At 55.9% G+C, this 137765-nt stretch overlaps 10 protein-coding genes across 20 annotated transcripts; 5 read left to right on the top strand and 5 right to left on the bottom strand.

The window, feature by feature from the left end:
* The first annotated feature begins 12478 nt into the window (after positions 1–12478).
* EOLA2 (endothelium and lymphocyte associated ASCH domain 2) lies at positions 12479–19293 on the top strand. Of its 5 annotated transcripts, none has more exons than XM_064574665.1 (5): positions 12535–12676; positions 13789–13852; positions 17157–17303; positions 17421–17703; positions 18526–19293. In XM_064574665.1, exons 4-5 carry the CDS (start codon positions 17451–17453, stop codon positions 18801–18803), a joined length of 531 nt encoding a protein of 176 aa, XP_064430735.1. In that variant the 5' UTR covers positions 12535–12676; positions 13789–13852; positions 17157–17303; positions 17421–17450; the 3' UTR covers positions 18804–19293. The 5 variants fall into 5 exon arrangements, with proteins under 5 accessions (XP_064430737.1, XP_064430735.1, XP_064430734.1 ...); XM_064574666.1 differs by lacking the exon at positions 12535–12676 and adding an exon at positions 12991–13130; XM_064574667.1 differs by lacking the exon at positions 17157–17303 and having other exon boundaries at positions 12479–12614.
* Positions 19294–20324: 1031 nt separating this feature from the next.
* Positions 20325–21838, bottom strand: HSFX4 (heat shock transcription factor family, X-linked member 4). The gene is made up of 2 exons (XM_064573641.1): positions 21350–21838; positions 20325–20915 (listed from the first exon to the last, which is right to left on the bottom strand). Exons 1-2 carry the CDS (start codon positions 21836–21838, stop codon positions 20325–20327), a joined length of 1080 nt encoding a protein of 359 aa, XP_064429711.1.
* Positions 21839–30286: 8448 nt separating this feature from the next.
* On the bottom strand, positions 30287–31375 carry LOC123842053 (melanoma-associated antigen 8-like). Its single transcript, XM_064573640.1, has one exon. It carries the CDS (start codon positions 31373–31375, stop codon positions 30287–30289), a length of 1089 nt encoding a protein of 362 aa, XP_064429710.1.
* A 7686-nt stretch (positions 31376–39061) lies between these two features.
* On the bottom strand, positions 39062–40066 carry LOC135361886 (melanoma-associated antigen 9-like). Its single transcript, XM_064573638.1, has one exon. The coding sequence runs from the start codon at positions 40064–40066 to the stop codon at positions 39062–39064; it is 1005 nt and encodes a 334-aa protein (XP_064429708.1).
* An 11519-nt stretch (positions 40067–51585) lies between these two features.
* LOC135361885 (melanoma-associated antigen 9-like) lies at positions 51586–52752 on the top strand. The gene has a single exon (XM_064573637.1). The coding sequence runs from the start codon at positions 51586–51588 to the stop codon at positions 52750–52752; it is 1167 nt and encodes a 388-aa protein (XP_064429707.1).
* A 12244-nt stretch (positions 52753–64996) lies between these two features.
* LOC123841673 (heat shock transcription factor, X-linked-like) lies at positions 64997–67554 on the bottom strand. The gene is made up of 3 exons (XM_045871219.3): positions 67530–67554; positions 66870–67348; positions 64997–65706 (listed from the first exon to the last, which is right to left on the bottom strand). Exons 1-3 carry the CDS (start codon positions 67552–67554, stop codon positions 65506–65508), a joined length of 705 nt encoding a protein of 234 aa, XP_045727175.3. The 3' UTR covers positions 64997–65505.
* Positions 67555–70191: 2637 nt separating this feature from the next.
* TMEM185A (transmembrane protein 185A) lies at positions 70192–103289 on the bottom strand. Of its 7 annotated transcripts, none has more exons than XM_064574656.1 (8): positions 103124–103272; positions 99721–99795; positions 83114–83290; positions 80825–81032; positions 75452–75535; positions 72198–72374; positions 71572–71695; positions 70192–70442 (listed from the first exon to the last, which is right to left on the bottom strand). In XM_064574656.1, exons 1-8 carry the CDS (start codon positions 103159–103161, stop codon positions 70198–70200), a joined length of 1128 nt encoding a protein of 375 aa, XP_064430726.1. In that variant the 5' UTR covers positions 103162–103272; the 3' UTR covers positions 70192–70197. The 7 variants fall into 7 exon arrangements, with proteins under 7 accessions (XP_064430726.1, XP_064430730.1, XP_064430727.1 ...); XM_064574660.1 differs by lacking the exon at positions 99721–99795 and adding an exon at positions 102703–102825 and having other exon boundaries at positions 103124–103262; XM_064574657.1 differs by lacking the exon at positions 99721–99795 and having other exon boundaries at positions 103124–103289.
* An 18190-nt stretch (positions 103290–121479) lies between these two features.
* On the top strand, positions 121480–122484 carry LOC123842654 (melanoma-associated antigen 9-like). Its single transcript, XM_064573636.1, has one exon. The coding sequence runs from the start codon at positions 121480–121482 to the stop codon at positions 122482–122484; it is 1005 nt and encodes a 334-aa protein (XP_064429706.1).
* Positions 122485–128191: 5707 nt separating this feature from the next.
* LOC123842600 (melanoma-associated antigen 10-like) lies at positions 128192–129196 on the top strand. Its single transcript, XM_064573635.1, has one exon. The coding sequence runs from the start codon at positions 128192–128194 to the stop codon at positions 129194–129196; it is 1005 nt and encodes a 334-aa protein (XP_064429705.1).
* A 6483-nt stretch (positions 129197–135679) lies between these two features.
* LOC123842530 (melanoma-associated antigen 8-like) lies at positions 135680–136846 on the top strand. Its single transcript, XM_064573634.1, has one exon. It carries the CDS (start codon positions 135680–135682, stop codon positions 136844–136846), a length of 1167 nt encoding a protein of 388 aa, XP_064429704.1.
* The last annotated feature ends 919 nt before the right edge of the window (positions 136847–137765 follow it).

Raw genomic sequence — 137765 nt, 5'->3', positions numbered from 1 at the left:
GGGTCAGAGGGAGAAGCAGACACCCCGCTGAGCAGGGAGCCTGATGCGGGACTCGATCCTGGGACTCCGGGATCATGACCTGAGCCGAAGGCAGTCGCCCAACCAACTGAGCCACCCAGGTGCCCAGGAGTAGTTTCACATTTAAAAATATCACCTTGAACAAAATACAGAATAGTATTATTCAAATATCTGTTAAGTAGTATATTCAATCTTTTCTAAAACTAGTTTGACTTACTAAAGCAGACAAAATTCTTTTGGAAAAACTTTTTCAATGTTAGACATAAATTTACTATGTGAACCAGCAATTACACTCTAGGTAAGAAGTAAAATGAAAACACATGTCCACACAAAGACTTGTAAGCAAATGTTCATAATTCATAAACCAAAAAATGAAAACAATTCAAATGTTCATCAACAAGTAAACAGACAAATTACTATTCAGCAATACAAAGGAACAAAATACTGACACCTGCTACAACATGGATGAACCTCAAAAACATTATGCTAAGCAAAAGAAGCCAGATGCAAAAGACTCAGTATTGTATGATTCAATTTATATGAAAATTCCAAAAAAGGCAAATATATAAGAATAGAGAGCAGATTTCTGTACACCTTAAACTTATACAATGATGTATGTCAGTTATATCTCAATAAAACTGGGAGGGAGAAGAAAGCAGATTAGTCGTTGCCTGGGGCTGGGGGTGGAAAGATGATTGACATGGTATGAGGGATCTTTGGGAGTGAGAGCAATGTTCTAAAAGTGGATTTTGATGATAGTTACCCAACTTTGTAAATTCACTAAATGTCACTGAAGTATATATTAAAAGGGTGAATTATACAGTATGTAAATTATATCTCCCTAAGGGTAATTTTTAAATGATGGAGAAATAACAACTTTCTCAGAAAAGCAAAAATAATGATGGAAATCATAGTCAGTAGTCCTACTCTACAAAAAATTTTAAAGAGGTTTTCAAACTGAAATAATACATTAGTCTGAAATATGGATCTTCACCAACAAGAGTGTTAAAAAGAAATAAATGAAGGTATAATAGGTTTTTCTTATATTTAATTGATCTAAAAGATAACGAGAAAGCAAAAACAGTAGCAAAATATTGCAGAGTAGCTATAGTAACATAAGACAAAAACTTCAGAACAAAGAATATTATCAGAAATAAAGAGGAACATTAGACAATAAAGAGGTCAATTTTCCAATAAGATAAAAATCATAAATACGTGTGCACTTAACAGAGCTTAAAAATACACTAGAGATGGCACTACTAAAAGGAGAACAAGGCAAAAACACAATCACAGTTGGAGACTTCCACACTACTCTCAGAAATTGACAGAACATGCAGGCAGAAAATTAGTAAGGTTTCAGATTACCTAGACAGCACTATCAAACAGTCTGACCTAAACGATGTACAAAATTCTGCCCAGCATAGTCTTTACTTTTTTTTAAAAGATTTATTTATTTGAGAGAGAGAGAGAGCACAAGTTGCAGGGGGCAGGGGGAGAGGGAGAGGGAGAAACAGACTCCCAGCTGAGCAGGGAGCCCAACTCAAGGCTTCATCCCAGGACCCCGAGATGATGACTTGAGCTGAAGGCAGACGCTTAACGGACTGAGCCACCCAGGCGCCCCCAGCACATTGTTTTCAATTGCACGTGTAATATTCATAAAGATCAACTATTTTGTGGGCCATTAAAAAAAACCTCAATGAATTTTAATAATAGCAATCATTAAAAATATGGTCTTAGGCCATGCTGGAAATCAATTTTAAAAAAGGTAAAGGAGGGGCGCGTAGGTGGCTCAGTCATTAAGTGTTGGGCTCTTGGTTTCAGCTCAGGTCGTGATGTCAGGATCATAAGATCGAGCCCCATGTCAGGCTCTGTGCTCAGCGTGGGGTCTGCTTAAGACTCTCTCTCCCTCTCCCTCTGCCCCTCCCCACCTGCTCTCTATAAAATAAATAAATCTTTTTTTTAAAAAAGGTAAAAGACATTGTTAAGGAAATGAAAAGACTAACCACAGACTGGGAAAAAAATATTTGCAAATCACATATCTGAAGAAGGACTTGTATCCAAAATATATAAAGAACTCTCCAAATTCAACAATAGTAATAATAAAGTATGATACTGGAAGAGATATAGACACATAGATCAGTGGATGACAATAGAAAATACAGAAATAGATCTACACAAGATGCCTGACTGAAAGCATGACACATAAAAGTAAAAACTGATAAATTGTACCTCATCAAATCTATAAACTTTTGATCTGTGAAAGACCCTGCAGAGGAGATGAATAGACAAATTATAGACTGGAAGAAAAGTTTGAAAATTCTATATCCCATGAAGGACTTGTATCTGGAGTATATAAAAACTCTCAAAACTCAACATCAAAAAACACAATCCCATTAGAAGATGGGCAAAAGCCATGAAGAGACATTTAACTGAAGAGGATACACAGACGCAAATGAGAACACAAAAAGATATTCAACATCATTAGTGATCAAGTAAATGTAAATTGTAAGCACAATGAGATATTGCTACAAGCCTATCCAAGTGGATAAAGTAATAAATTGTGACACCAAATTGTTAGTGAGGATGCCAGGAAAATGGATCACTATACACTGATGGTTGAAATATAAAATGGTACGGCCACTCTGGAAAGCAGTTTGGCAATCACTTAAATACTAAAAATGGATACCAGATGACCCAGCAGTCACACTCTTGGGCATTTATTGCAGAGAAATGAAAACTTATGTTAGTGCAGAAACATGTACATGAATGTTTATAGCAGCTTTATTCATAATAGCCCCAAACTGGAAACTATTGTGTGTGAACAGTTAAATTGTCATACATCAGTACTATGAAATACTATCCAGCAACAAAAAGAAGTGAACTATTGATACATGGCAGCAACTTGAATGAACCTGCAGGGAATCATGCTGAGTAAAAAACAAAAGCCATTATCAAAAGGTTACATGCTTTGTAGTAGGAGTCCATATATATAACATTCTGGGAATAACACAGTGATAGAGATGGAGAATAAAATAGTGGTCGCCATGGGTTAAGGGATGTGGAGTGGGAAGTGGGTGAGGCTATAAAGGGAACCATGAGGTGTGAGGATGATGGTGGTGGAAGTTACATGAAGTTACACATATGATGAAACTACACAGAACTACACACACACACACAGGCGTGCACGTATAACTGGTGAAATTTGAATAAATTCCACGGATTGTATCAATGTCAAATTCCTGGTCTTAACATCATACTCTAAGTTAGTAAGATGTTTGGGGGTGCACAGAACCTGACTGTACATTTCTTTGCAACTTCCACTGAATCTATAATTATTTCAAAATAAAAAATTAAATAAGTAAACAAGTCCCCCAATTTTTTTAATGGGCAAAAGATCTAAATAGAAAATTCACCAAAGAAGTTATATGGATGGCAAATCAGCATATGGAAAGATGCTCAACATTATCAACCATCAGAGAAATGCAAATTAAAGCCAGAATGAGATATCACTACGTACCTCAGAATAGCTAAAAACATTTTTTTTTTTTAAACCTAGCAATACCAAGTGCTGACAAGGATGTGGAGCAACTGGAATTCTCACATACTGTTGATGGGAATGCAAGATGGTAAAACCACTCTACATAAGTTTGGCAGGTGTCCATAAAGATAAAGATTCATTTATTATGTAACCCAGCAATCCCTATGCCTGGATATTTACTCAGGAGAAACGAAAATTTTTGTTCACACAAAAACCTCTGTACAAATATTTTAACAACTTTATTCATAAGACAAAAACTGGAAACAAACCAAATGTCCCTCAACTGGTGAACGGATAAACAAAACACAGTGCATTCATACAATGGACTGCTACCCAGCAATAAAAAGGAGTGAACTACCACATGGAGGAAACTCAAAGAGTTTGCTAAGTAAGAGAAGCCAGACCCAAAAGACTACATACCACGTGATTTCATTTACTTGACAATCAAGGAAAAGGTAGAATTATAGGGATGGAGATCAGAAGAGTGGCTGCCAGGGTCTGAGAGTGGGGGAGGGGTGGAATACAAAGAGGCAGCACCAGGCCATTTGCGGGGTGGGGGACGATGAGGGAATTCTTCTGTATCTTGATAGTAGTAATAGATACATGGCTCTGTGCTTCAGTCCAATGTCATGAAATTGTACACTACAGAAGTTTGCTGTGTGTAAACAAACCGAAATAAGATCCACCTGTAACCCACCTAAGTGACAGCATGTGCGATCAAGGATGGAGACAAACTGGAACTCACACCCCGCTGGTGGTAAAGGAAGTCACTATAACCACTTTGGAAAGCTATTTGGCAATATCTGCTGAAGTTAAACATGCACATCCTATAAATCATCAGTTACACCTCTAGACAGAAGTGTATGCAACAGAAACATGTATTTCCCAAAGAAAGTAAACACAAGGAGATTCATAGCAGCTTTATTTGTAACAGCAAAGACCTGGAAACCACGCCAATATCCATGAACATTGGAATAGATAAATTAGAGTCATAAAACAGAATCCTGTATAGCATGAGGAGGTTGAAGGAAATACTGCTCGTGTGACAACATGGATGAATCTCACAACCAATAGCAAGTGTAAGAATCCAGACAACTATAAGAGTCCATAATGTAGGATTCCATTTACATAAAATAATCAAAGATGTTACGAGTCAAAACAGTAGTTACCTTTGGGCAGAAGGAGTAACTTGGAGGGGATCACAAGGGAGTTCTAGCAATGTTCTATTTTTTAATACAAATGCAGGTTACTGGTGTGTTAACTTTGTGAATATCAATCTATTCACTTAATATTTGTGTGTTTTTTGTTTGCAAATTATATTTCAATTGTAAGAAGTTTTAAAAGCAGAGTACGTATATTTCATTTTCTTTCTTTCTTAAAATTTAGGTTGCTGATCAAAAATTCTCTGATTCCAAAAGGAAGGAGCAAGAATCATATATGACAACCTTTGTTCCTGACAGGACAAAAGGATGGAAGCAACTTTTGGTCACCTGCTCTACCATGAATGGTGCCAGGGGTTTCATGACAACCAGGTGAGGCAGGTATTTTATTTCTGTTTTAGAGACAGAGAAGACCCAAAGACAAGAAGATAAATGGTTTCAACTATGATTGCGTGATTCCAGCATTTCTAGAATGACAAACTCAGGGAACATCAAAGAGAGAAAGCCCTCTACTTGAAGGAGCATCTAGTCCAGTCCCTTTGTTTTACAAAAGCAAAAAGTATGTCCCAGGAAGGGAAGGACTCATTTAAGATTACCCATCTACTGAAAGAAGGGAGTGCTCGCTTCAGCAGCACATATACTGAAAGAAGGGACTAGAAGTTCAGTCTTCCAAGTGCGTGTCATCCAGTCTATGTCCAGTGCACCCTGACCACTGTTTACAGACAAATCATCAAAACACTTTATCAAATGGAGGGAAAAGAACATTAAATTGGGAGATGGAAGGCCTGGATCCTGTCCCAGTTTTGCCAAGTAAGCTTGACTGCTCCTTTCAGTTTTAATTTTCCCACCTGTGAAATATGGGGTGACAGTAACAAAATCAACAAGAGGTCACAAGTCTTGGATTCACGACAGAGGCAGATCCAGGTTTGGTGGAATCTGAAGCTTCTAACACTTGGGGCCCTCTCCAAGGATAAGAATACAAAGATATCAATACAAAATTGATAATGAAAGTGAATATTTCAAATGAGGGAAGAAACGCAATATAATATACATTGGAAAAAGTCAACAAACGTTAGACACATCTCAAAATTCAGAAAAAAATGACATGACAAATAAAAGTGTATTTTTATTAAATAATTGCCTCACATATTTCTGCAACCTGTTATTCCTACTTTTCTTGTTTCTTATTGTGGGAGACTCACAGGACTTAGCATACAGTTGTACTCACACTAAAAGGTATTACAGCAACATAGTAAGGACACACAGACAGATCACAAGAGGCAAAGACACAGGAAGAGCCTGGAGGAAACCCTGTGCAGACTCCTTATCTTCTCTCCCTCCCATGAGGGGCCACAAAGAGCACATCCTTCTTTCAGCAATGAACATGCAGTGACATGGGTGTAACGTTTCTGCCCAGGGAAGACCAAACTCAGTGCCCAGGGATTTTATTTAGGTCTTGTCACGTAGGAATGCTCTGCCTAGCATGCACGAAAATTTCAGACTCACAGAAGGAAAGCAGGTGTTCAGCATAAACCACATTGTTTGTATAAACAGTCTACACACAGTGAGCCCTCTTACCAGTCCACTGTTGCCCGGACACCCTCTGAGAGCCAAGTCCCCAGAAGCCAGCCAAGGGCCAGCCTTGCAAGCAAACCTTTTGCAAGGACAGCAGTCTCAGGCTAGCTACATTAATTCTTTTATGCATGCTGCTCAGTGTTTGTAATTCTGATACAGGCGTGTGCCCCACAGTCACAAGAATTCTGGAAAATGCCACTTTACATAACCCCCTCCACATGTTAATATAAATGCATGCTGTGCTTATAATTGCATATGCTACACACTGAGAATATTCCTGTCAGGACAGAACTTGTGTTTGTTGATTTTCCATATCTGATTTGTGACTGGAAGATTTTCCCGCAGACTAGCTTTTGGCTCTGTACATTGTGAACCTTGATTCTCCTCCATTGCTAACACACTTCCAGCACTGCGTGCTACAAGGCACAACATCCAATGTTCTCTTCCGCCTCACACCTCGTGTCCCAGGGCTGGGTGCAATGGTACAGAAAACAGCAGTATTCCTGGAAGCTATTTCAATACAGGGCAGCTAACAATAACTCAAACATGTATGGAATTGGTTGTGAGGTCCTCAAACAGGACTCTCTAAATCCAAACCAAGTATATCCCAATTTAGCATCTCCTGAGCCAGCCTCCCAATATGCCCATGGCCACTGAATCGCCACCCAATGCAAGAGCAAGAGTAAGGGAGACAGCAGAATGGAAGGAAAGGCGCCCCGAATCAACTCCAGCTAAAATATTTCTTGTGGATTTTACAAGCCATAGGACTAGCGTAACCAATAACACTGGGGCCTCCTCCAAGCCTGGGCAAGTGAGTGACCCTGAAGTTGGGTCTTAAACTTCATTAGCTTCACTGGGCATCTGTGTCTAGGTCCAGAGAGTTACAGAAGAGAAATCAAATGCAGAAACGGCTTGGGCCCCAGATCGTGGGACAGAAAGGAGCAGAGTACGTGTGAGCAGAAGCAAGCGTAAGGAAATCAGGATGAATTGCAGACAACCAGTGTGCAAAAGTACCTGGGAATGAGGGACAAGCACGTGAGCTAGGAACAGAAAGACAGCCTGAGCTGGGACCTAACACAAATACGCAAATTGCAGAGCGCATTTCTGCCACCAGGCATGCGCAGTGCAGCGTGAGCGGGGCGGGGCGGGGGGGGGGGGGGTTGCTGAGGGCAGTGGAAGAGCTGGTTCAGAGGAGTGGGGCACAGAGCAGCTGTGCTGGGCGGGTACAGAACCGAATCGAGCAGGCCAGGAACCAAAGAGGCAGCCGAGAAAGACAACCTTCTGAATGGGTCGAGACTGAATTCCCAAACCATACCCCGCACAGCATCAAATGTTGCTCAGGCTCGAAAGGGCCCTCTAGGTAGCATATTCCACCCCTAGCCTCTGTCACCACAGTTGGAGGCGGAATCGCTGGAGTCCCACCTCAGTCACTTACTATGCAACCTGAGGTAAATCACTTCCTCTCTCTGAATCGAATCTCAGCTGCCTCATCTCTAAAGGGAAAAGAATGATAATGCCATCCCAGGAGCCCAGGGAGAATCCAATGTGGGACTGGGATGAGGCAAACAACCTGGAGACGATCTCTTCTTGGGCCAGAACACAGCACAAGGACCCACAGGCAAGCAAGCTGTGACCTGCAGACCGTGGCAGGAATGCCGGCCCGGCTTGACTCCAGTGGCAAGAGCAGCCCAGGAGCGGCGTCCAACGACCTGCCGGCACACGGTGTGAGTGCTCAGAACATGCCGCCCCGCCCCGACTCTTCTCTCTCCCTCATGTACGAACAGTTTAAAGCAGTAGTCTGGTTGGTATTTCAGGGGGGAAGCGATGGCACTACTTTGGGATTAATCTGAGATGAATAACAGTCACTGTACAAACAGGATGTGCTCCAATGAGTAGTTTTGCTCGGATGGGAGAAGGAAGGCGAAGAAGACAGAAACAAGCATCCAGATGTCTGAGAGGGCAGATCTGCTGTGACTGCAAATGACATCGGCCCTCCCTCACCTCCACACCAACCCTGCTCTGTCCCAGGAGGAAGATGTATGTGGAAAGGACTGACGTTAACGTATAGGGGTATAGAGTTTTTAAAGTCGCATGGCCCTGGATCACACAGATCCCTAGAAGCAAGCGACAGACTGGTGACAGAAACTCTGATACCCTGGGTCATTCTGCAGAAACCATCAGCAAGACAGTCGAGTGTAAAAATAAATGTATATACCCAATTTGACACTTTCAACTGGAGTACTGGGGATGCAAATTCAAGGATGGTGCCTTTGGGCAGCTGTAGCACAACAGGCTCTTCATCTCCCTTTTGATTCAACTTCTCCTTACAGTCCAAAGAGCACCAGCCGCAACTGAGTAAACAGAATTGACTCTTTGATAGCCATCATAAAGCACATCCTGTGAAATACGTACTCTTCTGATTCAAGTGCAACAGTCCCTCCCACAATCTGAAAGGAGCAGACGAGCTCACAGGCAAGCAACACAATTCAAAGTCCCTGAATCACACTGCAGCTGGAAGGAGCTGAAGTAGTCAGAGGCCGAGCCCCTCGCCTTGCAGATGGGAAATGAGAACACACTCAAGGCCTAGGGCCAGCCCTACCCTTCAGAAGCATAACTGATGGCACAGGGGGACAGCCTTGGCACCAGGCTCAGAGTGCATTTCCTGTGTTCCCAAGCTGTATGGCAGCCACACGGACTCCAGGTGGGCCGATCCTGAGTTTAAATCCCAATTCTCCTTCACCCTCAGCCAAGTGAGAGATCTTAGCCAAGTCCCTTGCCCTCTGTGCTCTTGGTTTCCTCATCTGTCAAGTGGATCTAACAGTACCTAGCTTGCCAGGTTGATTCAAGGACTAAAGGAAGTAAGAGGACAGAAGCACTTTTGCCTGCTTCTTTGCCTGGGCTCTTCTTCCTAATTGCCTCTGATCTCATGTCTTTCCAGTCTGAAGCGGACATCTCAGGACTGGACTCCTGTATCACCACCTTCAAAACCCTGCCTATTCTTCAATGCACAGCTCAGACCCAGGCTGCCTCTGAAAACTTCCTGATCTCCCAGTGACATGCATACTGGCCTCCCCTGAGGCCACATAGTACTTCACAGATAGTTCTTTCTGTGGATGATGTCTGGTCCCACCTCAAATGAGAGTTACTGACATACTTGCCTTTCTTATCCAACTAGCACGCACTGAGTCCAGGGCAGGTCCTATGTCACTCATCCGCCAAGCCCAGCATGGTCCAGTAGCTCATCATGGTGGAGAGTCGATGAATCCTGGATGACTCGAACTGGACAGTTTAACGCCATCATCAGTCAACATCTAGTGAGTGTCTCCACTGGCAGAGGCAGGCTCTGGGGATAGTACAAAGGTGAAGTGGACAGGGTCCTTGTTTTCAGAGGGTTTCCAGTCTAGCTGTAGTAACTGGGTGCACAGACACACATGCAGAACAGAAACGGTCCAAGGTAAGCTTGCACAAAAGCAGTACCACAGGCAAGGTTCTGGAAAGTTGTCAGGAAGAAGGAGCAGGCCCTGAAACCAGGCTCAGTAGGGGAGGCTTCATGAGGACACAGGAAGTGAGGGAGGATATCTGCCATGAGAGAGCAGTGTGGAGGGCAGAGGCACTGAGTGCTGGGAACCGGGGGAGAGTCCAGGCAATGAGACTGGAGGGGCAGCTATGCCCAAGGAGACAGGAGGGCTGCCTTGAACAAGGCCATGTTATGAGTACAGCCTCATAGAGCTTAGTGTGATGGCTAAACTGGGCCCATTCAGTGCTCATAGCAATTCCACGACTTGAGGAATGTTTATTATCCTCATTCGACACATGGACAGACTGAGGCCAGAGAGGTTCAGGCACCTGAATGCTAAGCATTAGGAGCCAGGCAACTCCTGGGCAAAGTTCTGCTTTAGGAAGCATGGTTAAGTTAAAGGGGAGGCTGGGGTCACACGAGGGCCAGAAAGGGGTTAGAAATCTGTTTGGGTCACGTGGGCAATGTCCCCAGCTATGAGAGAATTCAGGAAAAACCAGAGATACAAGACATTCTGCCAGAAACTTTGTTTCCTTAAAGACTCTATCTGCAGTCCCTCTACTTCTCACTGCTGATTTTGTTCCATGGGTAGGGGTGCGGAACTGAGAGGGAGAGGGGTAGCTGAGGTAAAAGAGATCCTTGTGCTTTGTAAAAGGTGTCCAGGAAAGGCTCACTTGCAGGCCACTCAGATGAACCAGGGGTGACCTGAATATTCTGGAAAAGTGACCCCCCAAAAGGAGGAAACACAGGAGGCATCCAGGCCAGTGCAGAGGCTCAGGTAAAAGTCACCAGCCCCAGACCACAAGCCTGAACTCAGGAGGTAGCAGTGGGGACAGGAAGAGGAGAATTTATTCTGATCAGGCATGTGGGAGGCAGGGACACAGGACTTGGTCACCAAGCAAATGCGGAAGGAGGGTGAGGGTAAGGGGACCCCAGGAGCAAAGCACGGCGACACTGAGTGTGTTGAGCCCCTGACTGAGAGGCAGAGGACAGGAAACAGCTCTGACAGGGAAGCTGGCTTTGTCTGGCTCAGGTCAGGTCTGACGGGCAGCAGGAAACAGAAGAGGAATTTCTCTTCTCACCTGCAAAAAAGGTTCATATAAAGACCGTCCCTCAGGACCCCCGCTGGCCGTCCCAGGGTGGCTTGGAAGGAGAGCCCGCCCGGCCTTCAGCGCCCAGGTGCACGACTCAACCTACAGGTCCCGCCCTCTCCCCGCCTCCGTGCTCTCCGGGGTCCGTTCTGAGGGTCACCTGAGGTCGCTGAGGACGCTGGGGCTGCCACTTTGCTGCCTACCGGTGCGGCGCCGACCGGACGCCTATGGCACGGGAGGCAGAAGGGAACTGCCTGGCCTCGGCCACTGAGCCGCCCTTGCCCAGGCCCCGCGCTGTTCCCCGGGCCCGGCTCTCCCAAGGTCCGACTCTCCCGCCTGCTCCGCCGGGCTCCGCCCGGCCCCGCCGCAGCTCCTCCGCCCGGCCCGCCCTCGCTTCCGCCCCGCCCTCGCTTCCGCCCCGCCCTCGCTTCCGCCCCGCCCCGTCCCGTCCAGCTCCTCCTCCCAACCAGCCGACAGTCCCGCCCTGCTCCTCCCCGGCTCCGCCTCCCTGCTATCTTACGGGTCCCACCGTGCCACTCCCCAACCGCGCCCCGCTGCCCTGCAGCTCCTCCTCCCAGCTATACCACCAGCCCCACCCAGCTCCTCCCTAGCCCGCCCTGGCTCCTACCCCAGGCTTTCCTCCAGCTCGCCCCGCTCCTCCACAGCACCTCCTGTCAGCATCCCCAGGCCCGCCATGCTCCGCCCTAGCCCTGCCCCAGCTCCTCCTCGCAGCTTTTCCCCCAACTTGCCCTACCCCTCCCCAGCCCCATCCTGCTCCGCGCAGCTACCCACCAGCCCTGCCCCGCTCGTCCCCAGCTTCTGCTTCCAGCTTTCCCCGACATCGCTCTGCTCTGCCCAAGCCCGCTTGGCATCGCCACAGCTCCTCCTCCCAGCTTTCCCCCAGCCCCACACCCCGTTGGCAGCTACTTCGCCAACCTTTCCGCCAGGCCCTCCCTGCCGCTTCCCAGCTCCAACCCGCTCAACCCCAGCTCTCCTCCTACGTTTCCGGCAGCCACGCCCTACTCCTCCCCCAGTTTCGCCTTTCCAGAGTCCCCCGCCCTGCCCTACAACTGCCCAGGTCCTCCTCGGCAGTGATCTCCCAGCTCTTCCCAAGGCTCCACGTCCATCTCCACCTCCCCAGCTTAATCCCGCTCCTCCCCAGCACTGCCTTCCCAACTTCCTCAGCTCCACCCCGCCCAGCTCCTCCTCTCAGCTCCGCCCTGCTACTCGCCAGGTCCTCATCCCCAGGGGTCCCCGAGCTTCTCCTGTGGCTCCGCCCCAAGCTCCGTTACCCCAGCGCTCAGATCCCCCCGCCTACACCTCCTCAGGCCCACCCTGCTCTTCGCACAGCCCCTTCTCCGCAACATTCCCCCCAGCTCTGTCCTGCTCCTTCCCTGCTCCTCCCCTCGCAGTGCCCGAGCTCGTACCCAACTCTTTCTCACTCGCCGCGCTCACCCCTCTTGCAGGTGCGCCCCAGCTACTCCCCCAGCCCTGCCTCACAGCTCGTCCCCCAGCTCGTTCCCACAGGTCGACCCCCACACACTCCTCCCCCTGCCCCGCCTCCCGTAGCCCCGCCCACGGAACAGCCCCCCCCCCGCTCGCCTCGCCCCGCCCCTTCCCCCCCACCCCATTTCTTTCCTGACTTCCGGTTCCGCTCGAGCCGCCGGCGTCTACCTCCCGGTCCACCGGGGTCCTCCCCCGCGAGTCGGGGCCGGGTGAGTCCCCCACACGTCTCCTGGCGGCCGGGGCTTCCGAGCCTATGTGCGTGTGTACGTAGGTGCGTGTGTACGTAACTGCTCGGCTGCGTGCCGACGTGCTTGCGAACGGGCGTGTTCCGTACCTCCGAGTGCGTTACGTGGGTTCGAGCGGGCGTACGCCCCGCAAGGGAGGGGCGCCGGCGTCTGTGCGAGCCTGTGGGCTGAGGGACCGCCGACGCCTGTCAGCTGTGTGCGGTCCCCGGTGCCGGGCCGCGGCGATGGCGGGAGAGCCCCGACGCGGGCCGAGCGCTCTGTCCGCTCTCCGCGGCCCGCGTCGTCTCCTGGCCTGGGCGTGGGAGGCGGTCGTCCAGGCGCTGGCGGCCTCGCCGGGTCACGCGGAAGCGGACGGTCCCGCCTGGTGGCCGCATCCGGGTCAGCCAGGGGCGCCCGCGACTCGGTGCCGGGAGACCCGCCCGCCACAGAGGGAGCCAGGAAGCCCCTGCTGCTGAGGCCTGCTGGGCCCTCCGCGGGCTGGTACCTCTGTGCTGGGGTTTTCCGGGCCTTTGCGGGCGGGGGGGGGTGGGGGGGTCTGGAAGCACGCGCAGAGCTGCCCAGGCCACCCTTCGCTATCCCCTCCTCCAGCCACAGTCACACGCCCGCCATCCTTCTAAGCGCATGTACAGGCAGTGGACCTGTGCACATAGAAACAGGAGCGCGCGGGTCCACGAGCTCCAGTCCTCCCCCACTGCGTCCCTCCCCGCCTCCCCTTGGCCACCAGGCTGTGACCTACCTGAGGTCCCAGGCTGTGCGGTGTTCCCCTGGTTACCCGTGGCACTCCTCCCAGTGGGGCCTACTCAGGATTTTATTGAGGGGACCGGGATCGTAGGGCCCCCAAGTCCTTCCCCTGTGACAGTGTGAGGGAGTGGTGTCATCTTTCTCCTGTTGGATAAGGGGTCTGCGAGGCTGTGAGAACAGGATCCCTCACATGAGAGTTTTCTCAGCTGCTGGCTAGGGCATCATGTGATTAGCAGAACCAAACCTCGAGTGAGGTGTTAACCATCCAGCGGGCCCGCCTGAGTCCCAGGGGTCCCCCATCCCTGCTGAGCAGAAAACCTGTTCTGGCACATTAGCCAACATTGTCCTCTTGTACCTAATGACTTTTTCTTCTCCCCCCCCCCCCCCCCCACTCCAGTCCTCGTGCAGGCGAAGAAGGCCAGACAAGTGGAATAGCGTTTCCTCGTCAGACCACAAAGCAGGTACTCTGCATGGCGAGACAGGAGGGCAGCTTTACAGTTCCATCCCTCTAGGGGTTCCGCCCACACAGTTCAGTTCTCCTTGTGTCTTTGTGGCCCTGATGAGAAAAAGGTTGGCCAAGACACTGAATGAGGCAAACCTGCAGTCCAGTTATATACCGTCGTAGAAGAAAGAGAAAGGGCCAGGCCACAGGGGGATATCCAGCCTCCCTCGTGAATAATCCGGACCCAGTGAACAGGGCGACCCTTTGTCACCCATCGGGTTGGCAGAGCTTAAGCGGAGGAACGATGCTCAGGGCCGACAGTGGAGTGAGGCAGTGGACCCCTTGCCCGTGGTTGCTGGAGCATACACGGGGGAGCCTTTGTGGAAGGCGCTCTGCTGGCCTGTATCAGCATCTCAGACGTGCATGCCGTGACCCTAGCCGCCTACTAAACACGTCCTCTGCCAACGGGCGTCCGTGGTGATGTCCTCTGTAGTGGCAGAAAGTGCAACGCAGTCTGTGAGTCTCCGTCAGTAAGGGACTAGTGAGCAAATGGTGGGACAGCCAAGCACGGGATGCCACGCAGGCAGTGAAAAAGATGATGGGTGAAGATGTACAGACATGAAGGAAGGGGCTGGGTGTGCCCTTGAGGGAGAAAGCACGGTGCACCCTGTGGAGACGTCCAGGACAGAGCTTACCCCTACCCCTGAATTAGCTTGCCAGGGTGGTTGTGCCAGACTGCCACAGACTGGCTGGCTTCAGCAACAGGAATGCATTGTCTCCCGTCTCTGGGGGCTGGAAGTCCGAGCTCAGGGCCTCGGCTGAACTCGCCTCTTCTGAGAGCTGGGAGAGAAGGTGTTCCGCGCCCCCCCCCCCCCGCCCCCCACCTTCTGGTGGTTCCCTGGCCATCTTTGGCATCCCGCAGCTTGTAGATCTCTGCCTGTGTCTTCACATGCCTGTCTCTAAACTTCACCCTTTCGTATGAACACCAGTCATACCGGGTGAGGGTCTGCCCAGCTGAGCTCACTTGAACTCAAAAGGTCTGTAAAGACCTTTCCTTTATGTATGAGGTCATGTTCTGAGGTGCTGGGGATCGAGACTTCCAGCACACGAATTTGGTGGGGACATAATGCAACCCGTTAACAACCTACGAAAGCCCCGAGGGAGGGATGAACTTGGACTGTTCCGGGGATGGAAGGAAGGCCTTCGTGGCTGCAGGGTGCTGAGTAGAGGGGTGAAGGGAGCAGACAGCGGGGTGGGGGGTTGGGGGGCAGATCACGTGGGGCCTTTAGGCCCTGGCGAGAAGTGTGGATCTGTCCTGGACGGGACAGGAGGCCCCTAGAAGGTTTTGGCAGGGGAGTGACACGATGGATCACTCCTGTACCAGAACCACCCTGTCCTCGGTGCGGACCCGGGAGTGCTGCGCTCCAGCGGCGAGGCAGAGGGTGCTCGGGAGACGGCTCGAGAGGGCAGCGGGACCTTGGGAGACTGAGGCTGGGATGGTGGCCGTGCAGACGATGGAGACGGGTCAGGCTCTGAGTGGGTTTGGGGACCGGCGCCCACGTGATGTGAGTGCCGGGTGCGGGAAAGGGAGCGCAGCGGCTGCTAGGTCAGGGGGACTGGAACAACAGATGGGTGGTGAAACCACTTGCCGAGGTGGAACGGAAGCGGATTTGGGGTGGCGGTGGTTGGGGACCTGGGGCTGCTGGCTGTGGAGGCTTGAGACGAAGCGGGCATGGCCTGTGTGAACGGGGGCAGAGCGGGCGAGCGTGCGATGCGCAAGCCTGAGAAGAAGGGAACGAGAGGTGGTCGACCGCGTCCGGGCTGTCCGGCCACGAGTTAGATGAGGACGAGACAGGCGGGTCAAGGGTGTGTTCGTGGAAGGTGGGGTGCGGTGCATGGCGAGGAAGTAGAGGCTGCGAGTGTAGACGGCTGTTCTGGGGGGACCTCTGCTATGCACAGGTTTGGAGAAGGCCGCCGCAGGAGTTGGAGGCCTGTGTGGGCCCCGGGGGGAGGGGGGGGCGGCGGGGGGGGCGGGGGGAGTCTTTGTCCCTGCGGTGAGGGAGACACAGGTGTGGCTCTCTGCAGACGGGACCGCCTACTCACGGGGGACGGGAGGGAGGCTGCCTGAGCAGGAGCATGACCGAGCCAGGCCCCGGAGTGAGCCAGAGTGCTAGACCCCAGAGCACAGCTGAGGGCAGCTCGGCCGGAGAGACAAGACGGAAGGCAGCGGGTCTGGACGTGGCGACGGGCAGGACGGTGGATTGGGAAGGGGGTGAACGTGAGGCAGCTTTTGTGATCACGGGGCCTTGTCTCTGAGAGTGGATGTGTTTCCTTAAACAAGAGAATGTCATTGAGGCCAGGTTTATGTACTTGAGGAACTGGGAGCAGAGATGAGCCGGAGTAGGTGGTACTCATGGGCTCAGTGTAGAGCCCCAGGCCCGATGATGATGATGATGATGATGATGATGATGATGGGAGACACTGTTTGTAACTGTCCTGTTAGGTGCCATGTACTGGGCTGGGTGCCCTTGGCACCTTGTCCCCGATCCTCACAGCCACGCTGGAGACTGAGGCTCCGTGAGGTACCGGGACCCAGCTGAGGTTCAGGCCCGGGGCCCTGCTCTTCCCACTGCACAGCTCTGTCCTCCCGTGAGGAGGGGGGACCCGCCCCCCCCCCCCCCCCCGCCCCGTCCAGGTGCAAGGGCAGGGGGTACAGGCACTCAGATCCCCTTGCAGTCACGGGCCATCTGTCTCTTCCTCGGCACCTCCTCCTCAGATGCGGAGAGGGGTGATGGTAGCGCCACCGTACCGGGTGATTTGAGGATTGAGTCCCACGGTGTGTGGTGCGTGCCCCTCCCCTGTGCTTGGCGTAGAGACAGTGCGTGCGCCCCGGGACCAGTTGGTCCTGCTCTTGTATTTCCTTTCTCTAGGCTCAGGTCGGGGTTGGGGGTGTCTGTTGATAGTGGAGAGCAGTGGGGCAGGAAGGGGTCAGAGGAGGGTGGCACCCAAAGGGGCCGGGGCCATCTGAGATCGCGGGGCGCCCCCAGCGCCGAGCTGAGGTCAGATACCAAGGATCTGTGCTCCGCCGCCCCAGGACAGGAGCCCGGGGGTGTGCAGTGTGTCAGCGGTGGCAGGGCCAGGGACCCGAGTGGCTTGGCAGGAGAAGCAGCGAAGCCCAGGACTGGCCCTGTCTGTGCTGGGAGAGGGCTAGAGCCAGCTCGCTGAGTCGTTCGTTAAACCCAGGGGCCTCTGTGCTCTCCTGGGGCTCCGTGGCCTCCGTCGTAGCACTGACCACGTGCTGTCCTGCCCATGCCCTTCTCTAGCTGTCTGCACCGTCGTCGGTGCGCTCGCCCAAGACTCCATCTGATGGACAAGGAGGCCTGATCACCGGCCCCTTCCTTTGGGCCTGTCGGTTGACTGTGTAGTGATAGAAGGAAGGGGCCAGGGCTCTCGGCTGCCCCACCGTCCAGGTCAGTGGGGTCTCAGGGCAACCCGGGGGACACTGGGGAGAGGCCTTGCCCGCGGGTCATGGGCTTGGAGCGCTGGGCGTGATGCTCATTGACATTCGTGGTTCCGTGTTCCCGCAGGCCAGGGGAGGCCCCAGGAGCTGTAGGGAGATGAAGTTCGGCTGCCTCTCCTTCCGGCAGCCTTATGCGGGTTTCGTCTTAAATGGGGTCAAGACCGTGGAGACGCGCTGGCGTCCTCTGCTGAGCAGCCACCGGAACTGTACCATCGCCGTCCACATCGCCCACAGGGACTGGGAAGACGCCGCGTGGAGGACGCTGCTGGTGGAGAGGCTGGGGATGGGCCCCGCTCAGATTCAGGCCTTGCTTCGGGAAGGGGAGAAGTACGGCCGTGGCGTGATAGCTGGCAAGTGATGACAGGCCGCATGCTGCTCAGACACCTCCAGGGGCTACGCGGCAGGACCTCGCTCGGGAGTGTTGCGGCTTGTTTTCCTTTGAACCGCTTGGTGTGTGAGCCGAGCAACACACCGTTCGGAGGGGCAGCGAGGGGCCGTGCGCTGGGGGTGGGGGGGTCGCCGAGGTCCCACGACCTCAGGGGAGCCCTGCGTCCGCTCTGGGCCTCAGTTCCCATCTTTGATCTGAGAGGCAGGGACAGCTTCCGAGTCTCCACGTGGCATTTGCCTGTGGGTGTGTCTGTGTACCCCCGTGTGTTTGCGCACGAGTGTGTGCGCGTCTGTGTGTGCGTGCGCGTACACGCGGCAGAGACCATGGGGGGCGGGGACCGCGGGACCCGGGGTGGGTTGGGGTAACCTCCAGATTCAGGCTGTTGCCTGGCTTCGTGGGCGACGCCCCACCCCCACGGTCCCCGCATCCCGGGTAAGTTCCCTGCGCCCTCGGTGGGTCGGGTCCCAGCGCCGCACCTGCCACCTGCCGAAGTACTCGGGGACCTGATGGCCTGTTCCCCCCCTGGCGTCTGGAGCCCTCCTGCTCTCCGCCTGCTGCCCTGAGCAGTCTGGCTGGGACCAGCCCATTGTTCGGGCGTGGTCGTTGAGGACAAGGCCCTCCGCTTCTTTCTCTCCGTCCCTCGGCCCCACCCAGAACTCCCTGAACAGAGTTTGGCACGTCGCAAATGCTCGGCCAGAGGGGCCCAGTGTACTCCGTGGCCCCTTGGTGAGACCCTCGTGGTCTCTGGTGGGTGTCGCTTTCGATAACCGTGTTCTCCCAACAGGCGGGCCTCGGTTTCTGGAAGGAAAAACCAGCGCGTGCTTCTCTTTGTGCACAGGGCTTGTTGACGTTGGGGAAACGTTGCCGTGCCCAGAAGACTTAGCTCCCGATGAGGTCGTGGAACTGGAAAACCGAGCTGTGCTGACCAGCCTGAGGCAGAAGTACCTCACGGCGCTTTCGAACCCCAGGTGGTTGCTGGAGCCCATCCCCAGGAAAGGCGGGAAGGATGTCTTCCAGGTGGACATCCCAGAGCACCTGCTCCCCTCGGGGCAGGAGGCCTGAGGAGCGTGCGGGGTTACGGAGAAGCCAGCTAAGTCACGACCCGTGAGCTGACCGTCGTGCCGCAGGCGGGGACCGCAGCTCTGGTCCGGCTGGGCCCTGCCGCGGAGAGCGCTGCCGCTGCGTGCTGTTCGTGGACACAGATTTCCCCGCTCCCGTGCGGGGGACGGGCCGGCGGGACTTTCCTTGTGAGCTGCCCGTCTGGGCTCCTCGACAGGCTCGAGGACTCTGAGCTTCAGGAGAAAGGGAAAGCGGCCGTAAAGGCCTCTGCACCGCGACTAATCTGGATTGCACCAGGAAGTACGTTTCGGGGCGCCTGGGTGGCTCAGTCGTTACGTGTCTGCCCTTGGGTCGGGTCATGATCCCGGGGTCCTGGGATCGAGCCCCACGTCCGGCTCCCGGCTCCACGGGGAGCCTGCTTCTCCCTCTGCCCCTGCTTGTGTTCCCTCTGTGTCTCTCTCTGTGAAATAAATAAAATCTTTAAAAAAAGAAACACACCTTAAGAGAACTGGTTAGTGTATCCCCCCGTCTTCGTTCTGGTCAAAAGTCGGAGAGCGAACAGCGTCCAGGGGATGTTGTGGGAAGGCTGGGAGCCGGCGCTGAAGGAAGGCCCGGGAGGGAGTGGCCAGCCACGGACGGCCCCGTTCACGGTGACGGGGACATCAGCCCGAGAAACAGAGCACCCGTCCGTCCTCGCAGGTGACTCTTGCTCTGTTGTAAAGGCGTCCCTCGGCCCGTGAAGCGTGCGTGTTCCACACATGGCACGGCTGCTTCGTGTGCAGGGAAAGGATCCTAGATACAGCACTGATGGAGAAGTGCTAAGTTGGGTTGTGTATTTTGTGGGAAATCTTTTGTTGTTGGTTTTTGTGTGTTCCTTAGCCAAGGTTCTAGTGGCTGTTACCCACGAGGATGGTGGGCCAGCCCCGCCCGCGCCCCCCACCCCCACCCCGCCATTGACTGGAATGGCCTGTGTCTTCTGAGCTCGACTAAAGGGGTCCTACGTCCCTGCTTTTCCGGTGGGCCTCTTTGGAAGGCCCCTGGCCCCCGCGCTAGAAGCACTCAGCTGCTGATCAGAAACTTGCTGGCATCACAGGGGGACCCACGAGGAAAGCCCCTCCTGTCTCAAGCTTCGTGAATGCTGGAAAGGGGGACGGACAGCGCCAAGGTCAGGAGTGAGGCTGTTGTGTCTCCTGGCCGGCAGGCAAGGCTCAGGCGACCAGATCTCCCTGGGCCTGCCTCCACACTCCCTAGCCGCTCGACACTCCTTGGCCGAGTGGGTGAAAATGCCGCCGCTTCAAAGACAAGAGGGCCCACGGGGGCCAAAACCGGTCCTGGGCCAGGATCCGCAGCCTCCTCGGGTTTATCCAGTGAGGTGTGTGTAGTATCGCAAGTGAGAAAGGACACAGACTCGCCGTTGTCATTGCTTATTTACTCCTGCGGAGCTTTGCTTTTCTTTATTCAAGCCAAAAATAGAGCCAGGGCTACACAATCGTGATTTTTATCTGTCACCAGTGGCCTGTGAGCTTAGGGACCCGGGTTGTCCTTGAAGTGTTCACAGAGTGCACACTTGTAGTCTGAGGAATCCTCCTGCTCCTCGTTCTCACTGGGGGCCTCGTGTGGGGACATGAACAAAAGGGCAGCCAGCAGGATGGAATAACAGGTGTTGTACAGCGACAGCACGGACTCATAATCTGGGTAGGGCGGGGGGGCAGCGGGCAGCTCCCCCGCGCCGCCCCTTCCGGCAGTAGCCGGGGGCGCAAACATCACATTCCTGGAGGTGCCCTCCCCACTTGGGCCCCCCGGCTCACTTGGGCCCCGATTTGCCATGGCATATCTGGCTACGCCGCTCAGGGCCCAGATCCCAGTGAAGGAAAAGGCCTGGGTGCCACTGGGTCCCTGAACATTTGGGGCTTCTTTGGGCTCCGCCTTGTCCTCCTGGGTGGATTCGTTGTGATGGGTTCGTGGGGAACGTCTCGTCGCCGCTACCTGCTTCTTCCTCTTTAGAGGTGTTGCACTGCTTCCTAGCCACCCGGTGCCAGTTCTCAGGTTACCTTTTGCCTGAATATTCTCGAGCAGCACGGGCCTGTCTCGCCGGAAGTTGGAGTTGCGGTACATCTGAAACGAGATTCATCCTTTTAGTCATTCTGGAAGGAAAGAACCGCGTTCCCGGCTGCTGCCGCCGTTGCCACGGCCACCGCGGCCACCACTGGCGCCACCACTACTCCCAGCCCCTCCCCCCCCCCCCCCCCCCCCGGCTGTCATAATGGCCTAGATAATGGTCTAGTTCTACTATGGAGGAAAGGTCCTCTGAGGCTGCCTGCGAGGCTCCTCACGCCCTAGAGCCTGGGCTCACCGACGACACGGCACGCATAGGTTAAGGGGTTCACACACCTGTCTGACGTTCCCTGGCTTCTGTTTAGGCACAGAGAAACATGTTAATAAAGTATCAATAAGAAATTAAACCCTTTCGGGAGATCCTTCATCTGGGTCTCCTGGGAAGCTGTTGGAAGGACAGAAAACAGGGGAAACGCAAGGACTTTGTACGTTACCATCATCCTCTTGTTCCCCGGGGCGTGAACCGGAGGGTCGTCCGCGCGTATTTTGCTGAACCCGTACAGGTTCATTAGGCGGATGAACCCCTTCAAGCTGTCAGTTTCAAAGATTCTCTCTGGGCCCCTCCGGCGAAGAATCTCCCTCTGGAAAAGGTCTTCGTCGATGATCACGGTGTCGCCGTCGTCATTCCAGCGCACGGACGTGAAGGTGGTGTCCTCCACGACGCTCCAGAGCTTCCTCGGGAAGGAGAGCCCGAAAATGTTTTGTCCCACATTGGCGGCACCCAGGTTTGGGGCCTGTGGCTGTGGGTCGTCTTGGGGATCTGGATCTCGGCTCCCAGCTGGGTCCTCATGCTTCTCTAAAACCTCCCTGGAATCCAAATTTGGTTCCAGGGAGGACTTAGGTGGGACCTCTGTTGCTGCCTCCCCATCACCAGGGGGAGGCAGCTTGACTTGGTATACCTTGTCGGTACTCTGACCAGCCATGGAGCTAAGTCTAGATCGGGAGCATTTTCACCCCGAGACCATCTCACTAGACTCTCGAGTCAGAAATGCCTTCGGCCACTACAGGGATGCCCAATATATACTGTTCACAGAATTCTGGAGTCTTGTAGTGGGGCAACCGGGTGCCTGAGTCATCGCCCTCTTTATTTGTCATGTGATGTCACAAAGGTGACTCTGAGCTGGTCTGGAGAGGGAGCCCTGGCCAAGTGTGGGGGAGGGGAGGGGTACAGGCCCCCAGCTTCTCTCTTTTCTACAAGGATACAAAAGTATGGTTTGAGTTCCCCAGGAGGGCTCCTGTCTACAACCAGGCACATTGTTTCCCGGGGCCAGGCCCTGGATGGGTAGAGAAACCACAGTCCTAGGTCCACTCCCACTCCCTGAGGACGTGGCGGGGGGGGGGGGGGGGGGAGGAGGGGTACCTGTTGTTGGCCTCTCTGATTAGCTCAAGGGCCGGGCCCTGGTTAGCCCTGGCTTGGCTACCACCGAGTCTGCCCGGGTCAGATGGGCCCTTGGGAGACTGTATCTCTCAGAAGATGGCAGTCCCTAGCGATCTGGTTGGCCTAGTCTCAGTTGGTAGCCCCCCTCTTCTTCCTGCCCCACCCCCCACCCCCCCCCGCCCGCACTTCCTGCTTTGGTCTCTTTCACCTGCTCCTGCTGGTTAGTTGGTCCTGCTCAGATGGGCCTGAACCAAGAGCCCTGTTTTCTTGCCCCTGGGTCAAGTTGTCCCCAGAGTAGGGCTGTGCTAGAGCACGGTGAGAGCATTCCTCTTTGTTCCTCAACCTCAGTGTTACCCACAGCACCTCAGACACACTGCTAACCCAGAGCGCCAGCGCTGTCAGTGAATGGCCGCCTCCTCTGCCGAGCTCGAGGGTCTCCTGTTGAGCTCTGCTTGTCCCCAGATCTCATCCCTCCCCAGATCACAGTGGGATTGTCTTTAGTTTCCATTTGTTCCCTATAGAAACTCTCCTCGTTGCCCAAGATGTGCTCACTTTGGGGACACTTGTGCTCGCCCTTTGCAAATCTCCTCCCGCGGACAGGTGGATTCAGCCTCCCCTGAGGCTGCCTCGAAAGCCCTCTCTCCTTTCTTCAGTAGAGTGGTTTGGCTTCAGCTCTCCCAGATTTCTGGCCACCCGCTTCCAAATTGGATCTCCCTTGGCACTTCCCCTTTTAATTACTTGATTTTGGGGTTCAGCGTGTATTCTGTTCTGTTGAAACAAAGCATTTCACGGACCCACTCCCATGCCAGCCCTGCTCCCCTTGCCCCGAGCCCACCCCCACCCCTGACTCCTGTGTCCCTCTCCTGCCATGACCTTGATGGTAGATACCTTGAGTAATGTCATTTGCTCTGGGGTTGCTTTTCAAAGGGCCTGTTTTATACAGTCTCACTCCCCAGGAAAACTCCTACTTGTTTAGCTAGACGTGACCAGAGGAGGCCAATATGCAGTATCTGAAAATAGAGGGGAGTCTGGGCGTGGGATGGGACAAAAACCTAAACGAAAGTCACCTTCACCATAGATGAGAGGATGGGACGGTGGTTGGAGGGACGCACGTTCCCTAGCCACCTGGACAGCTTTGTCCTTAACCTTCACTGTGGTGCCGTGGACAGGCCCCGCCTGCGAGGATCCTAGCTCCTTGAGCCAGCTCTGCCACCGAGGAGGGTCATTCGCCCTCTCTGAGGGTCAGTCCTTTGTGTCTAAACAGGGAGCACCAAGAGGGGTCGAGAGAGGGTCTCCCGAGGGGGCTTTCCATCCAAGGGCTGGGACCCTCGATGGAGCCCCCAGGTCGAGAATCGGGCTGGCTTCGTGGTCTCTGTGCTTCTTGACAGTTTGCCAAGTGTTCATTCCAGAAGTCAGTGTGCGCTGCGGGGGCCCGCCTCGAGAGGCTAAGGATTTACACGGGAGCTTAAAAAAGGGCCACCGTTTAAAAGCCACTGGTGGCTTCCCGGAAGGGGGCTCCTAGAGTCAGTCTCTGGTTAAACAGCCCAGCTTCCTTCAGTTGCATACCTAAGAATTTTCTCCTCAGTGAGCTCTTTGAAGAATGAAAATGAGATTTTGCCGTGGCCTTTGCGAGCCCCTGAGCTCCGCTGTTTACTCAGAGGGACTGGACCGTGTGCTGGGGGGGGAAATGGGAGAGATGACCAGTCGGGAAGCCACGGTCTGGCGCTCCACAGAGGTCAGGCAGGGATGTGACTGGACTTGATTTGGGCACTCTCAGGTCCTGAGTCTGGCGTAGGACCGTTGCCTAACGTTCTTGGTCTCAGGTCGCCAAATCTCCCGCTGGGGCTCAGCATCTAGGACAGCAGGCTCATCTTGTCCCCTGAAGAGGAAATGTCCACAGTGCCGTCTTCAGTGTAGTTGAAGGGCGTGGTGGAAATTTCAGCCTCCCTCAGCTAAGCCTTCTCAATCCCAGCATTTCAACCCTAGGACCTGTGGCTGCCACGCAAGACAGTCTTTCTTAGACAGCTTCCATGCTCAAGACCCTTGGAGAGAAACGACTGCTCTTCGGTGCTCCACAGGCCCCAGGGATGACCGGGACGGGTGGCCGCCTTACACGGGGCCAAAGCCCCAGGCAGGCGGCTCGGCGGAGCACAGCCGAGGGGGCTGCGAGGACGGCCACCCCGAAGGGACTCGCCACGGCTTCTGCGCAGCCCTGTGGCCATCGAGAAAGGGGCCGAGCGCTGGGCTGTGCGGCCCAAGGCCCGGAGCCCCCGCCAAGCGAGCCTGGCTCTGTGGCCGTGCCTGCCGCCCCTGCCTTCGGGCCCCCGTCCTTCAAGCCATCCGTTGCTCCCTGGGTCCCGGGAGCTGCCCCCTTCCTGGTCTCCATGCCCGCAGGCACCGCCCTTCCTCTGCAGTTGGCTCAGGTCCCAGCTGACGGGACTTTCTCAGCCACCGCTCAGAAGGAACGCATCTGTGGCTAGACGCAAGCCCTGAGACCTACATCCGGGGCCTGCCTTCTCCCGCCCCCCCCCCCCCCCGGCCCCCGCTCTCACCTTCCCAGGGCCCGCGCCCGCCAGCCCGGAAGCCCTCCGGCGCCTCTCACTCAAGGTGTGTGGGGCACCCGCCGCCGCCGCGGTGCGGTGCCGGCCGGCACTGTTCTCTTATACGCCTGGGGCTCCTGTCAGGGGCGGACCCCAAGCTGCCCCCTCCGGCGGTGCTGCCTCCCTGAGGCCCCCCTCTGGGGCCCGGGCCCCCTCGGGGCTCCCCGCCTGGGGCACCCACGTGCAGCCCAGCTCCCACGTGCAGTCCCAGTCGAGATGCTCCTGTCTCCCCCCTCCAGACTGGGAAGGCAGTCCTTGAGGGCCGCAGAGACCACCATGGGAACCTGGTCCCCGAAAGTTCTGTGCCCCCCAGCAGCAGCTGGGCGGCCTTTCGCGTCCTGGAAAACAGCTCTGTGTCGTAACGGGGCAGGAGGAGCCGTCAGCGAGGACACCTGCCTCACCGTGGCCGTGCTGAGCACTCCCTGGGGTCTGGGCCACTCACGCGGGACCACGGTCCCTCGGGCAGGGATCAGGAAAGGCCCAGCCGAGGCCGTGGCAGGTGGAGTCAGGGGCCCAGGTCCCACCTGAGCAAGTGGAGCCAGGCCCTTCGGTCTGCCCTGAAGCCGTGAAGCCCCCCCACCCCTGGACGCTGGGGGGACAAGCAGCAAAGGAGGCTTCCTGGTCTGGTTGGTGGTGTCACATTTCTGTAGCGTCCGAGGCTCAGGGGACAATGGGAAGCATGTCCTTAGAGGCTAAACATGGCCCGGGGCCGTCGAGTAAACCGTGCCTTTCTAAAGGAGCCCCGTGCAAGCTTGCTTCCCAGCCAGCCTCCCTCCCTGGCTGTACACGGCGGGGCTAGGGGGGCCCGGAGTCTCCCGGTTCCCAGCGGCCTGCCTTTCCGCAGTCTCTCAGACCCGTCTCCTTCAGGGACCTTCTCCCCGCGGGAGCCCGGGCGTTACAGTCACTCCACCACCGTCTCTCTCTGCTGTGAACTCTGAAGCTTGCAAACAGAACCCGTCTCCTGGTGCTTTCTGCCTACTGGAGCCCCTGGAAAAGGAGGCCCACGTGGGAGGGAGAGGCAGCCTGCCGAGAGACAGAGACGTTGAGAGACTGGAAAAGCAGGGTTCAGGCCGTGTTCCCAAAATGAGCCAAACGGGCCCTGTGTGCGCGGGCCCCTAGGTGGTGGATTTCCTCACAGCAGACCGCCCCCCGTGGGCCCCGGCGGCCCCGGCACCCAGCTCAGGTTTTCTTTCATGTTGACGACGGCTTCACATGTAGCTCAAAGCGGCAGACTCGGGGCCGTCTGGAGGCTGCCTGCTTGCCATACCCCACCAGGCCTCAGCCCCCGTCTGCTAAGAATACAGAAGCGAGAGCTTTGTGGTTCGCAGACCCCAAGCCAGTCCCCCGAGCTGCTGAGCTGAGCCCCCGCCCCGAGCAGGTCCTTCCCTGGCCTTTGTCCGTTAGCCCACGGGGCCGCTGTGGCCAAGCGCCACGGCCTGAGCGGCTTAGGAATACGGGACATCGCTGCTCTCTCTCCTGGTGCTGGGGGTGCAAGGTGCCAACAGGGTGCCAGCAAGGTGGAGTGAGAGCCCCCCTCCTGGTTCACAGCTGCCCCCTTCTCGCTGTGTCCTCTCCTGGTGGAAGGGGCTGGGGAACTCTCTGGAGCCGCTTTTACAAGGCGCTACTCCCATCCACGAGGCTTCCACCTTCTTGACCTAAACACCTCCCAAAGGCCCCACCTCCAAAGGCCATCATGTTTGGTGCTCAGGATTTCAACAGATGTATCTGGGGGGGGGGGGGGGGGCGGAACTCCCTGAGACCGTAGCACTCCCATCCTGCATCGAGCCCCCCTGACCATAAGCCCCTGGGCAGTCTCATGCTGTGAGGGGGCGCCCCTGTAATGGGACTCTGTTCAGGCGCCACCCGGGAGAGCCGCTTGTGTTGCTGCCTGTCCTGGTCTTGTCCTCTTCCTGGATCAGCCCCCAATCCCTGGAGCCCCCTGCAGTTTGCTCATGAGCTCTTGGGAAATCACAGGTCTGACCCTTAGAGGCTGATGTTGATCCAAGGCGAGGTGCATGCAGGGCTTTTAGCCCAGCTCGGGGGGACGCGAACGATGGCAAGGCCAAAAAGGCTTGGGAAAGCATGTGCTCGTCACGGGGACTTGGGCAGCCGCTGTCTGGCCTGGCAGTGTCTCGACTTTCTGCAGGAAAGCCACTGACTTTGTTAGACCCCGAACTCACAAAGCCTACTTGGCTGCCTTGAACGCTGAGCCCAAACCTGCAAGCGTGCCCTGTGGGTGGGCCTGTTCAGCCTCAGCACCAGCTGTGCTGAAAGGAAATCAGGCAAAGCTCCACGAACAGATCTGGAGCTCTGGGATCCTTGCAGGTTTGGGACCCTCCCTCTGGGGTGGGGGGGGGGGGAGGGTCCAAATCTGTCCGCATATCCTGGGGGCCGTCCTGGACCGTCGCGGTCCCTTGCAGATGTGCACGATAGAGGGCCTGTTCTCTCCTGCGACCAAGGGAGACAGAGCCGCCCAGGGGCGTGGCATTTCCGACACAGACCAGTGAGTGCGCTCCTGACGCGGGATGCCCACGGAAGCCGCACGTCCCTGGAGGGCCCATCACCAGGACCGGGAGGCCTCCGTGCGCTCTGCACAGATCCAACGCAGGCCCCCGTGCCCTGGACTCATCGTGCAGGCCTAGCCTGGCTAGTTGTAGTCTGCAACAAGGACTGCTTGCCTGGGCCCCTCGGCCTGCTCCTGCCGCACCCACCAGGTGGTGAGGGTATTCACTCAGCCTGCCCGGGAAGGCCTTGCTCTTTTCTCTGCCCCGCACGTGATAAGCGAGCGGGATGCAAAGGGTTATGGACACCTGTTTCAAAAACTGCCAGCAATTCAGGATGTCGTCATCCTGACCACCTCTTGACCCGGATGAGTCTTTCTGGTTCCCTCCTATGACAGCGCTGGTCTGCGAAAATGCTTTAGACCCTCTTGCATAGGAGCCCTCCAGACGAGAGGGTCTGGGGGAGAACGGGGGGGGGGACGAAACAATGCAGTTTGATTCCTGAACAGACACACTCATCTTGGAACCGTGGAGGAAAGACAAGCCCTACACCCGGGACGTGCGGGGCGGGGGGCGGGCGGGGCTCTGTGATCCTGGTGTTTCCGAAGCGCGCCTAGAAGATTGCCCCCTCCTGAGGAACGCTCCGGTGCCGCCCCTGGAGCTGCCACAAGGCCGGCAATCGAGAAGGACAGCCGACGGCCGAGCCCGCGAGCAGCCGGACAGCCGTGTGACACAGCTGGGGTGGCTCCGGCGGCGCGGGCACCGGTCACCGGTCACCTCCCTTCTGCCATTCTCCACCCGGAGACAGCAGCACGGTCCACAGGGTAAGGGCCCAGTCCTACCAGGAGGCCCACCCCACTCCTGCCCGTCCCAAGCCCTGGGCTGTTCTGGGTGCTTGTGACCAACAGGCCCTAGAGCAGAGGTTCCCAGGACCCCGTCCGCCGGTGCCCTGAACGGGCTGGAGCAGCTCACAGACAGGCACACAACTCCCTTCCGAAGACCCCCGGCTGCTTGCAAACGGATGCAGCTCAGGAACAGCCGGACGCAAGAGCTGCGCGGGCCACGGGATGTGGGCAGGGGTGCGGAGAAGCTTGCATGCCCTCTGAGTGCGCCCCTCCGCCCACACCTCCACGTCACCCACCTGAACGCTCTCTGAGCCTGTCCCTTTGGGGTTTGATGGAGGCTCCCCCACTCAATCGCCAGCCCCTCTGCCCTCCCCCGTGGTCAGGGGGTGGGGGAACTGAAAGGTCCCACCCGCTAACCCCCTGGCTGGTGCACTTAGCCATCAGGCCCCCTCCCTAGGTGCTGCTCAGAGTCACCTCACGGACATAACAAAAGACACCTTCATCGCTCTCCAGGCTTTGGAATTACAAGAGGGTTTGGGGAGCTCAGAGTCAGGACTCTGGACCAAGACCAAATATATATGAGAAATGCATTTTGGTCATTGAATGACCAAGCGTATATCTTCATTATGAATCACATGAACATACCTACATTTCACCTATTAGGAATCCTGTTGCCGTGAACATGGGTACACAAAGCAGTTTCGAGACCCAGCTTCCAAGTCCTTAACTGCACGCTCAGAATTGGGATTGCTGGCTCATTACAGTCATTTCCATTTTTTATTTTTTTGAGGCCCCGTCACACTCTTTTCCACAGCAGCTGTTATCGGGTTACATTCCCACAAAAGTGTACAAGGATTCCAATTTCCGCACAGACCCTACATTGGAAAGGCAACAAAACGTTCTTTCTTCTGCTCAAACTTTCTGATGCAGTTGAAAGGTAGCAAACACCCTTCCTTCCTGTCACAAGAGAGTGCTCTGTCTTCTCCAGGATCCAATGGCTATTCTCAGAGCAATTATCCATTTCAGACTATGCTCCGACACCCGAGGCACCCCTTCTCCAAGTAGGACCGCTGTCCTACCCCAGCTTCCCGGTGACCAGCCACACAGAAGCAATCACAGGGACCAGACACGCCCAGCCGCCAGGACTCAGGGCATTTCCACTGCAGCGCTCGCCCCGGCACCCACACCCCCCTCACCCTGCCTCCGCTTCTTCTGCGGGTCTCAGGGCACCCCTCCCCACCTTCCTGCCGGGACTGCGGCTGCTAGACACGGTCCCCTATGGCTGGCACGTGTCCTGCTTCTCCTAGTGTCCTCACTGCTCACCCACAGGGCCTTCCAGAGAGCAGAGCTCAGCCCATGGCTGGGAATCACGGAGCCAGTGAGCAGGGCTCCCTCTGTGCTGGGAGGACGTTTGCCCCCCTTTCTGGAAGAACCGGGCCAATGCACGAGCACGCGTGTGTGTGCCTTTGGCATTTGCAGAATGACAGTCAGGAAGGCATCAGAAGCAAGAACCAACAAACTTTTCCTTTTATTTCTCTATTTCCTGACCCCATCACTTCACTCCTCCTTTCTTTCGCCTTTTCAACCCATCGCTAGACCAGTGCCCTGTGATTTGGGTCCGGAGCCCAAACAAGGAGGCAAGGGGTCCCAAATGGTTTCCAGGACATGACAAAACTCTTAACTCTTGAACTGGGTACGGACAAATGCTGCGGGGTGGATGTCACTCACACGCTCCGCCGCTGAAACGGATGAAACCTTCTATGGCAAGGAACCCCACAGGACAGCCTCCTCAAGGACACCAAGCCCTGGATGTGGGAGTCACCCCAGGGAACAACCCCCCCACCCCCAGGAGGCTCCTTGCCCTGCTTTCTTCCCCCAACCCTCCCTGGCCCTGCACTCCTTAAAACGCCCAGGGCTCTGTCTTCACGCACACACACAAACACTCACAGGGAAGGACCAACAAGCGGCCTCACTTCATGCCCAGCACCCTGGAGGAGAAGCTGCCGACCCCACCAAAGCCTGGAAAGGGCCTGGCGGACCCCGGGGCTCAGGCCCCGTCTTCCTCATCTCTCACAGCCCCTTCAGACACGGCCAGGGAGGAAGCCGGCTGCCCGAGATCGAGCCGGAGGAAATACTCCGTCATTTGCAACCTGCTGGTCTCGGCGTGGGCCCTGGGACCCCACAGGAACTCGGAGCGGGCAGGGTCGCTGCCGGGCACCTGCCGGTACTCCACGTACCCTTCCTGCACCAAGACATTGGTGAGGAGCTCCCTGGGCTCCCCATAGATGACGTGCTCCTGGCCGGCATACACCCCCATGACCCCCAGCGCTTCCCACACCTCCTCCTCGGGGGCATGGTCGTCCTCCAGGAGGATCACCCCCAGGAGCACCACCAGGAGGCCGGTCTTGGGCATGCCCTGCTCACCGCTCAGCATCCCATCCCAGGTGAGGCCCAGGACGGGGACCAGGATGTAGGAGTGGTCGCCGGGGTCCACTTCCTTCACATCCACGCCAAAGACCAGCTGCATGCACTTGGAGGCTTGGCCCAAGATCACGGGGAAGGCGTCCTGGTCATCCTCGCCGACGATCTCCAGCATCTCTGCCTGGCTGGTCGGCTGCTGGGTGCGATACTTGAGGAGCAGGAAGGCCACCAGGTGGACTGCCTTCCTGTGGAGTGCAGTTTGGAGCAGGGGCTGGGCCACTCCCGGCTCCAGCCCAGGGCCGGGCCCCTCCTCGTTGGATGAGCCGGAGCTATCTTCAGACAGGCTCCAGGGGGTGGCTGCCGCGGCACTGGGGGAGGGGCAGGCACTCGGAGGGCTCTGGGGAGGACTTGGGGACCCAGCGGCAGACCCCTCCTCTGGGGTAGCAAAGAACAGCAGGGCAAAATAAGAGGAGGAAGAGGAGGAGGAAGAGGGGGAGGAAGAGGAGGAGGAGGGGGAGGAACAAGAGGAGAAGAAAGAGGGGAAACTGGAGGAGGAGGACGGGGAGGGGGAGGAGGAGGGGGAGGAGGAGTGAGACAGGGCCTCCTCGTCCTCCTCAGCCCCATACAGCTGTGCATCTACCAGGCGCTGGGCCTCTTTGGGGTCCTGAATGTCTTCCTCAAACTTCCGGAGCTCATTCCTCTCACCCAGAGGCATGATGACTTATGTCTGGCAGCAGGCACCCGGTGTGGGCAGGTGGGGGCGAAGGGACCCAAGGGCCTGGGAGAGAGACGGAGTGTGAGGAGCCTCAGCTGAGGAAGGCACCGTTGGCAGCTCTGACAACGGTGACTCCGGGTCTCCATGTGGGCACTCTCTGGCCTCACAGGGGTCTCGCCCCGTGGGCCGCCTGTCCTCTAAGAAACTCAAGGGGGAGGTCAAGGGCCTCCTCTGCCCTGTGACCTTAGGACTCCTGCCTCACACCAAAGCCTTTGCCTCCCAGTTCCTGAGTCCCCTGGAGGAGGGCAGGACGGGGCACCTCAGGGTGCAGACTGGGAGTGCAGCCCAGGGTCCCCGGGGCAGAAAGGAGGGCTGGGTCTGACTCTGTGAGGTTCCCCACTGCCGGGGACGGGGGGGGGTGGTCCCCACTCTGCGCACTCGGGGGACTCACCTCTGCCCTGGCAGGGCCTGGGCCCCACCCCTCTGCTAGCCTGAAGCAAAAGTCTCAGAACAAGACCACACAGCCCTGAGACCGAACAGAAGGAAGTGAGGGTGTCCACATCTGACCACACCTACCCAGGGCCTCCCAGGTTCCTGGGAAGGGGAGGCCGCTGAGTCCTTGACTCCTGCCGGGGCCCAGGATCCTGCCTCCGCTGACCTGAGCTCAGACCCTCAGACCAAGGCCTTTGCCTCCCTGAGAGCAGGGATCTGGAAGGAAGAAGGGGCTCAGCCAGACTGGCCCCGCCCACAGTTCCCAGGGCCGACAGTAGGGGCAGGCCAGGCTTCTGGGGGGTCCCCTCCTTGTTCTGGCAAGTGGGGTCCACTCTCTTCCCTCGGGGTCCTCACCTGGGACTCCTGTCTGTCACCCAGGTGGGCTTCCTCAGATAACCTGATGCTGTCCTCTCAGAGCATGGTCCTCGGCTCCCTGAGAGCTCCAAAGGGCCCGAAAAGGCACCTTGGGTCCTGTGATTTATAAGTAAATACAGGTTTGCTCTCTGTCCACAGTTCCTGGCTCTCTGCTCTCAAACTCTTGGAATTTCCGAAGTGTGGGGAATGATAAATGTGTCTTTCGTTAATGTCCAGGAGGTGACTTTGGGCAGCACCTTTGGATGGGGGCTGGATGCCAGGAGAACCAGCCAGGGGGTGAGAGGGTGGGAACTCTCAGTCCCCCCACCCACTGACCACAGGAGAGGGCAGAGCGGGGTAGCGAGTGAGTGAGGGAGCCCCCATAAATCCCCAAAGGGACAGGCTCAGAGAGCTTTCAGGTGGGTGACATGGAGATGTGGGGGGAGGGGCGCACTCAGAGGGCATGGAAGCTTCTCCGCACCCCTGCCCTCCCGTGGCCTCCGCAGCGCTCGCGTCTGGCTGTTCCTGAGCTGCATCCGTTTGCAAGCAGCCGGGGGTCTAGTGAGTGAGTTGTGTGCCTGAGTTCTGTGAGCTGCTCCAGCCCGTTCAGGGCACCGGCGGACAGGCTCCTGGGAACCTCTGCTTTAGGGCCTTTTGGTCATAAGCATCCAGAACAACCCAGGGCTGGCCAAGTGACCACTGAATGGTGGGACGCTCTTGTAGGCCTGAGCACCTGCTCTGTGGAATCTGCTGCTGTCTCTGGATAGAGTGTCAGAGCTGCCCTGAATTCCTGGACTCTTTGTGGGCGTACGAGATTCACTGTCGTGGGGAACGCCCCCTCCATCTTGCAGTTGGTACCAAAAGGTAACTACACCACATCCAGGCCCCCACCCACAGAAAGATCACAAAGGGCTGGCAGGGGGGCCCGGCCCCCCTGTCCTGGGGTGGAGAGTCCCTCAATCTCCGAGTAGGTACTCTTTCTTCCTGCCAGGGCCTGCCCTTCCTCCCGGCCCCCAACCTGAGCCAGAAGCCATGTGCCCCTCAGACCAAGACCTCAGCTCCCCGAGGACTCCCCACCTTCCGGCCCATGGGACAAGTGAGCATGCCACTTAGGGCCACCGCTGACTGTTCCTTCCAGGGCTGACACCAGGGCAGAGTTGGACTCTGTGCAGTCCTTTCTTTTCTGAGATGGGGGCGGGGGTAAGGTCAGTCCCCCTCCAGGGTCCTCATATTGCTACCTGGGTGATCTTGGGATCCTCCCTCTGCCGCCTGGATGTTTCCCACAGGCCAAGGGCCTCACATTCCTGAGAGCCCCCAGGCCCAACCATGTGGCAGAGGTGCCACATCCAGCCATCCCTGCTAGGGCCTCCCTGGGCTGAGAACAGGGAAACTGGACTCTATATAAGGTCCCTTCTCTCTTGAAGTCGGGGGAAACGTTCATACCCTCCATCCTCCCAAAGGGTCCTTTTCTTGAGTCCTGGCCGATCTTTGAAGTTTTTTTCTCTGCTGACCAGGTGTGGCTCCCTCTGTTGACCTCAAGTCAGCCCTCTGAACAGAATCTCACCTCCCTGAGAGCGGGAGGGAGTGGGTGCGCCACCTGCAGCCTTCCCTGCTTCTATTCTTTGAGGATGCCAAGAGTGGGAGAGTGGGGCCCACCCTGCCTGCATGGGGAATGCCCTCAGCATCCTCAAGGTGTGCATACTCATTCCCATCAGGGCCTGCAACTCTCTCTTCTGACCCAGAGCATCCTGCAGAGCATGTCCCTCAGAACCTGAAGAAAGGTGTGGGACGGCTCCTCAGGGAGCAGCCCAGGCAAGAGAGGCCTGAAGTCCCGGAGCTGACGGTGCGCTACGTCGGGCTTGGATGCTGAGGGGTCCCCTCTGGGCTGGGATGGGCGAGCCCCTGGCTCCATGCTCAGAGCAAGTACCTCACTTTGACCACCGGCACTTCCCTGCACCTCCCCTGCTCTGGGACCTTAGAGGCTCCTGCCTCAGACCTAGGCCTCAACTCTGACTTCTTGAGGCCCCTGGAGGACAAAAGGAGGGGTCACTTCAGGGTGCAGGCACAGAGCACAGCCTCCGGGGCCCAGTGGGGAAGGAGGGCTGGGGCGGACTCTGTGAGGTCACCACCAGTCCAACTTGGGTGGTCCCCTCCTTGGCCTCTCAGGGGACTGCTATTTCCCCTGGCAGGGCCTGGGCCCCACCCCCACACACTCAGGTCAAAGGGTCACAGCAAGACCACGCAACCCAGAGACTCCACGGAAGGTTAAGGGAGGGGGCCCACATCTGCCCACACCTGACAAAGGTCTCAGGGCTCAGCACGGAACCCCAGGGATGGCCAAGCTCGGGGTTCCATCTGTGCTGGGATGGGCGCTCCTCTCCGTCTATACCCTGACCCCACGAAAGGCCTGGGAAAACTCCCTGTGTTGACCTGAGGCCACCCTCCTGGTGACGAAGCCTCATCTCTGGGAGACATCAGAAGGAAAAGCCAGGAGAAATAACTTGGCTCACCGATTGTCTGTCTCCCCATGGGCGAAAGAAGCGGCACGGTAGGCCTGGGCCCTGAGGATCCTGCTGTGGGAGGCATCCCCTCATTTCTCATCTCCCCCCAACAATCAGGGCCAGACGCAGAACCAGGGCACCTGCCTCCTCTGCTACCTGCGTCCAGACTCTCAGGCCCTGGCCCTCCCCATCCTGAGAGGAGGGATCTGGAAAGCAGGAGGGACTCAGCCTGACAGGCCCCACCCAGGGTTCCCAGGGCCGCCAGGCAGGGGCTGGACAGATTCTTGGGCCATCACTTCCTTGTCCCGAGGGGTGGGTTGGGAGTCCCTCACTCCTCCCTCGAGTGCCCCCGCATTGACTCTCGGCAGGAGCAGGGACTCCTGTGTGTGTCCAAGGTGGGCTTCCCCAGATGACCTGACCCCGACCTCTCCCAGCGTGGTCCTCACCTCCCTGAGAGCTCCGAGAGGAGGGTGAGGGGCCACCCCGTCCTCGGCCACGGCCACGTCTACAGCCCCCACCCTCAGCCCCCGGCAAGATCCCAAAGGGCTGGCAGTAGGGACCGGCCCCTCTGTCCTGGGGTGGGGATGCCCTCAGACCCCCAGGACACTAATCCTCTTTCTTCCTGCCAGGGCCTGCCCTTCTTCCAGGTCCCCAAAGTGAGACAGAAGTCAGGTGCCCCTAGGACAAAGACCTCAGCTCCCTGAGGACTCCCGCCTTCTGGCCCAGGAGACAAGTGAGCACGCATGCCACTTTGGGCCACCGCTGACCGACCCTGCCTGGATCGGGCACGGCCAGAGTCCAGTGCACTGGCTTCTTTGCTGAGATGGGGTGGAGGGGGTACGGCCAGTCCTCCCCCAGGGTCCTCACCCTGACTCCCAACCGAACCTGTGCCCCGCTGCCCCCGACGCCACCCTCCACCCTCACACACACACACACAGGCCCGCTACACCCCAGGCCCGCTCCTTCTCACCACAGGCCCTCAGTCTCTAACAGCCAGATGTGGACCTCAGAACAGGAGGCATGGGCTCCTCCTCCACAGGGGCCTCCTCCCTGGCCTGAACGTACTGCGGCCCAGGTAGTCCTCCCTCTAGTCCTCCCCTTCCATCCTGGCAGGCCCGGGGTCAGCCTGGGCAGCCCTGAAGCCTGCTCCTTCCACCCAGACCCCAGGCTCTGGGAGATGTGGCTGGGAAGTCAGGGCACGCCCTGTGTGATCATCTGGCCCCGGGGCCTCCTGAGGCCTCCCGGGACCGAATCTGTTCGCTGTCCCCAAAACCGCAGTCCTCCTTCTGCTCCTCGCATTTCCGCCCAGCAACACGTGGGCCATTGCCCCCACCCCCACCCCCATGCTTGAGGCAGTGCTCCATCCAAATGGCCATGGGTTCTCGGGTGCCCTGAAGCCAAAGTGGCCGTGCACTGTGTGGGCGCATCCATCCCAGGAGACTGCGGTGGCTGAATCAGGGCCGCGGTCCTGTGGGCTCCCTGGGGACTCCCTTGGGGGTCCTCGCCTCGAGCCCTAGCAGGTCCTAGGCCCCTTCGTCTGCTGTCCCTAGGCCGTCCGCCAACACCAAGGCCCTCCCTGCCCTGAGCCCACCGGGTTAAGTCTGTGGCCAACTCCTGCGGCCACGAAGCCTAGGGCTTCCCGGGGCTGAGAGCGGGGCCTGAGATGGGGCGTCCAGGTCTCTCGGGCCTTCCTTGATCTCCACCACGACTCCCTGGGTGCCTATGCTTTGGCCTGTCTCTACTGCCTATGGATCCGCTCCCGGGCACCGGGTCACCCAGCCTCTGGGAGACCCAGATGGGCAAGTGGGGGACACACAAGCGCACGCACGGACACAAACGGGGTGTCCTGGTCCTCCACTCGGGCCTCTAGGGACTGACTCTGGGCTGGGGTCCAGGGTCTCTCAGTCCTCCCTCTGCAACCTCACCATGAAGCCCAGCAGGACCTGAGCCCTCCCCTCTGCCCACGGGAGGGAGGCCCTGCTCCTTCGGCCAAAGACCCCAGAGTCTCTGAGACCCGGATGCGGAAGTCCGGACTCACCACGTGCTCCTATCCCCCCCCAAAGGACCTTCCCTGACTGACGCTGTGCTGGGGTCCGGGGACCCTCTGTCCTCCCTCTGCATCCTCAGTGAAGAAGCTCATCAGGACCTGGGCCCGCCCCTCTGCCCACTTGAGGGAGGCCCTGCTCCTTCGGCCAAAGACCCCAGAGTCTCTCGGGAGACCCGGGTGCACCAGTCCGGCCGCACTGGCCGCGTGTCCCCATCCCGCCCGGCGGCCGTCCCGGACTCACCCTGGGGCCCGACCTCGCTGAGGTCCCCTCTGGCCTGAGCTCGAGAGTCCCTGGGTCCTGGCCGCGATCGATCCCCACCCCGTCCCCACCTGGACACCCTGGGGCTCCGTGCGCCCCCGCCGCTCCCCGACCTGGCGTCCTTCCCCGCTGACCAAGGTCCTCAGCTCCCTCTCAGCCCCGAGGCGCCTTTCAGCGGACGGCCGCCACCTGGGGCCACCCTCCCCGGGGGGCCCCCAGGGCCTGGCCGCGGCAGGGCCCGAGGGGCTGGACCTGAGCGGGGAAGAGGGGCCCCCACAGTCCTCCGTGTGCCCCCGGAGCCCGCTCCAGGGAGGGCCCGGGCCCGTCCCTCTGGGGACCCGTGTCCTTGGTCCTGGGCCCCGGCGGGAGGGGCTCAGCGGGACGACGCCGTCCCTGCCCGGGGTCTCTCGGGGCTGCCGGCATGGGCCACCTGGCTCCTGGGGGTCCCCCCACTCTGTGCTCCCGCACGGGCGGGCCTACCTGCACGCCTGGCCTGGCCCGACCGAGATCCGGCCTCGCACACACGGAGGTGCTGGCGTCGCTCACGCCTCCGAGGCGGAAGTCGGCGCTCGTCACATCCGGACCCCATAGGAAGGGGTCCCCTAGGGCTCACAGCACGTCGGGCCGACATGGGTTCCGCGCTGGGCTACGTGGGGGCAGGAGACGGGAGCGGGCCGGCCGGGGGTCCCTCGGGCCTCCCTGGGCTCCTCACCTGGACCCCGCCCGGCAAGGTTGGGGCCCCACCCCCGGCACCCCGCTGAGCCCGTGCCTGTGCACCTCACAGATAGGCTCCCACCCTGCCCCCCGCCTTCCCTGACACGGAGGCAGAGACGGGACTCTGGCAGTGTCGCCACCCAGCTTGCCGGTGACCAGCTGCACAGAAGCAATCTCGGGGACCCTCTGGTCACCCTAGCCCCCCGTCCCGGGCCGGGCCGGGGGCATTTGCACTGCAGTGCTCGCCCTGGCACCCACACCCCCCTCGCCCTGCCTCTGCTTCTTCTGCGGGTCTCAGGGCACCCCTCCCCACCTTCCTGCCGGGACGGCGGCTGCTAGACACGGTCCCCTATGGCTGGGACGTGTCCTGCTTCTCCTAGTGTCCTCACTGCTCACCCACAGGGCCTTCCAGAGAGCAGAGCTCAGCCCATGTCTGGGAATCAAGGAGCCAGTGAGCAGGGCTCCCTCTGTGCTGGGAGGACGTTTCCCCCCCTTTCTGGAAGAACCGGGCCAATGAACGAGCACGCGTGTGTGTGTGCGCTTGCGTTTCGCATTTGCACAATGATGGCCGGGAAGGCCTCAGAAGCAAGAACCAACAAACTTTTATTTCTGCAGCTTCTGATCCCCGTCCCCTGCTTGTTCCATTCGTTTGCCTTTCCAACACATCCCTAGGCCAATTCCCTGTGATTACGGTCCAGAGGCCAAACAAGTAGGCAAGGTGTCCAGGCTGGTGTCCAGGACATGACAAAACTCTTTTTTTCTTAAAGGTATTTATTTTTTATTTTTTTTGTGAAAGAGCACACACAGAGGGAGAGACAAGCAGAGTCTCCACTGAGCAGGGAGCCCAGTGTGGGGTTCGAACCCAGGATCCTGAGATCATGACCTGAGCCGATGGCACATGCTTAACCAACAGAGGACCCAGGCGCCCCCAGAACATGATAAAACTCTTTAACTCTTCAACTGGGTACGGACAAATGCTGCGGGGTGGATGTCACTCACACGCTCCGCCGCTGAAACAGATGAAACCTTCTATGGCAAGGAACCCCACAGGACAGCTTCCTCAAGGACACCAAGCTCTGGATGTGGGGGTCATCCTAGGGAACAAGAACCCCCACCCTCAGGAGGCTCCTTGCCCTACTTTCTTGCCCCAACACTCCCTGCCCCTGCACTCCTTAAAACGCCCAGAGCTCTGTCTTCACGCACACACACAAAAACAAAAAGGGAATGACCAACAAGTGGCCTCACTTCATGCCCAGCACTCTGTAGGAGAAGCTGCTGACCCCAACAAAGCCTGGAAAGGGCCTGGTGGACCCTGAGGCTCAGGCCCCCTCTTCCTCATCTCTCACAGCCCCTTCAGACACGGCCAGGGAGGAAGCCGGCTGCCCGAGATTGAGCCGGAGGAAATACGCCAGCATTTGCAACTTGCTGGTTTCGGCGTGGGCCCTGGGACCCCACAGGAACTCGTAGCGGGCAGGATCGCTGCCGGGCACCTGCCGGTACTCCACGTACCCTTCCTGCACCCAGACATTGGTGAGGAGCTCCCTGGGCTCCCCATAGATGACGTGCTCCTGGCCGGCATACACCCCCATGACCTCCAGCTCTTCCCACACCTCTTCCTCAGGGGCATGGTCGTTCTGCAGGAGGATCAGCCCCAGGACCACCACTAGGAGGCTGGTCTTGGGCATGCCTTGCCCACCACTCAGCATCCCATCCCAGGTGAGGCCCAGGACGGGGACCAGGATGTAGGAGTGGTCGCCGGGGTCCACTTCCTTCACATCCACACCAAAGACCAGCTGCATGCACTTGGAGGCTTGGCCCAAGAGCACAGGGAAGGCATCCTGGTTATCCTCGCCGACGATCTCCAGCATCTCTGCCTGGCTGGTCGGCTGCTGGGTGCGATACTTGAGGAGAAGGAAGGCCACCAGGTGGACTGCCTTCATGTGGAGTGTACTTTGCAGCAGGGGCTGGGCCACTCCTAACTCCAGCCCGGGGCCGGGCTCCTCCTGGATGGATGAGCTGGAGCTATATTCAGAGGGGCTCCAGGGAGTGGCTGCCCCGGCACTGGGGGAGGGGCGGGCACTCACAGAGCTCTGGGGAGGACTCTGGAACCCAGCAGCAGACCCCTCCTCCGAGGGGAACAGAAACAGGGCAGAGCAGGGGACAGATGGGGTAGTGGACCAGGAGGAGGCAGAGGTGGAGAAGGAGGAGGGGGCGCATGGGACCTCCTCCTCCCCAGCCCCCGACAGCTGTGCCTCCACCAGGCCCTGGGCCGGGCCTGGGTCTTCCTCCAGCTCCCAGAGCTCACCCCTCTGACCCAGGGGCATGGCGTTTGTGTCGGGCTGAACCTGAAGAAAGATATGGGACGGCTCCTCAGGGAGCAGCCCAGGCAGCAGAGGCCTGAAGTCCCGGAGCTGACAGTGCGCTGCGTCGGGCTTGGGTGCTGAGGGGTCCCCTCTGGGCTGTGATGGGCGAGTCCCTGGCTCCATGCTCAGAGCAAGTACCTCACCTTGACCACCAGCACTCCCCTGCACCTCCCCTGTTCTGGGACCTTAGAGGCTCCTGCCTCAGACCTAGGCCTCAACTCTGACTTCTTGAGGCCCCTGGAGGACAAAAGGAGGAGTCACTTCAGGGTGCAGGCACAGAGCACGGCCTCCGGGCCCCATTGGGGCAGGAGGGCTGGGGCGGACTCTGTGAGGTCCCCACCAGTCCAAGCTGGGCGGTCGCTTCCATGGCCTCTCAGGGGACTGCTATTTCCCCTGGCAGGGCCTGGGCCCCACCCCGCAGCCTGAGGCCAAAGGGTCACAGCAAGACCACGCAGCCCCGAGACTCCACGGAAGGTAAGCGAGGGGGCCCACATCTGCCCACGCCTGCCAAAGCTCTAAGGGCTCGTCACGGAAACCCAGGGATGCCCAAGCTCGGGGTTCCATCTGTGCCTGGATGGGCGCTCCTCTCTGTCTATACCTTTACCCCACGGAAGGCCTGGGAAAACTCTCTGTGTTAACCTGAGGCCACTCTCCTGGTGCCAAGGCCTCATCTCTGATAGACATCAGAAGGAAAAGTCAGGAGAAATAACTTGGCTCACCAATCGCCCATCTCCCCATGGCTGACAGACGCGGCAGGGTAGGCCTGGGCCCTGAGGATCCTGCTGTGGGAGGCATCCCCTCATTTCTCATCTCCCCCCAACAATCAGGGCCACACCCAGAGCCAGGGCACCTGCCTCCTCTGCTACCTGAGTCCAGACCCTCAGGCCCTGGCCCTCCCCATCCTCAGAGGAAGGATCTGGACAGGAGGAGGGACTCAGCCTGACAGGCCCCGCCCAGCGTTCCCAGGGAGGCCAGATAGGGGCTGGACAGATTTCTGGGCCACCACTTCCTTGTCCCGAGGGGTGGGTTGGGAGTCCCTCACTCCTCCCTCGGGTGCCCCCACATTGACTCTTGGCAGGAGCAGGGACTCTTGTGTGTGTCCAAGGAGGGCTTCCGCAGATGACCTGACCCCGAACTCTCCCAGCGTGGTCCTCACCTCCCTGAGAGCTCCGAGAGGAGGGTGAGGGGCCACCCCGTCCTCGTCCACGGCCACGTCTACAGCCCCCACCCTCAGCCCCCGGCAAGATCCCAAAGGGCTGGCAGTAGGGACCGGCCCCTCTGTCCTGGGGTGCGGATGCCCTCAGACCCCCAGGACACTAATCCTCTTTCTTCCTGCCAGGGCCTGCCCTTCTTTCAGGTCCCCAAAGTGAGACAGAAGCCATGTGCCCCACAGACCAAGACCTCAGTTCCCTGAGGACTCCCACCTTCTGGCCCATGAGACAAGTGAGCACGCATGCCACTTTGGGCCACCGCTGACCGACCCTGCCTGGATCGGGCACGGCCAGAGTCCAGTACACTGGCTTCTTTGCTGTTATGGGGTGGAGGGGGTACGGCCAGTCCTCCCCCAGTGCCTTCACCCTCACTCCCAACCGGACCTGTGCCCCGCTGCCTCCGACCCCACCCTGCACCCTCACACACACACACACAGGGCCGCTACACCCCAGGCCCACTCCTTCTCACCACAGGCCCTCAGTCTCTAACAGCCAGATGTGGACCTCAGGACAGGAGGCATGGGCTCCTCCTCCACAGGGGCCTCCTCCCTGGCCTGAACGTACTGCGGCCCAGGCAGTCCTCCCTCTAGTCCTCCCCTTCCATCCTGGCAGGCCCGGGGTCAGCCTGGGCAGCCCTGAAGCCTGCTCCTTCCACCCAGACCCCAGGCTCTGGGAGATGTGGCTGGGAAGTCAGGTTACGCCCTGTGTGATCATCTGGCCCCGGGGCCTCCCGGGACCGAATCTGTTCGCTGTCCCCATAACTGCATTCCTCCTTCTGGTCCTCGCATTTCCGCCCAGCAACACGTGGGCCATTGCCCCCACCCCCACCCCCATGCTTGAGGCAGTGCTCCATCCAAATGGCCATGGGTTCTCGGATGTCCTGAAGCCAAAGTGGCCGTGCACTGTGTGGGCGCATCCATCCCAGGAGACTGCGGTGGCTGAATCAGGGCCGCGGTCCTGTGGGCTCCCTGGGGACTCCCTTGGGGGTCCTCGCCTCGAGCCCTAGCAGGTCCTAGGCCCCTTCGTCTGCTGTCCCTAGGCCGCCCGACAACACCAAGGCCCTCCCTGCCCTGAGCCCACCGGGTTACGTCTGTGGCCAACTCCTGCGGCCACGAAGCCTAGGGCTTCCCGGGGCTGAGAGCGGGGCCTGGGATGGGGAGTCCAGGTCTCTCGGGCCTTCCTTGATTTCCACCACGACTCCCTGGGTGCCTATGCCTTCGCCTGTCTCTACTGCCTACGAATCCGCTCCCGGGCACCGGGGCATCCAGCCTCTGGGAGACCCAGATGGGCAAGTGGGGGACACACAAACGCACGCACGGACACAAACGGGGTGTCCCCGTCCTCCACTCGGGCCTCTAGGGACTGACTCTGGGCTGGGGTCCAGGGTCTCGCAGTCCTCCCTCGGCAACTTCAGGGTGAAGCCCAGCAGGACCTGGGCCCGCCCCTCTGCCACCCTGAGGGAGGCCCTGCTCCTTTGATCCGTCAAGACCCCAGGTTCTCGGGAGTCCCAGATGCAGAAGTCCGGCCAAACTGGCCACGTGTCCCCATCCCGCCCAGGGGGGGGCCTCCCTAGACTGACGTCATGGGTGGACTTCTAGGGGGCTCCCCTCTGTCCTTCCTCAGAGTTTATCCCTGGCCTCCCCACGCCCCCCCTCCCACCCCCGCCACTGGGTCGCCAGGTCCCTCCCCTCTGCCCACCTGAGCATCTGCTTCTTTCATCAGGCCCTCGCCTCAGTCTCTCAGAGACCCGAATGCGCATGTCCGGACTCACCACGTGCTCCCATCCCCCCCCCCCCAGCCCTGCCACGAAACTTCCCTGACGGACATTGTGCCGGGGTCCAGGGTCCCTCAGTCGTCCCTCTGCATCCTCACCATAAAGCCCAGTAGGGCCGGGGCCCACCCAACTGCCCACCAGAGGGAGGCCCTGCTCCTTCTGCCAAGGCCCCCAGAGTCTGTGAGACCCGGATGCGGAAGTCCGGACTCACCACGTGCTCGATCCCCTCCCCCACGTACTTTCCCTGACTGACGCTGTGCTGGGGTCCGGGGACCCTCAGTCCTCCCTCTGCACCCTCAGCCTGAAGCCCAGCAGGACCTGGGCCCACCCCTCTGCCCACCAGAGGGAGGCCCTGCTCCTTCGGCCAAAGACCCCAGAGTCTCTCGGGAGACCCGGGTGCACCAGTCCGGCCGCACTGGCCGCGTGTCCCCATCCCGCCCGGCGGCCGTCCCGGACTCACCCTGGGGCCCGACCTCGCTGAGGTCCCCTCTGGCCTGAGCTCGAGAGTCCCTGGGTCCTGGCCGCGATCGATCCCCACCCCGTCCCCACCTGGACACCCTGGGGCTCCGTGCGCCCCCGCCGCTCCCCGACCTGGCGTCCTTCCCCGCTGACCAAGGTCCTCAGCTCCCTCTCAGCCCCGAGGCGCCTTTCAGCGGACGGCCGCCACCTGGGGCCACCCTCCCCGGGGGGCCCCCAGGGCCTGGCCGCGGCAGGGCCCGAGGGGCTGGACCTGAGCGGGGAAGAGGGGCCCCCACAGTCCTCCGTGTGCCCCCGGAGCCCGCTCCAGGGAGGGCCCGGGCCCGTCCCTCTGGGGACCCGTGTCCTTGGTCCTGGGCCCCGGCGGGAGGGGCTCAGCGGGACGACGCCGTCCCTGCCCGGGGTCTCTCGGGGCTGCCGGCATGGGCCACCTGGCTCCTGGGGGTCCCCCCACTCTGTGCTCCCGCACGGGCGGGCCTACCTGCACGCCTGGCCTGGCCCGACCGAGATCCGGCCTCGCACACACGGAGGTGCTGGCGTCGCTCACGCCTCCGAGGCGGAAGTCGGCGCTCGTCACATCCGGACCCCATAGGAAGGGGTCCCCTAGGGCTCACAGCACGTCGGGCCGACATGGGTTCCGCGCTGGGCTACGTGGGGGCAGGAGACGGGAGCGGGCCGCCCGGGGGTCCCTCGGGCCTCCCTGGGCTCCTCACCTGGACTCTGGCAGGATGGAGCCCCCGCACTCGGCAGCCCTGAGTCTGTGCCCCTTAGACCAAGGCTCTCAGGCTCCGACATCCTTGAGCACTTGACGGATGGTTTGCGGGGCTTGTGCCTCACCTGCTCACAGGGCCCGGGGTCTCTCAGGGCCGCTGGCAGGGACACAGCAGGGTTCGGTGGCCCCCAGTGTTCTGGGACATGTGACTTCTCTATCCTCACCCAGGAGGCCCTCCTCTACCCTTGTGTGACACACACAGTCATGGGACAGATGCCTGGTATGAAGCTCTAGTGCCCTTGACCGTGGGGCAGGGTCAGAGGAGAAGCTCTCCTTCCCAAGGGGTCCCTTGGCCAGCAGCCAGACTTCAGAAACATTCTGTTAAAGATTTAGTTTACTGAAGAGGCTGAGCCCCTGTAGGAGGTTTGGGGTTAGGTCCTACGTTTTTAGGGTTATCCACTATTGCAGGGTCTGCTGCAGGGAGGTGTCCTTTGTCGTGCGCCATCATCGTTAGAAACACGCTGTCCATCTCTACCTAGTGTGTGTACGACCTAGGTTTATATATGACGTGTGTACATGATATGTGCTTAGGTACACGCACATGTACGTATCACATAGGTATGGACATCGACAGGTAAATATGCATTTATGTCCTGGTTATAGATGCATTTTTATAGGTATGTATTTATACATGAGTAGACTGTGTATATACTTCCTTTAGGAAACACTAACTGCTCATAGTATATGGCATTTGGTTTTGATACTCACTATGCTATTTCCGGTCTAGTCTTTCTATCCTCTTCCAATAATTTTTTGAAAGGGCCATCCTCACCTAGTAAGCTGATCTGAGATAGCTAAAGCACAGAATCCAGAACCATCTGTCTCCATCAATGCCATGTTCTCTGCTGTCCTGATACTTCCCCAAGGCTACTGGCATGTGTCCTCTGAGGTCGTGCGTCAGATCTGTGCAAGGAAGTAGGGGCAGAAGTTGAAAATCATTCCCAGTACCCATGTTTTCAGCTGCATCCAGGCAGCCTACCTTCCCTCCCCACATCCCTGCTGCTCCCCACGTCCCCGCCCCAGACACAAGAACCTGCTCAGCATTCTTAAGTGTCCCCCCAGGGCTTTCTCCTGTTTTGTTGTTCAAGTATTGCTGTTCATACTGTGTGTCTTTTAAAAGACTTTACATGTTTTAGAACACATTTAGGTGCACAGAAACAGAGAGGAATGTACACAGATTTCCCACTTATCAACTGCCACACACCTACATAGACTCCCATAATATCAACATCCCCCGCCAGAGTGGTACAGTGGTCATAACTGATGAAGGTCCGTGGACTCATCATAATCACCCAATGCCCATAGTACCCACTAATGTTCACACCCGGTATTTGTTTTCTATGGGTTTGCACTAAAGCAGGATGACACGTATCCGTCAGGACAGTATCAGATATTTTCACGACTCTGTCGATTCCTTCCTCCCCACACAGCCCTGGGCAAGCAGGGATCCTTTTACTGTCTCCATAAGTTTCCCTTTATAGAATGTCATTGAGTTGGAAACATACAAAATGGAGCCTTTCCACACTGACCATTTCTCTTCGTAATACGCATTTCCGTTTTCTCCAGTTCTTTTCATGGCTTGATAGCTCATTTCTTTTGAGTGCCCCCTAATATTCCATTATCTGGATGTCCTAGAGTTTATCCATTAACCAACTGAAAGACATCTTGATTGCATCTATGTTTAGGAAATTATGAGAAAAGCAGATATAAACATCAATGCGAAGGTTCTTGCGAGGACAGAAGTTTTCAACTTCTTTGGGTAAATACCCATATGGCTCCTGGATCATATGATAGAATACGTCTACATATGTAAGAAACAGCATCATTATCTTAAAACTGGTTGAACAATTTTGCATACCCACCAACTGAGAATGAGAATTTCTGCTGCTCCACATCACCCCCAATATTTGCTTTGTCACAAGAGGAGTGACTGTTGGCGAAGGTTGATAGTGGGAGAGTATATGAATAAGTGAGCCAGTTGATGCATGAGAATACATGACAGGATAATCGGCACAGATATATATGTAATCTCCACGTATACACCGTTGTAGTGCAACACTATACACGATGGGAGACCTTGCCTCCTTCTGTGGGCTCTGGACCGAAATCACAGGGCATTGGCCTAGGGATGGGTTGGAAAGGAGAAAGAACAGAGCAGGCAAAGGACGGGGGTCAGGAACTGGAGAAATAACAGATTGTTGGTTCTTGCTTCTGATGCCTTCCCGGGCATCACTGTACAAATGCCAAAGGCAAATGCCGGCGCGAGTGCCCTGAGCTCGAGACACCTGCTCGTGCATTGGCCCGGTTCTTCCAGAAAGGGGGGCAAACGTCCTCCCAGCACAGAGGGAGCCCTGCACACTGGCTCCTTGATTCCCACACATGGGCTGAGCTCTGCTCTCTGGAAGGCCCTGTGGGTGAGCAGTGAGGACACTAGGAGAAGCAGGACTCGTCCCAGCCATAGGGGACCGTGTCTAGCAGCCGCAGTCCCGGCAGGAAGGTGGGGAGGGGTGCCCTGAGACCCGCAGAAGAAGCGGAGGCAGGGTGAGGGGGGGTGTGGGTGCCGGGGCGAGCACTGCAGTGCAAATGCCCCCGGCCCGGCCCGGGACGGGGGGCTAGGGTGACCAGAGGGTCCCCGAGATTGCTTCTGTGCAGCTGGTCACCGGCAAGCTGGGTGGCGACACTGCCAGAGTCCCGTCTCTGCCTCCGTGTCAGGGAAGGCGGGGGGCAGGGTGCGAGCCTGTGTGTGAGGTGCACAGGCACGGGCTCAGCGGGGTGCCGGGGGCGGGGCCCCAACCTTGCCGGGCGGGGTCCAGGTGAGGAGCCCAGGGAGGCCCGAGGGACCCCCGGCCGGCCCGCTCCCGTCTCCTGCCCCCACGTAGCCCAGCGCGGAACCCATGTCGGCCCGACGTGCTGTGAGCCCTAGGGGACCCCTTCCTATGGGGTCCGGATGTGACGAGCGCCGACTTCCGCCTCGGAGGCGTGAGCGACGCCAGCACCTCCGTGTGTGCGAGGCCGGATCTCGGTCGGGCCAGGCCAGGCGTGCAGGTAGGCCCGCCCGTGCGGGAGCACAGAGTGGGGGGACCCCCAGGAGCCAGGTGGCCCATGCCGGCAGCCCCGAGAGACCCCGGGCAGGGACGGCGTCGTCCCGCTGAGCCCCTCCCGCCGGGGCCCAGGACCAAGGACACGGGTCCCCAGAGGGACGGGCCCGGGCCCTCCCTGGAGCGGGCTCCGGGGGCACACGGAGGACTGTGGGGGCCCCTCTTCCCCGCTCAGGTCCAGCCCCTCGGGCCCTGCCGCGGCCAGGCCCTGGGGGCCCCCCGGGGAGGGTGGCCCCAGGTGGCGGCCGTCCGCTGAAAGGCGCCTCGGGGCTGAGAGGGAGCTGAGGACCTTGGTCAGCGGGGAAGGACGCCAGGTCGGGGAGCGGCGGGGGGCGCACGGAGCCCCAGGGTGTCCAGGTGGGGACGGGGTGGGGATCGATCGCGGCCAGGACCCAGGGACTCTCGAGCTCAGGCCAGAGGGGACCTCAGCGAGGTCGGGCCCCAGGGTGAGTCCGGGACGGCCGCCGGGCGGGATGGGGACACGCGGCCAGTGCGGCCGGACTGGTGCACCCGGGTCTCCCGAGAGACTCTGGGGTCTTTGGCGGGGCCCAGGTCCTGCTGGGCTTCAGGCTGAGGATGCAGAGGGAGGGCAGAGGGTCCCCGGACCCCAGCACAGCGTCAGTCAGGGAAGGTCCTTGGGGGAGGGGATCGAGCACGTGGTGAGTCCGGACTTCCGCATCCGGGTCTCAGAGACTCTGGGGTCTTTGGCCGAAGGAGCAGGGACTCTCTGGTGGGCAGAGGGGCGGGCCCCGACCCTACTGGGCTTTATGGTGAGGATGCAGAGGGAGGACTGAGGGACCCTGGACCCCGGCACAGCCTCAGTCAGGGAAGGTCCGTGGGGGAGGGGATCGAGCACGTGGTGAGTCCGGACTTCCGCATCCGGGTCTCACAGACACTACGGTCCTTGGCAGAAGTAGCAGGACCTCCCTCCGGTGGGCAGAGGGGAGGGCTCAGGTCCTGCTGGGCTTCATGGTGAGGTTGCAGAGGGACGACTGAGGAACCGTCGACCCCAGCACAGCGTCAGTCAGGGAAGGTCCATTGAGGGGGAGGGGGATCATCGAGCACGTGGTGAGTCCGGACTTCCGCATCCGGGTCTCAGAGACACTGGGGGCCTTGGCAGAAGGAGCAGGGACTCTCTGGTGGGCAGATGGGTGGGCCCCGGCCCTACTGGGCTTTATGGTGGGGATGCAGAGGGACGACTGTGGGACCCTGAACCCCGGCACAATGTCAGTCACGGCAGTTCCGTGGCGGGGCGGGGGGGGGGGGGATGGGAACACGTGGTGAGTCCGGACATGCGCATCCGGGTCTCTGAGAGACTGAGGCGAGGGCCTGATGAAAGAAGCAGATGCTCAGGTGGGCAGAGGGGAGGGCCCTGGTGACCCAGTGGTGGGGGTGGGAGGGGGGGCGTGGGGAGGCCAGGGATAAACCCTGAGGAAGGACAGAGGGGAGCCCCCTAGAAGCCCACCCATGACGTCAGTCTAGGGAGGCCCCCCCCCCCTGGGCAGGATGGGGACACGTGGCCAGTGCGGCCGGACTTCTGCATCTGGGAGTCCCGAGAACCTGCGGTCTTGACGGATCAAAGGAGTAGGGCCTCCCTCAGGGGGGCAGAGGGGCGGGCCCAGGTCCTGTTGGGCTTCACCCTGAAGTTGCCGAGGGAGGACTGAGAGACCCTGGACCCCAGCCCAGAGTCAGTCCCTAGAGGCCCGAGTGGAGGACGGGGACACCCCGTTTGTGTCCGTGCGTGCGTTTGTGTGTCCCCCACTTGCCCATCTGGGTCTCCCAGAGGCTGGATGCCCCGGTGCCCGGGAGCGGATCCGTAGGCAGTAGAGACAGGCAAAGGCATAGGCACCCAGGGAGTCGTGGTGGAGATCAAGGAAGGCCCGAGAGACCTGGACGCCCCATCTCAGGCCCCGCTCTCAGCCCCGGGAAGCCCTAGGCTTCGTGGCCGCAGGAGTTGGCCACAGACTTAACCCGGTGGGCTCAGGGCAGGAAGGGCCTTGGTGTTGGCGGACGGCCTAGGGACAGCAGACGAAGGGGCCTAGGACCTGCTAGGGCTCGAGGCGAGGACCCCCAAGGGAGTCCCCAGGGAGCCCACAGGACCGCGGCCCTGATTCAGCCACCGCAGTCTCCTGGGATGGATGCGCCCACACAGTGCACGGCCACTTTGGCTTCAGGGCACCCGAGAACCCATGGCCATTTGGATGGAGCACTGCCTCAAGCATGGGGGTGGGGGTGGGGGCAATGGCCAACGTGTTGCTGGGCAGAAATGCGAGGACCAGAAGGAGGACTGCGGTTTTGGGGACAGCGAACAGATTCGGTCCCGGGAGGCCTCAGGAGGCCCCGGGGCCAGATGATCCCACAGGGCGTGCCCTGACTTCCCAGCCACATCTCCCAGAGCCTGGGGTCTGGGTGGAAGGAGCAGGCTTCAGGGCTGCCCAGGCTGACCCCGGGCCTGCCAGGATGGAAGGGGAGGACTAGAGGGAGGACTACCTGGGCCGCAGTACGTTCAGGCCAGGGAGGAGGCCCCTGTGGAGGAGGAGCCCATGCCTCCTGTCCTGAGGTCCAAATCTGGCTGTTAGAGACTGAGGGCCTGTGGTGAGAAGGAGCGGGCCTGGGGTGTAGCGGGCCTGTGTGTGTGTGTGTGACGGTGGAGGGTGGGGTCGGAGGGAGCGGGGCACAGGTCCGGTTCGGAGTCAGGGTGAAGACACTGGGGAAGGACTGGCCGTACCCCCTCCACCCCATAACAGCAAAGAAGCCAGTGCACTGGACTCTGGCCGTGCCCGATCCAGGCAGGGTCGGTCAGCGGTGGCCCAAATTGGCATGCGTGCTCACTTGTCTCATGGGCCAGAAGGTGGGAGTCCTCAGGGAGCTGAGGTCTTGGTGTGTGGGGCACATGAATTCTGTCTCACTTTGGGGACCTGGAAGAAGGGCAGGCCCTGGCAGGAAGAAAGATTAGAGTCCTGGGGGTCTAGGGCATTCCCACCGCAGGACAGAGGGGTCGGTCCCTACTGCCAGCCCTTTGGGATCTTGCCGGGGGCTGAGGGTGGGGGCTGTAGACGTGGCCGTGGACGAGGACGGGGTGGCCCCTCACCCTCCTCTCAGAGCTCTCAGGGAGGTGAGGACCACGCTAGGAGAGGTCGGGGTCAGGTCATCTGGGGAAGCCCACCTTGGAGACACACAGGAGTCCCTGCTCCTGCCGAGAGTCAATGCGGGGGCACCCGAGGGAGGAGTGAGGGACTCCCAACCCACCCCTCGGGACAAGGAAGTGATGGCCCAGGAATCTGTCCAGCCCCTGTCTGGCGGCCCTGGGAACCCTGGGCGGGGCGTGCCAGGTTGAGTCCCTCCTCCTGTCCAGATCCTTCCTCTGAAGATGGGGAGGGCCAGGGCCTGAGGGTCTGAACTCAGGTAGCAGAGGAGGCAGGTGCCCTGGCTCTGGGTGTGGCCCTGATTGTTGGGGGGAGATGAGAAATGAGGGGATGCCTCCCACAGCAGGATCCTCAGGGACCAGGCCTACCCTGCCGCTTCTGTCGGCCACGGGGAGACAGACAATCGGAGAGCCAAGTTATTTCTCCTGGCTTTTCCTTCTGATGTCTCCCAGACATGAGGCATCGGCACCAGGAGAGTGGCCTCAGGTTAACACAGGGAGTTCTCCCAGGCCTTCCGTGGGGTCAAGGTATAGACGGAGAGGTGCGCCCATCCAGGCACAGATGGAACCCCGAGCTTGGCCATCCCTGGGGTTCCGTGCTGAGCCCTTAGAGCTTTGTCAGGCGTGGGCAGATGTGGGCCCCCTTGCTTACCTTCCGTGGAGCCTCAGGGCTGCGGGGTCTTGCTGTGACCCTTTGGCCTCAGGCTGCGGGGTGGGGCCCAGGTCCTGCCAGGGGAAAGAGCAGTCCCCTGAGAGGCCAAGGAGGGGACCGCCCAGCTTGGACTGGTGGGGACCTCACAGAGTCCGCCCCAGCCCTCCTTCCCCACTGGGGCCCGGAGGCCGTGCTCTGTGCCTGCACCCTGAAGTGACTCCTCCTTTTGTCCGCCACGGGCTTCAGGCAGTCAGAGTTGAGGCCTAGGTCTGAGGCAGGAGCCTCTAAATTCCCAGAGTAGGCGCGGTGGAGGGGACTGCCGGTGGTCAAAGTGAGGTACTTGCTCTGAGCATGGAGCCAGGGGCTCGCCCATCCCAGCCCAGAGGGGACCCGTCAGCACCCAAGCCCGACGCAGCGTACTGTCAGCTCCGGGACTACAGGCCACTGCTGCCTGGGCTGCACCCTGAGGAGCCGTCCCATATCTTTCTTCAGGTTCAGCCCAACACAAACGCCATGCCCCTGGGTCAGAGGGGTGAGCTCTGGGAGCTGGAGGAAGACCCAGGCCCGGCCCAGGGCCTGGTGGAGGTACAGCTGTCCGGGGCTGGGGAGGAGGAGGCCCCATGCGCCCCCTCCTCCTCCTCCACCTCTGCCTCCTCCCAGTCCACTGCCCCATCTGTCTCCTGCTCTGCCCTGTTTCTGGTCCCCTCGGGGGAGGGGTCTGCTGCTGGGTTCCAGAGTCCTCCCCAGAGCTCTGTAAGTGCCCGCCCCTCCCCCAGTGCCGGGGCAGCCACTCCCTGGAGCCTGTCTGAAGATAGCTCCCCCTCATCCAACGAGGAAGAGCCCGGCCCTGGGCTAGAGCCCGGAGTGGCCCAGCCCCTGGTGCAAACTACACTCCACTTGAAGGCAGTCCACCTGGTGGCCTTCCTGCTCCTCAAGTATCGCACCCAGCAGCCGACCAGCCAGGCAGAGATGCTGGAGATCGTCGGCGAGGATGACCAGGACGCCTACCCCGTTCTCTTCGGCCAAGCCTCCAAGTGCATGCAGCTGGTCTTTGGCGTGGATGTGAAGGAAGTGGACCCCGGCGACCACTCCTACATCCTGGTCCCCGTCCTGGGCCTCACCTGGGATGGGATGCTGAGCGGTGGGCAGGGCTTGCCCAAGACCAGCCTCCTAGTGCTGGTCCTGGCGCTGATCCTCCTGGAGGACGACCATGCCCTTGAGGAGGAGGTGTGGGAAGAGCTGGGGGCCATGGGGGTGTATGCCGGCCAGGAGCACATCATCTATGGGGAGCCCAGGGAGCTCCTCACCAATGTCTGGGTGCAGGAAGGGTACGTGGAGTACCGGCAGGTGCCCGGCAGCGACCCTGCCCGCTACGAGTTCCTGTGGGGTCCCAGGGCCCACGCCGAGACCAGCAGGTTGCAAATGACGGAGTATTTCCTCCAGCTCGATGTCGAGGAGCCGGCTTCCTCCCTGGCCGTGTCTGAAGGGGCTGTGAGAGATGAGGAAGACGGGGCCTGAGCCCCGGGGTCCGCCAGGCCCTTTCCAGGCTTTGGTGGGGTCGGCAGCTTCTCCTCCAGGGTGCTGGGCATGAAGTGAGGCCGCTTGTTGGTCCTTCCCTGTGTGTGTTTGTGTGTGTTTGTGTGTGTGCGTGAAGACAGAGCCCTGGGCGTTTTAAGGAGTGCAGGGCCAGGGAGGGTTGGGGGAAGAAAGCAGGGCAAGGAGCCTCCTGGGGGTGGGGGGGTTGTTCCCTGGGGTGACTCCCACATCCAGAGCTTGGTGTCCTTGAGGAGGCTGTCCTGTGGGGTTCCTTGCCATAGAAGGTTTCATCCGTTTCAGCGGCGGAGCGTGTGAGTGACATCCACCCCGCAGCATTTGTCCGTACCCAGTTGAAGAGTTAAAGAGTTTTATCATGTTCTGGGGGCACCTGGGTCCTCTGTTGGTTAAGCATGTGCCATCGGCTCAGGTCATGATCTCAGGATCCTGGGTTGGAACCCCACATTGGGCTCCCTGCTCAGTGGAGACTCTGCTTGTCTCTCCCTCTGTGTGTGCTCTTTCACAATAAAAAAATAAATATCTTTAAGAAAAAAAGAGTTTCGTCATGTCCTGGACACCTTGCCTACTTGTTTGGCCTCTGGACCGAAATGATAGGGAATTGGCCTAGGGATGGGTTGAAAAGGCGAAAGAATGGAACAAGCAGGGGACGGGGGTCAGAAGCTGGAGAAATAAAAGTTTGTTGGTTGTTGCTTCTGAGGCCTTCCCGGCCATCATTGTGCAAATGCGAAACGCAAGCACACACACACACGCGTGCTCGTGCATTGGCCCGGTTCTTCCAGAAAGGGGGGCAAACGTCCTCCCAGCACAGAGGGAGCCCTGCTCACTGACTCCTTGATTCCGAGACATGGGCTGAGCTCTGCTCTCTGGAAGGCCCTGTGGGTGAGCAGTGAGGACACTAGGAGAAGCAGGACACGTGCCAGCCATAGGGGACCGTGTCTAGCAGCCGCAGTCCCGGCAGGAAGGTGGGGAGGGGTGCCCTGAGACCCGCAGAAGAAGCGGAGGCAGGGTGAGGGGGGTGTGGGTGCCGGGGCGAGCACTGCAGTGCAAATGCCCCCGGCCCGGCCCGGGACGGGGGGCTAGGGTGACCAGAGGGTCCCCGAGATTGCTTCTGTGCAGCTGGTCACCGGCAAGCTGGGTGGCGACACTGCCAGAGTCCAGTCTCTGCCTCCGTGTCAGGGAAGGCGGGGGGCAGGGTGCGAGCCTGTGTGTGAGGTGCACAGGCACGGGCTCAGCGGGGTGCCGGGGGCGGGGCCCCAACCTTGCCGGGCGGGGTCCAGGTGAGGAGCCCAGGGAGGCCCGAGGGACCCCCGGCCGGCCCGCTCCCGTCTCCTGCCCCCACGTAGCCCAGCGCGGAACCCATGTCGGCCCGACGTGCTGTGAGCCCTAGGGGACCCCTTCCTATGGGGTCCGGATGTGACGAGCGCCGACTTCCGCCTCGGAGGCGTGAGCGACGCCAGCACCTCCGTGTGTGCGAGGCCGGATCTCGGTCGGGCCAGGCCAGGCGTGCAGGTAGGCCCGCCCGTGCGGGAGCACAGAGTGGGGGGACCCCCAGGAGCCAGGTGGCCCATGCCGGCAGCCCCGAGAGACCCCGGGCAGGGACGGCGTCGTCCCGCTGAGCCCCTCCCGCCGGGGCCCAGGACCAAGGACACGGGTCCCCAGAGGGACGGGCCCGGGCCCTCCCTGGAGCGGGCTCCGGGGGCACACGGAGGACTGTGGGGGCCCCTCTTCCCCGCTCAGGTCCAGCCCCTCGGGCCCTGCCGCGGCCAGGCCCTGGGGGCCCCCCGGGGAGGGTGGCCCCAGGTGGCGGCCGTCCGCTGAAAGGCGCCTCGGGGCTGAGAGGGAGCTGAGGACCTTGGTCAGCGGGGAAGGACGCCAGGTCGGGGAGCGGCGGGGGCGCACGGAGCCCCAGGGTGTCCAGGTGGGGACGGGGTGGGGATCGATCGCGGCCAGGACCCAGGGACTCTCGAGCTCAGGCCAGAGGGGACCTCAGCGAGGTCGGGCCCCAGGGTGAGTCCGGGACGGCCGCCGGGCGGGATGGGGACACGCGGCCAGTGCGGCCGGACTGGTGCACCCGGGTCTCCCGAGAGACTCTGGGGTCTTTGGCCGAAGGAGCAGGGCCTCCCTCTGGTGGGCAGAGGGGTGGGCCCAGGTCCTGCTGGGCTTCAGGCTGAGGGTGCAGAGGGAGGACTGAGGGTCCCCGGACCCCAGCACAGCGTCAGTCAGGGAAGGTCGGTTGGGGGGGGGATAGGAGCACGTGGTGAGTCCGGACTTCCGCATCCGGGTCTCAGAGACTTTGGGGTCTTTGGCCGAAGGAGCAGGGCCTCCCTCTGGTGGGCAGAGGGGTGGGCCCAGGTCCTGCTGGGCTTCAGGCTGAGGGTGCAGAGGGAGGACTGAGGGTCCCCGGACCCCAGCACAGCGTCAGTCAGGGAAAGTACGTGGGGGAGGGGATCGAGCACGTGGTGAGTCCGGACTTCCGCATCCGGGTCTCACAGACTCTGGGGGCCTTGGCAGAAGGAGCAGGGCCTCCCTCTGGTGGGCAGTTGGGTGGGCCCCGGCCCTACTGGGCTTTATGGTGAGGATGCAGAGGGACGACTGAGGGACCCTGGACCCCGGCACAATGTCCGTCAGGGAAGTTTCGTGGCAGGGCTGGGGGGGGGGGGATGGGAGCACGTGGTGAGTCCGGACATGCGCATTCGGGTCTCTGAGAGACTGAGGCGAGGGCCTGATGAAAGAAGCAGATGCTCAGGTGGGCAGAGGGGAGGGACCTGGCGACCCAGTGGCGGGGGTGGGAGGGGGGGCGTGGGGAGGCCAGGGATAAACTCTGAGGAAGGACAGAGGGGAGCCCCCTAGAAGTCCACCCATGACGTCAGTCTAGGGAGGCCCCCCCCTGGGCGGGATGGGGACACGTGGCCAGTGCGGCCGGACTTCTGCATCTGGGACTCCCGAGAACCTGGGGTCTTGACGGATCAAAGGAGCAGGGCCTCCCTCAGGGGGGCAGAGGGGCGGGCCCAGGTCCTGCTGGGCTTCACCCTGAAGTTGCCGAGGGAGGACTGCGAGACCCTGGACCCCAGCCCAGAGTCAGTCCCTAGAGGCCCGAGTGGAGGACGGGGACACCCCGTTTGTGTCCGTGCGTGCGTTTGTGTGTCCCCCACTTGCCCATCTGGGTCTCCCAGAGGCTGGATGCCCCGGTGCCCGGGAGCGGATTCGTAGGCAGTAGAGACAGGCGAAGGCATAGGCACCCAGGGAGTCGTGGTGGAAATCAAGGAAGGCCCGAGAGACCTGGACTCCCCATCCCAGGCCCCGCTCTCAGCCCCGGGAAGCCCTAGGCTTCGTGGCCGCAGGAGTTGGCCACAGACGTAACCCGGTGGGCTCAGGGCAGGGAGGGCCTTGGTGTTGTCGGGCGGCCTAGGGACAGCAGACGAAGGGGCCTAGGACCTGCTAGGGCTCGAGGCGAGGACCCCCAAGGGAGTCCCCAGGGAGCCCACAGGACCGCGGCCCTGATTCAGCCACCGCAGTCTCCTGGGATGGATGCGCCCACACAGTGCACGGCCACTTTGGCTTCAGGACATCCGAGAACCCATGGCCATTTGGATGGAGCACTGCCTCAAGCATGGGGGTGGGGGTGGGGGCAATGGCCCACGTGTTGCTGGGCGGAAATGCGAGGACCAGAAGGAGGAATGCAGTTATGGGGACAGCGAACAGATTCGGTCCCGGGAGGCCCCGGGGCCAGATGATCACACAGGGCGTAACCTGACTTCCCAGCCACATCTCCCAGAGCCTGGGGTCTGGGTGGAAGGAGCAGGCTTCAGGGCTGCCCAGGCTGACCCCGGGCCTGCCAGGATGGAAGGGGAGGACTAGAGGGAGGACTGCCTGGGCCGCAGTACGTTCAGGCCAGGGAGGAGGCCCCTGTGGAGGAGGAGCCCATGCCTCCTGTCCTGAGGTCCACATCTGGCTGTTAGAGACTGAGGGCCTGTGGTGAGAAGGAGTGGGCCTGGGGTGTAGCGGCCCTGTGTGTGTGTGTGTGAGGGTGCAGGGTGGGGTCGGAGGCAGCGGGGCACAGGTCCGGTTGGGAGTGAGGGTGAAGGCACTGGGGGAGGACTGGCCGTACCCCCTCCACCCCATCTCAGCAAAGAAGCCAGTGTACTGGACTCTGGCCGTGCCCGATCCAGGCAGGGTCGGTCAGCGGTGGCCCAAAGTGGCATGCGTGCTCACTTGTCTCATGGGCCAGAAGGTGGGAGTCCTCAGGGAACTGAGGTCTTGGTCTGTGGGGCACATGGCTTCTGTCTCACTTTGGGGACCTGAAAGAAGGGCAGGCCCTGGCAGGAAGAAAGAGGATTAGTGTCCTGGGGGTCTGAGGGCATCCGCACCCCAGGACAGAGGGGCCGGTCCCTACTGCCAGCCCTTTGGGATCTTGCCGGGGGCTGAGGGTGGGGGCTGTAGACGTGGCCGTGGACGAGGACGGGGTGGCCCCTCACCCTCCTCTCGGAGCTCTCAGGGAGGTGAGGACCACGCTGGGAGAGTTCGGGGTCAGGTCATCTGCGGAAGCCCTCCTTGGACACACACAAGAGTCCCTGCTCCTGCCAAGAGTCAATGTGGGGGCACCCGAGGGAGGAGTGAGGGACTCCCAACCCACCCCTCGGGACAAGGAAGTGGTGGCCCAGAAATCTGTCCAGCCCCTATCTGGCCTCCCTGGGAACGCTGGGCGGGGCCTGTCAGGCTGAGTCCCTCCTCCTGTCCAGATCCTTCCTCTGAGGATGGGGAGGGCCAGGGCCTGAGGGTCTGGACTCAGGTAGCAGAGGAGGCAGGTGCCCTGGCTCTGGGTGTGGCCCTGATTGTTGGGGGGAGATGAGAAATGAGGGGATGCCTCCCACAGCAGGATCCTCAGGGCCCAGGCCTACCCTGCCGCTTCTTTCGCCCATGGGGAGACAGACAATCGGTGAGCCAAGTAATTTCTCCTGGCTTTTGCTTCTGATGTCTGCCAGAGATGAGGCTTCGGCACCAGGAGCGTGGCCTCAGGTCAACATGGAGTTTTCCCAGGCCTTCCGTGGGGTCAAGGTATTGACGGCGAGGTGTGCCCATCCAGGCACAGATGGAACCCCGAGCTTGGCCATACCTGGGGTTCCGTGCTGAGCCTTTAGACCTTTGTCAGGCGTGGGCAGATGTGGGCCCCCTCGCTTACCTTCCGTGGAGTCTCGGGGTTGCGTGGTCTTGCTGTGACCCTTTGACCTGAGGCTGCGGGGGTGGTGCCCAGGCCCTGCCAAGGGAAATAGCAGTCCCCTGAGAGGCCAAGGAGGGGACCGCCCAGCTTGGACTGGTGGGGACCTCACAGAGTCCGCCCCAGCACTCCTGCCCCACTGGGGCCCGTGTGCCGTGCTCTGTGCCTGCACCCTGAAGTGACCCCTCCTTTTGTCCTCCAGGGGCCTCAAGAAGTCAGAGTTGAGGCCTAGGTCTGAGGCAGGAGCCTCTAAGGTCCCAGAGCAGGGGAGGTGCAGGGGAGTGCCGGTGGTCAAGGTGAGGTACGTGCTCTGAGCATGGAGCCAGGGGCTCGCCCATCCCAGCCCAGAGGGGACCCCTGAGCACCCAAGCCCGACGCAGCGCACCGTCAGCTCCGGGACTTCAGGCCTCTGCTGCCTGGGCTGCACCCTGAGGAGCCGTCCCATATCTTTCTTCAGGTTCAGCCCGACACAAACGCCATGCCCCTGGGTCAGAGGGGTGAGCTCTGGGAGCTGGAGGAAGACCCAGGCCCGGCCCAGGCCCTGGTGGAGGCACAGCTGTCGGGGGCTGGGGAGGAGGAGGCCCCATGCGCCCCCTCCTCCTCCTCTACCTCCGCCTCCTCCCAGTCTACTACCCCATCTGTCCCCTGCTCTGCCCTGTTTCTGGTCCCCTCGGAGGAGGGGTCTGCTGCTGGGTTCCAGAGTCCTCCCCAGAGCTCTGTGAGTGCCCGCCCCTCCCCCAGTGCCCCGGCAGCCACTGCCCGGAGCCCGCCTGAGCAGGGCTCCAGCAGCCCCGATGAGGAGGGGGCGAGCACCTGGGAGGAGCCTGAAGAAGCCTAGCCGGTTCTCCAAAACGTAGTCCAGGGGAAGGTGGTCGACCTGGTGGAGTTCCTGCTCCTCAAGTATTGCGTGGCCGACTAACAGGGTTATCTGGGAATGGCGCTGCTTGACCTCCCATCCCTTTGCAAGTTTTCCGCGTTGCCTTCTGTGATGCAGGACTACTCTCCTTCCTTTGTGGCCAGAGAACATGCCTCGTTGGATGCCAATCCTTTGGAATCCTCTTCGGTTTCTGGAGGGATGTTCTGTGGTCAGGCACGTGGACTGCCCTGGAGAGAGTGCCCTGGAGAGGCCTATTTGGACTGTCGTTGGGGGGAGCTTTCCATAGCCGCCCTTAGATCCCGTGGTTTCAAGGGCCGTTCGAGTCCTCGAGTCCCTTGCGGAGCTTCTGGCCGGTCATTCTCTCCTTCACTGGAAGCGGGCTGTGTCGGCCAGCTCGAGCCACTTAACGGGACGCCGCCACTGGGCGGCTTACCCAGCAGGCGTTCACGTTCTCACAGTTCTGGAGGCCAGAAGTCCCAGAGCCAGGGGTCGGAAAATTTGTTTTCTGGTGACAGAAGGCCTCTCTCCCTGGCTTGCAGAAGGCCGCCTTCTCGCTGTGTCCCTCCCATGGCCTCTTTTCTGTTCACCGATGGGGCGGGACGGTGGGGGGGGGGGGGTGGTGGAGAGAGAGAGAGAGACAAAGGTCTCTGCTGTGTCTCCCTCTTCGTACAAGGACACTAGTGCCATCAGATTAGGGCTTATGACCCTTATGACCTCCTTTACCCTTAGTTACCTCCCTAAGGGCCCTCTTTCTAAATACAGTCACATCAGGGCTTAGGGCGGCAGCGTATGAATTTGGAAAGAGGACACACAATTCGGTCCCTCGCACGGGGTAGTGAAGTCTCCAGCTTCGACTGTAGAACCGCCTGCTTCTTCCTGAACTTCTGCCTGGCTTTGCATTGTTCATTCTGGGGCTCTGGCAGGGTTCGCAGGAGATCCCCCTGGCCCCCGCCCGCTGTTGGGTGGTGACCAGCAGGCGTGGGAGCTGCCACCAGGGGAGACTCAGGGCTCCTCGGGCTCGGCGTGCACATAGCAGCCCTGGTACCTAGGCTCAACCGTCCCCGTAGCCCCGCTCCAGCAGTGTTTGTTTGGGAAAGGGCCCTGGCTGTCCCCCGGTCCCCGGAAATGCCAAGGGGTCCTGCCCAGGTCTTCAACTTCCCTCGGTGCCCTGGGGAGGCGGCGTGCCCTTGGCTGTCGGTGCGCCGGCTCCTTCGGTGCTCTTGAAACATTCCCCGTGCGGCGGGCCATCCTGCAGCTCGTTGTCCTCACCGAGCAGACAGGCCGGGGCCTGTCCGGCTCAGCTGGGACCCAGCACATTTCTAGAACGTAGGCCGTGGACCAGTGAGAGCTCGGTCCGTTGAGTCTGTGGAGACCTCGTGCTGAGGGCTCGGGGGCCTCGTCCCATCTTGTGTGAGAACCGCAGGCCCCGAGCGAAGTGCGACAGCAGCTGAAGGAAAGGCCTGGCACCCTGGGGGCGACCATCGGGGCGACAAGCTGCCCTGCCTCCTTGTCAGGTGGCTGTGAGGGGATCGCCCAACCATCGTTGCCCCAAGCAAACTGAGCGGTTTTTTTGAGTGAGGGCCCCCACCATGCAGGAGTGAGTGCATGGGGACCGTCGCTCCTACTTGGGACAGCAAGAAGGTGTGCAAACATTTCCGCAAGCGCCCAGGCAAGACGTAAGCCCGACAAGCTTCGGCGCGGCGCTGCCGGTGAGCACTGGCTTCTGCCCTACCCAGGAGTGCCAGCGAGGTGCCGCGCTGCTGGCCTGTCTGCTGCCCACAGAAGCGCGGCTGCAGCCTCCCCGCCTCCACGTGGCGCTCAGTAAGCTACTCCACATTCCTGTCTCCCTGGTGCCCCCGCCTCCCTTGTGCTCCTCGCACGCACTAAGGCAGGAGGACAGGGCCCCTAATAGGTGCCAAGGTGACAAGTAAGAGGGCTGCTGGTGCAGGCTCACATCGGCCTGAGGCAGCGAGGGCAGGCCCGGCTGTGCCCCGAGCGCTCCGAGGGGCCCCTGACTCTCTTCGCGGCCCTCGGGAAGAATGAAAGGCCAAGGCCCCCGAGCGCCTCCTTCCCTGGTGGTCTGGACAGACGGTTTTCCTGGCCCCTCTTGTCCATAATGGTATGAGGTGGTCTCAGGTGTGGGGGAGGGGGTGTGCGAACACGTGAGCGGCCTGGGTCCAGGTCCCCGTTTGTCTGGCTCTCCCCATGGAGAAGGCGGGGCACCAAGGAGGTGGGTTCCCGGCTGCCCTGTGCCCATCCACAGGGAGGTTCCTGGGCGGCTGGGGCCGCCTCTGGCCCGGGTCTGGGACAAAACCCACGAGGCCCATCTTACCGGTGGCCTGGGTCCCCACCCCCCCAGCTGGACCCCAGGGCCATCACAGATGTCAGAGGTTGTGGAGAAGTTGGGGGTCTCCCGAAGAGCAGGTTGGACTTCTTTGCCAGGACCGCTCTGGGGGCTGAGGATCCTCTGCCGGGTGGGTGGTGTGTGTGTGTGTGTGTGTGTGTGTGTGTGTGTGTGTGTGTGAAGGGTCCCAGGGATGGGCTGGGGGCGGGGGAAGCCCACTGGGCCTGGACCTCCGGGGACCCGTCCGTGAGATCGATCAGTGACAGCGTGGACCACCCCTGCCCATTTCTGAGGTTCTGCTCCTGGCCGAAGGCTGTAGCCTGGGACCCGTCTCTGCGCCTTGTCACCGCACCAGGGACTTTGCTTGTGCTGGAGGTGTGGACAAGGCTCTGGCCATGGCCTCTAATCAGCCCTGCCTGCCGGTCTGTAGAGCACGATTCATTTTGGCGTCTTTGCTCATAAAGGTTCACGCCAAACCCTGCCAGCTTTCATCCGCGGAGAGCTCGGCGCCGAGGCGCTGGCCGGCTTCAGTCCCCAGAGGCTAAGCCCCGTTTGGTCCAAAAGCCTGACATGGCTTGACTGCAAATCCAGCTGAAGAACTAAGAAGGTCAGAGCCGATGGACCTCCGCAATTTAGCAAAGAACAAAGGAACCAGGGTGTTCCCGGCCCCTGCGATGTAGCCGTTTCCTAAGAGCTGTGGGCACTCACACTTTGCAGTAGCGTCCTCCTGTATTCGTAGGCACCCTGGGACGTCTCCGAAGTGGGTTCCTAACAGGGGCATTGATGCCGTCGTCATGGCGACCTGCGCTTACCACACTTGAACCTGCACTGTCATCCTGTGGAAGCGGACCTTTTCAGCTGGTTTGTGTACTTGGGAAGGGGAGGGTGAGGTCCTTCCTCCGGATCCTGCCTCGCAAACTGAGGCGTCGTGAGCCTCATGGTATCTGGTGGAAGCACTAGGCGATCGGGTGAGGGGGTGGGGTGGGGGAGGGGCGGGCCACCCTCGGGGCCAGGGTCTGCGCTTGGAGGCCCTGTGGGCCCTGGGGCCTGGTCCTCCTTTGCGTGGTGCGCTGTGCTGGCCCCTGCAGGCCGTTCCGCCGCCTCCCTGGTCCCTGCCCTCCGGTTGGCAGGACCGTCCCCTCCCCCCTCCGCCCCGCTCCCCAGTGGGGACCTCAGGAATCTCTCCAGCCCTTGCCCTGTGTCCCCAGCTGGGGGATCGCCCTGGTGTGAGGGGTTGGCGCTAGGTGAGGACCGCTCTTCCTGGGGACTGAGCAGGGATTTCCAAGGCTTTGCTGGGGAACAAGGTCTTCGTTCTTGGTGCCTCTCTCAGAGAGCCCTCTCTGGGGTCGCTGCTTCATGTGCTGTCACAGAACCACGTGACAGCCCATGCCCTGCTTTGGGGCGACGACCCAGAGCACCCGGGCGGTCTCTCTGCACTGGTGATCCATGTTTCACACGGTGACTCTCGTGAGGAGTGTGAACCCCAATCCTCCCCAAACCCTCCAGGGCACCCAGGCAGAAAACGGCCCGCATGGCTCCACAGGACACGCGCTCCAGGACGGACGATGACAGCACTGCTTTCTCCTGGGATTGGCCATTCAGTGGGGGAAAGGCTCCGGCTCCTCCCCGCTCCCGCCGTCACCGCTTGGCACCTTCACCCAAGAAGGGACAGAGAGAAAGGGAGCCTAGCAGAGATGGTGGGGGCCCCCTGAGGAACAGAGCAGACCCCAGCCCAGCAGGAAGGAGGCTTGGGCAGCGTTCTGTGGGACGTGAGCCCGTGGCCACCAGAATCGCCCGGCTCTACCACTTGGGCATCAAGGGTCCCCTCTCTGGTACGTTGGAGCCCATTTCCCACGGCCCTCCTTGTGCAGCCTTTGCTGTTCGAATTGATTCTCACTTTCCTAGATGCTCTCACCTAGGACGGTATCCTGGGAACAAAAGTTAAGATCCAGGGGGCGCCTGGGGGGCTCAGTTGACGGAGCGTCCGACTCTTGGTTTCCACCCAGGGCATGAGCCCGGGGTCCTGGGATCCGCCTGCGTCAGGTTCTGAGCCCAGCGTGGAGTCTGCCTGGGATTCCTTCCCCCTCCCTCTGCCTGCCCTTCAGCTCCTCCCCCAGCCCTCGCTTGCTCGCTCACTCGCTCTCGCTCGCTCTCGCTCGCTCTCGCTCGCTCTCTCATAAATAGAATCTTAAAAGAAAGTCAGCTGCAGTGCTCTGGGCCTGCACGGCCCCTCCCCTGTTCTCTCGAGCACCAGTTGTTCCCAAGACTTTCTTTGGCCGTTTGGGCCCAGCCCATGGGAAGCCTTTCACGCTCAGTTCCCTCCTGGTGCTCCTGTGGGTAGCTCCAAGTGCTGCCTGCTGGCCCGGCCCAGGAGGGCTCGGGGCCAGCCCGTTGCCATCAGCAGCATTAGGGTCGACATGCAGACGTGACTGCGTGGTGTGAAGGAAGTGTGGGACGGGTCTGCCCCTGACATCACGCAGTCTAGGCTTTGTACGTACGGCCACACGCCCTTTATGAAGAGCGGACAGTGGAGGTGCCAGATGGGCACAGTGGCCGCTTTCTGTAGAGATTTGCTGACGTCAGCAAGTTTCGCACGGGTTTAAGTCTATAGGAGAGTGCTGGTCCAAACAGTCTGGGCTTCGGGATCGGGAGGCATACGGAAGTCCGGGATACAGAGGGAAAACAGCAAAGGCAGCTCCCAAGAGCTCAGGAGTTCCCAGATTGATGACGCTTTGAAAGGGGAGGAGGACCCATTTGTGAGCGTCAGTTCATCAGGGAGCAGGCTGGGACAGGCTAGATTTGGCGACGGTCACCTGAGCGCTAGCCTCGGGGTGACGGGTGCCCCTGTTCCTCCGTCGCCATGTGCTCATTCTCTTGTGGGCTCTCCCCCTTCTCACGGGGCCCCCCTACCCGCTGTCCGGTGGAGAGTGGAGGAGAGCTGTGTCTCTTGTTCTGGTGGATGGCTGCTTTTCCCTCCGCCTGGCTTCAGAGCCCTTCTTGCGTTGTCCATGCCCCATTATTGCTACGGTGAGAGCACGGATGCCCGAATGCCAGTGCTCCTTGAGACAATCGCTCTTTACAAGAGGCTCGGCGAGGACAGCGTGTATTCTGTGCACGCTGGACACCCCAGCACCCAAAGGTTGCTTCTTCCCAAGTCGAAGTGTGGCACGCTCGATGTGTTTAGTTCCAAAGAGGAAGAGAAGGAATGGGAAGGAAAAGGGGAAGTGTCACCAGCTCCTGTACCTGCAGGCGAGCCAACCATAAATCCTGTGGTCCAGACCCCAGCGAGCCCCCTCCGTACCGAAAACCTGTAGGACCCTGGCGGCAACTGTCCCCACCCTCATCTGGGCGCTGGAGAACGGTCAGGGCCCCTTTTAGCCCTCTTACGAGGTGAGCCTGGACCTCTTCTTGTGGGTAAAGTGAAGGTCCTGTCACACAAGGACCCCAGCACGACAGGGAAACGTGCCTGTATGACCGGGAAAACATCGCCATCATGCTCGCCAGGCCACCGATGCTCGGTTCTGGTACCCGTCAAGCGCCATAAAGAGCCTTGTTAACGACGGGATGCGGAACCTCCGAGGGGCCCGACCGGAGGTCTCCTGGGCCCCTGCGTTCTGCCGGGAGGGGCGTTGTGCTTCACTCTTCACCACGCCGGCAGAAAGCGAGCGGAGGGCTAGCCAGCTGCTGGGAAAGAGCCATCACGGAGGCCACGAGCACCGGGGGTCATCGCGGAGGCCACGAGCTCTGGGGGTCATCAGAAAAGGGCTCCCTTTCTGAAACATTTTATTGGCCTGCCTGTTACCCGACGACAAGACCGCCCCTAGCTGCTGTAGTGTGCGCAGTGGGGGTACTCGGGGGACCCGTCGGTAGGTGGCAGGTATTCGGGGGAACAGCGGCAGTCCGGACAGCAGTGGAAGGGGTTTGGGGGATGAGGAATCACAGTCCCGGGGGCGGCGGGCGCAGCAGCCACGCTGGGCGCCCAGGGGTGGCACACGGGCAGCAGCCCAGCCCCGGGGAGCTGCGTGGTGGGCTCGGGGAGCAGCACGGGGGGCCCGGCGGCCAGGCCCAGCAGCAGCCTGCAAGGGTGCATCTGCACGGAAGGCAGGGGAGACAGACCCAGGGGAACGCCGCAGACGCGGCCACATCAGCCGCGAGGGTGACGGGCGCCTGGGCACCCTGGGGCCGACTCTGTCAGGGTGGGCCTGGCCGCCGCCCCGAGCGTGGCTGGAGGGGCCGACTGGCTTCTGCCCCGGGCAGTGGGGCTGCCCCGTTGTCGGCTGCTCAGCGGCTCTCGCTGGTCCCCAGCAGAGGACAGGACTCCCTCTGGTCGCGGGCTGGCTCTAGGTGCTGCCGGGGGGACGCCGGGGCTTCGGGCTCGCTCTCCATCTGCCTTGACGTGGATTTAACGCCCACTCTCCTCTTCATCCTCACCAGCAGGTGCGGGCAGTCTCTCTGAAAGAAGGGGCTCCTGTAGAACTGTAACTGGGGTGCAAACTGTAAAGAGGAAAAGAAAGTCCCCATCACAACAGAGTTGATGGCAAGCGGCAACCACGATCGAGGCCCCTCCGTGGCCTCACCCAGCGGTCGGCCCCAAGGCCTCTTGCGAGAAGGTCACAGTCCCAACAGGAAGCTGCGCACTAGCTTCTGCACCCTCAACGCTCGCTCGCTGAGGACTCCCACGTCACCCGTGGGCAAGGACTACAAGTGGCCAGCGGGGGTCAGCGTCCGAGTCCGAAGAAGGGGGGGCGTGGAGTTTGCAGACGGGGCAGGAGATGCGGCGGCTTTCGGAGCCCACGTTGGCTGGCCGCAGAATCGCGCGCCACCCCCGCACTGCCCCCCCACCCCCGGGGTGGGAGCCCCTGGCTCTGGGCCTCCAGGGGCCCGCTGAGCTGGGGAAGCACGCCCCTTCCTTCAGCCCTCGACAGGCTTCCCAAAGCGCTTTGGGGCTAGCACGGCCCCCAGACGACCAGGGGACACCGCTGGTTCACCAAAAGGGGCCCGCCTTCCCGCCTCCGGGGACGGCTTAGAGCCGCGGGGTCACGCGTGCGCACACACAGCCCCTGCTGACGCGGGGCTCCCGCCCCCAGCGGCAGGGCAGGAGGATCCCCTGTTTCCTGGGCTTAAAGGGCTGGGCCGCACAGGCAGCCCTCCGCTGGGGGTGGACAGAACAATGCCTTCTCTTACATGTGCTGTGAAGCGATGACCACGGCAAGTTTAGCTGATGCCCAGCACCTCACAGAGATACCCCACCAAAAGAAGCAAAGACAAAGAAATAGGAAAGGGGGGGGCAGAAGAAAGGAAGGAAAAAAGGAAAAGACCCTTTCTTCCTTGTGAGGAGAACTCTTAGGACCCATTCTCTTACCCGTTCCCCGTGCGCCTTCCCCGCCCCCCCCCCCCCAGTGTCAGCTCCGGTCAGCATGGGCTACAGCACAGGTGTCCTTGAAGGAAGCACCCCGACACGCACGGCCCCATCCTGAGCACTCTCCCCACGTTCAGTCTCAGTCGCTGTCACCAGCGCCCAGAGGCGGCGGACTCGGGGCGCCCGACTCCCAAGAGGCAGTCCTGGGGCTCCCGCCCACCCGCCCACAGCACCCGGGAGCCTGGCGGCCCATGCCCCCCGCAGGGGCGGGGGCGCCCACCGTTACCTTGCTCAGGACGTGGACAGGTGCCCCTCCAGTGAGAAAGTGGGTGAGGCTCACGGATGTGTGAACGTCCTGGCGCAGTTTGCCGAATCCATAGAGGTTGAGCTGGCGGACGAAACTCTTCATACAGCCCGTTTCAGACACTTCGTTGGGGCCATCCCTCTCCAAGATCTCCTTCTGAGACAGCTTCTCGGTGATGCCCATACAAGTGCCATTGTTGTCCCACCAAATGGATGCAAACTGGTCGCTGTTGACGATTTTCCACAGCCTCTTGGGGAAGGGCAGGCAGAGGAGATGGCCTGCCCCCACGGGCAGGGCGTCCCGGCTGGTGCGTGGCCTTTTGAACAGAGGCTCTTGGGGCAAGGCTCGGAAAGCGTTTTCCTCGGGCAGCAGCCTGAAGCCAGGGTCTCCAGCTGACACCGGCTGGGCCAGCGTGGCGGCAGGGGCGGCTGGAGGAGCAACTATCCTCCTCGCTGGCCGTACTCAGCGGCGGCGCGTTACTTGGGGCTGACCTCACAACACAGCCAGCCGGTGACCTGATAAAGGGCCAGCCACGCGAGTGACCTGTCAGCACGCCAACATTCTGGTCACTCACGGTCCTTCACCGGGACAGCGGACGCTCGCCTGCACGTTAAAACAAGACGCCAAACATTCGGGGCAAACCCCAAGCCGTCTTTGCGTCCTGCATCCCTCTCCCCGGGGGCCCGGCTGCCCCACCCTGACGGGCCGCCTAAAGGAGGTCAGAGGTCATTCTCTGAGCCCGTGGGCCTCGAGAGCCCCGAACAAGATGCACGCTTTCAAGCCCGGAGCAAAGGCCCGGGGGAGGGGGCGGACGTGGGGGGCCGTCCCCGGTCAAGGGTGCGGGCCATGTGGTCCTTTTAGCATTGTCCCAGCCAGGGCGCTGAGGTCCTCCCCGGAGACCCCCCTAGTTCACCCACGCCCTGGGTCCCCAGAGGCCACGTGGCCGACTGCTGCTTAGGGGACTGCGTTAGCCAGGTGTCCCACCGCCCCCTTGCAGAGCGAAGAGGAGGAGGAGGAGGAGGAGGAGGAGGAGGAGGAGGAGGAGGAGGAGGAGGAGGAGTGGGAGGAGGCCTTCTCCTTCCTTGCCTCTCGTCAGCCTGCAGGCGGCCCCCTCCCCAGCCCGCCGCCGCCTCCCAGGCTGACTCCTGGCCCCGCTGGGACAGGCCAGGAGCCGCTGGCCCCACACTGGCTTACTGTCCTTTCCTTGACCGACCACGGCAGGGACACCTGCCCTGCTCGGTGCCCAGGGCTTGAGCTCCGCCATCCTTCTTTGGGCTGTGGGGCTGGGAGCATCAGTAAGAGGCGGCCTTGCAGAGAAGCCTCTCTAGCACATTCTCCCCACGTGCAGGGCCACCTCCCCCAAAGCACCACCCCCCAACTCCATTCTGGGCATGGAACTCGATGATCTTCCAGAGATCCATGAAGCAGAAATGCCTCCAAGCTTGAGGCTATTTTGTCTGCGAGTCTGTGGCCTTTGGCTCCCTGCAGGGCCTCAGTCCACCCCCAGCCGGTACAAACCGTGGGCTGAAACGCCGCCTGCGTTGAGTGCCCGGTAAAATGCAGGCACGGCCAGGGCCGGCCAGACAGAAATCACAGGGTAATTTATGTAACCGGAAGCCCTACTCAGCCGCTGGTGTCACCGGGCGATGCCCCGGGACCGCTAAAATGCCCATTGCGGGTTTAGACTGGCTTGGGCCTCGAGAATCCTCTCGGAAGGCTCCTAAGCTGTCGCGGTGTTGGCAGGGTGTTCCCCAGCCGCTGGGCGAGTCTCCAGGGTGTCCGTCTTTCCCTCCACACTCTGTACATTCAGGCTGTGCCCAAAGACTCATTAGAGATGTTCACCCACCCCCGGGCGCCTCGGCCGCCGGTGGCCCGTGGAGGGCGTTTTCATGCTGGCTGAGAGCATTCCAGTGGCCTGGCCGACATCTAAAGTAAGATGCACACAGTACCATGGAAAAGGAGGAACCAGTTTATTGAACAGCTGCAGGGAGCAAAAGTAGTGGATTGCGCTACATCTGTTACAGACCAAGCAGGAAAGGCTTTGCCATCCCGGTGTTCCCCTCTCCCCCAGACTGCAGGCTCGAGCCCGTGCCAGGGGGTCTCGTGTGTGCTGGACACCAGTTGAGCCCGGTTTGGACATGGCAGCAGCTGCCCACGTGAAACCGTGCCCCCCTTGTCCGGGGTGACAGCGTCAGTGCTCCTTGTCCCTCCTGGAACGAACGGCCCTTGGCCCGGAGCGTCCGCTTGCTTCCGCTCTGCCTCGTGGCTCCAGCCACAGCTCCTGGAGCCCCGGCACTGCTAGTTCAAGGCCCGGGCCCAGCCGGCACAATTTCGGTTGCGGACAGACACGCCGCCTCAGACCTTCACAAATCCACCCTTCCAGTGGCTGTTTCTAGTCTCAGCCACTTTGTCCAGTATTTCCGGCTTCAGGTCACGCCCGGCGGTTGTCTGACAGCCGATATTCCCACGGCGCAGGGGAGCCCCGAGCATTCCTTGCTTTCCGTGGCTTTCTGGCCGTGGCAGCCACGGTGTGTGTGGAGGATTCCAAGGGGGAAATGATGATGTCCCATGAAGGCGTGACACCCCCCGGGCACGACAGGTGTGCCAGCAGCATCTACTTCTGCAACAGAACACGTACGTCTCCGATACAGGCTCGTAAAAAAATACTTTAACAGAGTATACTGTACAGAACTAGGATTGGACACGGTATATTACAAGGCTAAAAGATTCGTATAAATACTATACAGGCACGGAGTCCCTCCGTTGGAAGGGGCTCACCGGGGGGCCGGAACACCCGCCGTCAGCACTGCCAGCACGGCGCGGACGCGGCGCCGGGCTGTAGCTACACCTCCTCCTGACTACACCCCGACGGCGGACTCGAAGCTGCGTGGCGGGGCCAGCCTGGCTTCAGATAACGTTTCCGAAGAACACTTCCGATGGGAATCGTAGCACTTTGAAAACCAGTTCCTTCTCTGGCCTAGTCAGCCATCCCTACCAGAGCCCAGCCAGCTCCCGAGGCAGCCGCCTGGAGGAGGGGATCGCCCTCTCCTTGTCGCGCGCGCTCCCTCCATCATGCCCACGGCCGCTGACACCCACCCCCCAGCCCACACTGCGCGTGCCCGTCCCCTGCCACGTGTGCGTCCGTCGCGGTGAGTCACTGGTAGGCATTGAGTGCAAACAAGGCATGAGATGCAAGTCGCCGGAGCCCCAGCTCCAGCTCCAGTTCCGGGTGGGGTAAACAAAGAGGCAGAGGAGGCTAGAAGACAGCGTGCGTCCTGGTCCGCTTGCGTTCCGTTCCAGGGAGTGGTGTCTAATCTGGCATTTCAATATTTAATTTGGGAGGCGGGAGGACGTATTTACCAGGGCTCTGGGTGATAACCACCCTGGTCTTCTTCCGAAACACTGGAGCAATTTTAGGAGGTTCTGGAACTGGGGTTTCTTCCGTTTCCTCATTATCTTCATGATGGAGGTCGTAGGAAATGTTTCCATATTCTCTCAAAAACGGGAAGATTTCAAGCAGAAACTGACAGAAATCCTTGCGAATCCCAAACCACCCTGAAAAAGAAGGATGTACTTTTTCAAACACTGGCCTCCACTGAATCTCCTTGTCACTTTACTTTCCCAGTCATGAAGTTTTATTCGTACAACGTAATGCTTCACCCTGATGCCTTAGAAATGAAGATCGAGCGAGGCCTGGATACCCACCAAGGGCAAGAAGAAAGGCCTGTGGCTCCCTGGCTCTGCGAGTGGGCTTCCCAGACTGGCAGCAACCACAGGGCGTGCTGCGACCTCGCTAGAGATCAGGCAGTGGCTGGGGTGGAGGGGTCCCTCTGATGGGCCTCCAGCGGCTAGGACTGCTCTGGCACGTCTCTGACGGGTACCTGCGCCGTCGAGGCTACGTCACCGTCCCCTCGTCTTCCCCAGCTGGGATGTGCTGACACAGGCCAAAGAATGTCAAGCATGTCAAGCAAAAAAGGGATTTCGGGCAGCCTCTGGCAGCCACGCTGGTCCAGGCCGGCAGGCAGCCTGAGCTCCCGGGGCCCCCTCAACGCTGCTTCTCTGAGGCGTGCTCTTGCTGTCTGTACCCCGGGACCGTCAGCTCAGTGCTGGCTCTCCCAGGGCACACCCCCACCCCCCACCGCCCCGCCTCCTGGCTTCCAGAATGGCACGCTCCGGCGCTACCTGCAGAGAGGCTTACAGTCTAGTAAGGAAGGAACTGTTGTCAAGATCACTTCAAAACTGAAATGTGCCATCGTGCAGGTGGGGAGGAGAGAGGGCAAGCAGGTCACCACTGACAAGCCACACTGATGTCAGCAATGTCGCTGGGGAGAGCCAGGAGGACACAGAACCTAAGAGCACTCCCAGGGTTTGGTGGGTGACATGGATTTTGATCTAATCCTTGGGAGCCTCTGGGAAGCAGGGCTGAGAGGCGACCTAGCACGCTCAGCCCTACCTCAGATGGCAGAGTGCGCCATTAGGGAGGTCATGGTACAGGGCGCGGAGAGCAAGGCTGACAGCGCACCCTTCCCTTGGAAGGCCCCAGGTCTTCCTCGGGCGACCTCCTTAACTGGGACCCTCAGGCTCATCCTTTCACAGAGTGGGGCCACACACACTCACGCGCGCGCGCGCACACACACACACACACACACACAGGTCAAGGGCTTCTGAAGTGCTGAATACGTACAGTGGTTTCCTCCCTTCTGTCCAAATGTGGTTGCCATCAGAGTGATCAAGGAAAGCCAAAGAGGGACAAATATCGGGATACAAGAGAATGCGTTGTGGCCGTCCAGTTTGTGAACCAACAGGATCTGAGGAAAGAGAAATAGTTGAGGTTCTATTGATAAAGCATCTGAGGATGGACAATGGCTGAGATCAGTCCACCCTTCCCTTGTCAGGTCTCATAAGGGGGAAGGTCGGCTCCACGGGAGACTGGAGAAACCCTCTATTCTGGGGGGAAGCGCAAGGTAAACTCTCATATCCCTCTTTAGGACGAAGCAAAATCTGTCTACCTGGGAAGTGTCCACCACCAGGCTTGTTACGGGAAGCTCCTGCTGGTGTTTGTTCTAAAGCATCAACAGTGCCCAGTCTCTAATTCTGCACCAACTCCCTCTTCCTAGATGTAGACACATCAACACACACTGGTGCATCATGGCTACGGAGACTCCCTGCTCGCCCCCTTCCCCAAAAGAAAGGATGCTCTAATTCTACCATCATGCTCTCCATCCCTCCATCCTCTGCGGTGCTTTCGGAGGGCCGTCGCAGGGAAGGGTGGGATTCAGGGCCTGAAGAGTTCTGCTGTCGACAGCTTACCTCAAAAGTAAGGAGAGGCACGACGATGGTCATCCAGCTCAGTGCCATTGTTATGTGTGTCCTTCGCTGTTCTGCAATCACATCCATGGAACGCAGGAACAGGACAGACCACACGATGTAATAGAGGACCACCAGGCACAGAAAGGACATGAGAATCCACAGAGGGACACACACGACCTGAAGGAAGGAGAAAGAAGTCGGTAGGGTCTGTGCCCAGCACCTGCAGGCGGGCCTAGCCATGCCCTGGCGGACGGCCGCAGCTAGGACGGCCCAGCTCGGCGGCACTGAGGATGGCCTGGGCCGCCGCCGCTCCGGGCCACGCTCCGCCACGGGCCGCGCTCGGGCTGGAGGGCCCGGCAGCTGCCCGGCTAAGACAGGACGTCACGCGGCCCGCACCTGGCTCTGCCCCGAGGGCAACAGGGCGGCCCGCGCCCCCCTGCCCACTTGCCCCACCTTGCCCTGACAGCCCCCCCCCCCGGTTCACGGCTGTTTGCCGGCCCGGCCCGATGCTGCCCTCCGCTCACGCGCGCGGGACGCCGAGAGGGCTCTGCCGCCCGGTCCCTGCCACCTCGCCCAGGCGGCTTCCACGCCTGCGGCGCCGCACCACAGCTTGCTTCACCCCGACAGGGGCGCACAGGAGCCCCCGGGCCTCCCCAGGCTCCCCTGTGTGGTCTTCCTCCCTCCTGCACTGGCCCTTGGATCCGTCTGGCATCCCTCTGTCTCGCTATCAAGCAGTAAATTGACTGTTTTCCCCTGGTGGACAGGTCTATGACTTTCCACACACTCATGTGCAGAGCTGTGTATGCCCAGGCAGGACGCAGGACAGCTGCTTCACCCCACGGGACTCCCTCGTGCGGTCCTTCACGGTGTCATACCCTCACCGCACCCCAACGCCTGGCACCCACTGGCCCATTCCCTCTCGCTACGCTTCGGTTGTTTCAAGAGCACCCCACGGCACCGCTGTCTGCGGCTGCCTTCTTCCCTCTTCCCTCAAGCCAGAGTCGTGAGGCTCCCCCCCCCCGCTTGCTGCGGGTGACGACAGGCTGTTTCTTTTTATTGCCAAGTGGCGTTCCAGAGGGTGGACGCGCCACTGCCCGTGCGTCCAGCACCCATGGAAGGAAACTGCGGTGCTTTCCCGCATTTGGCTGTCCCGAATAAAGCTGCTACCAACACTCAGGCACGGGTTTTTGTCCAGCCCTGCAGCGCCATTCCCCTAGGGGACATAGCCCGGATTGGCCCTGCTAAATAGTATGTCAACCCCGTGTTGAACTTGCCATGAAACGGCCCAACTGCTTGTCAGAGCGCCTCTACAACTCGGCATCCCCACCAGCGATGTGCAAGTGTCGCCGTCCCTCCCCACCCTCCCCTGCGCTCCGGTTCGTGTTTTAGCTCTGCCCTCTGATGAGTGTATCCTGGGACCTCATCCTGACCTTGATTTGCCCTTCCCTACTGGGTAATGATGTCCTGTCCTTGTGCTTATTTGCCATATGTATATCCTCTTTGTGAATTGTCTTTCCAAGTCTTCTGTCAATTTTAAAATTAGGTTGTTTTTTGAGTTTTGAAAGTTAAGATGTTTTGGATCCAAGTCCTCGTTTGGACACATGTTTTGCGAATATTTTCTTTTACTCTGTGGCCTGTCTTTTCATTCATTTCATTTCAGTTCTGAGCTGCTCTTATGGACCTTGTTGTTAGTTGTTAGTGCCACTTATAGGGACTCCTGATCTAACCCCAGGTTCCCAAAGATTTTCTCCTATGCTTTCTTCAGATAGTTCTTCGGTTTTCCATTTTGTTTTTAGAACTATGACTTGAGTTGGTGTGTGATTTTTAATCCTCTCAAGTAGCCTGGAGTTTCTGATGGTAGGTTTTGCTGTACAATCTATGGAGGGTCTCTTCCCAGGGCCCTTCCTCATTTAGCAGCGCTCACTTAGCCACCTTCCTCCCCCCCCCCCCCCCCCCGGGATCATAGTGATCATAGCAGCTTCCCTCGGTCTCTCCTGATCACTGTGAGAAGCATGCCATCAGACTGTTCCATCTGCTGACTGGGGCTGGAAAAACCTCTCCGCTCACCTACAAAAAACATTTATAATTCATCTTTTTTTTTTCTGATTGCACCTTATACTAAAATGTTGGTCTTACTTAGATTTCTTTCCTCCATATCACAACAGAAAATCCTGAACCCAATTACCTTTCTCCAGATATACCACCCTAAAGATGGAGGACAGGTACCCGAACATTTTGTATTATGACTGTTTTATCAAAGACTTTGGGCAGAGACGATGAGTTCTGCCTTTATTCATTATGGAGGTGACTATGTTCCCTTATTTTCTTCCCTGTCACCAAATGAATATTTTCTCTTTTTGCTATACTTGGTACTTTTTTTTTTTTAAGGTAAACCATGTTCATAACAGAAAATGTCTTATGTGCAAAAGGACACATCAAGCAGCAGTGGGAGTGGGGACCCAAAACCCCAGCACGACCTCACCTCCCAGAGGCCACGTGCCTCCTCTCTGTCGGTTCTCACCTGCCTTCTAGGCATGCATAGCAGGAAGTCCAAGTCCTACTGGCTTATCTGTAGCTTGCTATGAATATATAATGACATGTGTACGTACCCATATCCACCCCCGTTCCCACCCCCTTCTATCCATCTACGCAATTTCAACCAAACACCCAGGAACTGAAGCCACAGGTTCTGAGCAGGAGTGTCCAGTGGCACAACTTGTTTGAAAAGCAAGTCGGGGGTGCAGCCTGTCTTCCAAAATCTCAAGTTCCCACCCTCTGGCCCAGTAATACTGTCTCTGGAGTCCTTCCTAAGAAAATAATGAAAAGAATCAGGGGAAGATTTTTAGGCACAAAAATATATGTTACATCATGATTTATAATCACACTGGTATCAACTTCAATATTCGGAAGGGGATGTTTGGTAAATGCATTTGAAGAACATTGCATCAATTAAACTTTAAAAATTATGTTTATAAACACCTTTTATTGCCAGGGGAAAATGCTCATGATGCGTTAGGATGAGAGCGCAGCGCCCAAAACCGTGTGCGCCGCACAGGCTCAGCGGCCTTCACGAAGCGGTAACATCCGGCACAGGAAACCCGGGACACTGGCCATGCTCTCTCCCAGTGGGTTACGGGTCATTATCATTCGATTACCTAAGCTGTCTGTCTTTTCCAAGTTTTCTACAAGGAACACAAATTACTTTTATAATTAAAAAAAGAAAAGTTTATTTAAGGATTTAAAAAGTTACATACAAGCCAGGGCCAGTGGATGATCTTGTCCAGTCTTAAGGCAATGAATATAAACTGCAGGATGTTGACAGAACACAGTATTTCTAACTAAAAATGAAGAGAAGAATCAGTTAAGCAAAGTAAAAGTTGTATTGAATACTGCAATTATTTGGTTAACAAACTAAAAGGCAATGCAAATTATAATACGGGAAAAGTTTGATGAAGTTATACTGGGACCTCCTGATTTTCTGCACCGGGGAGCGAAGCAACGCGGCGACAGCAAGAAACCTGCCCGCCGGTCTCCTGCCTCGGCCCCTCTGCTTAGCGGCTGCCTGCCCTTTATGCTCTACCAAACAACAGCCTTGTTTCCGGGCTCGCTGGGTAGAGGCAATCCGCGGCAGACAGCACAAGCGTCCTTCCTGCCCCTACCCGTAACATACCTGCACTTCTTTCTTGTACCCAGGACTCAGCTCCCCACCTCTTCCTTTCTGGCTCCTTGAGGACCTTGTCACATCAAGACATCAATTACGGATTCTTTATTGCATCGTTAACCTCTCCTGTTCCACTGATCCCTCCCAGAAGCACAGACACAAGTTCAACTCATTCCCATTAAACACAAAAGAGCCCCAAGACCAAATGAGCCCCTCCCTCCCTGGAGCCAGCATCCGCTCCCAGGCCTAGCACTTTGTTACCATCCAGCTCAGTGAGACAGCGTGAACGCTCCAGCCCGTGGCCTCCCCATTCCGAGCTCCCAGCACTGCGATCCGGCCTCCAGCCCCGACCACTGGCAACTGCTCCGTCAAGGTCGTCAGTAACCTCTACGGCATCAGACCACCTGTGTCAGATCATCCTACGGGGCATCTGTGTGGCATCTCTTTCCAGGAGCCCGGCACAGTCTCGCCCTCCTCCTGGTGCTCTTGCAGCTCCTTTTCAGTCTCCTCCTCTCCTTGAACCCTGATGCCCCCCAGAGCCTTCAACTTGGTCTTCTGTCCGCACTGGAGAGACACGGACACGAACACACAGGCTTCCCCTCGCTCGCCCTGCTGTCTACCCAGCCCCAGCTTGGGTGGCCTCCTGCTGGCTGTTCCACCCGGCTCTGTCTCTGACTCAGCCTTCCTGCTGTGGCCCAGACCCGGCTCTCCCAGGGGTGCCTCAGCCAGAGCCAGTCCCAGACTGAGTCCATTAGCCCCTCACACCTTCACCCCGTCCGCCCTCCCTTGCTGTAAGGCGCCGCGGCGGCCCAGTGACCCAAGGACCCAAGCCACACCACCAGCAAGCACCATCTCCTCCTTTCCCACTCCTGCATGCTCCGTCACTGCGCCCTGTCCTCTCCACCAGCCCGACGACTACTGTCTCATCAGGCCTTTCTCTCTTCACCAGCCACCACCCCCAATGCCTCCAACAGCCCCCTGACTAGCCTCCCAGCCTCCAGTCTGGAAGGCTCTCTGCTCCCAAATGCCCGCCAGGCCGTCTTCCTTCTGGTGGCAGCACTCGCTACTCTTCCGTGGCTTGCCACTGCCTACAAAATGAAAATCACGGGAAGCCGTCTGATCTGGCCCAGAGCTTCCCCAGAGTTCTCGTTCGCAGGGCATTTTGTGAGGGAGCAATTCTTTCCGAGGCCTCTGGGCTGAAAGAAATCCTTAACAGTTCCACTGGGTTAAGTAATTAGATCTAAACTTAGTATATTTCTGTCCTAAGTAGCCATCTAAAAAAAAATAGTAACTCCCATAAATCAAAAGAAAAATATGATTTTTACTTCACTCCTAAATAACCACGACTAATTCCCATGAGGTCGTGCGTGCCTGTTGGGCGCCGCACCCGCCATCCTCATTAGCTGTTCTCCACACAGAGTTTCGCACAGCACGACCTTCTCCTCGCGGCAACTGCCAACAACCCAGCTTCTTCTCCAATATCGTCAAAACTAATGTAGGGTGACCTAATCATAAAACTGTAAACTACTTGGAGGTATCCCCGCAGCTGGTGGGTATCATCGCTTTTCCCTCAAAAATGTCCACTCTCCCACGGTGCCCTGGGAGTTCACTATGGCGGCCTGCAGCAGCTCAGCACATGCCTGAGGACTGAGGATCTGGCCCCTACGTGGCCCAGTTCCTCTCTACAGCCTTCCCTTCCCCCAACTCCCACCACTCTCTTTCCACTTCATGCTCCAGGCAATTTTTTTTTTATTGTGGTAAAATACACACAACAGAAAACTTCCCGTCTTAACCATCTTTAGCTGTATAGCTCAGCAGCGGCACTAAGTACATTCATACTGTTGTGCGACTGTCACCAACATCCATCTCCAGAAGTCTTTGCATCTTGCAAAACCGTGCTTCAGTCACATTGCGGTCACCAGAGTTCACTCAGCATGACAGATTTTCTCCTGCCTCTACGCCTTTGTGTGTGTGAGTCCCTCTGCCTGGAAAATATCATCCCCTACCCCACCTGCACAGGGCGCCCTGGCAAACCCCACTCTTCCTTCATGTCTCTGTGCAAGCCTATCCCCAGGCACCCCCTAGCAAACATAGTACTCCTCCTCCTGGGACACAAGCACCAAGAGGGAGCTCGACTCCGGGCATGGCGCTTCTTCCCCTAGGTAGGAACACCCAGTGTGACTACATGAACGACTTAGTTTTTGTAATTCCACATTAGGAAAATATGGTTTCGTGCCCAGTGTAATCCGGGCCCTTGTATATACTTTTACTTTCTAAGAAACAAAGTTCCAAATTTTTACATGTATCTTAAACTTCCTCCTTAGTCGCTATCCGGCTACATTTAGATGGCTCTCTCGGTGCTTTTCGACCTGGGCGCCACGGCCCCTGCCCTAGGAAGAGGCTGGGAACGGTGCAGGGGCGCCCCTGGGTCTCTCACGCACTTATGGGGAGAGCCCCTCCACCAGCATTTAGTGGGCGGAGGTCAGGCAGAGGCGTCCCGCAGTGCGTAAGACGGTCCTGCTCGACAAAGCATTTCCTATCCAGAAGGCCACCGGCCCATGTCCCTCCCCCACCGAGAAATGTTGAGCCAAACAGGGACTACCTGGAATGTGTGACCTCAGTGATTCTGGTTTATGTAAGCCTTTGCAAATGTTTTTTTTTTTTTTTTTTTTTTTTAAGATTTTATTTATTTGAGAGAGAGAATGAGATAGAGCGAGCATGAGAGGGGGGAGGGTCAGAGGGAGAAGCAGGCTCCCCGCCGAGCAGGGAGCCCGATGCGGGACTCGATCCCGGGACTCCAGGATCATGACCTGAGCCGAAGGCAGTCGCTTAACCGACTGAGCCACCCAGGCGCCCCTGCAAATGGTTTCTGAAGCCTGGTTTGGCTCCGCCTGTGCAGGTAGTAGCGAAACCACGCAAAGCAGCGGGTGGAAATGGTGCCTTGACCAGCACAGAGACACGGAGTCAGGCGACGCTGGAAAAGGAGTCCGGAGCTGGCATCAAAACCTGAGTCCGACCACGTAAATTCAGGAGGCAACAGCATGGAAGTGGCAGTGGAGACAGAAAGGAAGCAAGATCATCCGCAGTGTGGCTCACAAGTACGCACAGTGAGGACAGAAAATGCCCAAGCCTAGAATCCTCAGCAGCAACAAAGGAGCCAAAGCAGAGGGGGCCAGTCTAGCCAAAGGCCCAGGAGTGTCAGGAGCCACAGCGGGCCTGGTGGTCAGAAAAAAAGGACTGGAAGGGCCCACTGGATCTGGCCAGTGTCCTGGGAGTGGGGGAGCTGAGCGGGGAGCCAGGGGTCAGAAGGGCTCTGCTGGAGGGAGCCTTTCTGTGGACGAAGAGAAAGGCACAAGAGCCAGACAGAGGACTGAGAAGCTTTTGCTGCTGTCGTTTTGCTTTCTCTTTCAGATGCGAGAGCCCAGTGTTACCAGACAGAGCGTGGATGGACATAGGAGCAAATGCCCGGAGGAACCGGAAGGGGTGAGGGTCTGCCTGCAGCGGGGAGGAGCACCATGCAGAGGCCTGACAGGTACCAGGTTGCCCGGGGGCGAGGAGGGTCTCTGTGCTTCCCAACCTTGCTCTCAGGACTGTCACCCAAGGCATCTTTCAGACATCTTTTTCCGAATTGTGCTCCCTCAAGAAGTGTTCGTCCCCCTGGAAAGCAGCCAGAGGGGCCTTGCAGACAAGTGGCCGGGTTGAGGAAGGCGGGGGGGGAAGTGAGCCCTCAGATGGCCCTCCCTCCATGGTCGCTGCTGCGGGACTGGCCACGCTCCCCTGTGCCCTTGCCCTCTCCCCGGTGGAGACTAAGCGTCCTGGTGCTCAGGGCTCAGGGTCCTGTTCCATTGGGTTCCTACAGAGCCTTGCTCCCTCACCAGCCCTCTCTACGGGAGCCTTCCGGCCCCACTGCCACTCTCCTTCCTGCGCTTGTTACTCACCCAGCTCAAAACCAAGCCTCCCTAGCATCCAGTTCTCCCCTCGCCCCGTCCGTGTAGGGCTTTGGGCCCTCAGCTTCCGTGCGGTTCGGTGTGCAGGCTCCGGGGTCGGGCTGACTGACGTGTGATCCTGGCCCCGGCCCTGCCCCTTAACGAATGGCCAGGAACAAATCCCTTCCCCTGTCGTAAAACAGGGGTGGCCGCTGCATCTACTTCACCAGGACACTACCGCCCGGGAAGAAACCAGCCCGGGGCCCGGCGCACGGTAAGTGCTCAAGAAATGTGACCTGCTGTCACCTTCCGTACTGGTACTAGGACTGCTCACGCCGCTTTTTGATTCAGCTGCGTCTCCCCTATGTCGAGGCACAAAGGGCTCGAAGCGAACTGGGGAGCAGATGAAACGCTAGATCACGGGGTCTGCGGTGGCGTGGCGCTTGCTCTGAGGTGTCCATGTGCCCGGGCTACACAGGACCGCTTACTGAAGCGAGCACGGGTCTAGGTATTGCTGTGAAAGGACTGCCTTTCAGTAAAGACCATCCTTGAGACTGTGGGTGGTTGCCTCGAATGAGTTAGAAAGCCTGAGGTTTCCTGGAGAGGACGAAATTCTGTTTCAAGACGCCAGCATCGACTCGGGCTGCATCTTCAGCCTACCGGTCCGCCCTATGAATTTCAGACTTGTCAGCCCCACCAGTCCATGAGCCAGATCCTTAAAATTAATCAATTGCACTCTCTCTCCCCCTCCCTCCCTTCCTTCCTCCCTCCCCCCTTTCCCCACCTCTCCTATTGGCTCTGTTTCTCAGGAGAAGCCTGACCAACACTGGGGACTAGGGAAAGCCATGGAGCTGGACGGAGCCTGCGTTCTAAGTCAAGAAAGAGAACCATGATTATTTCCATCAGCTTTTGTTTCCTTACATACCATAATCTAGAGTTACAGACTAATCTCTTCCTAACAAAGGGCAAGAAATGTACATTACAATAACAGACCAAAACATTTTACTTTTTAAAACATTCTTGAATATATGAAATCTCACCTCTAGTGACCTGTCATGTCGAAAGCCCCAAACACAAGCTGCAACGGACACCGGGGAGACAAAGAACAGCGGCATGAAGACCAGAAGCCAGAAATGGCTTCCTCTTTCAATCCTGTCACAGACCAGAACTTCAAACATCAACAGGAGCAAGTGGATGCCCACTGCAATTAACATGGCTTTAAACTCCACACACGTTTCTCCTTCTGCTCTAAAAAGAGACATCAGAAGAAGAAGAAAAATACTCAGTTCAGAATCTCCAAAACAGGCAGGCAGTCCAGGTCAAATACCAACTTATGTTGATACTATGAACGATATTTATAAATCTGACAAAAAGCAAAGGAAGTTAGGTAAAAAGGGAACTTACACTTAATCTTTAATGGGCAATCTTTCAAACGTCAAAGAACTACTACATGACAATAAATGAACATTACAATCAAACCAAAGTTTTAACTGGATAACGACATTCTCAGAAGTGACAGCCAGAGTTATTACTCCCCTGACAGTAAACATAAATGCTTGTGTTCATAACTTTAAATTAAACTACTTCCAAGATTATTCAAGCTGATTGCTTCTACTACTAAAAACGGACAAATATCCCTTAAATTTCATGATCCTCATCTCTCAACAAATTAAAAACCATGTAAATCACATTTCATGCAATACTATAAAAATAACTAGCTTTATGAATAAGCGCGGGTTATATTTCAAGAAAATATAATAACTATTGTTAGGTGCTATTTTAAAAATGCCGGTAAAATTATGAACGTCTTTTTATTTTCCTTTCTATTCCATGAGGATGAATTAACACCTGCAGATGAAAGAGAAGGAAGAGCAGTTAAAACTGTTTTTAAACAAAATCAGGTTACTTAGCTGTTTAAGTACCATGCAGGAACTCATCAGATTAACAACTGAAAAATAATTAGGCTGCTAAACAGGGCAATGCTTAAAAAATGCATTTGGAAGGCCCACAGTGTTTCATTCAAAATACAGATAAACATTTATGATGTATCTTCTTGGTGATAAATACACCTGAGGTTAGGACACAGAGAACATGAAGCCAGTGGTCACCTGTATAGGACCCACCAACATTCCACCGGAGAATGTGAACACCGAATGGCCATGCCTGCACACTCACTACATTCAACCACACACACACAGTTCCTTTTCTCGCTCTAAAAATCTTAAATTAAACCAGCTGGGCAAAGCTCAAATAGCTTCTCAATATCAATGAGTGGAACCTAACATGTTTAGTTATTTAACTTTTCATTCTTTGAGTCATAAATATTAGATATCTGAAAATATCTCATAAAAAAGAAAAGATTTGCCAGCTGTACAGGTGATCTCAAAAAAGAGAAAAGGAAGTCGAAGGACTTGCAAACAGCTACACACAAACGTCCCCCATCTGCCAAGGCTCTCTGCAGGACTGCTCTAAGGTTCGCAGCTATGCCTGTAGCGATGTGTGTGACATGAGCTGATCAAGACCGAAACACCTGCCCTTCTCGCATGTGAGCAGCTGCCCACGTGGCACTCCTTCCCTCCCCGTCTTCCTGCTGAGGGTTGAGAAGAGCCCCTCAAGTGTCCCTTTTCCCTTTCTGAAGTGCCAGCCTCTGAGAGGGAGAAGAGACTCTTTGGGCCCCAGCAGCACTAGGCTGCACACCGGAGCTGAGCCAACTCCAGGAACCTGAAAGAGCTGCGGCAGCCGAGAAGAAAGGCACAGAGGGCTTGAAGGTAAAGCTTACCCCTCTGCCTGGCCCCCAAAGGCTCTGCTCTCCTTCACAGCATCTGGGCCTCATCTTGCCCTGTCTCAGCGACACACTGTTTCCTGGCCAAGCTACCCTCCCAACACGCATACTGCTAACAGTCCTAAAATCCCAGGACTAGGAGATTGGGACAAGAGGAACCCCAATTCCAGGACTGAACTGGAGACGGATATATCCCTGATGACCAAAGCCAGGCTTCTGTTTTAGGGAACTGCTCCTGCAAACATGATAGTTTTATACTTCCTAGCCCAGCATGATACAACAGTTCGATATTTTGGATGCTCTTTCTATTACGTTGGCTTTTGTGGGAGGGCTAGGATCTCAAGCAGCCCAAACGACACTGCTTTTATTTAAAAATGCATATCAAACCCCTAATTTTTAAACTACTTAGAAGAGAACTCAGTTTGCCTATATTACAGTTCTTATAAAACCCCAGAGAGGCTGAAAAAAACAGTCCTTAGTCAAAAGTGAAAAACAAGATATTGCTCCCTCAGGGTAGAGACCAGTGGGTTTTATAAAGCAGTATTACCGATATTGGGGATTTCGTGCCCAGACTCCAGTTCCAACTGAGGCTCCAACAATAACCATCAACTTCCACAGCCATATTGGAGCAAAGACAGCCCAGTAACTCCACTGAATGATGCCATCCAGACGAAGGGCCAGCAGCACAGAGAACAGCAGGAGACAGGCATAGATGAGGAATTTACTAGGAGAAAAGTAAAATGATTAAAGATGACTCACTTTTACAACTATGTGACACTGAAAGGGAGAGTCATAACAGCAGCATTTTTGAGCACGTGTGAAGAGTCACTAATTCAACAATCATATATTGAAAAGCTCTACGTAGTAGACATACTGTGTTAGGGGAGTCTGGAAACATAAAGGAGACTAAAATAAGTTCCCTGCTTTCCAGGGCCTTCTGGTAGGAGGGAGGCCACACAGAAACACAGAATTTTAATACAGAATGGTGTGTGCCAGAATGGTGCGAGGGTAGAGCGTGACGGGAACCCAGAAGAACAAATCTGGATTCTGTCTGGGGGCACTAGGAAGCAGAGAAGTGATGCCCCTGGAGCTGGTTCCAGAAGATATGTGGAAAGCTGCCAGGCAAGAAAGACTGAGATGAGGAAGCATTCCAAGCAGAAGGAACTAGATGTACCAAAACATGGAGACTGAAAAAGGCTGACATGTTTAGGATATGGTCAAGTTTCGTCACTGGCTAATTATTTGATTCTATTTTTAAAAAGATATGGCATTTTTAATCTGCCGTGTTCAGATACAGTAACATTTTAGTACATGTATTATACTTTCTGTGACTGAACAGATTATATACACACACACACACACACACACACACTCACATTTCACATAAAAGGGACTTCCTGAAGAGGATGTCCTTAAAATATTAATTAGAAATTACACTGTTGAGGACTTCTAGTTCTAGCTTTGATGAAGTAAGAGGAATGGGGCTTTTCTTCCCACCTTAAACAATAAACTGGACAAAATATAGGAGACAAGAGTTTTCAGATACTAGACAACAAAGGCTGTGTCCAGCAAAGGACTGTGATGACAGGAAGGAAAGAACGAAAGAAAGAAAGGAAGTGAGTTTAATTACTGCTCCAGCTTACTGCCTAGAAGCAGTTCCCAGGACCAGCAAGAAGGTAGTTAACACCCAACCCTACTGACAATTACAAGAAATGTAAATCGTTTATCAGTTAAAAGACAAGAACTGTCAGATTGGATTAAAAAGCAGGACAACTATATGCTATCTAAAAGAAACCCACTTCATCTGTCTATAAAATCACAGATTAAAACTAAAAGGACAGAAAAAGTTATACCAAGCAAGCACTAACTAAAAGAAACCTGGAGTGACATATTAATATCTGTTTCAGTCTTCTGTTGCTCTAACAAATCACCACAAACTTAGCAGGTTAAAACAATACAATTTTATGATCTCACAGTTATATATGTCAGAAGTCCAGGCAAGCTTGGTTAATTTTGCTGCTCAGATGCTTATAAGGCTGAAATCAAGATGTCAGTTGGCTGGGCTCTTATCAAGGGATTCTGGGAAGAATCTGCTTCCAAGTTCATTCAGGTTGCTGGCAATTTGGTTTCTCATGGCTGTAGGACTGAGATCCCAGTTTCTTCACTGGCTGTCAGCTCGGGGCTGCCCTTGGATCCTAGAGGGCTCTCTCTGAGGAAGCCTTTACATCTCAAAGCCTGCAGCAGCATACTGAATCTTTCTCACACTTAGACTTCTTCTGACGTCTCCTTCTGCCACATTGCTCCTGCTTCCAGCAAAAGTTCTCTGCTTAAGGGCTCATGTGATTAGACTGGGTCCACCTGGATAACCCAGGATACTATTCCTATCAAGTCCATAACTGTGGTAGGCAGAATTCTAAAGATATTCCCCCAAATTCCTGTCCCCTGGTTATTCAATCAAACACTAATCTAGGCACTACCAAGAAAGCACTTTGTAGATGGAATTAAGGTTACTAATCAGGGGACCTTAAAATAGGGAGATTAACCTAGATTATCCAGGTGAGCCCAATGTAATCATATGAATCCTTAAAAGCAGAAAAAGGAGGCCTACGAGTCAAGAGAGATGTAGCAGAAGCGGAGAGATGGGTTAGAAGGGGAAGTCAGAAAAATTCTAAACATGAGAAGGATTCAACCTGCCTTTGCTGGCTTTGAAGACGGAGGAAGGGAGCCATGAGCCAAGGAATGCAGGCAGATTCTAGAAGTTGAGGATGATTCCTGCTGACAGCCAGCAAGAAAAATGGGGTTCTCAGCTCTACAACCGCAAGGAACTAAATTCTGACAACAACCCAAAGGGTCTGGAAGCAGATGAATCCCCAGAGCCCCAGAAAGGAATGCGGCCCACACCTTGATTTGGGCCTTGTGAGACTCTAAGCGGAAAACCCAACTTAGCCCTGGTACACCTGTACTTCTGACCCATAGAAATGTGAGATAGTAAGTTCTGTGTAGTTTTAAGACACTAAATCTGTGGTAATTTGTCATGGAAACAATAGAAACTAGTACTATAACCTTAGATACTTCTGCAAAGTCCCCCTTACCCTGTAACAGGACAGTAAGAGGCTCCAGGGCTTAGGGCCTGGATATCTTTGCGGGGCTACTCTGCCTGCCACAATCTAAGACAAGTATGTTTTTGAACAAGAAATATTACCAGGGACAAATAGGGGCAGTTCATAATGATAAAGAGGTCAATTTGTTGAAGAGGATCTAACAACTGTACATACTTGTGTACCTAATAACAAAGCTTCACAATATATGTAGAAAATATTAAGGAAAAATGGAAAAATCCATAATTATTATTGAAAATTAACACTTCTCTCTCAATAACTGATAGAACACATAGAAATTACTAAAACTGTATCAACCAACATGACCTAATTGATACTGATAAAGCATTCCTCCTACAACAGCAGAATACAAATTCCTTTCAAATGCACATGGAATATTCACCAAGACAGACTGAAATCTGGGTCATAAAACAAGACTCAACAAATTTAAAAGGATCAAAATCATACAAAGTAAATCTACATACACAATGAAATTAAACTAAAAATCAACAACATAAAGATATCTGGAAAATTCTCAAAATGCTTGCAAATTAAATAACACTATTCTAAATAATCCATAGGTAAAAGAAAACAAACACAAGGAGAATCTGAAAAATTCCAGACTAAATGGAAGTGGACATACAGCTTACTAAAATTTGTGAGCTCCAGCTAAAGCAGTACTTAAGGGAACTTTATAGCATCAAATGTTTTCGTTAGAAAAGATCTAAAGTCAATGATCTAAGATGCCCCTTAAGACACTAGGAAGAGGGGCACCTGAGTGGTTCAGTTGGCTGGGCATCTGCCTTTGGCTCAGGTGCTTGGTGGGGTGTCTGCTGCTCCCTCTCCCTTTGCCCCTCCCCCTACTTTTGCACTCTCTCCAGCTCCCTCTCTCTCAAATAAATAAATTTAAAAAAAAAAGAAACTAGGAAGAGAAGGAAATTTTAAAAAGTATGCAGAAGGAAGGAAATGATAAATACAAGTGCAGAAAAAAAAATCAATGAATCTAAAACCTGGTTCTTTGAAAAGATCAAGAAAAATAGTAAACCTATAGCCAGAGTGAGCAGAAAAAAATAGTAGACAAAAATCACCAATATCAGAAATGAAAGCAGGGACATTACTACAAATCCTACAAACATTACAGAGATTAGAAGGGGATATTATGAACAACTTTATGCAAGTAAATTTCTTAAAGAAAGACATTATCAAAGTTCACACAAGAAGAAATACTTTCACATCCCTATATCTATGAAATAAATTAAAATTGTAGTTAAAATCCTTCTCATGAAGAAAATGTCAAGCTCTGAAAAAAACCTATCAAATACATAAAGAAGAAATAGTACCAACTTTGCACAAATTCTTACAGAAAAAGATGGGAGAGGGATATTTCCCAATTTATTTTATGAGGCCAGCATTACCCTGATACCAAAACCTGATCAAGAAAGAAAACTATAAACCAATACCCTTCATGAAGATAAATGCAAAAACCCTTTAAAAATTATCAAACTGGGGTGCCTGGGTGGCTCAGTTGTTAAGCGTCTGCCTTCGGCTCAGGTCATGATCATAGGTTCCTGGGATCGAGCCCCGCATCAGGCTCCTTGCTCGGCAGGGGGCCTGCTTCTCCATCTCCCACTTCCCCTGCTTGTGTTCCCTCTCTCGCTGTGTCTCTCTGTTAAATAAATAAATAAAAATCTTTTTAAAAAATTATCAAACTGAGTCCAGCAATATATAAAAAGGATATTACAGTATGACCAAGTGTGGTTTAGTCAGGATTGCAAGCTTGGCTTGACATTTGAAACGAATAATGTAATTCATTGTATTAACAGAATGAAAAAAAATGATTATCTCAACAGTTTCAGCAAAAGCATTTGACATAATTCACTACCCATTCAACATAAAAGCTCTAAACAAATTAGGAATAGAAGGGTATCTATGAAAATAATGTTTAATGGTGCAAGACTAAATATTTTCCCTTTAGAAACAAGGCAAGTACCTCCACTTCAATACACCTATTCAACATTGTTCTGGAGGTCTAGCCATAACAATAATACATGAAAAAGAAATAAAAGCAATAAAGAATTGAAAGGAAGGAGTAAATCTGATATTTGCAGACAATATGACTATCTGTGTAGAAAATCCTCGCTAATCTACCCCCCCAAAAAACCCATTTCCAAATCAAATCAGTGAATTTAGCAAAGTTGCAGGATACAAGGTAAATGTACAAAAAATATTACTGTATTTCTTTATGCTAGCAATGAAAAATTGGACACTGAGATTTAAAAAAAAAACAGCTATCATTTACTGGGGTGCCTGGGTGGCTCAGTCGTTGGGCATCTGCCTTCGGCTCAGGTCATGATCCCAGGGTCCTGGGATCGAGCCCCATGTCGGGCTTCCTGCTCCGTGGGAAGCCTGCTTCCTCCTCTCCCACTCCCCCTGCTTGTGTTCCCTCTCTCGCCTCTGTCAAATAAATAAAATCTTTTTTTTAAAAAAACTGTCATTTACTGCAACTTTCCTATAAATCTAAAACTATTCTAAAATTAAAAGCTCATGAAAAGACTGCCATTTACAATCATCAAAATATGAAACACTGAAATAAACAAAATACGTGCAAGACTTGTACACTGAAACCTACCAAACACTATCGAGAAAAATTAAAGATCTAAATAAACGGAGAGATACACTATGTTTATAGATTAGAAAATTGAATATTGTTAAGATTTACATACTCTGTGTATTAATTTCCTATGGTTGCTATAACAAATTACCACCAACTTGGTGGCTTAAAATAATAGACATTTATTCTCTTATAGTTCTGGAGGCCAGAGGTCCAAAATAGATTTCACTATTTTCACTAAGGTGTCAGCAGGGCCCATTCCCCCTGGAGACCTGGGGGAGAATCCATTCCTTGCCTTTTTCAGTTTCTATAATTATATTCCTTGCACTCCTTAGACCTCTTTCTCCATCATCAAAACCAGCAGTGCAGCATCTTCAAATCTTTTTCTTTGCTCACATCACATTGCCTTCTTGTGTTAATAGTACGTCCTTCTGCCTCCTTCTTATATGGAAACCCATGACTGCATTTAGGACCCACCTAGATAATCCTAGATACTGTCCCCATTTCAAGATCTTTAACTTAATCACATATTTTATGACATAAGCTAATATTCACCTTTTTGCCACAGAAGGTAATATTCACAAGTTCCATGGATTAGGAAGTGGTTATCTTTGACAGCCATTGTTTAGCCTACCACACCCATCAAAGTATTCTAAAGATTCAACACAATCCCAGTGAAAATGCCTCTGTAGAAACTGACACAGTGATTCTAAAAGTTATGTGAAAATGAAAGGACCCATAATGGGCAAAATAATTGTGAGAAAGAACAAAGTTGGAGAATCTATACTACATGCTTTCAAGGCTTATTATAAAGTTACAATAATCAAGACAATGTGGTATTAGCATCAGGAGAGATACAGAGAACAGAATGGAATCCAAAAACAGACTCATACATATATGGTCAGTTAATTTTTGACAAAGGTGCCAAGGCAATTCAATGGAGAAAGGATTGTGTTTCAACAGATGGTGTTGAAACAGTTGGATAGATAAGGAACATGCACCTACACTCTTAACCTCATGGCTTATACAAACATTTATGTGAAATCGATCCCAGACCTACACATAATAGCCCAAACTGTAAAACATCTAGGAAACATAGGAGGGAAAAACACTTGCCACCTAGCGTTAGGAAAAGATTTCTTAGATGGGATACAAAACTGGACTTCTTCAAAATTAAAAACCATCAATCTCCAAAAGAGACAATTTAAAAAATGAAAACCCACAAGCCACAAACTGGGAGAACCTATTCTGAAAACATATATCTGACAAAGTACCTGTACCCAGTACATATAAAGGACTTTTACAACTAAAAAATGAGAAAACAATCTAATTTAAAAATGGCCAAAAAAGATAAGAACAGACACTCCATCAGAGAAGTTATATAAAAGGCAAATAAGCACATGAAAAGATACTCGAATTTCCAGGCATTAAGGAAATACAATATCAATGCAATCAAATAACAAGATAAAACGACACGTTCACCACAATGGCTAAAATTAAAATGATCAACTTAGACAATTATTGCTAAGGATGTGGAACAACTGGGATTCTCACGTATTGCTGCTGAGAATGCAAAACAGTATAGCCACTTTAGAAAACACTCTGGCAGTTTTTTTATTTTTTTATTTTTTAAAGATTTTATTTATTTATTTGAGAGAGAGAATGAGAGAGAGAGAGCATGAGAGGGGGGAGGGTCAGAGGGAGAAGCAGACTCCCCGCCGAGCAGGGAGCCCGATGCGGGACTCGATCCCGGGACTCCGGGATCATGACCTGAGCCGAAGGCAGTTGCCCAACCAACTGAGCCACCCAGGCACCCTGGCAGTTTTTTTAAAGGACATACTCTATGGCCCAGCAATCCCAGGCCTAGGTATTTACTCAAGAAAATGAAAAGCATATGTCCACACAAAGACTTGTATTCAAATGTTCAAAGCAGCTTTATTTGTAATAGCCACTGGCACCAACCCAAATGTCCATCAACTGGTGAACAGTTAAACTAATGGTGGTCTATCTGTTCAATGGAATACTAATCAGCAGTAAAAAGGAACAAAGCAGGGATGCATGCAACAACACGCATAAACCTCAAATGCACTATGCTAAGTAAAATAACTCAAACTGGAAACACAACATACTGTACGACTCCATTTAGTTGATGTTCTGGAAAAGGCAAAAAGTGAAGATACAGAAAATATATCAGTGTGGTTACCAGTGGCTGTCTGGGAGGAAAAAGTTGACTACAAAGGGGCATGAGGGAATTGTTTTTGCAGTGATGGAACTGTGCTGTATCTAGCACTTTGGGTGGTGGTTACACAAACAGATGGATTTATCAAAACGCAGAAGACTATGCACTAAAAAAGGATACATTTTACTGCATGTAAAATATAGTTCAATAAACCTGGCATATCTATTGATGTACCTATGTGTACACACCCCCCTTAGTAGCTGACATTTACAGGACGTTTATGACATGTCAAGACTGAGCTGCTTTTCATGCACTATCTCACTTCAGCCTCACAGCAGCCTTGCGAAGGAGGCACTTTCACTATTCCCATTTTACAGATGAGGAACGAAGGCTTAGAAGTTAAATAACTTGTCCAAACAGCTAGCAGTTCACAGAGCTGGGATTCACACTAAGATCTATTTGACATTTGACCCCAAAGTCCTTTTAATACTGACATTATACTGATAATTCAACATTCTTGGAAAAGCATCTGCAGAGATACACACTGAGAATTAACAATGATCTCCAGTGGGGAGGATTAAGGACAGTCTTTACATTCTTATGACTAGTTTTTTTTCAAGGTACACGTACTGTACTTGCATTATGAAAAACAATGTAAGAAACTTCAATTGGAAAAAAGGGGGAAGGTTGTAAGGAGATGGGACCTACAAAAGTCAACTCAGAAGCAAACCTCCAAGAATGTAAACCACAGTGGGAGGACCATCAGATTTGGAAAGGTTGCTAACTGGAATATATATATTGCCTTTTTGCGCCATAGTATTCTCGTGTTTAAAATCAGAGTAATATATACCTCATAAGGTGGTTGTGAATACAAGATAATGAATATGAAAAGTGCTTTGTGTAAAGCACTACATTAGTGGTTCTCAAAATATTTTGTACGACTCCTTTACATTCTTAAAAATTACTGAGGAACCCAAAGAGCTTTGTTTATATGGGTTATACCTACTATTATTTACTGTATCAGATTTTTAAACTTATTTTTGAAATATTTATTAATTCATTTAAAAATAACAATAAAGTCATTATATGTTAACATAAGTAACATAATTTTAATGAAAAAAATTATTTTCCAAAATTTGTACAGTTTTGAAAATTTTTTAAATGTCTGGCTTCATAAAAGACACCTAGGTTTTAATATCTACATCTGCATTCATTCTGTTGCAATATGTTGTTTTGGTTCAAGCATATGAAGAAAATCTGGCTTCACAGAGATTTGTAGTTAGAAACGAACTGAGTATTTTAATAGCTCTTTCAGATAATGGTGGATATTCTTCTTTGACAGGATACCAAAAGTCAACCAGTGGTAGTTTTCTGAAGGTTAACTGTGATGTGGAATCTGAAACCCTATCACTGAACTTCTTGTAGTCTGCTACATTAAAATCCATTGGTCTCTCTGGCACTTTGAAGGAATGTTTTATCCCTACATAATTATAATACCATGTAGGTTGATTGGAAAATATTAGTTCACTAATAAAGATCTTTCAAATGCTGACACATTTCACTATACAAAGGCAAAAATCACATTAGTTGTTGTCATAACCCACTTCATCAGAAATATGTAAGTATTGGGAGGCTGTCAAGTTCATGGGGGTAGATAAAACTTTTCAAAAATCCTGATTTTCCCTTGAAAGCTCAAATTTTACTGTTTGCAAAAACACCATCAGTTGTTCTCCTTGTTGAAAACACTGAAGGCACTCCAACAAGTTTTCTTTTACATTTTAAGTTAGATTTGTGTTTATTGTATATCAGTGCTGTTATTTCCAAGTTACAGGTTCACTTGGATTTTCAAGAAAAATGTCTGCCAAGTGCCCTAATACAAACAGCCATAGTCTTGCCTGTGAGTTGTCCTCCCAGGTAAAAACTGTATTCCACGAAGAAAGGCAGCTTGCAGCCCAGGCACACAAATGGGTTTTTTGTGTTGTCGTTGTTTGTTTTTTTGTTGTTGTTGCTGTTGTTGAAGTAATCTCTGCACCCAACATGGGGCTTGAACTTACAACCCTGAGATCAAGAGTCACAGGCTCTACTGACTGAGCCAACTGGGCGCCCCCACAAGTGTTTGCCCTTGAGTCAACCACTGTACTTCAGTATACAGCTGACAGCCATTCTGCATTCTTCCTATTTTGTCACACAGAATATTAAAATGGATGTATACTCAAGGTCAGTATTTAGTGAGACTGGTATTTTTGTATGCTTTAAGGACATCCTTAGGGGAAGCTGGCTGTTTTGTTTTGTTTTGTTTTTCCCACTGCCAGCGTACTGCATTGAAGAATCCAGTGACTACTGGTCCAGTTTCGTGTCACCGGCTTGATTTGTGCTCAGGTGGCAGCAGTTTACCCAGCACTGCTTTGTCCCGTCAGTGCAAATGTCAACCCAGAGAGAGGCAAACATCTTAGTATTATGAAAACAGTTGTGGCCTTGCAGAGCCCTAGAAAGGTTCTCAAGTGCCCCCCTCAGGGGTCTGTGAAAAATGCTTTGCTAACTGCTGCACTGAATACATGTTAGTTATGATTATTAATGCTCAAAACTAAGGGAGGCTTTTATGAGCTGCTACAAAGAAAGCTACCACTGAAAGACACCAAGGTAAGAACGACCTCATCACTAGACACTGGAGAAGACAAAGGCTTGAGGGGGACGCACAAGCTAATAGAAATGGAGTGATCACCACAGAGAAAGGAATCAGCACAAGCGACTTTTTCTTCTCTGAAAGCCCAGGGGGGAATAGTGCAAAAACTAGAAAACCAGAACCAATTTGTCAACCAAAGCCTATGGCTACACATATCATTACCAGAAACAATGGATTTGAAAACAGATAATTTTTGTTTAAAAAAATAAGTGAATTAGAACATTAACAAATGCAAGGACAATGGTAAACACAGGATTCATAGGTAAATTAAATAATACATGGAGGTAAAATTTTTCTAAAGGATTTTCAAACTATAAACAAAAAATAGATGAGGTACAGGGAGAGTAAACCCTCTGAGCTAAATTCATGATCTTCCCTAAAAGAGAGGTGTTTTTTTTTTTTTTTTAATTGAAGAAAATACTAGAAATACCAAAACGTTTAAAATGTTGGGAAAGTGATTGCTTTATAATTTTTGATGTAATTTAAAAGGAAATTAAGAGTTCAGGGTCTATTCCATGAAAAATGAAAAACAGAAACTTAGAACAGATAATAATACAAAAATATAATTCCTACTTCAAATACTGGGGTTGAAAAACTATAAATAGGATGAAATGTTCTTGTATTACTCTCCTATTGCTGTCATACAAAGGTACCACCAACCTTGTGGTTTAAAAAGCATAAACTCATTATCTTTACTGTTCCAGACATCAAACGTCTGAAATGGTTCTCTCACTGGGCTAAAATCAAGGTGCCACCAGAGCTGTGATCCTTCCAGAGGCTCTAGAAAAGACTGTTTCCCTGCCTGACCAGCTTCTAGAGGCTGCTTGTAACCCGTTGGCTCATGGCCCCTTGCTCCAGTTTCAGAGCCAGCAGGGGAGAGTCCAGTCCTCCTTACAGCAACTCACTCTGACCTCCTCTTCTGCCCTCCCTCTTCTACATTTAAGACTTGTGATTATCAGCCTCGCCAGGGAATCCAGAATAATCTCCCTATTTTCAGGTCAGCTGATTAGCAACCTTAATTCCATCTGCTACATTAATTCCTCTTGGCCATGTAATGGAATATATTCCCAGGTTTCTAGAATTAGGATGTGGGTATATTTGGGGGATCATTATTCTGCCTACCAGAGACCTATTATAAGAAAGTTCACTTACTGGATTAAAAAATAAAATCTAAATCTGTTGCATTTAAGAATCACATTTGCAACCGATATCAAAAGTCAAATCAACTACAAGAAAGTAGAGGACAAAGGTTTATCATGTTTGGGTAAGGACAAGAGAAGCAGTTTACTAGTATAGTAATTTGGTAGATTTCAAAGATAAACTATTAAAATACTGAAATGACTAACAATGAAAATGTAAACAATGGAAGACTAGCAACTTGGCCATAGAAGATGGCAATAATCTGACCATTTTTCTATTAAGAATATACAGAGATTTCTTCATTGTGGGCTTCTTTCTACATGCTACTATTAAATAATCACAGATAAAGTAGACAAAATTCCTAAGTAAACTATGGAAATGAACACTACAGTAGACAAAAAATAGCATGGTTCTATAGAGAGAGTCAAGTAGCAGGACAAAAATTACACTTTCTTTACATACATACAGATTTTTCCAGATGGGAGAGAAAAGGGATCATGGGCACTGATACAATAAACACAAATGTAACGGGGGCACATGATGTAATGAGCACTGGGTGTTGTATGCAACTGATGAATCACACTAAATTCTACCCCTGAAACTAGTAATACACTCTATGTTAACTAACTTCAATTTAAATAAAATCTTTAAAAAATTAAATTAAATTAAATTAAATTAAATTAAATTAAAAACTGTTTGAGTGCCTTCAAAGTAAGGAATGTATAAAAATGAGGGGTGCCTGGGTGGCTAAGTCGCTGGGCGTCTGCCTTCGGCTCAGGTCATGATCCCAGGGTCCTGGGATCCAGCCCGGGATCAGGCTCCCTGCTGCACGGGAAGCCTGATTCTCCCTCTCCCACTCCCCCTGCTTGTGTTCCCTCTCTCACTGTCTCGCTGTCAATTAAATAAATAAAATCTTTAAAAAAAAAAAAAAGAGGAATGTATAAAAATGAGAAAGGAAGTCTCTGCCCTTTAGTTGCTCAAAGACTAATAGGAACAAAGGGAGGTGATCTATCAACATGTAACTTACTGTATCATCGTACACCAGTACATGGAAAATTGGTTTCTCTGGGAGAGCTGGGAAGGGAGGTGGGATTTGGGCAGTAAGTTGGGGACAGGGAATTCCAGACAAAGGGATAAGATTGTATAAAGTATGAAACAGTTTTGTTGTATCCCAGGGGACTGGAACATGCAGAGTAAATTGTAAATCTTGGGGGGTGAGGAGCTAGGCAGATAGGAGGAAAGGCACCAGAGAAAATAAGAGGAAAGTATGCTGGGTAACAAGGCAGGGGGATTTGAATATTAAGGTAAAGTCCTTGGAATTTATTAATAGGCAATGAGAAGCCACTGAAGATTTTCTGAGCAAAAGAAAGGCATAGAAGGCACAGAAGAATGTGTAAGGTAGATTATAACTGGCAGAGACTGGAAGCAGAAAATCTACACAATTCATAATAAACTGACAACAATGGATTTAACATTGCCTAACCATATGCATCTTTCTCAGTGTTCACTTGTGAAGCAGTGCAGCAGAGCTGAAGAGATCATTTGTGCAACTCTGTTTGAACTTTCGGTTCTTCATGAGCAAAATGCAGATACTACTACCTCTACCAGGCAGTGCTGAGGTAAGAATTAAATAATCTATCAGAGAGCCCCTACTGCAAGGCTTGGCACCAAGCAGGTAATACTCAATAAAATGTTCGTTTCCCTCCTTAAGTAATGACTAAATCCATGATGAAACAGAACACTATTGGAGAATATTGAAAATACTAGTAAAACCGAACTAAAATATCAAAACATTCAGGCTGCTGCCAAAGCAAGACTCAGAGAAAATATATCCACTCCAAAAGTGGAACTAAAAGCAAAAAAGAAAAGAAAGAAGAAAAGAGGCAAACGGAAAACTAGTGAACTAAGTTTCTATCTAAGAAATTTAGGGGGAAAAATACCAAAGGAGCTGAAATATGGAAATAATAAAACTAAAAGCAGAAATACAGATACAAAAGTGGAACTAATCAGTAACAACAACAGCTGGTTCTTTGAAAAAATGAACAACTACAAAGTTGATCAAATAAATTAATATACTCAGAAATTTTAGAAGATGTAATTTATACACACATTTGTAATTGGGGGAGAAGGAACAGTATGTCAACTATACCGACACATTTGAGAGCCAAGTAAAAAAGATGACTGCATATCAAAGAGGGAATTCCAAACCTGATTGGCAAGCAGAGAATATGATGCAGCAATAACACAGTGACAAGAAAATGTATTTTTAAAAAAGTCACAAAGCCTAAACTACTTTGACTCACTTTTCAAGAAGCATTTAGACCAGAGTCCAAGTATAAAAATAGACTTTGCTTAATTCTCCACAAACCAGCAAAGAGAGGTTCCGCTGGATACTGTGGCATCAAACACTACTTCCTCGATTTCACTTTCCAATTACACTTTTAAAATGGACGTATTCCACTCTATCAACCTGCAGTGTTAGTACGCAATCACTAAACAGTTTCACAGGGGTCAAACTACAAAGCTAGTGTCCTCTCTGAAATGTATATGGAGCTTTCTCGCTTGAGGCTCAAATTCCCTCTCTCCACTTTGCCCGGAAGGGAAAGGAACGGAGGGAGGGAGAGAACATACCTAGGGAAAAGAGGACTCTGGTGTAAAAGTTCTAGTATCTGTTTTCTGCAAATCAAAAGAATGCAACTCGGGGCGCCTGGGTGGCTCAGTCGGTTAAGCAGCTGCCTTCGGCTCAGGTCATGATCCCAGGGTGCTGGGATCGAGTCCCCATTTGAGCTCCTTGCTCAGCGGGGAGTCTGCTTCTCTCTCTCTCTCTCTCTCTCTCTCTCTCTCTCTCCCCCCCTCTGCCCCTCCTCTCTGCTCATTCTCTCTCTCTAATAAATAAAATCTTTAAAACCAAAAACCAAAAACCGAAACCCCAAAAGAATGCAACTGGACTCAGTTTCGATCAATCTTTCCCAGCTAAATGCAGCACGCACACATGCGCGCACACGCGCGGCGCGCAAACACGCTCTGGCTGACACAGCCCTGCGGGTGCTTCTCTGTCTACACCTTCAGAGAATGGCTCCAACCGACAAGCTGCTGACACTCTCCCGAACTGTTACAGGGACTGTATCTCTTACATTGAGCAGACCCTTACTGACAAAGTTTAAGTTCTTCTAGTGGCAGTTTTAACTGGTTTTATTTAGATGAAAAATGTTTAAGAGCATCTAACCAGAAGATATAAGAAAGCACAAAAGCCTAATAAAAACAAATCACTCTCAAGGAGGACTAGACTGAGGCCAGGCTGGAAGTTTATCAGCTACGCAATTGTGAGGGGAGGGGGTATCATTCTCTCCCTAAGCCTATCTCCTCCTGGGTTTGTTCACATATTAATTCACTAAGACTGGGGGATGTGGAAGCCCTGTGTAAATGATCAATTTTACCTATTTTTTGCTGCTACTAGTATTCTACAAAAGTTGTAACAATCTCACTTAGCAATCGTTTTTCTCGCTACTAGGCCATAGTTGACAAAGTATGAATCATTAGATATAAAGAGCCTATCTCAAGTTCTTTTCAAGGCTTTCATCTTGAATTCTAGTACAGGTACAACCTATGATCAGGCAAGGCAATTAGAAACCCCAAGCTCAATACTGGGAAGCTCAACTCCTAGAGTCATAGGAAACCATCTAAAACTCCTCCCACCCACTCTCTCCCCTACAACAGAGTCTCCAATGGTACATGTCTATTTGTTCTCAACTTCTGCTCATTCAGCACATTTATTGAATGCCTCAATATCCTGGACTTCAAAGAGCTCACAGACAAGAAAAATATGTGTGTAATTATCAAGTAATGGGAATGATATTTTTAAAACCAGAAATTATGCATTCAAATGGGACTTGAGTCCCCCTGACAGGCAATGAGCTAATTCCACTTCAGTGCTCAAACCACCTTTGGAGCTTTCCTCCTGGCATCGTCTTGAGAGCCTACAGTCTGTCCTTCTGAATATCCTCAATGGTGCCAACTCTTCACTGAGAGTGAATTCGATTTTTGGAAATGGCCAAAAGTCAGTCAGAGCCAAGTTTAGTGAGTAAGATGTATGATCAAACTAGGTGGCACTATTTTGGTTCAAAAATGATCCATGATTATAAAGCAATGAGATGGATTTCCTTATATGATTTATAATCTGACTCCAAAGGAAATTTCAGATGAGTAACAAGGAATATGAGCAGTGGAATAGGTATATACATATTCCTCTTTTTCCTAAGTAACTTCTTTGAGGGATAACACTCATTTGGATGTGTAAGCTCAGATATAAGGTTTGCTTTGCGTAATCACAACTCATAAATAGAAGGCTCCTTGGGCTATTGGACCCATTGTGGCATGGGCGGGCCTGTCACTAAATTAGAGAGGTAGCATGGCACGCAGGAACGAGCGCAGGCTTCAGAAGCAGACCGACTGACTCACTTTAGAATCCTGACCTGGCCCTTTGCTGCCTGTGCAACTCAAGGGAAGTCACAAGCTTGCTAAGACTGTGAAACAGGGCTGATCATCTAACTTGCAGGGTTGTTGGAAAGATCTGATAAACGCTGAAAGCACTGACACTGTGCCCAACCCGTGCTAGGTGCCCCATAAGTCATACCTATTCTTAATAACAACCTCAATATAATTGAGAGGTTTTTCTTACTCTGGGTGGCTTAAGATGACAGAACAACAGATAAACAGACATTTGGGTGGTGGGTGAGTAGTTCACGAACAGTATCAACATACGCTCACTACTAATGGATCTGGAGTGGCTTTAAAAAAACCCCAGTAATATGTAAATGATATCTGCAGTAATCATTCACGCTACAGGTCCTATTTTTAAATCATATGACATGTGCCACCTGCAGCGCTGCCACCACACTGACCTTTCACCACTGTCTGAGCATACCAGGCCCTCTCACGAACCCTGGGCCTCTGCACCCTCCGTCCCTCCTAACTTGCCTTTCCTGCCCTCTGGTCTGAAAAAACCCTACAATTATATCCCTCCAGATGGAGCTGCGGAACCTTCCCTGACTGCTCTGACAGAATTGGTGGCTCTGCCCCGGCGTGCTCCCACAGCACTGGGTTCCTGTCTCTGCAATGTCTCTTCCTGTGTTGAATTCTGATTTCTCTTCCCATTTCTGCTTCTCCTGCCAGGCTTGAGCACGGAGAGGAATTATATCTCACTTATTTTTGTACTTAAAGCACCTAGCACGTCTCTTGGCACACAGTAGGAACTCGGGAGATGTTTGATGAATGAATGCTTTAAATATAAATATTTTACAAATGACTGGTAAAGGCCAGGCAGCTGTCCTTTGTTAAGGATTACCAGAAATCACATCCATGTTTCCTAAATTCAAAGAAGAGACAACTTACATAGAATGCTTTTAGAAGTTGCAGCATATGGAACTTTCTAAACACTACTGACCTCCTCAGTACTCCATGCTCACAGGACAGAACATGCAGAGCAGCAGCCCTCAGCCTTCGTCCCAGTCCAGCGCACCTGTGGGATGCACCTCACTGTCAGGAGCTCACTGCAGATGACTCAGAGAGCCTAGCAGAGTTCTCACAGCCTTCCAGCACTGCCTGGCCACCAGGGCTGAAGGGCCTTCTCCAAGCCAGCAACTCCAGCAAGCTAGCAGAAAATCCCAAGGCTCCATGGTGTGGCCACGGTGCTGGCTTAATGCCACCTACTCCCAAATCCCCACCTCCTACAAGCACCTCAGAATCGGTCCGCCAATTCTGGATACTGCTGGTAGTTGCCTGTTCAATGAGTAAGGCTCCCTGGCTGTTATGTTAGGAAGCCTCAGGCATTCAGACAAGGACTCGGTGGGTCCAACATGCCTGTTTCAGCGAGTCTTAACCTGTGTAACTAAAAAGAAGCTCACGATCAACCAGTTCTCTGCCAGAGGGAAATAGGCAGAGGGTCAGCCGGCAGCCCTGTGCACCTGAGCGCTGACGTTTGTGAATCATTCTCTGCTACTGCAGTTTTCCAGAGCCTGGGCAATACAACAGTGGGTTCAGACTCACCAAGATCAAAAGGTTGGAAAGGAGAGCTGGAGCCATGGCCCATGCCTTGGGAACCATAAAACCATGATAGTGACTATTTTTGTGACACACATAATCCACAAAGTAAAGGCAGCCACATTCTGCCTTAATGTCATGGTCTTTCCTGTCTCTCTAATGGAATGGCTGGATTCTGAAGGAGGGAAGATGAGAAGAAAGAGGACCAGGCCATAGACCACCACCAGGAAAGCAGTGATTGGAAGAAGCCATTTTAGATTTCTCCTAGAGGCTCTGGAGAGTCATTCATTCATTCATCCATCCATTCATTCCACAGATATTTAATAAGTCAGGTACTATTGCAGGCATACAGGATACCATAATGGGCAGAATCATGGCCCTGGCCCCATGGAGCTTATAGTTTAGTAGGGGAGACAGGCATTAATCAAATAAGCATACAAATATAAGGGTACAAATAAGTGCTATGATGGAAGAATTCAGCATGCTACAGATACTGTATAAACAGGTATCAGTGGACTTAGGCAAGTCAGAAAGCCTTCTCTCAGCAAGGAACAAGCGACCTGAGATCTCAAAGATAAATAAGAGTTAACTAGGTCAGGAGGAGAGGAAAGGGAAACATTCCTGACAACGAGAACAGCATGTGCCAAGGTCCTGGGGTAGGAGGGAGATGTTGAACTGGCTCCAAATTAGAGGCAGGGATAAAGGCAGCAGCACCAAGGTTAGAGGCCCTGGCACAAGGTATCTTCCTGTCTACACCCCCTGGTTTGCACTGCAGCTGTCTAGAAGGCCCTCCTCAGCATGGAACAAGACTAAAGAACAATGTCAAAAACTAGGTGTGCCCATGAGACATGACACATCATTAGCTAAAAAATCAGACTTGCCAATATTACCTGACCACTGTCTTAGCAGTCACCACTGTGAGGCAACACTGCTCACTCCCACTGAAGCAACACTGTATTAGGAAATTGGCGCCCTATAAAAGGTCTTTAAACTTAGAGATGCATTTCAATCCCAGTAGAATTAAAGTGTAAATCTGTTTAGATACCTAATATTTCATTGTAATTTTCATATACCAAATTTTGGGGGGTGGGGGAGAAGCTACAGGAAAAGAAAATGGTTAAGGATGTTCTGTGCAGCACTATTGTGCTTTGGCAACTGTTAGCCAGTTAGAACACCTGAGGCAGTTCTTGGGTTCTGAATTATCTGTCACCTTGCAAAACAGTCCTGGAACTATCTATGTGTAAAGCACTTTGCAATCAATCATTAATTTGGCTTCCCATCCTGCTGAGATTATACTCATTCTACAGATAAAACAGGTAAGCGACTGGCTCAAGGATACAAAACAATTCAGGTTTTACTCATCTTTCTTACCACCCTCGCCAGTGCAGACACACAAGGCCCTTCCAACTCCAGCGCCAATCCTGCTACCCTGTAGAGCAATCCTCACCCCTAGGAGCAGCAGAGGAAGGTGCTGCAGTCCCTTCTCCCTTACCTCCTCTCAACATGCTCCTCGATGCAGAATGCCTTCAAGGCCAACAACGATAATGACTGCACTGTGATTGGGACATTAGCACTCCAGACTAGAATATGAACTCAGCAGTGCTCAAAGAGGAGTAGAGCACCTAGGAAGCCACAATGACTTGTAGCTTAAAATGGCACTGTCCCCAGGGAGACTGCACTCCCAATACTCTCTCTCTCTCCATCTCTCCCAAGACTTCCCTTCATCCCCCACAAGCAGCCCAGGCAGTGGTCTCCACTGGGCTCCCACACTACAACACCACACAGTGCTGTAAATCATCTATTTACTTGTCTTTCTCCGTCCACAAGCTGGAACCTCCCAGCATCTGAAGCACCTCGCATAGGACCTAGCATACAAAAGGTTGACTGAGGGCACAGCTTCCCACCAGCAACTACGGGAAACAGGTACTCCCTTCACAAACTAGTGGACTTAGAAGATCAGTTAGGCCAACTCCTTATTTTTCAGATGAGCAGAGAGTATGTAACTCAGTCACGTGGGGCCTGGTCCCCAATCCAGATCTTTTGGCTCAGTTTAGTTCCACAAACATTTTATAAGGGCCTGCTCTGTTTCAAATGCCGTGGGAGGTGCTGGGGATAGTGAGATGTGCATGAGACAGTCTCTGCTTCAGGGAGCACACAGCCTGGGGGGGGGAACAGAGTTACAGAACACTTGGGCAAGTGCAAGGACAGGCGCTCCATTCCTTAATCAGTGTTCTCTCCACACTGTCCACTGGATATTCCCCAGCTGGGAAATAGGACAATACTATCTACTTCCTGCAAATAAACTTACAGTGAAGACTGATGAGAAACCGCGTATGGAAAATCGTCAGGTTCACCCCCAGAGGCATTATGTAAGGTATTGCCATACCCTGACACTGACTCCGAGGATTCAACGTCGTGTCAGGTATCACTCGACAAAGCAGCAAACAAGCGAGGGGTGGGCATACATCCAAGGAAAACCTCAAGGGCTCAGAGGAACTGGAGGAAACAGCTGGGGGGGGCGGGTAGGGGTGTTGGGTCAAGCGAGACGGCCCCGGTGCGGGGAACGGAGGGCAGGCAGCGGGGTGCGGGAAGAGGGGACGGGAAGGGGGCGTTGGGCCAGCAGCGGGGGGGGGGGGCTGGCCGAGAGGAACGCGGTTCCCGCGGGGCCGAGGTCGGGGGGGGGGGCGCTGAAGGCACCCGGCGCGGGAGCGGGAAGCACTGCCCAGCGAGCCGCTCGCACCGCGGGGAGCTGCCCCGCCGCCCGCCGCAGCCTCACGCCCGCCGCGCCTCCCCCGGCGGCGCCTCACCTCGGGTTGAAGTCCTGGAAGAGGCCCCTCAGGTTCATGGCGGAGAACTTCGCCGCGGCGGCCTCCTCCTCCCCCCTCCCCCCGCGCCGCGCTGCCTGCGCGTTACAGCGGGTTCATGGTGCCGGCGCGAGCCGCGTCCCCGCCCCCGCCGCCGCCGCCCCCGCCCCCGCCGCCGCCGCCGCCGCCGCCGCCGCCGCCGCCGCCGCCGCCGCCGCCCGGAGAAACCTGAGCCACCGCCTCCCGCCCCTCCTTCCGGGCTTCCGTACGGCAGCGGCGCATGCGCCCCAGCCCCGCCCCGCCGGCCCGGGAAGCGCCGCGAGCCGCGTGCGACACCGCCTTCCTGGCTGGGGGCGCCCGGAGGCCGCGGCCCTGGGGACGGCGGGGAGTGCCTGGAGGCTGGGAGAGACGGGGAGCCTGGGGGAGGCGGCGGAGAGCCGAGCGGGGAAGCCCACTCGGCGCAGGCCTGCGGGAAGGGAGCGCGCCACCCAGGAATCCCACGGGGAGGTCTTCGCAGACACCTGTCACCTTAGCCCGCGCTGCCTTCGGGAAGTTTCCCCTGAGCCTGGGCGGGAAGGAGGATAGTGGCCACGGTGACTCGTTGCATTTTGGCGTTCTCATCCCAGGCTTCACCTGTTACATCTGTCGGTGACTCCCAAGTCTGCATCTCAATTTCCCTCCCAAGGCCCAGGCCAGCATATGGATACATGCTGGCGGTCCCACACTCAGGTTACCCTGCGCCACAGTCATCTTTCCTCCTAACCGCCTTCCCCTCCTGGGTTGCTCTCTCCGTTGGCAGCAGACCTATTTATGGGCGCATGCCAAACTGGAAATCTGGTAGTCATCCTCCCATTTGCTAACCTAGTTCAGAGATTCCTTGGCCCCTGCTTAGACTTTGGGGTCACTTCTCACCTGGCCTCATCCTCCACTCCAGACCATCCTATTTATAACTGCTAGGTTCATCTCCCTTGGACAAGTCAACATCTTTGGCCTCAATTTTTCTCCTCTGCAAAATGGAGATGATAAAACCGACTTCCTAAACTTGGATAAGATAGTGTGCATAACACTGTTTGGTTCACACCAAGTGCTCAGAGAATGCTCTTGCTCTCTGGTGCTCTTTCCGGTTTCTACCTCCTTAAAAGTCTATCTACTTTTGGAATTAGCTGTATAAGTTCACAGCAGGTGACCTAGCCTACCTTCTTCACTTCCGGCTTATTTAAGACTTTTCCATGAGCACAGCAATACCTTAGACATTAGTCTAGTATCATTATGGATAATAGTTGTACTTTGTTACAATAACAGAGTTTCATGAATGGCAGTTTTTATATGAGTTAGCCCTGGGGGCAGCTTGAGAAGATCACAATTATGATAGTCATACCTTGCCGTGATATATCACCTTTCTTCTGAGAAATTGAAAACATTTCACAAGTGGTAATTAGGCTTCCCAAACCCACTGGAGAATGGATATTATTATAGGAGCTGCTTTTAAGGATGAGTAACCTGAATCAGGTTTGTCAGCCACTGAAGCACCAGAACCCAGTCCCAGAGTTTTTGGTCCAGTTCCCTTGCCCATCCTCTGGGTAGAGTCCAGTGTCTACCCCTGAGGAGGTTCCCAATGAACATTTAAATACAGAAGAGAAAGCTGAGACAAAGAGAATCTTGTCTGATGTGCCCTGAGCTATCCAGCTAATAGAGGGACAGGAGAAAGAGGCAACTAGGGGTCCTGCTGAAACTGCAGCCTGCGCTCTGTGAAGAAGAGGTACTTGCCGGTGGCCAGATTGGCCAGCACCATCTTAATTACTGGTGACCTCCCCATTAACAGGCATTAAGACTGAGATGGTTTGTCAGTTAAGATATTTCAACAACAGGTACTGTTGCTCTTTCAAAAACTTAACCGACCGAGACCAGGCAGAGTCTGCTCAGAGTCCAAAGTCTTGATGGCAGGCACTAGTTTGGTGAGGTCCCAGGGAGTCCCAGCTGACCCACTGCTCTGCCGCTCACAGTCCCCCAGACATGCCCAGGTTGTGAGGGCTGCCCAGCCCAGGGAACAGAACACTAATACACAAACCAGTTGTCAATGTAGTCTTTTGCTCTGACAAGCCAAATTGCCAAGGGGAGCTTATAAGCCCATGGGAATATAAGAGAAGAACTGGACTACCGCAAGGCCTCATATCACCAATCTTCATGAAGTGGATGTATCTGGACTGCTGCAGCTTCACTGGAGGCCCAGCCCTGTACTCTACTGGTGCTCTCATGGAAATAAAAATCAGAACATCCAGGGGCACCTGCTTTCGGCTCAGGTCATGGATCCTGGAATTGAGTCCCACGTTGGGCTCCCTGCTCAGTGGGGAGCCTGCTTCTCCCTCTCCCTCTGCCTGCTGCTCCCCCTGCTTGTGCTCGCTCTCTCTCTGTGTCAAATAAATAAATAAATTCTTTAAAAAACATCAGAATATCCAGGTGTCCCTCTTGTCCTCTCTCCAGCAAGTGCAAAAGACCCTGCTGCCCATCTGCTGCCAATCTCAGATCCCTCATTCAGTGTCCCACCCCGAGCAAAGGCCCAAAGCTGCACTGCCTTGCGTGTACAGACCCATGAGTGACCCACTGAGGAAAGACTCTGGGCCATACACAGGTTGATGCCCTCGTCATCTTCCATAGCAAACTTTGACTTGTCACCAAATTTCAGGGCCATCTTACTACAGACTCTCAACATTCCTTATACAAAGGCATGAAATGGCTCGGGATTGAAAAAGCATGACCCCAAACAAGCCAGAAAGCATACCCATGTGGCTTTGGAGTGGGTACATGTTACAGTGTCCCAGAAGCATCAGTGTATTTCTGGACCATGATTTTGAAGACTACCTTGGATTTGTAATACCCTTCTGATAAGTTGGTGGCTTGTCCAATTCAACATTCACATTGGCTCCAATGTGATGGGGTGGAGGGCAGGCTTCTGAAGAGCAGGGATGTGAAGGAGAGAATCCTGGTACATTCAGACACTTTGGTCATGGAAGACCTGGGTTAGGGGAAAGAAGTGGCTGTGGCCCAACTCTCACACCACTGGGGCTCCTCCCCTGGGCTGCAGCAGGGTGGGGAGAGCACGGAATTAGAAGACTCAGACCAGCTTCACCATTGCTCCAGTGGAAGGAGGGACAGCTGGGATCCAATCCGGGGCAAAAGCCAGCAGGCCTACTAAACTTCCTGGGGGACCAGCTTGGCAACTTCTTCAGCCAGGAGACTCAAGGTGCTGGCTGAAGTCTGACCCTCTCTCATCCCGAAATTCTCCACTCTAAGTTCCCCGAAGTCCATACCCTGAATTCTACTAATTAGAAATCACTGGGGACTCCACTTGCAAAATGCACCCCTTGCTTCCTGAGAGGGCCCTTTGTTTCTGGTTACTTTAAGTTGCCTGGGTAAGTGTGTAGTCTTTCTGTTCCTGAGATCTCCCTGGGAGATGGTTGGAGTCTAGACATAGCTGGATCTGGGGGCTTGAGGAACTTGGGGTGGAGGCTGAGAGCAATGGAAGAGACCAAGAAGGTAATATGTACAGTTCTGCTTGGATTTGCAACTTCCCCTGGTCTTCTTCAAGAGCCCCCAAAAGAGCCCCTCTTCATCATGGAGGTGTCCCTGAGGACAAGTGGGTCAGCATCCTTTCTGGAGCAAGCTTCCCAGCAAAGGGAGCAGGGACTATTTCCTGTTGGGAAGTAGAGTGGGCAGGCTGTGTTTGGGCCCACAGAGCCACCATGGTGTCCCTGTGTTATCCCCCCTTGACCTCTTCTGTCACCAGGGGCTCCAGGAAGGCTTCCCAGGTGGGGAGGAGGCTCCTGGGACCCCCTCCTCCAGTGAGATGTGCCTGGCAAGCCCAGGTCAAGTACACGTGGCCAGGCCTCTTGGGCAGACAGGAAGAAACGTGCCTGTGAGAGGTCACCAACCAGCTGCCCACACAATTCCCTTCTCTCCTCAGCCCTGTCCTATTCTCATTCCTGTGTCTCCACTCACTGCTTGGCTTTTGTCCTTTGTGCTTCCACATTGGCTTTCTGTTCACTTTTCTCTGGGACCCTCTGCCCTTACTAACAAGATGCCCCCTTCTTCCCCATGTCTTCTGATGCGCCCTTTTGGCTGGAGCAGCCTGCAACCTTCTTTGCTCCTCTGTCACCCTCAGCTAATGTCTTTTCTGAAGCGTCCACTTTGTGTCAGGTGTTGTGGGAAGCACTGCTAACACATAGTGTTGTATGTGATAAGCTTCCAGGACAGGAGAACCGCTGAGCTGAACCTGAAAGGACACAGAAGATTTCCAGCCAGGAAGAGAAGAAAGGGGATTGCAGGCAGAAGTGCCTTCTTGCAAAGGCACAGTCAGCCGTGGAGGCAGGTGGACCCTTCAGGAGAAAAATGTCCTCTATGTTCATTCTCTGTGGAGTCCCTGGAACACCCTCCCTTCAGGTAGGCCTCTAGTCTGGGCTCTGAGAGCTCATCGCAAAAATGTTTTCCCCAGACTGACCCCTCGACCAGAACAGGACTCAATAGAGGCCGTGCTAGCTTCTGTGTGTAAACACAGCATATGGAACCAGGCAATGTGAAACATCTCAGTGAAGTTGTTCCATACACTTCTAATACAAGTAGATTGCTTTGTCTCAGTCTCCAGTCTAGCCTGGGATCCTGTGGCCTCCTAAAATGATTGTTTTCTCTGGCTCGATGTACAGCACACTCCCCTGCCCTGGCCTACTTGTAACCCTAGGCTTATGGGCAGTGGGGACTCAGCTCAGGAAGCCAGCTCAGGGAGTGCTCATGAAATGAATGCAGGAGTCAGGCCATCCCAAAATCCCTTCAAACAAGCAGGCCTCCTTCCCCATACCTCATACTGGGCCCCCAACATCTTCCAGAACAATGATCTGTTATTCCTCAATTAGTAGTAGCTGCAGGCATGATCTATGGACTCCCACTCTCCCTTTTTCCTACCACATTCTCCAGGTCATTGAGATGCTGAGGGTTTTTGAGTCTTGTTATAGAATAAGTTATACCATGTTTGCACATGGCCATCCATTTGAGATGGGCCATCCATTTAATAACTGATTGGCAAAGGAAAAAACACTGTATCAATTAATTTACATGTGGACTGTAAGACATAAACTGATTCAACAACATTAAAATGTGGGGAAGAATGTACATCTTAGATACTTAGTAATAATAGCTCCTTCTTACTGACTACCTACTTTGAGCCAGTCATTTTATATACAGATGACACCTTGTATAATCTTTGTTAGGGTTTGAATTATACTCCCCCTAAAATTATGCTGAACTACTAATCCCCAGGACCAGGGAAGGTGACCTTATTTGGACATAGGATCTTTGCAGATGTACTCGAGTTCAGGTGAGGTCATTAGAATGGGCCATAATGAATCTGACTGGAGTCCTCATAAGAAGAGGGAAAGTTGGACATACACATGTACAGAGGGAAAACAGCCATGTGAGAAGGAAGAGACTAGGGTGATGTGACCACAAGCCAAGGAAAACCTGGGGACACCAGATGCTGGAAGAAGCAAGAATAGAACCTCCTCCAGAGCCTTCACAGGGAACATGGCCCTACCAACACCTTGATTGTGGACTGTGAGCAACCATAAATGTGAGAGAAGAAATCCCCCCACATCCGCTTTGTGGTACCTTGGTAGGCAGTCCTAGGAAATGAGTACAATCTCACATCAAGGCACAGAGGTTGTACTGTTTTATCTTCCCCATTTTACAGAAGAGAAGACTGAGAGCCTCAGATACTGGACCAGCCCATGTGTCCTTTCCCAACCCCATCGGATCGCCATCTATCCTGAAATGGAGATGAGGAGCAGTGGGCTCTAAGACAGAGGGTGTAAGGATAAAGTTTCTACCTGGAGGTGAGTGTTGGAACTATGGCCACCGAAGGCTGCTCTGGGGTTCAGGCATGGCCCCGGCTCTCCCATGCCCCTGCCCGGTCTGGTCCCCTTCTCTCCCAGCCGGCTGGGTGGTCCAACGTTGTCCTGCAGGCTCATTCCCCTGGGCAGGCTGGACGTCAGGCACACAGCAGGCCAGCAGTTCAAAACACCCACCCACCGGGTCTAAGGACTCTCACTGCCTCCCCACAGCATGAGTATCTGAAGGGGTCTTTGGGCAGACCCTTCATCTGAGTGCTAGGTAAATGTGACTTTACCCCCGGATGCTGTCTTGTGGGTGTCCCTTGGTGTCACACCCCATACTTGCTCATGAAGAGCCCTAGGGCAGCTGCCAGTGACATCTGCCACAGAAGAGGGCAGGTGAGAGCCAGGCAGGAAGTCAACCCCTTGCCAAGGAGCCTGGAGTTTAGAGCAGGCTTTGTCATGCCTGGGGGACGGGGGCTTCTCAGAGAAGCAGCACCATGGCTGAGATGCCTCACAGCAGCCTGTCGGGGGCAGGCTCAGGTCATCTACAGAACATCAGATCTTCCTGCTAATGGCCACAGGCTCTCCTGTCTGGTACGCCCCACCCTGGCCACAACTGCTGGGGACCTGGGTGATGTGTGTCAGCCCAGACACGATGCAGAGAACTTGCATCCTGGAAATGCCTCCCTGAAGGACCCTTGTGGTGGTGTGTGGGGCACTGTGAGTGCTATACCCCAGCAGTCCATGATGGCCTGGATCAAGCACCAGCCCACACTTTCTAAGTCCATTCCCTCCAAGGACAGCATGCAGTGGCCCTGCTTCCATTCTGGAGTGCTTCCTGGGCTCAGGTCCCGGGACTTGGGCCAAGAACACCCAGTTCATGATGTCATCTAGGCTCTAGCTCACTTTAGCCTCATCTGTGCTCCCATGACCCTCCAGTGCTCAGCCCAGGGCAGTCCAGATGGGATCTGGTGGGTGTTCTTCCTTCCACCTCTCCTGGGGCAGCCGACCCTCTGCACAACCTGCCGCCCGGGAACCCAAAGCCCCCTCTTACTCGGCTGCTTTCAAAATCCTCATTTGAATCTGGGGGTGTCTGGGGTGTGGGGGGGGAACGTCCCGGGGACCACCGCCGTCATCTGCTAGTCTGTCCTCTGTTCCAACTGCCTGATTGCAGAGAGCAGGGTCCTAGCTGGGGACGGCTGCCAGGTACACACGCCCTCTCTGGCTCAGCCTCAGGATGCACAATCTCAGAGTTCCCCTTCACAAGGCCCCCAGCTTCATGAAACATTTGGTATTACATAGGGAGTTATTAGAAAATAACTCATAATCATAGCGATTTGTCACACAGTCACATGGCAATGATTATTATTTACCAACTTCTAGGAGACTCACCAAGATGCTACATCAAGTCATGCTGGCTCTACCTGAACCACAGCAATTGTGAAAGGGCATTTTCCCCCCTGCAGTGTCAAATGAAGGTAATTGTTTATGAACATCAACACTGAGGACTGACAGGTTGGCAGTGGGGAGACAGGAGGACAAAGCCCCAGGCTCTGCAGACTGAAGCAAGGTTCAGGAGAGACTGGGCAGTGTGGGCAGCAAGGGAGATGAGGGCTGCCAGCTGGGCCCCAGGAGGAGGACACCTCCTTTCCAGCATGGCCACTTGGATGTCTGTCCTGAGGCTTGCTGGACATTATGGTTCTCAGGAGACTGATGGGTGCAGCTCTGGTCCCTAGAGAGTATCGAAAGTACCCCACCAATTCCTGCAGGCAGCTTCCTCTGGGGCAGCTCCTTTTTTGAACACCTCCACCCCTGCCTTGCACCTTAAGGGTGCAGAATCTGGAGTCTCACACCTAAAAATCTTATGTGCATGACTTAAGTCCCTGAGTATGAGAACAGAGTGGACTGTGCTCTGTGATCTCATGGTGTGGTAATGAAACCCATGGCTCCTGAGGCTTCTTCTATAGAAACAGCCTCATGTACCTTCCTATGCCCCCAGCTTCATGGTCAACATTCTCCAACTATCAGGACCCAGTTCCTCATCCTTGTCACTCATTTTCTCTCACTGGGGTGGAGAGGATGCTCGATCCTACAAGGAGGAAAGTGGGGAGAGGAGTACACTGTCCTCATGGGTGGTCTTGTCTTTGCAGCTCAGTCACAGACTCCTGTGTATGTTCCATTTGGGCACCTGTAATTGTCCTGAGTGGTGGTACAGTTGGAAGGACCATAGAGTGGCCAAGACCACTCCTGGGAGCAAAGGAGCAGGGATGTGCCCTTTTTCTTTCCAACCCAGGATGCCACATTACATGCAGTCATTATGTCCCCTTAATGTCTTCCAATCTGTGATAGTTTCTTAGTAGTTCCAGTTTCATTGAAACTGTATTATTTCCCTAATGCTGATGTAACATATCACCACAAACTTAGTGGTACAACACAAATTTATTAGTGGAATAACACAAATGTATTCTGTAACTGTTCTGGAAGTCAGAAGTCCAAAAATAGTCTCACTGGGCTAAAATCAAGCTGTCAGCAGGGCTGTGATCCTTTTGGAAGTTTCTAGGGAGAAAAGTATTTTCATGACTTCCAGCATCCAGAGGGTGACCACGATCTTTGGCTCATGGACTCTTCCTCCATCTTCAAAGCCAGCAATGGGCAGTTGAGTCTTTTTCACATGGCCTCCCTCTTCCACATTTGGACCATTGTATTAACATTGGGTCTACCTGGATTATCTTGAACAATCTCCCTATCTTAAGGTCAACTGATTAGTAACTTTAATTCCATCTTCAACTTTAATTCCACTTTGTTGTGTAACTTAACATTTTCCAGCTCGGGGCATTAGGATGTGGACATCTCTGGGAGACCAGTGTTCTGCTTATATCAATGGCGCTGACACTTCTGAGGAGTACTGGTCCAGTTTTGGTAGAATGTCCCTCAGTCTGAGTGTGTCTGATGTCTTCTCATGATTAGGCTGGCCTTTGGCATTATCATGGAGGACAGCACAGAGAGGAAGAGCCCTTCTCATTGCAAGTACAGTATTTCCAACACCTTGAGATGCAAGGAACAGTATGTGCAAAGGCAAGGAGGGCACCTGTATTCTGGCAATGGGGAGAAATCCCAGTGGTTGGGAGTATTTTGGGTTTGAAAGTAACTTTGCAAACCATCTTGGCTACCCCCCTTCCTGCTCCGTTTAAGGAAGTCTCATCAAGGTCATTGGTGAATATGGGTGTGCTCTCCAGACCATGCCCAGGAACCAACAGACATGTGCTGCGTGACCTGGCTATTGGTAAAACATTTTGTGGCCCAACCCAAACCCAAGGATATGTGATTCCTTGACTGTAGCAACTTATAGATCCAAGCCAACAGGAAAGAGGAGCAGAGCATAGGGGTGAAGGCCATAGCTGCCTGCGGGCAGGAGAGAATGCGCAGGCAGCCATAGGTATTCGGAATCCTGACATGCTGACTTCCCCAGAATACCAGGAGCACAAACCAGGGACTGGGGCAAGGGGTCTCCAGAATTCCCAGTGAGCTCAGTTACTTACCTTGTCCTCGATCCAATAATAAGAGGATGGTGGAAAGCATTCAAACTTTGCCTGTTTGGGTGGTTGTGGGGGTTACCAATGCCAAGGGGGTTTAGGGAAGAGAGGCTCCAAATACCAGGACCTGGGAGCTGGCAATTCCTTATTCATTCTCAAAATGAATGGTGAGAATGTACCATGCGCCAGGCACTGCTCGAGGCTCTAAGGATACAGCACTGAACAAATTCACTGCCTCTGTAGTGCTTATAATCTAGTGTGTGTAAGGATGTAGACTTGAAATGAACCGTGGAACAAAGTAAAAGGTGAAGTAGGTTGAATAGTGATCAATGCTATGGAAACAAATTGAATCCACAGAACTGAATAAGGAGGGTTGGAGATGGAGTGGGAGGAGGGATTGTAATTTAGGATCAGGTATTCATAGAAGGACTCATGGAAAAGGTGACATTGAGAGAGAGACTTGAGGATGGCTCAGGAGGAATACTAGCAGCCTGACAAAAGCAGATGCCCAGGGGAGAACAACACATGCAGTAGTTCAGGGCCCTGCAACAGAGAGTAGGAGGCAGAGCTCTAGAGAGTCTAGTTTGGAGGGCCTGATCCTCCAAGCCAAGGGTAGCCTTGCAGCAAGATCAGTGGCACTGGTACCATGAACTGGCTTGTTGCATTCAGATTTTTATTTTTTTTAAAGATTATTTATTTATTTATTTATTTATTTATTTATTTATTTATTTGAGAGTGAGCAGGAGAGAAACAGCATGAGAGGGGACAGGGTCAGAGGGAGAAGCAGGCTCCCCACTGAGCCGGGAGCCCGATGTGGGACTCGATCCCAGGACCCTGGGATCATGACCTGAGCTGAAGACAGTCACTTAACCAACTGAGCCACCCAGGCGCCCCGCATTCAGATTTTTAATCTTAGGTTTCTGGCTTAACCTAGAAGATAGGGAGCAAATGTAGGTCTAAGCATCCAGGGACCATTCTCCCAGGATAAAGGGAATGGCAGACACCACTGACTTGGAATAGGCAAGGCTGCTGGCCTGTATTGTGGCATCACTGTGGTAGGCAGGAAAATGGTGCCTTTCTTGAGCAGACTGGGTGCAGAACAAAGCAAACACCCTTCTGCTGATGCCTAGAGCTCTTGTCACAGAACAGACCCTGTGCCTTCACTGAGAGGCATGGTCACTTTAACAGAGAGCTGTATTTCCTGCCACTGTAAGTTCATCCCAGCAGGAGGCCAGAAGCAAGTTCAACTTTCTTGGGAGAAAAGTACTCCTAGGTGGTACTGTGTTCTTCCTAGTGCATTCTAACAGAAGGCATATCACTTCAGGTTCTTCCACTGTTGATCAGAGTGTCATTGAACAGAGGATTCAGGTGGTGACACCTCATGCCTTCATTGTAGAGTGCCTCATCAACCTTTCACCAAATGGTTGCATCCATCAATTATCATGGACTACACCAGTTACATTCCTGGGCTTGCAAATGGTCATTTTCTTTTTTCCTATCATGCCTTGCACTTTTCTCACCTAGAATCCTCCAGTAAGAACTCTACTGCATTTACTACAGCTATTGCAATATCCAGTAATAGAGTTAGTAGAAGAAAAGCAAGATAAAAGCTTAATTCCCTTGGAGGGTCAATTCTCAGAGGAAGAAATGATTGTCCTTGTTACTTCCAATGGGGTCCAATGAGTGACTTTTATTACATTTTTTTTATTTTAAAAAAGTTTTCAATTTACAAAATTATCATAAACATAGTACATATGAATTCTCATATACCTTGCATCCGGTTTCCCCTGTCATCATCTTATGTTATTATTGTACATTTGTCATAATACAAGAGAGAGGACAAAAACAAGGACACCGGAGGAATCGAAGCCTCTGGCACTTATAGCTATGAGAAATAACACCCAACTCCTAGCCAGATTAACATAAAACGACACGTGAGGCATAATGATCTCTGTTACTATTACCCCACACAACACATTCAACTCTAAACAAAAAATTACAAGGCACACTAAAAAGCAAGAAAATACATGATTTGGACAGACAATACAAGCATCAGAACTAGATTAAAATATGACACATATGTTGGAATTAACAGACTCAAATATGACAATAATTTTAAGATTAACAGAGGATTAAAATAACTATGTTTAAGATGTAAAGCGGCTCTACTGGGAAAAAAAATGGATAACATGGAAAGACAAATGAATAATGTCAAGGAGAGAAATGTTGTATTCACTGAAATCCACACAATGGGAAACTGGACAGAAGACAAGGGGTGTTTCATTTTCAACAAAATATTTGCCAAGCAAGAGGTGATGAGGGAAAGCCTGTATATTTAAAAAGACTTAAGGATGTGAACAATCAAAATGTACAGAACATATTTGGGATACTGATTCAAAGAAACTGCATAAAAAGGACCGTATGCTTGCCAGAAAGGTGTGAAAAATACATTTCACTGTATTAAAGAGTTATTTAGTGATAAACACGATGAATTTATGTTTTTATAGAAGAGCACTTATCTTTTTGAAATGCATACTAAAGTACTGAGTAATGAAAAGGTAAACTTTGGATATACTCTACAATATTCCAGCACCTGAGACACCAGGTAGGTAGGCGTATAGTTGGAACCCGATTGGCCATGTATAGAAGATTGTTGACTCTGGGTGTCAGGTATATGGGGTTCATTATACTATTGCCTACTGTTTACATGTTTGAGACTTTCTGTAATAAAACATTTATTTGTAAATATCATGCTATTAAGTTTGAAAACCTAAGTAAAATGGATTATGTTTTTTAGACAAAAAATTGACAAATTGCTCCATAAAGAAAGAGAAAACCTTAATTGTATATTACAAACTGAAACCATATCATGAGTTCAAGCAACGCTCAAATGTTCCAGGGCAAGGCAGTTTTCAAGGCTAGTTCTACCAAATGGTTGGGGAGAACTTGTCATTTTAGGTAAACTCTTTCAAACTTGAGAAAAATAGGGGCAATTTTTTCAATTCATTTTCCCAGGCTAGTGCTCCTGGATGTAAATGCTAGAGGAGAAACCCACCTTGAAAAATCACACATATAGCAGCAAACATCCTAAATAAATGTATGCATATTCAACATAGTAGTGAATTAAATGGACAATAGGCTGTGCCCAATGAACACAAATATGCCCTAACATTGGAAAAATCTTTCAACTATATTTATCTACATTAACAAAATAATGGAACTAAAAATATATGGTCACAAATGGGTACAGAAAAATCCTTTGAAAGATATTCAACACTAGTTAATGGAAAAAACTTTGATCAGAGTAAGATGAGAAAGGAATTTCCTTTTTCATTTCTGTGCAACTAAAACTACCCTTAAAAAACTGAAGTCTTGAAAAACACACAGAGAATGAACAACAATGTCTGAACAATAAAATAGGAGAAAGCCCTGGGGAAAACTGAAGACTGCTGAGCTGGTACTTCTGTTTGGGTTGGGGGCTCAGGTCACATCAGGGATGTGGGGACAAAATGTAGGCTGCATAAATGCAGACAACAGGATTGATGGGGGACCAATTTTCAACTTATGCTTCTGCTTCCCTGCACAAATCTGAGGCAGGATCTCAGAGCACACATAACAGTAGCCCTGGGGTAATAAAAGGACACAGGGAAAGATGGGATGAATGAGGCATTTGACTCCAGAGTCTGTGCTAATAACCACCTAAAATCATCTTACTGGTAAGGAATGCCCTTTCAAAAAAATTATTTAAATAGAATATAAAGAATCAACCTGAAATACAATAGCGAATATCAAAGCAAATCATATAGTAAGACAACGTATTTTTCATAAAGTATATAAACACTCTACAGATATATAAATAATTTATGAACACATAAAATGAACTTACATGCACATATATATGTCCATGTCCATATCTATGTGATATATACATACATGTGTATTTAAACACATATAATCTACACACCTTATATGTAAGTATATAGTACAAAAGCTAAGTACAGACTGACAGTGTGTTTCTTACGATGAACGGCGTGACTAAGGACACCTCCCTGCAGCAGACCCTGCAATAGTGGATAACCCTAAAAACGTAGGACCTAACCCAAACCTCCTGCAGGGGCTCAGCCTCTTCAGTAAACTAAATCTTTAACAGAATGTTTCTGAAGTCTGGCTGCTGGCCAAGGGACCCCTTGGGAAGGAGAGCTTCTCCTCTGACCCTGCCCCAGGGTCAAGGGCACTAGAGCTTCACATCAGGCATCTGTCCCATGACTGTGTGTGTCACACAAGGGTAGAGGAGGGCCTCCTGGGTGAGGACAGAGAGGTCACATGTCCCAGAACACTGGGGGCCACCGAACCCTGCTGTGTCCCTGCCAGCGGCCCTGAGAGACCCCGGGCCCTGTGAGCAGGTGAGGCACAAGCCCCGCAAACCATCCGTCAAGTGCTCAAGGATGTCGGAGCCGGAGAGCCTTGGTCTAAGGGGCACAGACTCAGGGCTGCCGAGTGCGGGGGCTCCATCCTGCCAGAGTCCAGGTGAGGAGCCCAGGGAGGCCCGAGGGACCCCCGGCCGGCCCGCTCCCGTCTCCTGCCCCCACGTAGCCCAGCGCGGAACCCATGTCGGCCCGACGTGCTGTGAGCCCTAGGGGACCCCTTCCTGTGGGGTCCGGATGTGACGAGCGCCGACTTCCGCCTCGGAGGCGTGAGCGACGCCAGCACCTCCGTGTGTGCGAGGCCGGATCTCGGTCGGGCCAGGCCAGGCGTGCAGGTAGGCCCGCCCGTGCGGGAGCACAGAGTGGGGGGACCCCCAGGAGCCAGGTGGCCCATGCCGGCAGCCCCGAGAGACCCCGGGCAGGGACGGCGTCGTCCCGCTGAGCCCCTCCCGCCGGGGCCCAGGACCAAGGACACGGGTCCCCAGAGGGACGGGCCCGGGCCCTCCCTGGAGCGGGCTCCGGGGGCACACGGAGGACTGTGGGGGCCCCTCTTCCCCGCTCAGGTCCAGCCCCTCGGGCCCTGCCGCGGCCAGGCCCTGGGGGCCCCCCGGGGAGGGTGGCCCCAGGTGGCGGCCGTCCGCTGAAAGGCGCCTCGGGGCTGAGAGGGAGCTGAGGACCTTGGTCAGCGGGGAAGGACGCCAGGTCGGGGAGCGGCGGGGGCGCACGGAGCCCCAGGGTGTCCAGGTGGGGACGGGGTGGGGATCGATCGCGGCCAGGACCCAGGGACTCTCGAGCTCAGGCCAGAGGGGACCTCAGCGAGGTCGGGCCCCAGGGTGAGTCCGGGACGGCCGCCGGGCGGGATGGGGACACGCGGCCAGTGCGGCCGGACTGGTGCACCCGGGTCTCCCGAGAGACTCTGGGGTCTTTGGCCAAAGGAGCAGGGCCTCCCTCAAGTGGGCAGAGGGGCGGGCCCAGGTCCTGATGAGCTTCTTCACTGAGGATGCAGAGGGAGGACAGAGGGTCCCCGGACCCCAGCACAGCGTCAGTCAGGGAAGGTCGGTTGGGGGGGGGATAGGAGCACGTGGTGAGTCCGGACTTCCGCATCCGGGTCTCAGAGACTTTGGGGTCTTTGGCCGAAGGAGCAGGGCCTCCCTCTGGTGGGCAGAGGGGTGGGCCCAGGTCCTGCTGGGCTTCAGGCTGAGGATGCAGAGGGAGGACTGAGGGTCCCCGGACCCCAGCACAGCGTCAGTCAGGGAAAGTACGTGGGGGAGGGGATCGAGCACGTGGTGAGTCCGGACTTCCGCATCCGGGTCTCACAGACTCTGGGGGCCTTGGCAGAAGGAGCAGGGCCTCCCTCTGGTGGGCAGTTGGGTGGGCCCCGGCCCTACTGGGCTTTATGGTGAGGATGCAGAGGGACGACTGAGGGACCCTGGACCCCGGCACAATGTCCGTCAGGGAAGTTTCGTGGCAGGGCCGGGGGGGGGGGATGGGAGCACGTGGTGAGTCCGGACATGCGCATTCGGGTCTCTGAGAGACTGAGGCGAGGGCCTGATGAAAGAAGCAGATGCTCAGGTGGGCAGAGGGGAGGGACCTGGCGACCCAGTGGCGGGGGTGGGAGGGGGGGCGTGGGGAGGCCAGGGATAAACTCTGAGGAAGGACAGAGGGGAGCCCCCTAGAAGTCCACCCATGACGTCAGTCTAGGGAGGCCCCCCCCTGGGCGGGATGGGGACACGTGGCCAGTGCGGCCGGACTTCTGCATCTGGGACTCCCGAGAACCTGGGGTCTTGACGGATCAAAGGAGCAGGGCCTCCCTCAGGGTGGCAGAGGGGCGGGCCCAGGTCCTGCTGGGCTTCACCCTGAAGTTGCCGAGGGAGGACTGCGAGACCCTGGACCCCAGCCCAGAGTCAGTCCCTAGAGGCCCGAGTGGAGGACGGGGACACCCCGTTTGTGTCCGTGCGTGCGTTTGTGTGTCCCCCACTTGCCCATCTGGGTCTCCCAGAGGCTGGATGCCCCGGTGCCCGGGAGCGGATTCGTAGGCAGTAGAGACAGGCGAAGGCATAGGCACCCAGGGAGTCGTGGTGGAAATCAAGGAAGGCCCGAGAGACCTGGACTCCCCATCCCAGGCCCCGCTCTCAGCCCCGGGAAGCCCTAGGCTTCGTGGCCGCAGGAGTTGGCCACAGACGTAACCCGGTGGGCTCAGGGCAGGGAGGGCCTTGGTGTTGTCGGGCGGCCTAGGGACAGCAGACGAAGGGGCCTAGGACCTGCTAGGGCTCGAGGCGAGGACCCCCAAGGGAGTCCCCAGGGAGCCCACAGGACCGCGGCCCTGATTCAGCCACCGCAGTCTCCTGGGATGGATGCGCCCACACAGTGCACGGCCACTTTGGCTTCAGGACATCCGAGAACCCATGGCCATTTGGATGGAGCACTGCCTCAAGCATGGGGGTGGGGGTGGGGGCAATGGCCCACGTGTTGCTGGGCGGAAATGCGAGGACCAGAAGGAGGAATGCAGTTATGGGGACAGCGAACAGATTCGGTCCCGGGAGGCCCCGGGGCCAGATGATCACACAGGGCGTAACCTGACTTCCCAGCCACATCTCCCAGAGCCTGGGGTCTGGGTGGAAGGAGCAGGCTTCAGGGCTGCCCAGGCTGACCCCGGGCCTGCCAGGATGGAAGGGGAGGACTAGAGGGAGGACTGCCTGGGCCGCAGTACGTTCAGGCCAGGGAGGAGGCCCCTGTGGAGGAGGAGCCCATGCCTCCTGTCCTGAGGTCCACATCTGGCTGTTAGAGACTGAGGGCCTGTGGTGAGAAGGAGTGGGCCTGGGGTGTAGCGGCCCTGTGTGTGTGTGTGTGAGGGTGCAGGGTGGGGTCGGAGGCAGCGGGGCACAGGTCCGGTTGGGAGTGAGGGTGAAGGCACTGGGGGAGGACTGGCCGTACCCCCTCCACCCCATCTCAGCAAAGAAGCCAGTGTACTGGACTCTGGCCGTGCCCGATCCAGGCAGGGTCGGTCAGCGGTGGCCCAAATTGGCATGCGTGCTCACTTGTCTCATGGGCCAGAAGGTGGGAGTCCTCAGGGAACTGAGGTCTTGGTCTGTGGGGCACATGGCTTCTGTCTCACTTTGGGGACCTGAAAGAAGGGCAGGCCCTGGCAGGAAGAAAGAGGATTAGTGTCCTGGGGGTCTGAGGGCATCCGCACCCCAGGACAGAGGGGCCGGTCCCTACTGCCAGCCCTTTGGGATCTTGCCGGGGGCTGAGGGTGGGGGCTGTAGACGTGGCCGTGGACGAGGACGGGGTGGCCCCTCACCCTCCTCTCGGAGCTCTCAGGGAGGTGAGGACCACGCTGGGAGAGTTCGGGGTCAGGTCATCTGCGGAAGCCCTCCTTGGACACACACAAGAGTCCCTGCTCCTGCCAAGAGTCAATGTGGGGGCACCCGAGGGAGGAGTGAGGGACTCCCAACCCACCCCTCGGGACAAGGAAGTGATGGCCCAGAAATCTGTCCAGCCCCTATCTGGCCTCCCTGGGAACGCTGGGGGGGGCCTGTCAGGCTGAGTCCCTCCTCCTGTCCAGATCCTTCCTCTGAGGATGGGGAGGGCCAGGGCCTGAGGGTCTGGAATCAGGTAGCAGAGGAGGCAGGTGCCCTGGTTCTGGGTCTGGCCCTGATGGTGGAGGGGGGGAGATGAGAAATGAGGGGATGCCTCCCACAGCAGGATCCTCAGGGCCCAGGCCTACCCTGCCGCGTCTGTCAGCCATGGGGAGATGGGCGATTGGTGAGCCAAGTTATTTCTCCTGACTTTTCCTTCTGATGTCTATCAGAGATGAGGCCTCGGCACCAGGAGAGTGGCCTCAGGTTAACACAGAGAGTTTTCCCAGGCCTTCCGTGGGGTAAAGGTATAGACAGAGAGGAGCGCCCATCCAGGCACAGATGGAACCCCGAGCTTGGGCATCCCTGGGTTTCCGTGACGAGCCCTTAGAGCTTTGGCAGGCGTGGGCAGATGTGGGCCCCCTCGCTAACCTTCCGTGGAGTCTCGGGGCTGCGTGGTCTTGCTGTGACCCTTTGGCCTCAGGCTGCGGGGTGGGGCCCAGGCCCTGCCAGGGGAAATAGCAGTCCCCTGAGAGGCCATGGAAGCGACCGCCCAGCTTGGACTGGTGGGGACCTCACAGAGTCCGCCCCAGCCCTCCTGCCCCAATGGGGCCCGGAGGCCGTGCTCTGTGCCTGCACCCTGAAGTGACTCCTCCTTTTGTCCTCCAGGGGCCTCAAGAAGTCAGAGTTGAGGCCTAGGTCTGAGGCAGGAGCCTCTAAGGTCCCAGAGCAGGGGAGGTGCAGGGGAGTGCTGGTGGTCAAGGTGAGGTACTTGCTCTGAGCATGGAGCCAGGGACTCGCCCATCACAGCCCAGAGGGGACCCCTCAGCACCCAAGCCCGACGCAGCGCACTGTCAGCTCCGGGACTTCAGGCCTCTGCTGCCTGGGCTGCTCCCTGAGGAGCCGTCCCATATCTTTCTTCAGGTTCAGCCCGACACAAACGCCATGCCCCTGGGTCAGAGGGGTGAGCTCTGGGAGCTGGAGGAAGACCCAGGCCCGGCCCAGGGCCTGGTGGAGGCACAGCTGTCGGGGGCTGGGGAGGAGGAGGCCCCATGCGCCCCCTCCTCCTTCTCCACCTCTGCCTCCTCCTGGTCCACTACCCCATCTGTCCCCTGCTCTGCCCTGTTTCTGTTCCCCTCGGAGGAGGGGTCTGCTGCTGGGTTCCAGAGTCCTCCCCAGAGCTCTGTGAGTGCCCGCCCCTCCCCCAGTGCCGGGGCAGCCACTCCCTGGAGCCCCTCTGAATATAGCTCCAGCTCATCCATCCAGGAGGAGCCCGGCCCCGGGCTGGAGTTAGGAGTGGCCCAGCCCCTGCTGCAAAGTACACTCCACATGAAGGCAGTCCACCTGGTGGCCTTCCTTCTCCTCAAGTATCGCACCCAGCAGCCGACCAGCCAGGCAGAGATGCTGGAGATCGTCGGCGAGGATAACCAGGATGCCTTCCCTGTGCTCTTGGGCCAAGCCTCCAAGTGCATGCAGCTGGTCTTTGGTGTGGATGTGAAGGAAGTGGACCCCGGCGACCACTCCTACATCCTGGTCCCCGTCCTGGGCCTCACCTGGGATGGGATGCTGAGTGGTGGGCAAGGCATGCCCAAGACCAGCCTCCTAGTGGTGGTCCTGGGGCTGATCCTCCTGCAGAACGACCATGCCCCTGAGGAAGAGGTGTGGGAAGAGCTGGAGGTCATGGGGGTGTATGCCGGCCAGGAGCACGTCATCTATGGGGAGCCCAGGGAGCTCCTCACCAATGTCTGGGTGCAGGAAGGGTACGTGGAGTACCGGCAGGTGCCCGGCAGCGATCCTGCCCGCTACGAGTTCCTGTGGGGTCCCAGGGCCCACGCCGAGACCAGCAGGTTGCAAATGCTGGCGTATTTCCTCCGGCTCAATCTCGGGCAGCCGGCTTCCTCCCTGGCCGTGTCTGAAGGGGCTGTGAGAGATGAGGAAGAGGGGGCCTGAGCCTCAGGGTCCACCAGGCCCTTTCCAGGCTTTGTTGGGGTCAGCAGCTTCTCCTACAGAGTGCTGGGCATGAAGTGAGGCCACTTGTTGGTCATTCCCTTTTTGTTTTTGTGTGTGTGCGTGAAGACAGAGCTCTGGGCGTTTTAAGGAGTGCAGGGCCAGGGAGTGTTGGGGCAAGAAAGTAGGGCAAGGAGCCTCCTGAGGGTGGGGGTTCTTGTTCCCTAGGATGACCCCCACATCCAGAGCTTGGTGTCCTTGAGGAAGCTGTCCTGTGGGGTTCCTTGCCATAGAAGGTTTCATCTGTTTCAGCGGCGGAGCGTGTGAGTGACATCCACCCCGCAGCATTTGTCCGTACCCAGTTGAAGAGTTAAAGAGTTTTATCATGTTCTGGGGGCGCCTGGGTCCTCTGTTGGTTAAGCATGTGCCATCGGCTCAGGTCATGATCTCAGGATCCTGGGTTCGAACCCCACACTGGGCTCCCTGCTCAGTGGAGACTCTGCTTGTCTCTCCCTCTGTGTGTGCTCTTTCACAAAAAAAATAAAAAATAAATACCTTTAAGAAAAAAAGAGTTTTGTCATGTCCTGGACACCAGCCTGGACACCTTGCCTACTTGTTTGGCCTCTGGACCGTAATCACAGGGAATTGGCCTAGGGATGTGTTGGAAAGGCAAAAGAATGGAACAAGCAGGGGACGGGGATCAGAAGCTGCAGAAATAAAAGTTTGTTGGTTCTTGCTTCTGAGGCCTTCCCGGCCATCATTGTGCAAATGCGAAACGCAAGCGCACACACACACGCGTGCTCGTTCATTGGCCCGGTTCTTCCAGAAAGGGGGGGAAACGTCCTCCCAGCACAGAGGGAGCCCTGCTCACTGGCTCCTTGATTCCCAGACATGGGCTGAGCTCTGCTCTCTGGAAGGCCCTGTGGGTGAGCAGTGAGGACACTAGGAGAAGCAGGACACGTCCCAGCCATAGGGGACCGTGTCTAGCAGCCGCCGTCCCGGCAGGAAGGTGGGGAGGGGTGCCCTGAGACCCGCAGAAGAAGCAGAGGCAGGGCGAGGGGGGTGTGGGTGCCAGGGCGAGCACTGCAGTGCAAATGCCCCCGGCCCGGCCCGGGACGGGGGGCTAGGGTGACCAGAGGGTCCCCGAGATTGCTTCTGTGCAGCTGGTCACCGGCAAGCTGGGTGGCGACACTGCCAGAGTCCCGTCTCTGCCTCCGTGTCAGGGAAGGCGGGGGGCAGGGTGGAAGCCTATCTGTGAGGTGCACAGGCACGGGCTCAGCGGGGTGCCGGGGGTGGGGCCCCAACCTTGCCGGGCGGGGTCCAGGTGAGGAGCCCAGGGAGGCCCGAGGGACCCCCGGCCGGCCCGCTCCCGTCTCCTGCCCCCACGTAGCCCAGCGCGGAACCCATGTCGGCCCGACGTGCTGTGAGCCCTAGGGGACCCCTTCCTATGGGGTCCGGATGTGACGAGCGCCGACTTCCGCCTCGGAGGCGTGAGCGACGCCAGCACCTCCGTGTGTGCGAGGCCGGATCTCGGTCGGGCCAGGCCAGGCGTGCAGGTAGGCCCGCCCGTGCGGGAGCACAGAGTGGGGGGACCCCCAGGAGCCAGGTGGCCCATGCCGGCAGCCCCGAGAGACCCCGGGCAGGGACGGCGTCGTCCCGCTGAGCCCCTCCCGCCGGGGCCCAGGACCAAGGACACGGGTCCCCAGAGGGACGGGCCCGGGCCCTCCCTGGAGCGGGCTCCGGGGGCACACGGAGGACTGTGGGGGCCCCTCTTCCCCGCTCAGGTCCAGCCCCTCGGGCCCTGCCGCGGCCAGGCCCTGGGGGCCCCCCGGGGAGGGTGGCCCCAGGTGGCGGCCGTCCGCTGAAAGGCGCCTCGGGGCTGAGAGGGAGCTGAGGACCTTGGTCAGCGGGGAAGGACGCCAGGTCGGGGAGCGGCGGGGGCGCACGGAGCCCCAGGGTGTCCAGGTGGGGACGGGGTGGGGATCGATCGCGGCCAGGACCCAGGGACTCTCGAGCTCAGGCCAGAGGGGACCTCAGCGAGGTCGGGCCCCAGGGTGAGTCCGGGACGGCCGCCGGGCGGGATGGGGACACGCGGCCAGTGCGGCCGGACTGGTGCACCCGGGTCTCCCGAGAGACTCTGGGGTCTTTGGCGGGGCCCAGGTCGTGCTGGGCTTCAGGCTGAGGATGCAGAGGGAGGACTGAGGGTCCCCGGACCCCAGCACAGCGTCAGTCAGGGAAGGTCCGTGGTGGGGGATGGGAGCACGTGGTGAGTTGAGACTTCCGCATCCGGGTCTCACAGACACTAGGGGCCTTGGCAGAAGGAGCAGGACCTCCCTCCGGTGGGCAGAGGGGAGGGCTCAGGTCCTGCTGTGCTTCATGGTGAGGTTGCAGAGGGAGGACTGAGGAACCGTCGACCCCAGCACAGCGTCAGTCAGGGAAGGTCCGTGGGGGAGGGGATGGAGCACGTGGTGAGTCGAGACTTCCGCATCCGGGTCTCAGAGCCTCTGGGGTCTTTGGCCGAAGGAGCAGGGCCTCCCTCAAGTGGGCAGAGAGGTGGGCCCAGGTCCTGCTGGGCTTCAGGCTGAGGATGCAGAGGGAGGAAAAAGGGTCCCCGGACCCCAGCACAGCGTCAGTCTGGGAAGATGTTTGAGGGGGGATGGGAGCACGTGGTGAATCCGGACTTCCGCATCCAGATCTCAGAGACTCTGGGGGCCTTGGCAGGAGGAGCAGGGCCTCCCTCAGGTGGGCAGAGGGGAGGGCCCAGGCAATAACCCGAGTCAAGGTATGAACTCTGAGGGAGGACAGAGGAGACCTCACAGAGGTTGGGCCATAGTGTCTGTCCAGGAAGATCTCTGGGGGGCATGGGGATGCGCAGCGAGTCCCGACTTCAGGTTCTGGGTCTCAGAGAGTCAGGAGGTCTGGTGTAAGGAGCAGGGTCTCTAGTTGGCAGGCGCGGAGGGGAGGGGGGAGGAGCGCCCAGGTTCTGTCAGGAGTCAAGGTGAGAACCAGAGGGAGGACTGAGGGACCCTGGACCCAGAAGGGAATCAGTCCTGGGAGGCCCCAGGGTGGGACAACGATGACATGAGGCATGTCCTGACTTCTGCTCTGGGTCCCAGAGACCCTGAGGGCTTGTTGTAAGGAGTGGCCCTCAGGAGCAGGGATGAGGGCACAGGCCATCCAGGGAGTCCAGCTGGGGAACAGAGGATAGGGCTAAGGGACCCGAAGGAACCCCTCTCAGGGAATCCCTGGACTTTGTAGCGTGACGTGACGTCCACAGTCATTTCCCGTGGCTCTCAGGGCAGTGAGGCTTTGGTCTGAGGCAACAGGCCCAGGGACAGCAGAGAGAGGATCACCAGATGTGCCGCGGCTCATGTTGAGATCCCTGAGGGAGGACTCAGGGAGGTGGCTGGACTCCAGAACAGGGACAACGCACTGAAGCCTGCCCCTGCTGTCAGCCCTGGGAGGCCTGTTTGTGCCAGGTCCACAGGCAGTGTGTCAGGACGTCCGCATCCAGTTCTGACAGAGGCTGGGGGCCTGGTTTAAAAAACGGGAGTCAGGAGCTAATGGGACTGGATGTGAGGACCCGGCGGGAGCACATGAGGGACCCTGGACCCCAGAACAGTCAGTCCTGGGAGGCCCCTGAGCGGGAGGAGGACGAGTGGCGCGTGGAGACATCCACATCCGGGTCTCAGAGAGGCTGGGGGTCGGGGTAAGAGGCGGATCCTCAGGTCAGCAGCAGGGAGGGCTCAGATCCTGCTGGAATCCAGGTGAGAACATTCAGGGAGAACTGAGGGGACCCTGGACCCCAGAACAGAGTCATCAATGGGAGGCCCTTGAGCAGCTGTCCGCCTGAGTCGCACCTCCGAATTTGGCCTTGGATCTCAGGGACGTGCGGGGCGGTCAGAGGGGAAAGGACTCGGGGGACAGCAGAGGGCAGGGCCCCAGGTCTTGTTGGAGTCCAGGAGGGAGGCAGGCTGAGAGCTGAAGACCGTAGAGCCTGAAACAGACAATGATTTTGTTGCCCTTGGGCTCCTTCCATGTCCCCCAAGGTGGGGGGAGCAGCTGAAGTGTTTCCTGACTTCTGCACCCAGGGTCTGAAGGAGGTGAGCCTTGGTCTGAGGAGTGTGGCCTCAGGTCAGCAGAGGGTGGAGTCCCAAGACCCTGAGGGAGGACTGAGGAGACACCCACCCAGACATAGGTGTCCCAGATGAAGTCCAGCCCCGGTGGTCAGTCCTGCGAGGCCAGGCCAGGTGTCAAGAAAAGTAAGCGCCCCACTTTCTCCTCTGGGTCTCGCAAAGATGGTGGCCTTGGCCTGTAGGATGCATCCTGTGGTTAGAAGAAGGAAGAGTTGCAGGTTCTGCTGAAAGTAAACATGAGCACCTTGAGAACAAAGAGTGGACCCCCGCCCCAGGACAGAGGGGCCAACCCCATTCTAAGCTCTTCGCGAATTGGGAGGGATGCGGGGGGAGGGTTTGGATTGTTGTCTCCTCACCCTCCTCTCCGAGCTCTCAGGGTGGTGAGGACCATGCTGGGAGAGGTCAGGGTCAGGTCATCTGAGGAAGCCCACCTGGGAGACACACAGGAATCCCTGCTCCTGCCAAGAGTCAATGTGGGAACCCCTAAGGGAGGAGTGAGTGGCTCCCAACCCACCCCTCAGGATAGGGAGGGGATGGCACAGAAATCTGGACAGCCCCTACCAGGCAGCCCTGGGAACGCTGGCTGGGGCCTGTCAGGCTGAGCACCTCCTCCTTTCCAGATCCCTGGTCTGAGGGAAGGAAGGGTCTGGGCCTGAAGGTCTGGACTCAGGTAGCAGAGAAGGCAGGTGCCCTGGCTCTGGCTCTGGCCCTGGCAGGGGGGAAGGTGAGAAATGAGGGGATGCCTCCCACAGCAGGATCCTCAGGGCCCAGGCCTACCCTGCCGCTTCTGTCGGCCACGGGGAGACAGACAATCGGTGAGCCAAGTTATTTCTCCTGGCTTTTCCTTCTGATGTCTCCCAGACATGAGGCATCGGCACCAGGAGAGTGGCCTCAGGTTAACACAGGGAGTTTTCCCAGGCCTTCCGTGGGGTCAAGGTATAGACGGAGAGGTGCGCCCATCCAGGCACAGATGGAACCCCGAGCTTGGCCATCCCTGGGGTTCCGTGCTGAGCCCTTAGACCTTTGTCAGGCGTGGGCAGATGTGGGCCCCCTCGCTTACCTTCCGTGGAGTCTCAGGGCTGCGTGGTCTTGCTGTGACCCTTTGACCTGAGGCTGTGGGGGTGGGGCCCAGGCCCTGCCAGGGGAAAGAGCAGTCCCCTGAGAGGCCAAGGAGGGGACCGCCCAGCTTGGACTGGTGGGGACCTCACAGAGTCCGCCCCAGCCCTCCTTCCCCACTGGGGCCCGTGTGCCGCGCTCTGTGTCTGCACCCTGAAGTGATTCCTCCTTTTGTCCTCCAGGGGCCTCAAGAAGTCAGAGTTGAGGCCTAGGTCTGAGGCAGGAGCCTCTAAGGTCCCAGAGCAGGGGAGGTACAGGGGAGTGCCGGTGGTCAAGGTGAGGTACGTGCTCTGAGCATGGAGCCAGGGGCTCGCCCATCCCAGCCCAGAGGGGACCCCTCAGCACCCAAGCCCGATGCAGCGCGCCGTCAGCTCCGGGACTTCAGGCCTCTACTGCCTGGGCTGCACCCTGAGGAGCCGTCCCACATCTTTCTACAGGTTCAGCCCGACACAAACGCCATGCCCCTGGGTCAGAAGGGTGAGCTCTGGAAGCTGGAGGAAGACCCAGGCCCGGCCCAGGGCCTGGTGGAGGCACAGCCGTCCGGGGCTGGGGAGGAGGAGGCCCCATGCGCCCCCTCTTCCTTCTCCACCTCTGCCTCCTCCCAGTCCACTCCCCCATCTGTCCCCTGCTCTGCCCTGTTTCTGGTCCCCTCGGAGGAGGGGTCTGCTGCTGGGTTCCAGAGTCCTCCCCAGAGCTCTGTGAGTGCCCGCCCCTCCCCCAGTGCCCCGGCAGCCACTGCCCAGAGCCAGCCTGAGCAGGGCTCCAGCAGCCCCGAGGAGGAGGGGGCGAGCACCTGGGAGGAGCCTGAAGAAGCCCAGCCGAGGCTCCAAAATGTAGTCCAGGGGATGGTGGTCGACCTGGTGGCCTTCCTGCTCCTCAAGTATCGCACCAAGGAGCCGACCAGCCAGGCAGAGATGCTGGAGATCGTCGGCGCGGATGACCAGGATGCCTTCCCCGTGATCTTGGGCCGAGTCTCCGAGTGCATGCGGCTGGTCTTCGGCGTGGATGTGAAGGAAGTGGACCCCGGCGACCACTCCTACATCCTGGTCCCCGTCCTGGGCCTCACCTGGGATGGGATGCTGAGCGGTGAGCAGGGCATGCCCAAGACCGGCCTCCTGGTGTTGCTCCTGGGGTTTATCCTCCTGGAGGGCGACTATGCCCCTGAGGAGGAGGTGTGGGAAGCGCTGGGGGCCATGGGGGTGTATGCCAGCCAGGAGCACGTCATCTATGGGGAGCCCAGGGAGCTCTTCACCAATGTCTGGGTGCAGGAAGGGTACGTGGAATACCGGCAGGTACCCGGCCCCGACCCTGCCCGCTACGAGTTCCTGTGGGGTCCCAGGGCCCACGCCGAAATCAACAAGTTGCAAATGCTGGAGTATTTGCTCCAGGTCAATCTCGGGCAGGCAGCTTCCTTCCTGTTCCTGTCTGAAGGGGCTGTGAGAGATGAGGAAGAGAGGGCCTGAGCCACGGGGTCCGCCAGGCCCTTTCCAGGCTTTGGTGGGGTCGGCAGCTTCTCCTCCAGGGTGCTGGGCATGAAGAGAGGCCGCTTGTTGGTCCTTCCCTGTGAGTGTTCGTGTGTGTGCGTGAAGACAGAGCCCTGGGCGTTTTAAGGAGTGCAGGGCCAGGGAGGGTTGGGGGAAGAAAGCAGGGCAAGGAGCCTCCTGGGGGTGGGGGGTTGTTCCCTGGGGTAACTCCCACATCCACTGCTTGGTGTCCTTGAGTAAGCTGTCCTGTGGGGTTCCTTGCCATAGAAGATTTCATCCGTTTCAGCGGCGGAGCGTGTGAGTGACATCCACCCCGCAGCATTTGTCCGTACCCAGTTCAAGAGTTAAGAGTTTTGTCATGTCCTGGAAACCATTTGGGACCCCTTACCTCCTTGTTTAGGCTCCAGACCAAAATCACGGGGCATTGGTCTAACGATGGGTTGAAAAGGCAAAAAAAAGGAGTGAAGTGATGGGGTCAGGAAATAGAGAAATAAAAGGAAAAGTTTGTTGGTTCTTGCTTCTGATGCCTTCCTGACTGTCATTCTGCAAATGCCAAAGGCACACACACGCGTGCTCGTGCATTGGCCCGGTTCTTCCAGAAAGGGGGGCAAACGTCCTCCCAGCATAGAGGGAGCCCTGCTCACTGGCTCCTTGATTCCCAGACATGGGCTGAGCTCTGCTCTCTGGAAGGCCCTGTGGGTGAGCAGTGAGGACACTAGGAGAAGCAGGACACGTCCCAGCCATAGGGGACCGTGTCTAGCAGCCGCAGTCCCGGCAGGAAGGTGGGGAGGGGTGCCCTGAGACCCGCAGAAGAAGCGGAGGCAGGGTGAGGGGGGTGTGGGTGCTGGGGCGAGCACTGCAATGCAAATGCCCCCGGCCCGGGCTGGGACGGGGGGCTGGGGTGACCAGAGGGTCCCTGAGATTGCTTCTGTGCAGCTGGTCACCGCAAGCTGGGTGGCGACACTGCCAGAGTCCCGTCTCTGCCTCCGTGTCAGGGAAGGCGGGGGGCAGGGTGCGAGCCTGTGTGTGAGGTGCACAGGCACGGGCTCAGCGGGGTGCCGGGGGCGGGGCCCCAACCTTGCCGGGCGGGGTCCAGGTGAGGAGCCCAGGAAGGCCCAAGGGACCCCCGGCCGGCCCGCTCCCGTCTCCTGCCCCCACGTAGCCCAGCCCGGAACCCATGTCGGCCCGACGTGCTGTGAGCCCTAGGGGACCCCTTCCTGTGGGGTCCGGATGTGACGAGCGCCGACTTCCGCCTCGGAGGCGTGAGCGACGCCAGCACCTCCGTGTGTGCGAGGCCGGATCTCGGTCGGGCCAGGCCAGGCGTGCAGGTAGGCCCGCCCGTGCGGGAGCACAGAGTGGGGGGACCCCCAGGAGCCAGGTGGCCCATGCCGGCAGCCCCGAGAGACCCCGGGCAGGGACGGCGTCGTCCCGCTGAGCCCCTCCCGCCGGGGCCCAGGACCAAGGACACGGGTCCCCAGAGGGACGGGCCCGGGCCCTCCCTGGAGCGGGCTCCGGGGGCACACGGAGGACTGTGGGGGCCCCTCTTCCCCGCTCAGGTCCAGCCCCTCGGGCCCTGCCGCGGCCAGGCCCTGGGGGCCCCCCGGGGAGGGTGGCCCCAGGTGGCGGCCGTCCGCTGAAAGGCGCCTCGGGGCTGAGAGGGAGCTGAGGACCTTGGTCAGCGGGGAAGGACGCCAGGTCGGGGAGCGGCGGGGGCGCACGGAGCCCCAGGGTGTCCAGGTGGGGACGGGGTGGGGATCGATCGCGGCCAGGACCCAGGGACTCTCGAGCTCAGGCCAGAGGGGACCTCAGCGAGGTCGGGCCCCAGGGTGAGTCCGGGACGGCCGCCGGGCGGGATGGGGACACGCGGCCAGTGCGGCCGGACTGGTGCACCCGGGTCTCCCGAGAGACTCTGGGGTCTTTGGCGGAAGGAGCAGGGCCTCCCTCAAGTGGGCAGAGGGGCGGGCCCAGGTCCTGATGAGCTTCTTCACTGAGGATGCAGAGGGAGGACAGAGGGTCCCCGGACCCCAGCACAGCGTCAGTCAGGGAAGGTCGGTTGGGGGGGGGATAGGAGCACGTGGTGAGTCCGGACTTCCGCATCCGGGTCTCAGAGACTTTGGGGTCTTTGGCCGAAGGAGCAGGGCCTCCCTCCCGTGGGCAGAGGGGAGGGCTCAGGTCCTGCTGGGCTTCATGGTGAGGTTGCAGAGGGAGGACTGAGGAACCGTCGACCCCAGCACAGCCTCAGTCAGGGAAGGTCCGTTGAGGGGGAGGGGGATCATCGAGCACGTGGTGAGTCCGGACTTCCGCATCCGGGTCTCAGAGCCTCTCGGGGCCTTGGCAGAAGGAGCAGGGACTCTCTGGTGGGCAGAGGGGCGGGCCCAGGTCCTGTTGGGCTTTATGGTGAGGATGCAGAGGGACGACTGAGGGACCCTGGACCCCGGCACAATGTCACTCAGGGAAGCTCCGTGGCGGGGCGGGAGGGGGGATGGGAGCACGTGGTGAGTCCGGACATCCGCATCCCGGTCTCTGAGAGGCTGAGGCGAGGGCCTGATGAAAGGAGCAGATGCTCAGGTGGGCAGAGGGGAGGGCCCTGGTGACCCAGTGGCGGGGGTGGGAGGAGGGGCGTGGGGAGGTCAGGGATAAACCCTGAGGAAGGACAGAGGGGAGCCCCCTAGAAGCCCACCCATGACGTCAGTCTAGGGAGGCCCCCCCTGGGCGGGATGGGGACACGTGGCCAGTGCGGCCGGACTTCTGCATCTGGGACTCCCGAGAACCTGGGGTCTTGACGGATCAAAGGAGCAGGGCCTCCCTCTGGTGGGCAGTTGGGTGGGCCCCGGCCCTACTGGGCTTTATGGTGAGGATGCAGAGGGACGACTGAGGGACCCTGGACCCCGGCACAATGTCCGTCAGGGAAGTTTCGTGGCAGGGCCGGGGGGGGGGGATGGGAGCACGTGGTGAGTCCGGACATGCGCATTCGGGTCTCTGAGAGACTGAGGCGAGGGCCTGATGAAAGAAGCAGATGCTCAGGTGGGCAGAGGGGAGGGACCTGGCGACCCAGTGGCGGGGGTGGGAGGGGGGGCGTGGGGAGGCCAGGGATAAACCCTGAGGAAGGACAGAGGGGAGCCCCCTAGAAGCCCACCCATGACGTCAGTCTAGGGAGGCCCCCCCCTGGGCGGGATGGGGACACGTGGCCAGTGCGGCCGGACTTCTGCATCTGGGACTCCCGAGAACCTGCGGTCTTGCCGGATCAAAGGAGCAGGGCCTCCCTAAGGGGTCAGAGGGGCAGGCCCAGGTCCCGTTGGGCTTCATGTTGAGGATGCAGAGGGAGGACTGAGGGTCCCCGGACCCCAGCACAGCGTCAGTCAGGGAAGGTCCGTGGGGGAGGGGATCGAGCACGTGGTGAGTCCGGACTTCCGCATCCGGGTCTCACAGACTCTGGGGGCCTTGGCAGAAGGAGCAGGGCCTCCCTCTGGTGGGCAGTTGGGTGGGCCCCGGCCCTACTGGGCTTTATGGTGAGGATGCAGAGGGACGACTGAGGGACCCTGGACCCGGCACAATGTCTGTCACGGCAGTTCCGTGGCGGGGCGGGGGGGGGGGGGGTGGGAACACGTGGTGTGTCCAGACATGCGCATTCGGGTCTCTGAGAGACTGAGGCGAGGGCCTGATGAAAGAAGCAGATGCTCAGGTGGGCAGAGGGGAGGGCCCTGGTGACCCAGTGGCGGGGGTGGGAGGGGGGGCGTGGGGAGGCCAGGGATAAACCCTGAGGAAGGACAGAGGGGAGCCCCCTAGAAGCCCACCCATGACGTCAGTCTAGGGAGGCCCCCCCTGGGCGGGATGGGGACACGTGGCCAGTTTGGCCGGACTTCTGCATCTGGGACTCCCGAGAACCTGGGGTCTTGACGGATCAAAGGAGCAGGGCCTCCCTCAGGGGGGCAGAGGGGCGGGCCCAGGTCCTGTTGGGCTTCACGCTGAAGTTGCCGTGGGAGGACTGAGAGACCCTGGACCCCAGCCCAGAGTCAGTCCCTAGAGGCCCGAGTGGAGGACCAGGACACCCCGTTTGTGTCCGTGCGTGCGTTTGTGTGTCCCCCACTTGCCCATCTGGGTCTCCCAGAGGCTGGATGCCCCGGTGCCCGGGAGCGGATCCGTAGGCAGTAGAGACAAGCGAAGGCATAGGCACCCAGGGAGTCGTGGTGGAGTCAAGGAAGGCCCGAGAGACCTGGACGCCCCATCTCAGGCCCCGCTCTCAGCCCCGGGAAGCCCTAGGCTTCGTGGCCGCAGGAGTTGGCCACAGACTTAACCCGATGGGCTCAGGGCAGGGAGGGCCTTGGTGTTGTCGGGCGGCCTAGGGACAGCAGACAAAGGGGCCTAGGACCTGCTAGGGCTCGAGGCGAGGACCCCCAAGGGAGTCCCCAGGGAGCCCACAGGACCGCGGCCCTGATTCAGCCACCGCAGTCTCCTGGGATGGATGCGCCCACACAGTGCTCGGCCACTTTGGCTTCAGGGCACCCGAGAACCCATGGCCATTTGGATGGGGCACTGCCTCAAGCATGGGGGTGGGGGTGGGGGCAATGGCCCACGTGTTGCTGGGCGAAATGCGAGGACCAGAAGGAGGACTGCGGTTTTGGGACCGCAAACATATTCGGTCCCGGGAGGCCCCGGGGCCACATGATCACACACGCGTGCCCTGACTTCCCAGCCACATCTCCCAGAGCCTGGGGTCTGGGTGGAAGGAGCAGGCTTCAGGGCTGCCCAGGCTGACCCCGGGCCTGCCAGGATGGAAGGGGAGGACTAGAGGGAGGACTGCCAGCGCCGCAGTAAGTTCAGGCCAGGGAGGAGGCCCCTGTGGAGGAGGAGCCCATGCCTCCTGTCCTGAGGTCCACATCTGGCTGTTAGAGACTGAGGGCCTGTGGTGAGAAGGAGCGGGCCTGGGGTGTAGCGGGCCTGTGTGTGTGTGTGTGAGGGTGGAGGGTGGGGTCGGAGGCAGCGGGGCACAGGTCCGGTTGGGAGTGAGGGTGAAGGCACTGGGGGAGGACTGGCCGTACCCCCTCCACCCCATCTCAGCAAAGAAGCCAGTGCACTGGACTCTGGCCGTGCCCGATCCAGGCAGGGTCGGTCAGCGGTGGCCCAAAGTGGCATGCATGCTCACTTGTCTCGTGGGCCAGAAGGTGGGAGTTCTCAGGGAACTGAGGTCTTTGTCCTAGGGGCACCTGACTTCTGTCTCACTTTGGGGACCTGGAAGAAGGGCAGGCCCTGGCAGGAAGAAAGAGGATTAGTATCCTGGGGGTCTGAGGGCATCCCCACCCCAGGACAGAGGGGCCGGTCCCTACTGCCAGCCCTTTGGGATCTTGCCGGGGGCTGAGGGTGGGGGCTGTAGACGTGGCCGTGGACGAGGACGGGGTGGCCCCTCACCCTCCTCTTGGAGCTCTCAGGGAGGTGAGGACCACGCTGGGAGAGGTCGGGGTCAGGTCATCTGGGGAAGCCCACCTTGGAGACACACAGGAGTCCCTGCTCCTGCCGAGAGTCAATGCGGGGGCACCCGAGGGAGGAGTGAGGGACTCCCAACCCACCCCTCGGGACAAGGAAGTGATGGCCCAGGAATCTGTCCAGCCCCTGCCTGGTGGCCCTGGGAACCCTGGGTGGGGCCTGCCAGGTTCAGTCCCTCCTCCTGTCCAGATCCTTCCTCTCAGGATGGGGAGGGCCAGGGCCTGAGGGTCTGGACTCAGGTAGCAGAGAAGGCAGGTGCCCTGGTTCTGCGTCTGGCCCTGATTGTTGGGGGGAGATGAGAAATGAGGGGATGCCTCCCACAGCAGGATCCTCAGGGCCCAGGCCTACCCTGCCGCTTCTTTCGCCCATGGGGAGACAGATGATGGGTGAGCCAAGTAATTTCTCCTGGCTTTTCCTTCTGATGTCTCCCAGAGATGAGGCCTCGGCACCAGGAGGGTGGCCTCAGGTTAACATGGAGTTTTCCCAGGCCTTCCATGGGGTCAAGTTATAGACGGAGAGGAGCGCCCATCCCAGCACAGATGGAACCCCGAGCTTGGCCATCCCTGGGGTTCCGTGCTGAGCCCTTAGACCTTTGGCAGGCGTGGGCAGATGTGGGCCCCCTCGCTTACCTTCTGTGGAGTCTCGGGGTTGTGTGGTCTTGCTGTGACCCTTTGACCTGAGGCTGTAGGGGTGGGGCCCAGGCCCTGCCAGGGGAAATAGCAGTCCCCTGAGAGGCCAAGGTGGGGACCGCCCAGCTTGGACTGGTGGGGACCTCACAGAGTCCGCCCCAGCCCTCCTTCCCCACTGGGGCCCGTGTGCCGTGCTCTGTGCCTGCACCCTGAAGTGACTCCTCCTTTTGTCCTCCAGGGGCCTCAAGAAGTCAGAGTTGAGGCCTAGGTCTGAGGCAGGAGCCTCTAAGGTCCCAGAGCAGGGGAGGTGCAGGGGAGTGCCGGTGGTCAAAGTGAGGTACTTGCTCTGAGCATGGAGCCAGGGGCTCGCCCATCCCAGCCCAGAGGGGACCCCTCAGCACCCAAGCCCGACGCAGCGCACCGTCAGCTCCGGGACTTCAGGCCTCTGCTGCCTGGGCTGCACCCTGAGGAGCTGTACCATATCTTTCTTCAGGTTCAGCCCGACACAAACGCCATGCCCCTGGGTCAGAGGGGTGAGCTCTGGGAGCTGGAGGAAGATCCAGGCCGGGCCCAGGCCCTGGTGGAGGCACAGCTGTCGGGGGCTGGGGAGGAGGAGGCCCCATGCGCCCCCTCCTCCTCCTCCACCTCCGCCTCCTCCCAGTCCACTGCCCCATCTGTCTCCTGCTCTGCCCTATTTCTGGTCCCCTCGGAGGACGGGTCTGCTGCTGGGTTCCAGAGTCCTCCCCAGAGCTCTGTGAGTGCCTGCCCCTCTCCCAGTGCCCCGGCAGCCACTGCCCTGAGCCAGCCTGAGCAGGGCTCCAGCAGCCCCGAGGCGGAGGGGGCGAGCACCTGGGAGGAGCCTGAAGAAGCCCAGCCGGGTCTCCGAAACGTAGTCCAGGGGAAGGTGGTCGACCTGGTGGAGTTCCTGCTCCTCAAGTATCGCACCAAGGAGCCAACCAGCCAGGCAGAGATGCTGGAGATCGTCGGCGCGGATGACCAGGATGCCTTCCACGTGATCCTGGGCCGAGCCTCCGAGTGCATGCGGCTGGTCTTTGGCGTGGATATGAAGGAAGTGGACCCCAGTGACCACTCCTACATCCTGGTCCCCGTCCTGGGCCTCACCTGGGATGGGATGCTGAGCAGTGAGCAGGAAGTGCCCAAGGCCGGCCTCCTGGTGCTTTTCCTGGGGTTTATCCTCCTGGGGGGCGACCATGCCCCCGAGGAGGCGGTGTGGGAAGCGCTGGGGGCCATGGGGGTGTATGCCGGCCAGGAGCACGTCATCTATGGGGAGCCCAGGGAGCTCCTCACCAATGTCTGGGTGCAGGAAGGCTACGTGGAGTACCGGCAGGTGCCCGGCAGCGACCCTGCCCGCTACGAGTTCCTGTGGGGTCCCAGGGCCCACGCCGAGACCAGCAGGTTGCAAATGACGGAGTATTTCCTCCGGCTCGATCTCGGGCAGCCGGCTTCCTCCCTGGCCGTGTCTGAAGGGGCTGTGAGAGATGAGGAAGAGGGGGCCTGAGCCCTGGGGTCCGCCAGGCCCTGTCTAGGCTTTGGTGGGGTCTGCAGCCTCCCCTCCATGGTGCTGGGCTTGAAGTGAGGCCGCTTGTTGGTCCTTCCCTGTGTGTGTTTGTGTGTGTTTGTGTGTGTGCGTGAAGACAGAGCCCTGGGCGTTTTAAGGAGTGCAGGGCCAGGGAGGGTTGGGGGAAGAAAGCAGGGCAAGGAGCCTCCTGAGGGTGGCGGTGGTTGTTCCCTGGGATGACTCCCACATCCAGAGCTTGGTGTCCTTGCGGAAGCTGTCCCTTGGGTTCCTTGCCATAGAAGGTTTCATCCGTTTCAGCGGCGGAGTGTGTGAGTGACATCCCCCCCGCAGCATTTGTCTGTACCCAGTTCAAGAGTTAAGAGTTTTGTCATGTCCTGGAAACCATTTGGGACCCCTTACCTCCTTGTTTGGGCTCCGGACCAAAATCACGGGGCATTGGTTTAGCGATGGGTTGAAAAGGCGAAAGAAAGGAGGAGGTACGTGATGGGTTCAGGAAATAGAGAAATAAAAGGAAAAGTTTGTTGGTTCTTGCTTCTGATGCCTTCCTGTCTGTCATTCTGCAAATGCGAAAGGCACACACACGTGTGCTCGTGCATTGGCCCGGTTCTTCCAGAAAGGGGGGGAAACATCCTCCCAGCATAGAGGGAGCCCTGCTCACTGGCTCCTTGATTCCCAGACATGGGCTGAGCTCTGCTCTCTGGAAGGCCCTGTGGGTGAGCAGTGAGGACACTAGGAGAAGCAGGACACATCCCAGCCATAGGGGACCGTGTCTAGCAGCCGCAGTCCCGGCAGGAAGGTGGGAGGGGTGTTCTGAGACCCGCAGAAGAAGCGGAGGTAGGGTGAGGGGGGTGCGGCTCCCGGTGCGAGCACTGCAATGGAAATGCCCCTGGCCCGGCCC

This window comes from Mirounga angustirostris, unplaced genomic scaffold (genome assembly GCF_029215605.1).
Source record: "Mirounga angustirostris isolate CCGP_5_RB_7025 unplaced genomic scaffold, mMirAng1.0.hap1 SCAF_11, whole genome shotgun sequence".
In the NCBI taxonomy this organism is placed as follows: domain Eukaryota; kingdom Metazoa; phylum Chordata; class Mammalia; order Carnivora; family Phocidae; genus Mirounga; species Mirounga angustirostris.
This window is presented reverse-complemented; position numbering and strand designations above follow the sequence as displayed.

Bases quoted from the DNA above. Each gene is read 5' to 3' on its own strand.
- EOLA2 (XM_064574667.1), top strand. From the start codon at position 17,451: ATGAAGTTCGGCTGCCTCTCCTTCCGGCAGCCTTATGCGGGTTTCGTC. The intron at 17,704-18,525 runs GCAAGTGATGAC...TTCTCCCAACAG, and splicing joins CGGCCGTGGCGTGATAGCTG to GCGGGCCTCGGTTTCTGGAA.
- HSFX4 (XM_064573641.1), bottom strand. From the start codon at position 21,838: ATGGCTGGTCAGAGTACCGACAAGGTATACCAAGTCAAGCTGCCTCCC. The intron at 20,916-21,349 runs GTAACGTACAAA...ATCTCGTTTCAG, and splicing joins CGGGGAACAAGAGGATGATG to ATGTACCGCAACTCCAACTT.
- LOC123842053 (XM_064573640.1), bottom strand. From the start codon at position 31,375: ATGCCTCTGGGTGAGAGGAATGAGCTCCGGAAGTTTGAGGAAGACATT.
- LOC135361886 (XM_064573638.1), bottom strand. From the start codon at position 40,066: ATGCCCCTGGGTCAGAGGGGTGAGCTCTGGGAGCTGGAGGAAGACCCA.
- LOC135361885 (XM_064573637.1), top strand. From the start codon at position 51,586: ATGGAGCCAGGGGCTCGCCCATCCCAGCCCAGAGGGGACCCGTCAGCA.
- LOC123841673 (XM_045871219.3), bottom strand. From the start codon at position 67,554: ATGCAGGACGCAAAGACGGCTTGGG. The intron at 67,349-67,529 runs GTTTGCCCCGAA...GCCGCCGCTGAG, and splicing joins GGACGCAAAGACGGCTTGGG to TACGGCCAGCGAGGAGGATA. The intron at 65,707-66,869 runs GTAACGGTGGGC...TTTGCACCCCAG, and splicing joins CTGTCCACGTCCTGAGCAAG to TTACAGTTCTACAGGAGCCC.
- TMEM185A (XM_064574656.1), bottom strand. From the start codon at position 103,161: ATGAACCTGAGGGGCCTCTTCCAGGACTTCAACCCGAG. The intron at 99,796-103,123 runs GTGAGGCGCCGC...TGCATCCCACAG, and splicing joins TTCCAGGACTTCAACCCGAG to GTGCGCTGGACTGGGACGAA. The intron at 81,033-83,113 runs GTAATACTGCTT...GTCTCTTTTTAG, and splicing joins GCACGAAATCCCCAATATCG to AGCAGAAGGAGAAACGTGTG.
- LOC123842654 (XM_064573636.1), top strand. From the start codon at position 121,480: ATGCCCCTGGGTCAGAGGGGTGAGCTCTGGGAGCTGGAGGAAGACCCA.
- LOC123842600 (XM_064573635.1), top strand. From the start codon at position 128,192: ATGCCCCTGGGTCAGAAGGGTGAGCTCTGGAAGCTGGAGGAAGACCCA.
- LOC123842530 (XM_064573634.1), top strand. From the start codon at position 135,680: ATGGAGCCAGGGGCTCGCCCATCCCAGCCCAGAGGGGACCCCTCAGCA.